This window comes from Lithobates pipiens, unplaced genomic scaffold (assembly GCF_037356315.1).
Source record: "Lithobates pipiens isolate NorthernLeopardFrog02 unplaced genomic scaffold, aLitPip1_a1.2 Scaffold_27, whole genome shotgun sequence".
Classification (NCBI taxonomy): domain Eukaryota; kingdom Metazoa; phylum Chordata; class Amphibia; order Anura; family Ranidae; genus Lithobates; species Lithobates pipiens.
In genome coordinates, this window is record NW_027507788.1 from 129803702 (window position 1) to 129936550 (window position 132849).

General features: G+C 44.6%; 2 protein-coding genes and 1 pseudogene across 3 annotated transcripts; 1 reads left to right on the top strand and 2 right to left on the bottom strand.

The window, feature by feature from the left end:
* Window positions 1-9543: 9543 nt before the first annotated feature.
* On the bottom strand, window positions 9544-13713 carry LOC143932983 (DNA-directed RNA polymerase III subunit RPC5 pseudogene; annotated as a pseudogene).
* A 1423-nt stretch (window positions 13714-15136) lies between these two features.
* GRWD1 (glutamate rich WD repeat containing 1) lies at window positions 15137-49006 on the top strand. Its single transcript, XM_077457434.1, has 7 exons — window positions 15137-15392; window positions 18517-18634; window positions 26294-26453; window positions 28090-28303; window positions 38147-38289; window positions 44050-44247; window positions 46944-49006. Exons 1-7 carry the CDS (start codon window positions 15161-15163, stop codon window positions 47259-47261), a joined length of 1383 nt encoding a protein of 460 aa, XP_077313560.1. The 5' UTR covers window positions 15137-15160; the 3' UTR covers window positions 47262-49006.
* Window positions 49007-55273: 6267 nt separating this feature from the next.
* On the bottom strand, window positions 55274-83689 carry LOC143934118 (tRNA-splicing endonuclease subunit Sen34-like). Of its 2 annotated transcripts, none has more exons than XM_077457437.1 (6): window positions 83608-83689; window positions 79535-79846; window positions 72030-72295; window positions 64095-64296; window positions 63457-63738; window positions 55274-55877 (listed from the first exon to the last, which is right to left on the bottom strand). In XM_077457437.1, the coding sequence occupies exons 2-6, from the start codon at window positions 79584-79586 to the stop codon at window positions 55690-55692; spliced, it is 990 nt and encodes a 329-aa protein (XP_077313563.1). In that variant the 5' UTR covers window positions 79587-79846; window positions 83608-83689; the 3' UTR covers window positions 55274-55689. The 2 variants fall into 2 exon arrangements, with proteins under 2 accessions (XP_077313563.1, XP_077313561.1); XM_077457435.1 differs by having other exon boundaries at window positions 64095-64299.
* Window positions 83690-132849: the final 49160 nt, after the last annotated feature.

The following is a 132849-nucleotide window of genomic DNA, read 5'->3' on the forward strand; positions in this document are numbered from 1 at the left end:
CCCTCTCCTCCTCGGCTGACTCCTCCTTTTCCGCTGCTAGTGTCTCTTCCTCTGCGCTGCCCAAGCTCCCCAGAACCTAATCGACATGCCAGGTGAGACGTTGCCATGCTGTGCTGCGTCTGTTGTGCCTGGAAGCCAAGAGCCACACTGGCCCCACACTCCTTTCAGCTTTGCGTTCACAGGTAGATCAATGGCTAACACCGCTCAAGTTGACAGTTGGTAAAGTGGTGTGTGACAACGGTGCCCATCTGCTTAGCGCATTGAAACAGGCCAAAATTACACACGTGCCATGCATGGCACACGTCTTAAACTTGGTCGTGCAGCGATTCATTGTCAAATACCCTGGGGCCCAGGACATCTTGTGGCAGGCAAGGAAAATCTAGGTCCATTTCAGAAGATCTTACATGGCCATGGCTCGCCTTGCTAACATTCAGCGGCGACACAATCTGCGGGTCAGACGTCTTATTTGCGGTTGCCCCACGCGATGGAACTCAACCTTCTATATGCTTGATAGGCTGCTCCAGCAGAAACGTGCAGTTAACGTCTACCTGTACGAACTCTGCGGAAGAACAGGTTTTGGGGAGCTGGGGTTTTTTTCACCTTGCCAGTGGCTGCTCATGAGCGACGCATGCAAACTTCTGCGGCCATTTGATGAGATCACCAAACTGGTCAGTCGCAGCCATGGCGCCATCAGTGACATGATACCTTTTGCCTTCTTTATGAAGCATGTATTGTGTCGTGTCATTGAGCAAGCCGTGGAGGAGCAGGAGCGGGAAGTTGAGGAAGTCGCAATGCTGGATGAATTCCCAGGGGGGCTACTCTATCTGAGACAGGTCAACAACAGGAGTCTGAGGAGGAGTCAGAGGAGGATGATGCCAGGGCGGATGAGGAGGAGCAAGAAGAGTATGCTTTAAACCTTTCTGGGATCCCTGTTTTTCCGAGTGGATGGGGAGAGGAGAACAAGGAGGACGACATTATCCTGGATGATGAGCAGGAGCCAGGCCACCACACCGCTTCCAGTTTAGTGCAAATGGGGGCCTTCATGCTCCAGTGTTTTAACAGGGACCCCCTTATAAAAAGCATAAGGGTCAAGGACCAGTACTGGGTGGCAACGTACTTAGACGCCCGATACAAACACAAAATGGCAGAAATGTTACCACCATCACAGAGGGCTGTCAGAATGGAGCACTTCCAGGCCATGCTTCGAGAAATGCTGCATTCTGCTTTTGCGTGCGCTGGCAGAGGAGGAATTCCCACTCCCGGAGAAAGAGTTGCGGGTACCAATCCAACAGCGCCAGCAAAAAGAGGGCGGTTTGAAGATGTGTTGGCGACTTCTGATATGAGGTCATTCTTTCAGCCGACCCATCGACAGGTCTCATGCGGATCCAGCATCAGGGAACGCCTAGACCGCCAGGTGTCCGACTCCGATGTGGACGCTCTGAGGAGTGATGAACCCCTGGACTACTGGGTGGGCAGGCTTGACCTCTGGCCAGAGCTTGCCCAATTTGCAATGGAACTGTTGGCTTGCCCCTCGTCCAGTGTCCTGTCCGAAAGGACGCTCAGTGCAGGAGGGGGGATCGTGACCGATAAGCACACTCGCCTAGCTCACGACAGTGTTGACTACCTCACATTTCTAAAAATGAATGAGGCATGGATCTCGGAGGAATTCAACACATGTGACCAGTAGACCATGTATATCTCTATAAACGATATATTTAATCGAGCACACAGACCTTTTCCTACATTTGGCTCACTTCCTTGTACAAAAAAAGCACACCGTACTATATGCCCGTACCCTCTTGTTTGAAGAGGTTGACCGGTGTCATATTTTTGGGGCCCAGCAGCGAGTTGCTGGTATCAGTGCTGGTGTCAGTGCTCTCTATCTCGGTGCTGGTTTCAGTGCTCTATATCACGATGCTGGTGTCAGTGCACTCTATCACAGTGCTGGTGTCAGTGCTCTATATCACGGTGCTGGTGTCAGTGCACTCTATCATGGTGCTGGTGTCAGTGCTCTATATCACGGTGCTGGTGTCAGTGCACTCTATCACGGTGCTGGTGTCAGTGCACTCTATCACGGTGTTGGTGTCAGTGCTCTATAACACGGTGCTGGTGTCAGTGCTCTATATTACGGTGCTGGTGTCAGTGCACTCTATCACGGTGCTGGTGTCAGTGCTCTATATCACGGTGCTGGTGTCAGTGCTCTATATCACGGTGCTGGTGTCAGTGCACTCTATCACGGTGCTGGTGTCAGTGCACTCTATCACGGTGTTGGTGTCAGTGCTCTATAACACGGTGCTGGTGTCAGTGCTCTATATCATGGTGCTGGTGTCAGTGCACTCTATCACGGTGCTGGTGTCAGTGCTCTATATCACGGTGCTGGTGTCAGTGCTCTATATCACGGTGCTGGTGTCAGTGCACTCTATCACGGTGCTGGTGTCAGTGCACTGTATCACGGTGCTGGTGTCAGTGCTCTATATCACGGTGCTGGTGTCAGTGCACTCTATCACGGTGCTGGTGTCGGTGCTCTATATCACGGTGCTGGTGTCAGTGCTCTATATCACGGTGCTGGTGACAGTGCACTCTATCACGGTGCTGGTGTCAGTGCACTCTATAACGGTGCTGGTGTCAGTGCTCTATATCATGGTGCTGGTGTCAGTGCACTCTATCCCGGTGCTGGGGTCAGTGCTCTATATCACGGTGCTGGTGTCAGTGCACTCTATCACAAGCCTTTATAGATCACTCTTGCTGGTTCCTAGTGCAGGGTTCCATCCACATCATAGACATCAGGTGTTCAGAGTCTAGACCCGCCCATGGTTTCCTCCGATCGTTTAGTACAAATGTCTGACTCGCGAGTCAGACATTTAGGAACCAGCAAGAGTAATCTATAAAGGCTTGTGAAACCAGCTGAGTCTGGTAAGAGCAATACCAAAGGGGGATCCCCTCACTTTCACATATCCCCCAGTGTGGCTTGTGTGTATACCATTGCACGTGTGGAGGTGTATTCCCGGTAGAAGGGCCATATATTATACATCTAAAGAACTGTAGCAGAGAGTTTCTTTCCCTGTTTGGATTAACCATTAAGGGAGAATTGATGAACATTGGAGTGGAACCACAAGTTGGATGCATGTGCCGCTCTTATGAATTGAATGCACACTAATGACTTATACATGACTATTATATATATACATGTTTGATTTAAAATAGAGGATTGCACCTTATTATTATTTATTGCAAACGTAGTAATACGCGCTGTTTTTTTTCTATTGGTGGATTGATTTATCGTTTGATGTATTCATTCATTTTATAGATTTTCTTTTTATAAAATTTGTGTGGGTTTTAAGCTTAAATCCCTTTTAAAACACCTGCTAAATAGAAACATACTAAAAAATTCCACAGCCCCCAGATAACAAGCACGCAATTCAGTGTAAGCGCCTGGAGTTGTTCAGTTAACGGGGCGGGGGTTATCTGCAACAAAAGTGGTGATTTATTTTTAATTGTTTATTTGTTCTATGCTTTATTTGCAGATTGCAATTAGACATTAAAAGAGAAGTTTGGGATTAAAAAAAAAAAAACTATCATAACGCACCTAGTTGGATGCAGCATTGGATCGGATCGTTGGGAGCAGGGCAGGACTTAGGGTGGTGGTGGCCCCTGGGCTTGAGTCACTTTCGGGCCCTACCTTCTATACATTACCATGCCGGCGTATAACACGCACCCCAAGTTTAGGAGGGAATTTTAAGGGAAAAAACTTTTAGGAGGGAAGTTTAAGGAAAAAACTTTCAATTAAATGCCCTTCAATGCAGCCTTGTCAGCGTCCAACTGCAGCCTTGCCCATCCATCTGCAGCCTTGTCAGTGTCATTTGCAGCCTTGTCATGGAGCCTTGTCATTTGCAGCCTTGCCCAGTGTCATTTGCAGCCTTGTTATTGCAGTCTTGAAGTTTAAAAATGAGCAAATCAATGGCTGGAAGATGTCCCATCCTCCCCATCAATGCCTTCTCTAATCCACTCCAGTCTCACTGACTTGCACGGCTAAATTTTAGTTACTGTTGTAGGTAAGTTCTATAGTTGGAAGAAAGCCTTGTTTGATAAAAGTTGAAAGGGATTTAACAGTTGTCAAGGTCATTAAAGATATAAAAAAAGCTAACATTTTTAACTACCAACGGTTATGTAACAATCAGGATGATAGATGGTTACATGTAGGGATAAGGACAAAGTTGAATATTTATAGACATGTTATTTATGGCAAAGGTGACATTTGTTACTGTAATTATTGTTACTAGTCTTCTGATAAATGTAATAAATACCTAATTATTGTTTCATAAATTCTAATGGGCTCTGAGCTTCATCGTTATTTATTAATCAATAAATCCATAGGAATTTTCTATACCTCTCAGAATAACTAAAAAATGGAAGTTAAATATTCTTGCTGCATCCTTGTGCAGAGCTGGAAAAAATAAAGCTGATGACATGGTTCTGGCAATCAGATGGAGGTCCTAGTAGTCAGTAATCTGCATTTAAGATGCCTTTGGAAGTTTTGAAAATACTTTATCACACAATGTATTGTACACTAGCTTTCTTATACTGTATCTAAACCCAAGAACTAAAATGACTTTCTAAGATATTATTTAAAAAAATATTTATTTTCTTATGGAGTCTATTTTTTTTTAAATGCTGGACAAATGTCACAAGTACTTGCCCAGCTATAACTATTTTTTCCAGCATTTTGTCCCATATGCCTATTTTCTATGATCATTAGCACCAGCTAGAGGCCATAATGCAGTATTTTTCTGATTGAGGCTTTTTGAAAAACACAGCTATACTAGCAAACCCTAGATGGAGCTGATGATCATAGGAAATAATCATATTAGACAAAATACAGGGAAATGTAATGTTTGTGACATTTGTCTAACATTTTTTTTTTTTTTAAATAGACTCCTATATTGCACTGATTTTTATAAGGTGCATTCTTTTAAAATGCATTCCATGTGCTTTTCTAGTGTATTGCTGTGAATGGGAGTTAAATGTGTGGGGTGTCAAACCCACGTTCCCTTAACTTGTTGAATGTGCAAAAAAAAAAAAAAAAATATGTGCAGAATAAAATAATATTATCACAATGTTTTGTTGGTTGTTAGCAGTAATGTGTGTTCCCACACCCTGCATCTATACCATCAAAATCCAAATGAGACACTGCTGTGCATACCTACTACCACTACAAACATAATTGTGCTGATTAGCACAGTGTGTACTCCAAATGTGATAAACACCATATACATAATAAAAATCAAAAACATATAATACAATACTACTACAATGTTCATCAATCCATTGAAATATAAATAAAGTTCTTTGTGTCTAAATAAAGTATTCCTTCTTATCTTCTACCTCTCCTGATCCAATAAGGTTATATACACTGTAAATCCCACCACTATTTACTTATGCGCTCACCTTATGTAGTTGACCTGCCCACTGTCAGGTCCAATAACACCTTTTCCACTTAGGGGTTGCTGTATCTTTCACTTGGTTATAATCTCACTTCAATTTTCTCCTCCAATTTCCACTTTAGATACTGTGCAACACATCCAGTTTAAATAAGTGTATGACCCCTTAGGCTCAATTCACACTGGCTGCAGATCGCACAGGAATGCTGTGTGTCCCCATTCTCCGGTTTAGGGACAAATCCGGGCAGAATCTTTGCCTGAATTCAGCCCTGAAATGGAGCTAAAGATGCACAGCGTTTCTGTGCAGTGCCCTCCGCAGCCACCCAGGAAATATGTGAACTGACTCAATAGAGAGCCGGCCACATTCTCCTGCTTTGCGAATTGGATGCGGAATGCTGCATCCAATTCGCATAGCTGTGAACCCAGCCTTAAAAGATTGTGATTCCTTCCTGCAGAGGACTCATAAAGCAAAAGCGATCCCTATAGTGCAGAAAGCTTCTTAAACCAATTCATTTAAATAGAATGCCCTTACGTCACCCATGGAGCCAGGTGTCTGACAGTCAAAACAGGGAGCCCTGCTGTTTTTATATGTTGATGTAAGTGCACTATGTAAGGCAACCAATAAAAAAATAAAAATAAGTAGAAATACTCCATATATACAGTCCTATACCCAGAGGAGGGAAAAAACCCTTATGAAGCATGGTCCAATTTGTTCCAGCGACAGGAAAAATAAATGAATTCCTGATCCTCCAGAAGGCAATCAGCTATTCTCTGGATTAACAATCTCTAATGCTATTACCTATTAATGTTAATATCCAGTTATTTATTGCATTTAGGTGGGGTTTGTGCAACAGGCAACTCCAGAACGTAATCTTTGAGATCGTCTTGCCACTTCCTATTCAAAGATCAGGGGAACCAAAGTAAAAAACAAATAACTTCTTTATCCACTTGCACATAACGCTGTAGCCAAAAATTAAGTGTCATTTATGTCCCTAGAACACCTGACAGGGCTCCTTGCAAGTTGGGCCTCTGTATGTGGCTATGCTCTGGAGGAGTAGCAGGATGTGTTTTGGGGTATAGTTGCAAGTATGCATATGCCATTTGAGAGAAATAACCTGTTAATATGACGATTTTGTATAAAGAAAAAAAAAGAAAAAATCTTAATTTTTAAAAGAATTGTGGGAGAAAATTACAACTTCAAAAAACTCACCATGCCTCTTACTAAATACTTTACCTTGGAGTGTCCATTTTCCAGAAAGGGGTAATTTGGGGAAATGTAGCAGTATAAATTTTGGTCAAAGTTTATGAAGAAAAATTACTAATTTGCAATAGTGCAAAAAATAAAAAATCCAGTGGTGATTAAAGCGGGAGTAAACCCGCTGACATTTTTTTTTTTACAGACCTGTAAGGCAAAAGGCATAATGAGCTAGTATGCACCACATACTAGCTCATTATGAAATACTTACCTTAGAACTAGGCCCTGACATCTTACCCAATCCACGCTGAGGGAGCTGACATGTTCCCTCGGTGTATCTTCCGGGTATCGTGGCTATGGTGCTGTGAGTGGCCGGAGCCGCAATATCGTCACTCCCGTGCATGCTCGCGGGAGATTTCTTTCCAGCAGGGTCCAGCATTTGCCGGGCTTTCAGCCGAGAATCCCCTGTGCGCATGCGCCGCTGCAGTCAGTGGATCATTGCGAGGGGAATATCTCCTAAACCATAAACCGCTTTAAATACCACCAAAAGAAAGCTCTATTTGTGTGAAAAAAGGGGCAAAAAATTCATATGGCTACAATGTTGCATGGCTGAGTAATTGTCATTCGAAGTGTGAGAGTGCTGAAAGCTGAAAATTGGCCTCGTTAGGAAGGGGGTGCATATAAGTGCCCAGTAGGAAAGCTAGACCTCTCTGGTTTTTGGGATTCTGATGGCTGTGTTGGTTGGTTTTGGCCCCAAAACATATCAAACTTCTGCAAAAAGGAATGTTGTTCTCTCTTGTCAATAACATGGATGAGTTCATGGTTTACAAGGATGCCAATCTATTCTTGCAGACGTATCTCTCGAGAGGAGAGATAAATCCAATATTGGGGAACTTTATCTAGAAATGGATGATCAAAAAGCACTTGAGATTCTAAATTCCCTACTTGAGGAAAGTGAAGGTCCCTCTGAAATTAGCAATCCTAGTATCAGAGTTGCTAATTTAAGAATACGCTCTAAAAAGGTGCCATCCCTATCTAAGAATAGGTGGCTGAATCTTTTCCTGGAAATGGTTCAATCAGATCTGGACGGTATAGACTGGAGGAAAAAGTGTCCTGACAATTTAACATATGAGGTAAAAGGCAGGCCCTTAGAGAGCTCAGGGAAGCAAAACATATTATCATTAAAAAAAGTGATAAAGGAGGCAATGTAGTCTTCATCTTTATGAAATGAGGCTAAACGCCTATTGAATGACCCCTCAACATATAAGAAACTAGATCACAATCCATTCCCTGAAGTAGTTCGGCAGCTAAATCAAAAACTAAAAGATGCAAAAGAGGTGAGCCTCCTTAGCAACCGTGAATATGAGCATCTCCTTGTGAGGGAGTTTAATGTGCTTACTTTTTATTTTATACCAAAGGTACATAAAAGCCTACAGAATCCTCCAGGCAGGCTGATTGTTTCGGCCGTGCTGAGCCCCCTGGAAAAAATGGGTGGTTATTTGGTCTCCCTCCTAAAGGACATGGTAAAAGAGCTAAAACCATATGTCCTAAATACTCATCACGTGTTATCAAAAATTGATAAGGTGGGGGGGAACGAGGTGTGGTTGATAGGTATTGACGTGGATTCCTTCTACACCTTGATCCCCCATACTTGTGTAATACAGGCAGTGGAGACTTTCCTTGATTTTCATTACCTGCATCTTGGCCCACAAAATGAGTTTTTGGTGGAAGTCTTTACCTCGTTGATGTACGAGGCACATGTACATACATTGCTAAGGTACATTGACGATGTACTGGTAGTGTGGAGAGGTGATATAGAAACTCTACATACATTTGTTGACCAACTTAACAAAAATAAGCATAACATCCATTTGACTTATACCTTTGAACGCGCACAGATCTCCTTCCTTGATCTGTGGATAGCTATCGAACAAGGACAACTGTGGTCTCACACATTCCGCAAAGAGACTGTGGCTAACACTCTGTTGGGAGCAGATAGACATCATCCCCCTGGTTGAAGAATGGGATCCCAGCGGTTCAATTCTTAAGTATAGAATGAAACTGTACTAAAACCAGTGAGTTCAGGAAGGAGGAAAATTACATGTATGATTGATTCTGCGAGCGTGGATACTCCCATGGCCAAATTCGAACTGCTAAAAAGAAGGTGGCAGGTCAAAGTAGAGAGAGCCTTCTCTCTATAGAGACAAGTAATGAAATCAGAGGACAGGTAAACACAAGCACAGTACATGTTTGCATTTCACAGTATTGCAAGTTCCCCCTTTTGGCTCACATCTCACTCACGACCCAGTGACCTGTCTCTCTCTCTCTCTCGATCAATGCACATTTGGGGTGATGGCATCAGCCTGCTTCACTCCCAGCGTGTGGAAGTCCCTTGCCGTCTCCCCATTGGTCGGGTGGGACGGCTCAGGACATCCCCCCTTTCGGCAATTGGACCCCTTCGGCATCCATACCATTTGCGCTCCTTTTTGAGGTGCAGGCGGCTCCATTTGTGCATTGGCGGCGTTCCTCCTCATTATGGAGCCACCACTAGGCTTAAACACAGAGTTAAACCTCCAGGTTTTTCTGGACAGCTAAGTATATTCCACTTACCAGCCACATACCCGAATTAGAAATGACCTCCAATTCCTCTTATGTGTGTTCTAGTCCCTATCTCTAGCTAGATAGCTGATAGCTAGTAGTCCCTACTAATAACAAATCAAGACCATTTTGTCTGCTCCTATCATGTCTCCCCCTCGCTATATATATATTTATCTCTCTTTCCTTTTTATTTCTCCTTTTCTTCCTTTCCTTTTAGCCCTCACTCCTTTCCCACCAGCCCCTGCAGGCCATGCAGCTAACTGTAACTTGTTTCTTTGGGAATGGTTGTATGATGGTGCTGGAGCAGTACAGCTACATCCTACTAGGTTCAACTGTGAGGATTCTAGAACTATCAGGACTGCACTGTTCCTTAAGATACCACATACTTCCATAACTCACACAACAGCCCTTCAACACTTTGACCAGCTGTGGCTTTGTGAGATCCTCTCCAAAATCCTGGCTCAGCCTTGTCTGGATCATATTCCAGCGCTGACAACGTGCTTTGGAGAGGAGCATATCTTGCCTATCCTTATCATAGTCTTCTTCACTGGTCCACAGGACAAACACCTTCTGTTCATCAGGGAAAGCAGTGCCCTGAAGAGGAAAAGGCACCATAGTCGGTTTACAGCCAGAGATTAAACTGTTTCCTGAGACATTTTGTCTGAGATTTCACTAAAGTATGTACAGGAGGATGACTGGCTAAATGAAGATTAAATAAACGCTTAAAGCATTTGTTAACCCCCCCCAAAAAAAGGATCCTGCTCATTTAAAGCATGTTATATGACACAGTGCACAGTGATCCTGTCAGTTTCTCCCCACCCCTCTGTAAACTGACCACCGTGTATCATGGCTGCTGAGATCAGACACTGTTGTCAGTTTATGTGCCTTAGTCATCAGCAGCCTGCTATCTGCTCTCCTCTCTGCTCCTGTGTCCTCCTCCCCCCTCCCCTCTCTGTCTGTGTGTGAGCTGCCCCTCCCCCCTCCTGCTGCTCTCATAATACTAACCTGAATACACCATCAGCACTTCCTCCTATTGCAGTGTCCCTCTCTGTGAATGATTTATAAATATACATGCTGTAAATACCTAATTTAAGAGCCGAGATTGTGATCACATGACCAGCCAGCTCTCTCCTCCTCTCCCCCTCCCCTCCAGACAGACATCAGCAGAGGAATCTCCGCCCCGCCTGCTGCATCTCTCAGAGGAGGAAAAGAGAAAGCTGGACGGTCATGTGATTGCAATCTCGGCAGTAAACTTAGGTATTTGCAGCATTTATAAGAAAAATGTAAACCGCGCTAGGAAAAATAGTGTAAAACTAACAGACTAACAAAATAGGCAGCAGCAATAAATGCGATGTAGCACTCAACAGCAATAGAAAAATATATAAAGCTGCGCCAACCCTCTAATATGTGTAATGTGAGATAATAAAAATAAAAACTATAATTAATTAACAGATAAATAATTAATACAATTATGCAAAACACCTCAAATTGTGTATAGATAGCAAAAAAAGCCAAAAAATGGCAAAAGAAAAAAGTCCAATCTAGGAAAAGTTCATAGGTGAATCCAAATAACGAACGTTAGTGTTCCTAAATAACAGCACCACAGTGGTTCAACACTTTCCAAAGCGCATGAAGTGCCCGTCACCATATGTTGAATGCGCTTACCAAAAAATATATGAAATGAAGCATATATATATATAGTCGGTGGATCACATCCAAGTTAACCTTCCTTCACTGGGTCAGCACTCCATCTCTTAGCGGTATTTCCAGGATAGTAATCTGTTCCGTGGTCTCAAAATAAAAACTCAGAGGCCCACAGAAAAGAAAGGGACTGACATAGCGTAATAACGTAGGAACAGTTTAATAAAATAAAAGTAATGCACTTACAAGTTCGTAGATAAAACACAGCATATAGGAGCAATGTAAAAAGCCGGCCGGCAAACAGGAGCCCGTCCTCCTCTCCTACAACGTGGTGGCGTCACTGCGTGCCTTCCCAGACGGGCTAAATGAAGATTAAATAAATGCTTAAAGCATTTGTTAACCCCCCCAAAAAAAAGGATCCTGCTCATTTAAAGCATGTTATATGACACAGTGCACAGTGATCCTGTCAGTTTCTCCCCATCCCTCTGTAAACTGACCACCGTGTATCATGGCTGCTGAGATCAGACACTGTTGTCAGTTTATGTGCCTTAGTCATCAGCAGCCTGCTATCTGCTCTCCTCTCTGCTCCTGTGTCCTCCTCCCCCCTCCCCTCTCTGTCTGTGTGTGAGCTGCCCCTCCCCCCTCCTGCTGCTCTCATAATACTAACCTGAATACACCATCAGCACTTCCTCCTATTGCAGTGTCCCTCTCTGTGGATGATTTATAAATATACATGCTGTAAATACCTAATTTAAGAGCCGAGATTGTGATCACATGACCAGCCAGCTCTCTCCTCCTCTCCCCCTCCCCTCCAGACAGACATCAGCAGAGGAATCTCTGCCCCGCCTGCTGCATCTCTCAGAGGAGGAAAGGAGAAAGCTGGACGGTCATGTGATTGCAATCTCGGCAGTAAACTTAGGTATTTGCAGCATTTATTTTTATAAATCACACACAGAGGGGGATACTACAATAGGAGGCAGTGCTGATGGTGTATACAGTTTAGAGTGGCTTAACAACCACTTTAAGTTCACTCATAGTCAATACATACTGCTACTTAAACATTGAAGCCACAAACGCATTAAGTTCTTTTGCTATTGAGCCTTTATCTCCTTTAGAGCAGTGGTCCCCAACCATTTTGGCACTGGGGACCGGCTGTGTGGATGAAAATTGTGCCAAGGACCGGGGGGGGGGGGGGGTCACGATTTTTCACGGGCAGTGGCTGGTGTTAGTGATTCAATCATCACGGCACCATGCTTGATATGGTGTCGGGGTGATCGAAGCACATTATTTCTATTATTACACTGCAGTAATAAATGAAATAGTTCATCTCGCCATAGTGTAGAATCAGTGGGAGCCCTGAGTGTGTCACTTACCACTGTCGCCTGCTGCTAGATGTGCCTAGTCACTTGCCACGCTGCCTGTCACCAGAAGCGGAATGTCACTTGCCACATCACCTGCCACACTGCCTGCCACAAGATGTGGATTGCCACCTGCCACGTTGCCTGTCACCAGATGCGGAGTCGGTGGAGCGCCCCTTGTGGTATGTCAGGCAGACAGCTGAGGGGGTGAACTACAAGTCCCAGCACACCTCAACTGTACTCCCAAACACAGCTCACCTATCACTGATGACGTCACATCTCTGTGGAATCGCCCCTCAGGGTGTCTCTCTCCTCATGCTGCAACTGGTCTCATCAGGCAGAGGGAGGGTCCGGGACTCCTTCGGCTCTCAGTCTCTGGCTCCACCCTTCTGCCATCCCTGATTAGCTGTCTGGGGGGCAGGCAATCTGCGCCGCTAAACAAGGAATCCTGTTTTCACACACCGAGGAGCCAGGGGAGAGCGGCGATGCGGGGCAGGCAGTATGAGATGATGTCATCTCTCTGCTCCCCGCTGCACCTCCGACAGACTGGCTTTGAGGGCGGAAGAGCGGTTATGCAGACTGAGCGGAGAGAGATGATATCATCTCTACTTGCCCGCCCGCTCGCTTTGTCCATCCACCCAGCGCTCTCATGCCGGTAGCCCAGCATGTGTCTTGCGGCCGCCCGCACCCGCGGCCCACCTGCAGAAGGGCCACGGCCCGGTAGTGGGCCGGGGACCGGGGGTTGATGACCCCTGCTTTAGAGACATGACTATTTACCGACTTGCATGAATTTTTATCCAAATGGATACTAATAACCAAACCATTGTTCAGATTGTCATATGTTAAGGTGTCCATGCTTTCCTCATCACTTAATGGTTCCTCTTTCATCGGACAAAACTGATATGTGGGAAATCTGCTAGGTTTACTGTCTTGACCTCTGCAAGTCCTTCTCTAACCTGCCTTGGTTTTCCTTGGCCTTCACTCTTGCAATGTTCACCACTTGGTCCACAGAGATATAGAGAGTATATGGAGCTGAAGATCCATTCCTCTTTTTTAGGCATCATACCTTCCTTTGACAAGTTGAACACCTCCCGCAGCTTGGCTTGTATTCCCTTCAACAGCATTTCTGCTTCTGAACCACATCTGGGTGCTTCTTTATAAGAGGCAACATGACCTCCCAGCCCTTTTTGATTCTTGGGATAGCCATTTGATCCAGGAATTCCTGCACATCTTCTATGTAGAGCATTTTCACAGCAGCCACACCTCTTTCCTTACCCCCCATCTCCCCCGGTCCTGAGTGAACTCCCACATAAGATAATCTCTTCCCCGACATACAACCTCTGCTGGAACCACACTGTGCAGGCTTGATGATTCCTTTGGATACAACACTTTTAACAATCCAATTCTCTTGGACCAACAATGCCATCTGCTGTATACATTGAAGAACTGTAATGGATTCTAATTGGAAGAAATTGTGCCCCATCGTTGGTGTAATTGGGAGAAATTGTGTCCCATTGTTGGTGTAATTGAGAGGAATTGTGCCCCATCATTGGTGTAATTAGGAGAAACTGTTCCCCATTGTTGGTGTAATTGGGAGAAATTGCACCCCATTGTTGGTGTAATTGGAAGAAATTGTGCCCCATTGTTGGTGTCAGTGGGAGAAATTGTGCCCCGTCGTTGGTGTAATTGGGAGGAATTGTGCCCCATCATTGGTGTAATTGGAAGAAATTGTGCCCCATTGTTGGTGTAATTTGGGGAAATTGTGCCCCATCGTTGGTGCAATTGGAAGAAATTGGGTCCCATTGTTGGTGTAATTGGGAGGAATTGTGCCTCATTGTTGGTGTAATTAGGAGAAATTGTTCCCCATCATTGATGTAATTGAGAGAAATTGCACCCCATCATTGGTGTAATTGGAAGAAATTGTGTCCCATTGTTGGTGTAATTGAGAGGAATTGTGCCCCATCGTTGGTGTAATTGGGAGAAACTGTGCCCCATTGTTGGTGTAATTGGAAGAAATTGTGCTCCATTGTTGGTGTCAGTGGGAGGAATTGTCCCCCATTGTTAGTGTCAGTGACCCCTTTGTTTCTTGTTTTGTACAGTGTTGGGTTTCTGCAATCTGAGGAGGGCTGCACCGCTTTATTCTTCCAGTCTGGGTTGCTGAGTGGTTGTGATACTTGTAGTCCATATTGCAGGCACCTTCATGATTTCTGAGCGCTGGATTGTGAAGTCCTCAACACACAGCCCTGGCCAATATTTCTGGTGCCTTGTTTTTGTCCTTCCTATATTTTACCTGCTCCTCTCCTCAGGTTTTGACCTCTCATTCTCAGCTCCCCCCAAACCAAAAACAACCCACAGAACAGAGAAAACTACCAATCACTTTACTCTGTGTTATGCTGCGCTTAGCCCAACTTTTACAGTAATTACTGAATTGACTGCGTGTTGATAAAGATTATTGACATGAAAAAAAAAACTCCGGTGTTCTGCCTAATAGAGTCCGGCCATCGATATGTGTCCGTTCCGTACTGCGCATGCGCAGTACGGAGCAGACGAAGCTTCGGAAAATCTCCGAAGCTGAACGGCGCCTGCGCCGTGAGTGGAGGAGGTAGCCCCACTATCCAAGCGGACATAGGGTTTAGAATTTTAGAGGGCCCCTCGCGGGCGAGCTTCGCTCGCCACGCTTCGGGCTCGGCCTCGCTGCGCTCGGCTCTTTTTTATTCTAACTCTATGTCCACTTGGATAGTGGGGATAGAACCTGGACTCACGGCGCAGGCGCCGTTCGTCCTCGGCAATTTTCGGAATCTGTGCTCCTGTGTACTGCGCATGCGCAGTACGCAGAGGACAGCATCTGATGGAGGACCCTAATTGACAAGACACCGGCGGACGCTGCCCTTAGTTGAAGCTGCAGGAAGTGACGCTTTCCCTTTCCCATCATGTCGGGCACAGGGGAACCCACATGGAGAGATCCCGCACGGGAGGAAGATGAAGATATGGAGGGGACTGAGAGTGAGGAAGAGGAGGATGAGATCATGGAGGAGAATGAGGAAAAAGAGAAAGACACGGGTCCGGAGAGAGTGTATTTACCCGGGGTGAAGCCCCTGGAGGAGGGAGAGGAGCTGGTGATGGACCATGATGCCTACATTCTCTATCATCAGGCACAGACAGGTCAGACCATTCATACAATGTCACCGGGGGCTGCCAGGATTAATGACATAATAGTGACCTATATATTCTGATCTCTACAGATGAGCTCCAGGCATGCTTTGTATACATAGTTCTATTTGTGTACCTTGGATTAATGTATCTTTACCCATGCCATACCTCTGGAAACTGCTAGTAGTCGCAGCTATTACAGCAATTGTCACTGTGTCCTGTGGCAAGCAGCTGCACAGCAATCACGGGGGGGGGGGGGGGGGTCGCTCAGTCTGCACAGCAATCACGGGGGGGGGGGGTCGCTCAGTCTGCACAGCAATCACGGGGGGGTCGCTCAGTCTGCACAGCAATCACGGGGGGGGGGGGGGTCGCTCAGTCTGCACAGCAATCACGGGGGGGGGGGTCGCTCAGTCTGCACAGCAATCACGGGGGGGGGGTCGCTCAGTCGTCACAGTAATCACGGGGGGGGGGTCGCTCAGTCGTCACAGTAATCACGGGGGGGGGGTCGCTCAGTCGTCACAGTAATCACGGGGGGGGGGGGTCGCTCAGTCGTCACAGTAATCACGGGGGGGGGTCGCTCAGTCGTCACAGTAATCACGGGGGGGGGGTCGCTCAGTCGTCACAGTAATCACGGGGGGGGGTCGCTCAGTCGTCACAGTAATCACGGGGGGGGGGTCGCTCAGTCGTCACAGTAATCACGGGGGGGGGTCGCTCAGTCGTCACAGTAATCACGGGGGGGTCGCTCAGTCGTCACAGTAATCACGGGGGGGGTCGCTCAGTCGTCACAGTAATCACGGGGGGGGTCGCTCAGTCGTCACAGTAATCACGGGGGGGGGGGTCGCTCAGTCGTCACAGTAATCACGGGGGGGGGGGTCGCTCAGTCGTCACAGTAATCACGGGGGGGGGGGTCGCTCAGTCGTCACAGTAATCACGGGGGGGGGGTCGCTCAGTCGTCACAGTAATCACGGGGGGGGGTCGCTCAGTCGTCACAGTAATCACGGGGGGGGTCGCTCAGTCGTCACAGTAATCACGGGGGGGGGGGTCGCTCAGTCGTCACAGTAATCACGGGGGGGGGTCGCTCAGTCGTCACATTAATCACGGGGGGGGGGTCGCTCAGTCGTCACATTAATCACGGGGGGGGGGTCGCTCAGTCGTCACATTAATCACGGGGGGGGTCGCTCAGTCGTCACATTAATCACGGGGGGTGGGGGTCGCTCAGTCGTCACATTAATCACGGGGGGGTTGCTCAGTCGTCACATTAATCACGGGGGGGGGGGTCGCTCAGTCGTCACAGTAATCACGGGGGGGGGGTCGCTCAGTCGTCACAGTAATCACGGGGGGGGGGGTCGCTCAGTCGTCACATTAATCACGGGGGGGGGGTCGCTCAGTCGTCACATTAATCACGGGGGGGGGTCGCTCAGTCGTCACATTAATCACGGGGGGGGGGTCGCTCAGTCGTCACATTAATCACGGGGTTGTTGCTCAGTCGTCACATTAATCACGGGGGGGGGGGTCGCTCAGTCGTCACAGTAATCACGGGGGGGGGTCGCTCAGTCCTCACAGTAATCACGGGGGGGGGGGGGGGGGTCGCTCAGTCCTCACAGTAATCACGGGGGGGGGGGGGGGTCGCTCAGTCCTCACAGTAATCACAGGGGAGGGGGTCGCTCAGTCCTCACAGTAATCACAGGGGGGGGGGGGTCGCTCAGTCGTCACAGTAATTACGGGGGGGGGTCGTCACAGTAATCACGGGGGGGGGGGTCGCTCAGTCGTCACGGTAATCACGGGGGGGGGGGGTCGCTCAGTCGTCACGGTAATCACGGGGGGGGGGGGTAGCTCAGTCGTCACGGTAATCACGGGGGGGGGTCGCTCAGTCGTCACAGTAATCACGGGGGGGGGTCGCTCAGTCATCACAGTAATCACGGGGGGGGGGGTCGCTCAGTCGTCACAGTAATCACGGGGGGGGGGGTCGCTCAGTCGTCACAGTAATCACGGGGGGGGGGGTCGCTCAGTCGTCACAGTAATCACGGGGGGGGGGTCGCTCAGTCGTCACATTAATCACGGGGGGGGGTCGCTCAGTCGTCACATTAATCACGGGGGGGGTCGCTCAGTCGTCACATTAATCACGGGGGGGGGGGGTCGCTCAGTCGTCACATTAATCACGGGGGGGGGGGGTCGCTCAGTCGTCACATTAATCACGGGGGGGTTGCTCAGTCGTCACATTAATCACGGGGGGGGTCGTCACAGTAATCACGGGGGGGGGGGTCGCTCAGTCCTCACAGTAATCACGGGGGGGGGGGGGTCGCTCAGTCCTCACAGTAATCACGGGGGGGGGGGGTCGCTCAGTCCTCACAGTAATCACAGGGGGGGGGGGTCGCTCAGTCCTCACAGTAATCACAGGGGGGGGGGTCGCTCAGTCGTCACAGTAATTACGGGGGGGGGGGTCGTCACAGTAATCACGGGGGGGGGGTCGCTCAGTCATCACAGTAATCACGGGGGGGGTCGCTCAGTCGTCACAGTAATCACGGGGGGGGGGGTCGCTCAGTCGTCACAGTAATCACGGGGGGGGGGGTCGTCACAGTAATCACGGGGGGGGGGTCGTCACAGTAATCACGGGGGGGGGGGGTCGCTCAGTCGTCACAGTAATTACGGGGGGGGGGGGTCGCTCAGTCGTCACAGTAATCACGGGGGGGGGGGTCGCTCAGTCGTCACAGTAATCACGGGGGGGGGGGTCGCTCAGTCGTCACAGTAATCACGGGGGGGGGTCGCTCAGTCGTCACAGTAATCACGGGGGGGGGGGTCGCTCAGTCGTCACAGTAATCACGGGGGCGGGGGGTCGCTCAGTCGTCACAGTAATCACGGGGGGGGGGGGTCGCTCAGTCGTCACAGCAATCACGGGGGGGGGGGGGTCTCTCAGTCGTCACAGCAATCACGGGGGGGGGGGTCTCTCAGTCGTCACAGCAATCACGGGGGGGGGGGGGGGGGGGGCGCGTTTACACCCGACTATCTCTGATTTCGTCCACCTACATGGACAACAGATCAGATAAGAAGACCAGATCAGACTGGAGGTAGGAGGGTGTAAACAGACACAAGTCCGTGGCTCTCCATGTCTCTTCTAATATATTTTTCCTGTTTTCAGGTGCGCCATGTTTAAGTTTTGATGTCATTCTGGATACTTTAGGGGACAGTCGTTCAGACTACCCTCTGACTCTGTTTCTCTGTGCTGGAACGCAATCTGACACCGCTCAAGGCAACAGGTAATGCAATGATTTATTGCCTTTTTTATTCTTGTTTTAAACTTAGAGTCATCTATTTCAACTTGTATGCAGCTGTTTAACTGCTTGCCCGCCCGCACACTGTCAAATGACGGCGGGGCAGTGCAAGTCTTGTTCTGGGAGGCCGTCATATGACGGCTGCCCAGAACGGCCGCTCGCGCATGCCTTGTTGCTGGGACACAGCGTGGCCCCGATCTGTGTAAAGAGCCGCTTCCGCGACTCTTTAACCATGTGATCGGCTGTGTCCAATCACAGACGGTCACATGTAAACACTGAGATACCGGTAATCAGCTCTCCTCGCCTCACACTGACAGACTGTGAGGAGAGGAGAGCCGATCAGGGGCATCTCCTTACAGGGGGACATCTAGGGATATAATTGGGGCATTGATCACCAGTGCCCTGATTACAATAAAGAAATAAAGTGTAAAATATGGTGCCCACCAGTGGCAGGAATCTGTGCCCACAAGTGCCACAAATCAGTGCCCATTAGCCATGCCAGTCAGTGTTGCCTATCAGTGCAGCCCATCACTGCTGTCCATCACTGCTGCCCATCAGTGTCACATATCCGTTCCCACCAGTGCCGCCTATCAATGATCATCAGTGCGGCCTATCAATGATCATCAGTGCCGCCTATCAATGATCATCAGTGCCGCCTATCAATGATCATCAGTGCCGCCTATCAATGATCATCAGTACCACCTATCATTCCCCATAAGTGCGGCATATTGGTGTCACCTCATCAATGCACACCAGTTCAACCTATCAGCACACATCCGTGAAGGTGAAATTACTTAGTTACGAAATTTACTGACAGGAAAAAAGTTGCAAACCTTTTTTTTTTTTTTCAACATTTTTGGTCTTATTTTTTACAAAAAAGAAAAAAACAGCAGTGATTAAATACCACCAAAAGAAAGCTCTATTTGTGTGAAGAAAATGCAAAAAAAATTTGGGTACAGTGTAGCATGACCGAGCAATTGTTATTCAAAGTGCGACAGCGCTGAAAGCTGAAAAATGGCCTAGGCAGGAAGGGGGTGTTAGTGCCTGGTAGGCAAGTGGTTAAAGAGATAATAAATAAAACATTTTTTAATTAGGTGCTCTTGCTATTCTTTGCAGTTTTTGCAGTTTTTCTCCTCCATGCTTGCTTCTCTGACTGTGTCCAAGCCGGGCTGGCTGACTTCAGGTATGTGAGTGCCCCCTGTGCCTGGCATGACCTATGGAATCTCACATGAGTTTCCACATTGTGTGCGCTCCTGTTTTAAAATAGAATCTTGCATACAAGCACTCCCAGCGCTGCACACCCAGGCAGTGGAAGGGAGACACAACCAAAGCTCGGCAGCTGCTGTCAGTCACCACTGTAGAGGAGAGGATTGGCTTTGGTTGTTTCTTGCACTTGCTATATGCTGGGAATGGCTACACAAATGATTGTAGTTCCTAACAGGAGCGCACATGAAGTGGAGATTCGGTTCATACTAATGCAATGTGGGAAACGCAGCGAAATCCTGCGTGTTCCCAACACCGCATTGAAATCGCATGACTACCATGTGATCATCTGCGGGTGTTAACGACACCCCGAAACGGCTCTCAAAATTCAGTGTGATTGCAAGAATCGGATCGTGTGGGTTTTTACATGTGCTGAAAAAAAGGGTCCTGTACCATTTGCCAGTCCGATTTGAGCCATACAAAATAAATGGCTCAAATCGCACCGCACAGACATTGCATGTGATGTGCACAGAAATACGTTATCTCACACCCTACAAGTATGAACCCAGGCTAAAGAAACTCCACAGGAGGCACAGGGGCCAACTGCATAAATGATGCCATCCCGTGTGACCCGGTCACAGAAGAGTCAGCACAGAGGAGAAGAATAACAAAGAGATTAAAGATGCAAAAGAATAGCAAGTGCATGTAGGGTCTGCTATAAGCATAAAAGAAAAAAGAGCTTTAACAACTTCAGGTCCGGACAATTGCTTAAGGATGCAACGCTGTACTCAAATCAAATTTTCATCATGTAGAACTATCTTTGGTGGTATTTGTTCACCACTGAATTTATTTATTTTTGCTATATAAATGAAAAAATACCGAATGTTGAATAAACACATTGTTCTTAGGTTCTTTTGTAACATTTTGCAATCCTTTTTTTCCTCTCTCATTAATTTAGGCCCCAATGTATCCTGCTACATTTCTCTGGTAAAAAAATAACCAAAATCGGTGTATATTTACTTTGTGTAAAAGTTAGTCTACAAACTATGTAGCAGTGACCAGGGATAAGGCAACCTTTTGAGCACAGTGTGCCGAAAAATGTTTTCAAAGAAATTGAGCGTGCCGATTTTATAACAAACAAATTTCAACTTCACTCTCAATCACGAAAAGGATTTTTTATAAAGTAAATGCTGTAAACTACTTTTCCGTTTTAATATTCTTTATTCAAAAAAAGTTTTAACAACATTCACAAAAAAGATAAAACAATTCTTACAGCTTTTTACAGGCCTTCTAACAACAAAGATTTCAACATAACCTTGTTTCAATTGTCTCTATAGTTACCTAACCCTTTTAATGTGGCCTATATGAACCACCTTCCCCCCTCATTTCTTAACCTAGCATATATTTTATGAGGTAGCCCATCTTTACCATCCACGGTCTCCACATTTGTTCAAATTCCTTATAGTTCTCTCTTTGCCTGTTACTTTATCCCTCCACACTGTTTCCGTGACTGTATTGATTCATTCACTTACTGTAGGGGGTTTACTTGCCACTTCTGTGCTATCAACTTTCTAGCCTGAAATAAGCATCTGGTCACTACTTTTATGTTACTTGACATACCTCTCATTCCCTCTCCCAGTCCTAAAATACATAATCTGGGATCCATTTCCAATTTTACCTCATAGATTACATTAATAGTGTCAAGTACCCCTACCCAGTAGCAAAATAGTTTTGGACACCTCCATACCATGTGTATCAGAATCCCTGTGTCCTGGCACCTGGGGCAGTTGGCATCCGCTCTCCGTCCAAACTGCAATAGTCTCTTAGGGGTAAAATATGCTCTGTGTAGTAGCATTAAACTATTTTTAGTAGTGAGAAATTAACGTCCTGCACTCTCTCACGCCTCAGATCAGCCCCAATTCAGGCACCTCACGCCTCAGATCAGCCCCAATTCAGGCACCTCACACCTCAGATCACTGCCCCACCATTGTAGCCCCCCTGCACATCTGCCCCTGCACATCTACCCCACCACTGAACCATCTTATCTGTCCCACCACTGTAACCCCCTGCTCATGAGTTCCACCGATGTACCTCCTTTCTCCTCTGTACCCCCTGCTCCTCTGTGCCACCGCTGTAACCCCCTGCTCATCTGTCCCACCAATGTACATCCTTTTTACTCTGCCCCAATACTGAACCCTCCCTCCCCCCCCCCCCATATCTGCCACATGACTGTACCCCCCTGCTTTTCTGTCCCACTGCTGAACTCCCTTCTCATCCCTCCCACCACTGTACCCCTTGCTCTTCTGTCCCACCACTGTAACCCCCCTACTCATCTGCCCCACCACTGTACCTCCATGCACATCTGCTCCACCGCCGTATCCCCATGCTCTTCTGTCTCGCTACTGAATCGCCTTCTCATGTGTCCTAACACTGACACTAATGCATTCCAATTTCACTGAACACTGAGATTGGAATGCATTAGTGTCTCGCTGACACTTCCCTGTGCTGCTCTGCTGATGGGGAGGGAGCCGAGTCTTCATGTGCTGGGGGTTGCCTACCCTTGATATATACACTATATTGTCAAAAGTATTGGGACACCTGTCTTTACACGCACATGAACTTAAATGGCATCCCAGTCTTCATAGACTGACCTTTCTTCCAGGAGCACATTTGTGAGGTCAGGCACTAATGTGGAAGAGAAGGCCTGGCTCACAGTCTCCACTCTAATTCATCCAAAAGGTGTTTTATCGGTTTGGGGTCAGGACTCTGTGCAAGCCAGTCACGTTCCTCTGCTCCAAACTCACTCATCCATGTCTTTATGGACCTTACTTTGTGCAGTGGTCCAAATCATTTGGTGGAGGGGGGATTATGGTGTGGGGTTGGGCTTGGCCCCTTCGTTTCAGAGTAGGGAACTCTTAAGGTGTCAGCATACCAAGATATTTTGGACAATTTCATGCTCCCCACTTTGTGGGAACAGTTTGGGGATTGCCCCTTCCTGTTCCAACATGATTGCGCACAAAGCAAAGTCCATAAAGACATGGATGAGCAAGTTTGGGGTGGAGGAACTTGACTGGTCTGTACGGAGTCCTGACCTCAACCCGACAGAACACCTTTGGGATGAATTAGAGCGGAGACTGCGTCTCATCTAACATCAGTACCTGACCTCACAAATGTGTTTCTGGAAGAATGGTCAAACATTTCCATAGACACACTCCTAAACCTTGTGGACAGCCTTCCCAGAAGAGTTGAAGCTGTTATAGCTGCAAAGGTTGGGCCAACTCAATATTGAACCCTACGGACTAAAACTGGGATGCCAATAATGTTCATGGGTGTGTAAAGGCAGGTGTCCCAATACTTTTGGTAATATAGTGTAGTCCCGATGTATTGACTGCCCATCTAAAAGGCTATCTAGGGGCATAAATTATGCTTCTGATAATGATCAGGGACACTGTAACTGGTGTGGCGGTGATTAGGGATAATATGACTGGTGTGGCGGTGATCTGGGATACTGGGACTAGTGTGGTGGTGATTATGCACAATATTCATATTCATCCGGTAAGCCTGCACTCCGCAAGGTGGTGGGAGCGTCACAGGGTGGAACATCTTTTTGGTCACAACAACACAGGATCTCGGTTGACACCGTAGCACATTGGGACTGATATCTTGCACGTCTCATTATGGACTTTATCACCTTTACTAGTTATACTTCTATGTGTATATGCTGATTGGTTTTTGTTTTGTTTCTCTCTTCACTGGGACAAGCATTTATACAGTTTTTAATTGATTTTATGCACACATTTACAGGTTGTCACTTTATTTTATCAATTTTTTTGATATACCGTATATACTCGAGTATAAGCCGAGATTTTCAGCCTCTTTTTTGAGGCTGAAAGTGCCCCCCTCGGCTTATACTCGAGTCATCGCTGTCTGCCTGCTCGATCAGCGTGTCGAGCAGACAGACAGCGGCCATTCTATTCTAATTCAAAAGCCGCGCCTCCGGCTCCGCCTTCGCCTGTGATAGGCGGAACACTGAATTTCCCAGCAGCCTGTGTTCCGCCTATCACGGACATCCGCTCATCCTCGTACTACGGACGAGGATGAAAGGATGGCCGTGATAGGCGGAACACAGACTGCTGGGAAATTGTGTTCCGCCTATCACAGACAGGGAGGCGCGGCATTTGAACAGGAAAATGGGCGCCGACGAAGAGCGGTGATCCTGGGACGGGACCGGACGGAGGCTCGGCTCGGCTCGGGACGGGACGGGACCGGACGGAGGCTGGGGACACAGGTAGGCTGGACACACAAGGCCACACACACACACACACACACACACACACACACACACACACACACACACACACACACACGGATGGACACACACACAGGGATGGATGGATGGATGGACACACACACAGGGATGGACAGGCATATCTCACCCTCGGCTTATACACGAGTCAATAGGTTTCCCAGTTTTTTGGGGGTAAATTGGGGGCCTCGGCTTATACTCGGGTCGGCCTATACTCGAGTATATACGGTATATACCAGTATTATCCCCATCTCTTTTGGGGTCACACTACACTTATTTGCTACACATGTGTGCACATACGTTTGTATTTTGTTATATCACTTTAAGAGTTATATACATATAAGTTGGGCGCTTACACTTTATTTTTGACACGATTATGCACAATATGACTGGTGTGTCAGAGATTAGGGACACAAAATCTTTATTTTTTGCACTGATTGCTTATTATGTGAAGATCACTACAAAAAGCAATTGGTAAAACTGTTCAAAGGTTTCATTCATGAAACCTTTGTTTACTGCTTTGATTGGTCACAGTTATCACATGGCACAGAGTTGCTGTAATTGACCCTGGTACCGTGTTTGCTGTGACCAATTACAGAGATCACACAGTAATAAACGAGCTTTCAGTGGTAAATGGCAATCGCTGTAACCATGATTGGTCCACGCAATCACATACCAGGGCCGCTCACAGCAGCCCAGTACAAAGATCAGAGATCAGCCTTCACAGATCACTGTGCTGAACACGCACCAGTGGCCAATGCAGGGGGAGTGCCGGTATGTCCACCCACATTGACGCTGCTCCTGTCTGGCTGTATATATACAGTGACTGGACGGGAGGAGGTTAATATCACTTTAATGCATCTTGGACACGATTATAAATCTATGTTTGGAAAACAAGACCTGGAGAGTACCTAGACAAGATGAATGCCTTGCAATGTTTTTTGCTCCATCCACTAAACTAAAACTGGGCATACCCTCGCTTTATGGATTTGTGTTGGAGGTTTTAACATACACTATATTACTAAAAGTATTGGGATGCCTCGTTCCATGAGTGTGTCCTATTGGGTCGAGGCAGGCCAGTCAGGTTCCTCCACCCCAAACTCGCTCATCCATGTCTTTATGGACCTTACTTTGTTCACTGGTCCAAATCGGAGCTATGATAAGCTAAGGGGGGAGCTATGGACATTGCTTTGTGCACTGGTGCGCAGTCATGTTGGAACAGTAAGGGGCCATACCCAAACTGTTCCCTCAAATTTGGGAGCATAAACTTGTCCAAAATGTCTTGGTATGCTGACGCCTTAAGAGTTCCCTTATCTGGAACAAGGGGGCCAAGCCAACCCCTGAAAAACAACCCCCCAACCCCCTCCAACAAATGATTTGAACCAGTTCACAAAGCAAGGTGCATAAAGACATGGATGAGCAAGTTTGGGATGGAGGAACTTGACTGTCCTGCACAGAGTCCTGACCTCAACCTGATAGAACACCTTTGGGATGAATCAGAACGGAGACTGTGAGCCAGGCCTTCTCGTCCAACATCAGTGCCTGACCTCAAAAATGCGCTTCTGGAAGAATGGTCAAACATTCCCATAGACACACTCCTAAACCTTGTGGACAGTCTTCCCAGAAGAGTTGAAGCTGTTATAGCTGCAAAGGGTGGGCCAACTCAATATTGAACCCTACGGACTAAGACTGGAGTGCCATTACAGTTCATGTGCGTATAAAGGCAGACGTCCCAATATTTTTGGTAATATAGTGTATTATAGCAAGTTAAATGACTTGTGTCCTGCTGCTTTGTTGCAGTGAGATTTTTCTCCGATTTCTGGTATCTCTTGGGGAGTTTGAAGGGATAGCATTCAACAGAATTCCAGATTCTGCAGTAGCTGCTTCAAATATTGAAAATGGTGTCCCACGGCTCTAATTCTTCATTGCAGATTAGGGACACCATACAGAGGGAGTAAATCCTGATGGGTTTACTTCTTCTTTGTCTGCCTGCAAAGGTAAAGCATAATGGACTACTATGCATCATGATGGAAAAACCAACATTTTACAGTTGGCACCAGAAACAAACACTTTTTTTTTTTTTTATTTTAGCTTTTTACACCTGGAGTTTTTCCAATATTCTGTATTAATTTTAGGTTATTGGTAATGAAGATGCACAACCTGCACCGGACCAGCAAAGAGAAGACGGAGGGCTCCGATTCTGAGAGCAGTGAGAGTGAAGATGAGGATGAGGAGAAGAAGCCACAGCTGGAGCTTGCTATGGTCCCACATTATGGAGGCATTAACCGTGTGCGGGTAAATGGCAAAAGTCTCTTCCATTCTGGTTTTAGAAGGTGGTTTGCAGGACAAAATGGGGAAAAACTATAGAAAGGAATGATTTTTCTTTTCATCTTCAAGTTGTCCTTTAAAAATGATGGAAATTGATTGCATTGGGCAGCACAGTCTCTTGTCCTTTCTTGTTTAAAGTTTTATCAATAATGCAATACATCGTTGTAACAATTCTCCCCATCTGAGAGCCGGCATAGCCCTTCAGTTTGACAAATACATTGTTCTACTGTTCCATTTTTGTATCAAAGTAACAATGAATATAAGGCATACATGGGTGAGACCCGGCCCCCTGAAGGCTTAATATAAACCAGTCTCTTGTCCTTTCTTTCACTTTATATACAAGGTCAGTGATGTGAAAATTATTCAACCAAGCTCAGCTTGGTTTTACACAATCGCAATGTGCTTGTGACTTATTTTCAATGGGACTTTTGTACAAATCAAAGCATTTTCTGGTGTAATCGGTAAGGGATAGAACCTCTGTCGTTTTTTTTTTTTTATTGATGTCTTTGACCTCATTCTGGAATCTTCTCTACTTTCTATCCAGGTCACCGACCGCTCAACAAATATGATTGCACATGTATGCAATGAATGTGATTAAATGAATGATATGAAAATAAACATTCTTTCACATGGAATAACGTGATACTCCAAGTGTCTTTTTATTTATTTATTTATTTTTCTGTTAAGAAAAACAGAAGCCCAAGTGACTGGTTTGCCTTAAGACCCCTTTCCCACTGGGCCATTTTTCAGGCGCTATTGCGCTAAAAATGGTGCTTGCAAACCGACCTGAACCAGCTGCTGCTGTCTCTCCAATGAGAAAGTCTCGAGGGCTTTCACACTGGAGCGGTGCGCTAGCAGGACGGTAAAGTCCTGCTAGCAGCATCTTTGGAGCAGTGAAGGGGAGGTGTATACACCGCTCCTGCCCATTGAAATCAACCGGGCAGCGTGGCTATACCGCTGGCAAAGCGCCTCTGCAGAGGCGATTTGCGGTGGTTTTTAACCCTTTCTCAACCTCTAGCGAGGGGTAAAACTGCCCGCTAGCGGCCTAATATCACCGCAAATCCGTCAGTAAAGCACCGCTAAAAATAGTGTCACTTTACCGCCGACGACCTCCCGCCCCAGTGTGAAAGGGGCCTAAATGTCCAAGTCCAGGCAATAAAAGTTGTGCCCCCTCACACAGCTGATCCAGAATGTAATGATCATTTTGTCCAGGAAATTAGCTAACTAACCTAAAGCTACCATAAATATTTATTTAACGTTTTGCATAAAATAGCCCATTCAACTAAGGGTCCTCAGTAGATGAAAATGCACTACGTTGCTTAGCTGTAAGCTATATTGGTCCCCTCTGAAGCCTGTAAAAAAAACTCCCATCCCGTCCTGTTTCCAGGATGATGCCACAGCTGTTGGATGCTCATCCTTCAGCATTACAAGAGCGAGCTCTGCTCCTATTCATAGCTGCACATGTGAAGTCTTACACCCTCTCTCCAAGCTCCACCTCTGAGAGATAAAGTTGATGAATATCTTAAGAATATAGTAATTTAGCTGTTAATGTTGCTTTTGGGCACACTTGATTCAGTAACTGGACAATGTGCTCCTTTCCCAGGTAACGACGCTGATGGACACCCCTGTAGCTGCTGTTTGGTCAGAGAAGGGTCAGGTGGAAATCTATGATCTGCAGAAGCAGTTGGCAGCCGTGTCGGACCCCCAGAACTTGGCTACATTTCTGAAAGAAGAACAAGCCAAAATCAAACCTGTCTACTCGTTCTCTGGTCACATGACTGAAGGCTTTGCTATGGATTGGTCACTAAAGACAGCAGGTAGGGACAAAAGGAAGGTGATTTCGCTAAAGTGCATTACATCCAACTTAAACATATACAGTGCCTTGAAAAAGTATTCATACCCCATGGAATTTTCCACATTTTGTCATGTTGCAACCAAAAACGTAAATTAATTTTATGGGATGGACCAACACAAAGTGGCACTTAATTGTGAAGTGGAATGAAAATGATAGATGGTTTTTAACATTTTTTACAAATATCTGAAAAGTGTGGCGTGTGTTTGTATTCAGCCCCCATTACTCTGTTACCCCTAACTAAAATCTAGTGGAACCAATTGCTTTCAGAAGTCACCTAATTAGTAAATATAGTCCACCTGTGTGTAATTTAATCTCAGTATAAATACAGCTGTTCTTTGAAGCCCTCAGAGGTTTGTTGCAAAGTTAGGTTATAAAAAAATATCCCAAGCTTTGAACATCTCACAGAGCACTGTTCAATCCAACATCTGAAAATGGAAAGCTTATGGTACTGCAAACCTACCAAGACATGCCTGTCCACCTAAACTGACAGGCCGGGTCAGGAGAGCATTGATCAAAGAAGCAGCCAAGAGGCCCATGGAGGAGCTGAAAAGATTGATGGCTCAGGCGGGAGAATGTGTCCACAGGACAACTACTAGTCGTGCACTCCACAAATCTGAAACCGTGGCAAGAAGAAAGCCATTGTTGAAAGCAAGCCGTAAGAAGTCCCATATGCGAGAAGCCATGTGGGGGACACGGCAAACATTTGGAAGGAGGTGCTCTGGTCAGTTGAGTCCAAAATTGACCTTTTTGACCTTAAAGCAAAATGCTGTGTAGCGGAAAACTAACACTGCACATCACCCTGTACACACCATCCCCACCGTGAAACATGGTGGTGACAGCATCATGTTCTGGGGATGCTTTTCAGCAGGGACAGGGAAGCTGGTCAGAGTTGATGGGAAGATGGATGGAGCCAAATACAGGGCAATCTTAGAAGAAAACCTGTTTGAGTCTGCAAAAGACTTGAGACTGGGGTGGAGGTTCTGCTTCCAGCAGGATGACCCTAAGAATACAGACGCTCTCCATCCGATTTGGCCGAGTTTGAGCTATTTTGCAAATAATAATGAGCAGAAATGTCACTCTCTAGATGTGCAAATCTAATAGAGACATCCCCAAAAACACTTGCAGCTGTAATTGCAGTAAAAGGTGGTTCAACAAAGTATTGACTCGGGGGGCTGAATACAAAGGCACGCCACACTTTTCACATATTTGTAAAAAATCTTAATCATTTATCATTTTCCTTCCACTTCACAATTATGTGTCACTTTGTGTTGGTCTATCACAAAAAATCCCAATAAAATACATTAACTTTTTTGGTAGTAACATGACAAAATGGAAATTTCAAGGGGGTGTGAATACTTTTTCAAATCGCTGTACAAGACTGTTTGCTGTTTATCGTGTTTTTTTTTTTTCCATTTAAGCCTCTTGCATATAGTGCCCATTGTTGTTGGTCAGAACTGCATTTATCTTAGAGCAGTGTATAGGAAGGCCTTGAAATTAATCATAAACAAGCAGAATAGTATTTATCATATTGTTGGTTACTTTTTAAATGCAACCAGAACTAAAAAAGTGTGTTCACACTTGAATATGCTTGCTCATTCACAAATAATAATTTAAAGACCACGACTGGAGGGCAGCCAATTGCTGCCAGTATGAAGTGAAGGCACCTAAAGGTAACCTCACAGGCCTGTAGCAGCCTCCCAGACCTTGTCATCTTAAACCACTTTGACAGGCCAAGCTGGTCAAAATGAACTTTGTCCCTCCCTAACATGTGGGGACGCTGGATGTGCGGTATAAACTGCATGTAGCTGAGGCTACATACAGCATACCTATGTTCCGGGTTCAAGCCGAGACTTCCTGTATCCTACCCGGAGCATATTAGCAGAGATTGTGAAATCAGCCCACCTCTCTGACTCGGACAATCAGAGGAAACGTTAAAAAAACAAAGCATTACCCCAGTAAAAAATAGATTTTAATAAAAGACCTAAAACCAATAAAATGCATACTCGCAGAGGTAAACGGAATGTAAATAGGAAGATGCCATGAGGTACAAAGTACAAATACTTCAACAACCTTGCGTTGCAAGCATGCTGACACGTTTCAGGGACGCACCCCCTTCCTCGGAGCTGTGCTGCTTTTAATTTAATAGAATACATTGATTTCTCTGAATGGCTGAGTGCCGCTCACTCTGTCCCAGTTATGAGATAGGGTGTCAACTAGAATCTGGAAAACCGTGCTGTATGTAGCCTCAGCTACATACAGTTTATACTAAAGGTGCACCGAAAATGCAGGATGTGCTTGGCCGAAAACTGAAACTGACTGTTTTGAAAAAATATATTTATATTTTTATATGTAGTTGAGTTTTTAAAATTCATGTCAATTTAACCACTTAAGGACCAGGCCTCTTTTTCAGACTTGGTGTTTACATGTTTAAAACAGTTTTTTTTGCTAGAAAATTATTTAGAACCCCCAAACATTTTATATTGTTTTTTTTCCTAACACCCTAGAGAATAAAATGGTGGTCATTGAAATACTTTTTTTCACACCGTATTTGCGCAGCGGTCTTAAAAGCGCACTTTTTTTGGAAAAAATTCACTTTTTTGAATAAAAAAATAAGACAACAGTAAAATTAGCCCAATTTTTTATTTATATTGTAAAAGATAATGGTACGCCGAGTAAATTGATACCCAACATGTCACGCTTCAAAATTGCGCCCGCTCGTGGAATGGCGTCAAACTTTTAGCCTCAAAAATCTCCATAAGCGAAATTTTAAAAATTCTACAGGTTGCATTTTTTGCGTTACTGAGGAGGTCTAGGGCTAGAATTATTGCTCTCGCTCTACCGATCGCGGCGATACCTCACATGTGTGGTTTGACCACCATTTTCATATGCGGGCGCTACTCACGTATGCGCTCGCTATTGTGCGCAAGCTCGTCGTGACGGGGTGTTTTTAAAAAAAAAAAATTTTTTCTTATTTATTTTAACCACTTGCCGACCGCCGCACGCCGATGTACGTCGGCAGAATGGCACGGGCAGGCATAAGGGCTTACATGTACGTCCTTGCCTGCGGCGGTCGGTTTTTGTTCGGGAGCGATCCCGGACGAGGGGACGGCCATTCATTCATGGCCACTCCCTCGCGATCGCTCCCGGCGAATGAAAATGTCCGGTGACATCACTTCCTCTCCTGTAATGCAAACACAGGAGAGGAAGTGATGTATTCTCTCCTCCGTGTCGGTAGTTTTCGTTCCGGCACCGAGGAGAGAGGTTCGGTGAGTTGCACCAACACACCCCACATACAGTAGAACATGCCAGGCACACTCACACCCCCCCTTTACCCCCCGATCACCCCCCAATTACCCCTGCCCCCCCAGTCACAGTGACACCAATTGCTTTTTTTTTCTTTTTTTTTTTTTTGCATTGGTGTCATTTGTGACTGTAGTAACTGTTAGGGCAGTTAGGGTTAGCCCCCTTTAGTTCTAATGTGCCCCCCTAACCCCCCCAATAAAGGTTTAACCCCGTGATCACCCCCCGTCGCCAGTGTCACTAAGGCTGGGTTCACATTGCAGCGGTTTATGAGAACGAATGTGATTCGCACTGCAGTGCAAATCACATCCGATCTCTGTGCGATTCGAGTTCAGCCATACAGATAGTATGGCTGAATTCGTGTCGCACCCGCCGCAAATTCGCACGGGACCCTTTTTTTGGCCCGCAGCAGAATCGGATCGCATGGGTGTTCACACCATGCGATCCGAGTTTGCAGATCGCACTGCGATATGCGAACTGATCTGGGGGTGTCATTAACATTTCACTGACACTCCCAGCAGTTCGCATAGGGCAGTGTGAACTGCCGCCGGGAGGCATGCGATGCGGGAACCCGCCGCGGATTCATGGCGTTCCCGCATCGCTCCAGTGTGAACCCAGCCTAATAATCGATAGTTTTTCTGATCGCTGTATTAGTGTCACAGGTGACGCTAGTTAGGCAGGTAGGTATTTAGGTTCGCCGCAGCTTTTTATAGCGCCAGGGACCCCCATATACTACCGCATAAAGCCCCCTGATTGCCCCCTAGTTAACCCTTTCACCAGTGATCACCATATAACTGTTACAGGTGACGCTGGTTGGTTAGTTATTTTTTTATAGTTTCAGGGCACCCGCCATTTATTACCTAATAAAGGTTTAACCCCCTGATCACCCGGCGGGTGTCATTTGTGACTGTAATAACTGTTAGGGCAGTTAGGGTTAGCCCCCTTTAGTTCTAAGGTACCCCCCTAACCCCCCCAATAAAGGTTTAACCCCGTGATCACCCCCCGTCGCCAGTGTCACTAAGGCTGGGTTCACATTGCAGCGGTTTATGAGAATGGATGTGATTCGCACCGCACTGCAGTGCAAATCACATCCGATCTCTGTGCGATTCGAATTCGTGTCGCACCCGCCGCAAACTCGCACGGGACCCTTTTTTTGGTCCGCAGCAGAATCGGATCGCATGGGTGTTCACACCATGCGATCCGAGTTTGCAGATCGCACTGCGATATGCGAACTGATCTGGGGGTGTCATTAACATTTCACTGACACTCCCAGCTGTTCGCATAGGGCAGTGTGAACTGCCGCCGGGAGGCATGTAATGCGGGAACCCGCCGCGCATTCGTGGCGTTCCCACATCGCTCCAGTGTGAACCCAGCCTAATAAGCGATCGTTTTTCTGATCACTGTATTAGTGTCACAGGTGACGCTAGTTAGGTAGGTATTTAGGTTCGCCGCAGCTTTTTATAGCGCCAGGGACCCCCATATACTACCGCATAAAGCCCCCTGATTGCCCCCTAGTTAACCCTTTCACCAGTGATCACCATATAACTGTTACAGGTGACGCTGGTTGGTTAGTTATTTTTTTATAGTTTCAGGGCACCCGCCATTTATTACCTAGTCTCACTAGTGTACCCCTAAATTTAGGGGTGTCTACTTTCCAAAATGGGGTCATTTGGGGGGGGTTTGTGCCATCTTGGCATTTTATGGCCTTCAAAACTGTAACGCCCTTAGAAAGCCTGAAGGCGGTGCTTGGTTTTCGGGCCCCCGTACGCGGCTAGGCTCCCAAAAAGTCCCACATATGTGGTATCCCTGTACTCAGGAGAAGCATCAGAATTTATTTTGGGGTGTCGTTTCACATATGCCCATGGCATGCGTGAGCAATATATCATTTAGTGACAACTTTGTGAAAAAAAAAAAAAAAAAGTTTGTAATTTTCCCGCAACTTGTGGCAAAATATAAAATATTCCATGGACTCAACATGCCTCTCAGCAAATAGCTTGGGGTGTCTACTTTCTAAAATGGGGTCATTTGTGGGGGTTTTGTGCCATCTTGGCATTTTATGGCCTTCAAAACTGTAATAGGTAGTGAGGAGTGAAGTCAAATATTTACGCCTGAAGGCGGTTCTTGGCTTTCGGGGCCCCGTACGCGGCTAGGCTCCCAAAAAGTCCCACATATGTGGTATCCCCGTACTCAGGAGAAGCAGCAGAATTTATTTTGGGGTGTCATTTCACATATGCGCATGGCATGTGTGAGCAATATATCATTTAGTGACAACTTTGTGTAAAAAAAAAAAAAAAAAAAATTTTTTTTGTCATTATTCAATCGCTTGAGGCAAAAAAATAAAATATTCAATGGGCTCAACATGCCACTTATCAATTTCCTTAGGGTGTCTACTTTCCAAAATGGGGTCATTTGGGGGGGTTTTGTACTGCCCTGCCATTTTAGCACCTCAAGAAATGAGATAGGCAGTCGTAAACTAAAAGCTGCGTAAATTCCAGAAAACGTACCTTAGTTTGTAGATGTGACAACTTTTGCACAAACCAATAAATATACAATTATTGACTTTTTTTTTACCAAAGACATGTGGCTGAATACATTTTGGCCTAAATGTATGACTAAAATTGAGTTTATTGGATTTTTCTAATAACAAAAAGTAGAAAATATCATTTTTTTTCAAAATTTGCGGTCTTTTTACGTTTATATCGCAAAAAATAAAAATCGCAGAGGCAATCAAATACCATCAAAAGAAAGCTCTATTTGTGGGAAGAAAAGGACGCAAATTTTGTTTGGGTACAACATTGCATGACCGCGCAATTACCAGTTAAAGCAGCGCAGTGCCAAATTGTAAAAAGACCTCTGGTCATTTACCAGCAAAATGGTCCGGTCTGAAGGTGGTTAATTGATTTTATTTATTTTTACACTGTTTAAAAAAAAAAAAAAAAAAATGGATCACTTTTATTCCTATTACAAGGAATGTAAACATCCCTTGTAATAGAAAAAAGCATGACAGGTCCTCTTAAATATGAGATCTGGGGTCAAAAAGTCCTCCGATCTCATATTTGGGCTAAAATGCAACAAAAAAAAGAAAAAAAGAAAATCTGACATTTAAAAAAATATATACCTTTTAAGAGGTATGGGCGGAAGTGACGTTTTGACGTCACTTCCGCCCTCCTATGGTATAGAGATGAGTGGGGGCCATCTTAGCCTCACTTGTCTCTATGCCCAGCAGATGAAAGGGCCCGATCGCCTCCGCCGCTACCAACGGCTCCGGTAAGCGGCGGGAGGGCGGCGGAAGGGGGGGTGGCACCTCTCCCGCCGCCGATAGCTGTGATCTCGTGGGGAATCCGCCGCGGAGACCACCGTTATCGTACAGCCGACCGCCGCCTGAAGAGATGGATATCTCGGTTGTGGCAGCAGCTGCTGCCGTTACCGAGATATCCCTCTTCAAAAATAGGACGTACATCGTCGTGCGGCGGTCAGCAAGTGGTTAAATGAATATGAATTTATTGTCGACCATTATTGGCACATTTAGCGCAAGAAAAATATATCCCTTTAAATTCTGTGTATGTCTGCACACTGGTCCGTTGTGGCGTTAAAAATCCAGCTTGGTGCATTTTTGATCAGTTTAAAAAATACACAAAAAACGCACCTCAAATGCATTGAAAACGCATTCCAGAATGTATCATTGACACGCACCTGTGTTACGTTTGAGTCACATGAACTATGAAAAACGCACCATAAGCACAGAATCATGGTAAAATCAGCCCAAAACTGCTGCGAATTTGTGGTGTCATTTTTTAGCACCTTATTCTCTTATTGGCCAAATGCAGATAACACCATTTTCGGTCTAAATCTTTTGGCGGCCGAAATTTCGGTGTATCTCTAGTTTATACAACACATCCAGTGGGCTCGCATGTAAGTGAGGAGCATAGTTTGTTTGGACCAAGCTGGCCCAAACAAACTATGTAAAGTGTATCAAAAGCTGCAGCACATGATGGTAATGCCGAAAACTTTCCAAACCCCTCCTGCCTCCTGTGCATTGAGGCTCGGTTCACACTGCAACGATGTGGGAACTCTGCGAATCCCACATCGCATTTCTCCCGATGGCAGTTCACACTGCACTATGCAAACTGCTGGGAGTGTCCATACAAAGTTAATGACACCCCCAGATGAGTTTGCATATTGCAGTGCAAACTGTAAATTTTTGGATGAATGGCTGATAATGCATCGCCTGTGATTTGTACAGCAGTGCGGTGCGAATCACATGCGATGTCTGACATCGCAGCAGTGGAAACCGGCCCTCAGTCAACTGGTAAGGTTGCCCATCAGGCTTGGCCACAAGCCTCAACATGACCTGCAAGAGTCTGAGCTTTGTCTACAAATACAGCTGGCATTCAGCCATGAAAGGAATGTTTGGGAGGCTGCTGCAGATTAAGGGGACACTTGAGGCCACTGCACTTTACACCAAGTAGAATGGAACATACTCCAGACTGTTGCAATCTGTATGCTATGCTCTATGCTGCATCATTTGGACAAAACATTGTACAGCATGCTATACAATGTTTTGTATGTTACAGAAGGACCATTGCTATCTCTACATTTTGCTTAAAGTCAGTCTTGACTCCTATATTTTTGTGTGCTGTGTATATAACTCTGGACTACTGTGATCTGCATTATGTTCATTACAAACTACAATACTGTCAAATTCTATAATTCACCAGAACTCAGTACTTTGTGTTTGTTCATTCATACCACATTCACCCCAAAACATGAATAGTGATATTTGTTCACATTCAGTGAACAGGCACACGTTTGCTAGTGAGAGTATAAAACTGTGTTTAGCAGGGGCGGACTGACCATATGGGTACTCTGGCACTGCCCGAGGGCCCCATGCCACTAAGGGGCCCCATCAGGGTTGCCAGCCTCAATAAAACCAGGGACAGTATGTAAAAATCCTGTATATTTTAAAAAATCACAAGATTATAGCTGCCCTGCCTCTCCAGTACCTTTGTGTATACTGTGTGTGTGTATACTGTGTGACCCCAAAATCTATTGCCCAGGGGCTCCATAATATCCTATTTCCTGGGCCCCCCATAATCTCCTGTTGCCCGGGGGCCCCTTGAGTTGTCAGTCCACCCCTGGTGTGTAGGGACCCTCCAGTGCTGCAGACAGGAAGCAAAAGGATCTTGTGTAAATGAGGAGTGAACATTGCAGAGAAGAGTAGACGGTGAGGCTGGGAGTATGCCCACTGAGGATGTAAAGCTAAGCAGGTGCAAAAACTCTCCGTTGCTTGTCAGGAAACAGAGGGAGACGTTCTGTTACTGGACTATACAGGGTATGTGCGGTTTCAATGTGGATGCTGTACTATGATTGCCAAAATGCATATTTGCTATTAGGCTAGAATGCTGCATTGCAGATTGTGTATTGGCAAAAGGTTTATTTTACCTGATTTCTTATCTGGTAAAAAAAAAGCCTTTACAAACACATGAACTTTAATGGCATCCCTATCTTAGTCCGTAGGGTTCAATACTGAGTTGGCTCACTATTTGCAGCTATAACAGCTTCAGCTCTTCTGGGAAGGCTGTCCACAAGGTTTAGTGTGTTTGTGGGAATGTTTGATCATTCTTCCAGAAGCGCATTTGTTAAGGTTCGGCACTGATGTGGCTCGCCGTCTACGCTCAAATTCATCCCAAAGGTGTTCTATCAGGTTGAGTTGAAGACTCTGCAGGTCAGTAAAGTTCCTCCACCCCAAACTTGCTCATCATTTGGTGGAGGGGGGATTATGGTGTGGGGTTTGTCTTTCAGGGGTTGGGGCGTGGCCCCTTAGCTCCAGTGAAGGGAACTCTTAAGGCATCAGCATACCAAGACATTTTGGACAATTTTCAATTTCACCAACTGTGGGAATAGTTTGGGAATGGCCCCTTCCTGTTCCAACATGACTGCGCACCAGTGCACAAAGCAAGGTCCATAAGTCCTGACCTCAACCTGATAGAACACCTTTGGGATGAATTCGGAGACTGCGGGCTAGGCCTTCTTATCCTTGTCGGTGACTGACCTCACGAATGCGCTTCTGGAAGAATGGTCAAACATTCCCATAGACACACTCCTAAACTTTGTGGACAGCCTTCCCAGAAGAGTTGAAGCTGTAATAGGTACAAAGGGTGAGCAACTCCATATTGGATCCAAGGACTTCGACTGGGATGCCAATAAAGTTCATGTGTGTGTAAAGGCAGGCACCGCAATACTTTTGTTAATATAGTGTACCTCCAAGTAGCAGGAAGGGTCAGCTTTGTGTTGGCATTCTCCAGAGCCCACAATGACAGAAAGTTGACCTGGCATCTGGAAGTGTCTCCTAGTTATATTCAGAGCCTGTTTACTAGGTATGAGAGCATTACAGCTATATATTGGCTACATTTGTTTAATTTGTTTTCTCTATGCTTTTAGGAGGCTACAGTATATTCCATCAACTGTACAATTTAGCTTTCTGCTCTTCCCTTTTTTCCATCAGGGAGGTTGATTACTGGTGATTGTAACAAAAACATCCATTTATGGAACCCTAAAGAAGGCGGAACTTGGCTTGTTGACCAAAGACCATTCATTGGCCATACTAAATCGGTGGAAGATCTTCAGTGGTCTCCTAATGAAGACACGGTAAATGAAAAACTCTATAGTCATTCAGGTTTTGCCCGACTTCTGAATCTCTTAAGGCACCCAGGGCTGATCACTTACAGGTAATTGCCATATAGGCGATAACGTGAGTGGCCGCAATTGGCTGCGGGAACCTGCTTTCAATGAGGCTGTCTGGGGCATTGCAGGGACTCTTTCAGGCCAAAGCGCAGGTGTGAACGTGGCTTTACAGCAGAACTGCACCCACAAAACCTTTTTGTCTCTTGGGCCAAAGTTTTGAACCTTTTTGCTTAGGTTGTTATCACTCTCCGGACCATGGTGGGGAAATCCAACCTGATCCTAAACACAACCTTGGCAAATTAAGCTTTACTTTAAAGTTTTGTCACAGTTGGGTTGATTTTACTAAAACTGGAGAGTACAAAATCTGGCGCAGCTGTGCATAGTAGCCAATCATCCTCTGACTTCAGCTTGTTCAATTGGGCTTTGACAAAAAAAAAAAAGCTGGAGAATGGTAAAAATGGCAAATGGAAAGTGTAAATCTCCCTAATGAGGACGCGGTTGTGTGCTCTAATACCTCTCTACTCTATCTGAAGCGAAAGAAAAAGTTTTGCCTTTAGTTATGTTTCAAGTGCTAAGGGTCCATTTTAGGGAATAATACAGTAACGCCCCTTTCACACTGGGGCGGCGTCGGCGGTAAAGCGCCGCTATTTTTAGCGGCGCTTTACCTTCGTTTCTGTGGCAGCTAGCCGGGCTGTTTTAACCCCTGCTAGCGGCCGAAAAAGGGTTAAAACCGCCCGCAAAGCGCCGCGCTGCCCCATTGATTTCAATGGGTAGGAGCGGTGAATACACCGCTCCTTTCACTGCTCCAAAGATGCTGCTAGCGCACCGCTGCAGTGTGAAAGCCCTCTGGCTTTCACACTGGAGTGAAAGGGCCTGGTTTTTTCAGGTGCTATTTTTAGCTCTGTAGCGCCTGAAAACCGCCCCAGTGTGAAAGGGGCCTAAGGGAATGTTATGTGTTAGAAAAGCACAGTGGCAGATTTTTAATTTTAGTGCTGGGAACCCTGTGAACTACCAGTGCAGGAATCTGGTGTTGACAGGGAAAGTATTGAGGAAGGCCAGTAGTTTGTGCGTGTGTGTTTTTTTTTTTTTGTTTTTTTTTAAGTTTGGCTATCCATAAAAATACTGCCCACTCTATTAGGTACACTTGTTCAATTGCTTGGTAACACAAATTGCTGATCAGCCAATCACATGGCAGAAACTCTGTGCATTTTCGACAACTAGACGTGGTGAAGATGACTTGTTGAAGTTCAAACCTTGCATCAGAATGGGGAAGAAAGAGGATTTAAGTGACTTTGAATGTGGCGTGGTTGATGTTGCCAAACGGGCTGGTCTGAGTATTTCAAACACTGCTAATCTACTGGGATTTTCACGCACAACCATCTCTAGTATTTACAGAAAATGGTACGAAAAAGAGCGAATATCCAGTGGACGGCAGTTGTGTGGAGGAAAATCATCTCTGAAGGCACATTGAACCTTGAAGCAGAAGACCACACCAGGTGCCACTCCTGTCAGCTAAGAACAGGAAACTGAGGCTAGAATTGGCACAGGCTCACCAAAATTGGAAAAACATTGCCTGGTCTGATGATTTTCAGCTGCAACATTCAGATGGTAGAGTCAGAATTTGGCGTAAACATAAAAGCATAGATCCATCCTGCCTTGTATCAATGGTTCAGGCTGGTGGTGTAATGGTGTGGGGGATTTTTTCTTGACGCACTTTGGGCCCCTTAGTACCAATTTAGCATTGTTTAACCACTTGCTTACTGGGCACTTAAACCCCCCTCAGTCCCAGACCAATTTTCAGCTTTCAGCGCTGATGCACTTTGAATGGCAATTGCGCGGGCATACAACACTGTACCCAAATGAAATTTTTATCATTTTTTTCCCACAAATAGAGCTTTCTTTTGGTGGTATTTAATTACAGCTCGGAGTTTTATTTTTGCTAAACAAACAAAAAAAGATGCAAAAAAAAAAAAATCATGTTTTAATAGTTTGTTATAAAATTTTGCAAACGGGTCATTTTTCTCCTTCATTGAAGTGTGCTGATTAGGCGGCACTGGTGGGCACTGATGGGCTGCACTGGTGGGCACTGATGGGCTGCACTGGTGGGCACTGATGGGCTGCACTGGTGGGCACTGATGGGCTGCACTGGTGGGCACTGATGGGCTGCACTGGTGGGCACTGATGGGCTGCACTGGTGGGCACTGATGGGCATAGTTAAGGCGGCACTAATAGGCACAGATAAGGTGGCACTGATGGGCAAAGATGGGCACAGATAAGATGGCACGGATGGGTGGCACGGATGGGCACCACTGATAGATAGGACTGATGGGCACTGATAGGTGGCTCTGATAGGTGGCTCTGATAGGTGGCACTGCTGGGCACTGATGGGCGGCACTGCTGGGCACTGATGGGCGGCACTGGGGTGCAGCACCTTTGAGGCAGATTGTGGGCACTGTGGGCGGCACTATGGGCACTGATGGGGGGCACTTACTTTTATTAAGTGGGGCACTGCAGGGGGCAGGTGGGCACTGTCAGGGGGCAGATGGTCGCTAGCAGGGCTGGCCGTGATCGGGACTGATGTCCCGATCACGGCCGCCGGTCATCGGCTTTTTTTTTTTCTCCTCGCGCTGTCAGCGCGAGGAGGAATAATAGCCGATTACCGGCTTCGTTATATCACATGATCAGCTGTCATTGGCTGACAGCTGATCACGTGATAAGGGGTCGGGATCGACCCCATGCACGGATCGGTGATCAGGCGAGTCTCATGGACTCGCCGATCACAGAGCGTGCCGCGCGCGCCCCTCAGGGGGCGCGCAGGGCGCTCGTACACGGGACGACGTCAATAGACGTAGTCCCGGAAAAGGAGATCCGCGCTGTAGCCATCAATTGACTATAGCTCGGATCTCAAGTACGTCAAGGCCTACCTGAGTATTGTTGCTGACCATGTCCATCCCTTTATGACTACAGTGTACCCATCTTCTGAAGGCTCCTTCCAGTAGGATAATGCACCATGTCACAAAGCTCCAAATAATCTCAGCACTGGTTTCTTGAACATGACGGTGAGGTCACTGTACTCCAATGCAGCAAAAAGTTACCACTATTATGTTTTTCTAAGTTTCACATTTCGCACCATATTGGCGCGCAACTACCTCAATTTTCAACTGTATTCCAATGGCCTGCACAGTCACCAGATCTCAATCCAATAGAGCACCTTTGGGATGTGGTGGAATGGGAGATTTGCATTATATCATGTCAATATGGACCAAAATCTCTGAGGAATGTTTCCAACACCTTGTAAAATCCTATGCCACAAATAACTAAGGCGGTTCTGAAGGCAAAAGGGGGTCTAACCTGGTCAAAGCAAGGTGTAACTAATAAAGTGACCAGTGAGTGTATATTAAAAATACATCATCTGGTGTCACCAAAAGCTCAGTCAGGGAACTTGGTAGGAAGTATGAGTGTTGCCAACTTGTTTTTTTTTTTTTTTGTGGATGCAGGCTCCAGGTCTGCAAGCATCTTTGTTTTTCTACTAGTCGCTGATCTACAAGAAGTAGGTAGTCAGCAAAGTATAGAAATGCCTGAAATGTCCAGACTTGTTTTTTGAAAGAAAGAGAAGTATTAAACCATAGGAACTTGTTCCTTCAAATCCGACATTTCCCAACTGCTAGGACCCAGCAAAGATTAGACTTGATGATAAATTCTTCCCAGCAGCATACTTTCCCTGTTGTCTTTTGCTGTAGAATTGTAAGCTTTGGTGTAGCTGCTCCTGGCACAGGATAAGGGAAGTATTGCAAAGGGGTTGGTTTACTGTTTGGATAGCTAGGTGGTGCAGTCAAGTTTTATGGGTACTTTAACTCTTAGAGATTAGGGGGTCTCATTTTGAGTTAACCTAACTTGATTAATAAGCATTAATGCTTAAGTGATAAGGTGAAGATTGTTGGGAAAGGGTTAAGCATTATGAACTCGTTTTACAAATTAGGTTAAAGCAGAGTTCTACCTCTAACTTGTTTGCTTCCACCTCCTACATTTTGCAAAAGCATGTCTGAAATTGTGTTCTGGTCTGATCAAACCAAGGTTGAACTTTTTGACCATAATTCCAAAAAATGTTTGGAGCAAAAACACTGCACAACACCATACCCACTGTGAAGCATGGTGGTGGCAGCATCATGCTTTTGGGACTTTTTTTTTCTTCATCTGGAACAGAGGCCTTAGTCAAGGTAGAGGGCATTATGAACAGTTCCAAATACCAGTCAATATTGGCACAAAACCTTCAGTCTTCTGCTATACATGCAAATCAACAAAGGAATGGCTTCACCCGAGGGGGATTCAAGTTTTGGAATGGGCCCAGCCCGATCCCAGGCCTGAATTACATTGAAAATCTGTGGGGTGATCTGAAGAGGGCTGTGCACAGGAGATTCCCTCGCAATCTGATGGATTTGGAGTGTTTTTGCAAAGAAGAGTGGGAAAATATTGGCAAGTAAAGATGTGCCATGCTGATCGACTCCTACCCAAAAAGACGGAGTGCTGTAATAAAATCAAAAAGTATTAGCTTAACCACTTCAGCCCCAGAAGATTTGGCTGCTCAATGACCAGGCCATTTTTTTGTGATATGGCACTGTGTCGCTTTAACTGACAATTGCGCGATCGTGCAACGCTGTACCCAAAAAATTTACAAATCCCCCCCCCCCACAAATATAGCTTTCTTTTGGTGGTATTTGATGACCTATCCAATAGAAAAATGTAAAAAATCTAATCTCCAATATGTATCCTTCTACATCACTTTGGTTAACAAAAATCACGATAAGCGTATATTGATTGCTTTGCACAAAAGTTATAGCGGCTACAAAATAGTTTTTTTTTTTTTTCTCTAGTAATGGCAGTGATCAGCATTTTTTTTATTGGGGACTGCAATATTGCAGCAGACACATGGGACTTTTTTGACAAATTTTTGGGACCAGTGACAATTATACAGCGATCAGTGCTAATGAAAATGCACCGATGACTGTATAAATGTTACTGGCAGTAAAGGGGTTAACATTGGGGGGGGGGGGCGATCAAGGGGTAACTCTGTTCCCTCACTGTGTTCTAACTGTGGGAAGAGAGGACTGACTAGGAAAGATGACAGATCGGTGTTCATAATCGGTATGAACACACGATCAGTCTCTTCTCCTGAGAGGACCGGGATGTGTGTGTTTACACACACACATCCCGGATCTTGCTCTGTCATGAGCGATTGCGGTGGTCATCACACCCGCCGGGCACTTGCATTGGCTCGGGCGGCATGCCCCCTAGTGGCCAAAAGTGGCGTAAGTTACCGTCATTTTGCCCAGGGGAGCCAACCTGCCGCAGTAAAACTGCGGCAGCTGGTCCAGAAGCGGTTAAGGGTGTGCACACTTATGCAACCATGTTTATTTTTACTTCCCTCCACCTAAAAGATTTCAGTTTGTTGTTCAATTGAGTTGTACAGTTTTTTTTTTTTTATAGGTCACATTAAAGGTGGAAAAAGTTGATAAATTATTTATCTTTGTATATTTTTTTTACATAAAAAAAATAAAAAAAAAACCTGACATTTTAACAGGGGTTTTAAAGGGGTTTTATATCCACTGTATATCACATACCTAAATACCTGAAATATACATATAGTCCTGTGGGAAGGTTTTGGTGAAAGTAAGGGTCTGTAACAGTCTTTTATGTTTATGCTGCAATTTTTTTTTTTTTTGCCAGGTATTTGCTTCCTGTTCAGTTGACGCATCGATTCGTATTTGGGACACTCGAGCAGCTCCCAATAAGGCATGTATGCTGACAGCTATCCAGGCTCATGATAGTGATGTGAATGTCATCAGCTGGAGCAACAATGAGCCTTTTATTCTCAGTGGAGGAGATGATGGTGTCTTGAAAATCTGGGACTTGCGGCAGTTTCAGGTGGGTATTATTGCTGTTTTATATAATTTCATCATTCCCCATTTAATAGTAAATGAAGCAAGGACTTTGCATTTGCAGTTTGATTTTTGGAAATAACTTCCTTAGGCTCTTTGATGTGGTCTACATTATTACAGTTCTCAGAAATCCAGATGACAAAATCTTCCCTTTGCTACATACTTTTCACAAGGATTTGAGCCCGGGGGGGGGGGGGGGGGGGGAATAGAGCTATTGTTGGAACCCAACTTCAACCACTTTTTTTTATTTTTTTTTACACCTTTTTTGGATACAGGTGTGAACAACTAGAACTCCTTTCGGTTTTTATTTCCATTTTATTTCACAGAGTGCAACAAAACCATTTTTTTTTTATTTTTTCAGTAAAATGAGGAAGGATTGGAACCTCCCATTATTTTATTATATATATATATCTTCTGTCCCAGTGACAATGCTTGTTTGTCTGGAGTTTGGCTTTAAAGTGTACCTCTTTGCATAATTGTGTTTATACAGCCACCTATAGTCTCCATTAGAAGCCTGGATGACAGGCTGACAATGTAGAACAGAAGTGTTGCAGGAATCTATCCTACCACAATGTTGGACTTTAGCGGCATCCACATGAGACAAACACTCAAAAAAAAAAAAAAGGCGACGCATTTACGATTTTAGGACACTACATCTAGGTCTGGAACAAAAATATATCCCAAACGGACCAAAATAGTACCACCTGTGTATAGTATAACATATACAAGGTAGGTCAGGGTGTTACAGGTACAATACAACGTGTTTCGCATAATATATAGCTTCTTCAAGACCATGACAAGTGTAGTATCATGTTCTAATAAGCAAACATTGCTAATTGTATGCAAATGATACATACTATACAAAAAATACAGGTTAATTATGTACTGCACACACACACGGTGGGATGTCGACATGCAAAACCGGGCTTGTAGGCAGACATAGGGGTATAGGATCCCCAAAATAGTCCTTGTATATGATAGGATGGTATACAGTTCCCTTACAAAAACAAAGACATTAGTAAGAGATCTTATTGGTGTGGGCTAATGGTTGCATAAGTAGATTGAGTATGACATGCAACAATACTTACAGTGCAGCGATAATGTTAGATCCTCATGTAGGATGTCATAAACTGGATCATATGTCGGGGTACATAGGATTAATCATAAGTGACCAGTTTGAATGGATTGATTTATTCCCCTAATGAGCCTATAATCCCATTATGAATAGATCAATTCTAAGCGCCAATGAGTTAGCCGTGATAAAAATGACACATATGTAATTCCACCAGCTGCAGTATCAACTTGCTAAACAGCAAATACAAAATTAAAAAATAGTCACCACGCTAGGTCTACGCAAATAAATGAGTCTTTAAAGAGGAAGTAAACCCTGATGGGTTTACTTCCTCTTTTTTTCCCTGCAAGGGTAAAGCATAATGGACTACTATGCATCGCATAGTAGCTCATTATGTGTCACTTACCTGACACAGGAGCCAGCGAAGTCGCCGCTGTCCCCTGTAGTCCGCCGCATCCATCTTGCTGGTGGCGTCTCGCAGCTCCGACGAATGACAGCGGCGAAGCCGCGATGACGTCACTCCCGCGCATGCGCACGGGAGTCACGCCTCGCAGCTCCGCTGCTGCCATTCGGCGAAGCCGCGATGACGTCACTCCCGCGCATGCGCACGGGAGTAGACAAATTAGGCAAATCCATTCTTGGACTTGCCGCATTTAGTGCACCTGCGCGCCGCTGTCTACGGCGCATGCGCCGTAGACAGCGGTGCCCATTTTCGGGCAAATATCTCCTAAACCATATAGGTTTAGGAGATATTGCTTGGACCTACAGGTAAGCCTTAATCTAGGCTTACCTGTAGGTCAAAGTTGTTTGAAAGGGTTTACTTCCTCTTTAACAGTCCCAATAATGTGATATTGAAAGTGCTCGTGCTCAATAAGTGATCCGTGTAGCAAGGTGCTCAGACTGGGTGCCCAACATGGACGTACACTCGCCCTATGAGTTAACCAACTAGCTCTAGTATGGTCGTTCAAGCGTGTGGGGAGACCCCTGGAGAGATCCGTTGCTGGCGTATCTTGCAGTAGGTGACCCCAGTGGATAGAAATAACTGAAAAGAATCCTCATTGCCGTTGAAAATTTATTGGTAAAAACATTTTCAAGTTACACTCACATGCGTTGGCACCCGGTGTATAGAGCAGGTGATTTATTTTGGGAAATCGGCCCACAAAATGGTATACTGCTGGCCACGGTTTGGCTCCATTCCTGAAGAACTACTCCATTCCTACCCCATAAGAGTAGTAATTGCAAAATAGTTTTTAACTTTCTTTTTTGTAGGTGGGATTTTCTTTAGAGCCAAGCAATCCCATTGTGTAGCTGTAGCCTTTACTCATTTCCAGAAAACATTTTGCTTCTCTGGGTATCGTAGAAACAGATGAGTGACAACAGAAAAAGGACAAGGTGGTCCATTGAGCCGGCTCTCCCACCCCCTCCTTTTTTTTTTTTTTTTTTTTTTTAAACATTTTTATTTTTTTCTGCTTTAAGTCTATTACAAATAGCATTAAAGCTTCTTATCTGGTTTGAATGTAGTTGTTTTATATAAAATGTATGTACAAAAGCTTTCTCATTTAAGACTTTTGATGTCGCAGTGTTAATTTTTTTTTTTTTTTCCTTTACAGAAAGGAACCAGTGTGGCAAAGTTTAAACAACACACATCTCCTATCACATCGGTGGAGTGGCACCCAACGGACGGCAGTGTATTTGCTGCAGCTGGCGCTGACGACCAGATCACTCAGTGGGATCTTGCTGTTGAACGAGACCAGGATCAAGAAGGCGAAAGTGATGATCCTGCGTTGGCCTCTATTCCACCACAACTGTTGTTTGTTCACCAGGGAGAAAAAGACATTAAAGAGTTACACTGGCACCCACAGTGCCCAGGCTTAATCATCAGCACAGCTCTGTCTGGTTTCAATGTATTTCGCACTATCAGTGTGTGAGGACATTACTCATTCTAGATGTATGGACATACTATGCCATGGACTTTTGCCCAACATTTAAATCAGAAAATTGGCTCATCTTGTTGTTTTTCTAAGGAATATTACAGGACTGCTGTATTTTACGTATGGGTGATTTACTAAAAAAAAAAAAAAAAAAAAAATGACTTCTCATTTTTAAGTAGCAGTGCTTCCTTTTGGCCATGCAGGAAAACATCTCAGTTACATGAGAGCCGTCTAAACCTTGAAAAGACTAGTGAGCATAGGTAGTGGCACTGCAGGATCTCTGCTCACGTGGCTGAAACATTTTTATGGAAGGGTTGATAACCAATAATTTTCAATATATTTTCACTTTGACCAGTGTGCTGGGTACTTTTAAATTAACCTTTTCTCCAGCAAATCAGTTGTGCCGTAGAAAAAAAAAAATGAATCTAGGCCTGCCACTGGTGTACTGATATCCTGAGCATTTGGGAGACTTGCCTGTCCTCCAAAAATGATTTCCAGTTACCACCGCCAGTGGCTTCTACATGTATAGGTGGAGCATGCACATACGTAGTGACAGGCTATAGTATTGACGGCTACCTAAAAGATGGCCTGAACAGTTCTATATTGGTGTTTTCCTATGTTTACCATGCTCACTTATTCCTTCTAGATGTCCAGAACCTTCATGATGGGTGTCAGCTGGGAGATCAGTGAACATATGACGAAAGAAGATTGGATGGCTGCACGCCCATATGATGCAAATAAAATCTTTTATTGGCATCATATGGGTGTGCAGCCATCCAATCTTCATTCTTCATATGTACTCTGCAGCAGTGACAGGACATGCACCCCATGCATAGCTGGATTGCAGACACCATTATTGCCAGTCCCCTGAAGCAGCAGGATTGTTTTTACTTCGATTAGTGAAACATGTTTGTCAGCCTCCTTGTGGTAACAGTAACTATAAAATAGTTGTAACGGCTCAAGGTTTTCACCCCCCAGTACTTACCTGAGCCCCATCATGAACCAGTGATGTATATGACAGCCTCGGCTCTCCAGGGACTCACTCCTTATTGGCTGCCACTGCTGTCAATCACAGCTAGTGAGCCAATATGAGAGAGAGGTGATGGAGTCAAGCCGTGGCTTTGTGTGAATTGACATGCAGAATAGCAGCTCGGGACTGAGCGTGCTCCCACAGAAAGGTGCTAGCTGTTGGGGTACTCAGCAGGAGGGAGGGGCCTGGAGCACATGCTGGGGGCCCGAGAAGAGGAGGATTGGGGCTACTCTGCAAAACCACTTCACAGAGCAGGTAAGTATAACATGTTTGTTGTTTAAAAAAAAAAAAAGGTTTTAATTTGTTTTTAAAAATTTAAGTTTTTAATAAAATAAACTATACCCCCAAAAATTTCCAAAGACTCCCCATACATGCACCAAAAAAAACATTATCATGTTCATGTTGGGTGCAAAAAGTCTGGTAAAAAAAAATAGCTAATATACAATTTTGGCTACCATAGCTTTTTGTCCTTCCTCAGGTAGGTGGAATTTTGAGCCTTGACATACTTCTGATGCAGCCTCATCTTTTATATTTTACCAAAAAGTTGGGTGTTAAATTGTGTGCACTAAGATTTAATTTGTGTGCGTTCTTTGCTGAAAATATAGATTTGTTAAACAATAGCACAAATATGTGACATAAAAATTGCAACTGCCACCACTTTACTCTTCAGGGTCTCTGCTTTCAAAAATTAAATTGTGTTTTGAGATTTTAAGTACATCTATTTATTTTGTGTGTGAATTTCTGCATGCAAAATTGAAAAAAATGGCTCTGACACAGTCTGGCCCCCTTAAAGACCGTAAAATGGTCCTTTGCTTAAAAACTTTGCAGACCCCTGCTTTAAATCTTAGTCTCTACTGGGAGATTCTCTGATAGGAAGTGATGACATATCTCTCCAATGAGCACAAGGACAAAAACATTTTAACAGAGTGAAAGGTTCAGAACTTGTGATGAATCTTTTTTTTTTTTTTTTATTCTTAAATATCAATAACCAACTCTATCATTAGGGAGCACAATCTCTAACCCCCTCTGAGAATAACAGGCAGAAGAGATCTACAATAAGAGGTTGAATTTATTTAAAGAAGAAAAAAAAATTTTGACACTTGACGATTTTCAGACAGGACTGTAATATATTATGTATGACTGACTCCCTTGTCATAAGCAGGTTTCTTGATAAAAGCTACTTATGCCTGATGTCACTTATGCTGGCCATACAAAAACAATGTCTTCCTTCAAAAAAACAAACATTTAATTTCAAGGACATTCGTTCGACTTTTCTAATCGTTAGTGGGGTCAAAACGATGTTCGTTTTTGACCACAGTGACTGGAAAATTTGAAGGAGCAGAATAGAAAACTTCTTTGTCAAAGGAATTTTCAGACAGTGTATGTGATTTTTTTTTTTTTTGTTCAGAAATTACATTTAATTTTAACAACTTGCTTCCCTGTGTATTGTCAAATTACATCCGCAGATGGGATCTATACCTATATATCTATAGATGGGAGCCGATGCGCGTGCACGGCGGCTGCGATGTCCGCCAGGTACCAGCGATCGCTCCTGAGAGCAGGAATGTGGATGTGTAAACTCATCCACGTTCTGTCAGGGGAGAGGAGACAGATCGTGTGTTCCTAGTATATAGGAACGCCGATTGGTCTCTCTCTCTCCCCCCCCCCCCCCCCCCCACCCTATTTAGAACACACAGTGAGGGAACACATTTCACCCCTTGATCGCCTAGTGTTAAGCCCTTCCCTGCCAGTGACTGATCGTTGTATAAATGTCAACGGTTTAAAAAAGTATCCAATCTGTCCACCGCAATCCCGGTAAAAATCGCAGATCGCTGCCATTACTAATAAAAATTTATAATAATAAAAATGCCATAAATCAATAAACTATTTTGTAGGAGCTATAACTTTTGTGCAAATCAATTAATATAAGCTTATTGCATTTTTTTTTTTTTTTTTTTTACCAAAATCATGTAGAAGAATACATATCAGCCTATTATAGCAAAAAGTAAAAAATTGTGTTTTTTTGTTTCAAAATTGTCACTTTTTTTATTTTTTGCGCTGTAAAAAAAAAAGTCAATTTTGTGTCACAACCGTGCAATTGTCAGTTAAAGTGACGCAGTGGCGTATCGCAAAATACGTCCCGGTCAGGAAGGGGGTAAATTTCTTCCGGTACTGAAGTGGTTAAAACTGAATGTTAAAAGCAAGTGAAATTTTCAAACTACATTCTTTCATTCAGCGAATGTACAAAGATTTTTCGTACGAATTTTCTCATCCAAAAATCGATAGGTGTATGGCCAGCAAAAGGCTCAGTTCACATTTATGCCGTTTGCTTTTGATTTCTTTTTGCTGTGCGTTTTGCGTATGCAAATTTTGCTTTGATTTGCGCTTTAAATTTTATGCTTTTTTTGGCCAATTTGTTGGGCATATTAAAAACACAAATCGCAGCAAAAAAAAGGCCTGGCATGCTTTTCTGCAGCTTCTCCAATGACGTTTATCAGCACTGCGTCGCTTTAACTGACAATTGCGTGGTTGTGCGATGTTGTACCCAACCAAAATTTATGTTTTTCCCCCCCCCCACAAATAAAGCTTTCTTTTGGTGGTATTTAATCACCTCTGCAGTTTTTATAATTTGCGCTATAAACAATATAAAATGCGACAATTTTGGAAAAAAAACTATATATTTTTTTACTTTTTTCTATAATGAATATCCCCCAAAATGATATCAAATTTTTTTTTCTTCTCAGTTTAGGCCGATATGTATTCTACATATTTTGTAGACAATACATAAGAAAGAAAAAAAAATCACAATAAGCATATATTGGTTTGTGCAAAAGTTATAGCGTCTACAAAAAAGGGAATAGTTTTATAACATTTTTATTATGATATATTTTTTTTTTTTTTTTTTTTTTTTTTACTAGTAATGGCAGCATTCTGCGATTCTTATCGGGGCTGCGACATGACGCACACATCGGACACTTGACGCATTTTTGGGACCATTGGCATTTATACAGCGATCAGTGCTAAAAAATAAATGCACTGATTACTGCAAAAATGTCACTGGCGGGGAAGGGGTTAATTGTGTTCCCTATATGTGTTCTAACTGAAGGGGGGAGGGGACTGTGTAGGGGAGATGACAGATCGCTGTTCATACTTTGTATGAACAGACGATTAGTCTCTTCTCCCCTCAGAGAACCGGGAACTGTGTCACCAGCGATCGCGGGAGCCACAGGGCAAAGCAATATAACATAACGTTGTTTCGCCCAGCCATTCCATTCTGCCGCTGTAAAACTGAGACTGCTGCTTGGCAAATGGTTAAGGGCCAAGCCTCTTTTTTACATTTGTTGTTAACAAAGGTAAAATCTGTTTTTTTTTGTTTGTTTTTTATAGAAAATTACTTGGAACCCCCAAACATTATGTATAAAAAAATGTTTTATAACACCCTAGAGAATAAAATGGGGGTCTTTGCAATACTTTGTCACACCATATTTGCGCAGCCGTCTTGCACACTTTTTTTTCAATTAAAAAAATAAGACAACAGTAAAGTTAGCCAAATTGTTACGCCGAATCAATTGATACCCAACATGTCACATTTCAAAATGATGCCCGCTCGTGGAATGGCGACAAACTTTTACCTATAGGTTACTAGTTTTGAGTTACAGAGGAGATCTAAGGCTAGAATTATTGCTCTCGCTCTAATGATCGCGGCGATGCCACACGTGTGGTTTGAACACCGTTGGTTGGAGCCAAGCGGGGACCATCTTCCCCTCAGCCGGCAGCCAGGCATCCATGGAAAAGGACGTGATCGCTTCCGCTGCTACTGGTGGCTCCGGTAAGTGGCGCAGATGACCAGAGCATGGCAGGAGGGGGGTGGGAACTTCCTCTGCTAAAATTGATCTTGCAGTGAATCTGCTGTGGAGACCACTTTTATCTTAAAGGTTAGCTAAAAAAAAAAAAATTTAATCGGCAGCTGCACATACTGCAGCTGCTGGCTTTTAATAATAGGACACTTACCTGTCCTGTAGTCTAGCGATGTTGGCACTGCAGCTGATGTTTCCATCAGCTGTTCAGTGCTGCCACCACCATTGCTGGGCACCCTACTGCACATGCGTGAGGCCCACTCGTCTCTCCTGCTGGCCCAGAAATAGGGCAAGGAGGAGGGAGCCCCAGCTGGCATGTCAAGAGCTGAGGCTCCTGGAGGTGGGAAAGGATACCGGTCAAAGATACCAGGAGGTTCTGCCCCCCAAAAGGTGCCAATTGGGTACCGGAGGGGGGGGGGGAAATCGGATGAGCGGAAGTTCCACTTTTGCGTGGAACACGACTTTAAAGAGAAACACGGCGTTTCTGAAAATACCAGGGTTATGGCAGCTAGCTGCTGCCATAACCCCAGTATTTAGCATCAAAGTCACAACGTACAGGTACGTCGTTTTGTGTGGTTAATGGGATTTTTTTTTTTTTACAAACATGTTATACTTACCTGCTCCGAGTAATGGTTTTGCACAGAGCAGCCCGGATTCTCCTTTTCTGGGGTCCCCCACTGATGCTTCTGGCTCCTGCCTTCAGAGTGGCTTAATAGGAAGGTAAAAAAAAAAAACTTCTGCCTTTAGAACCACTCACTTCCTGCTCAGGACTACATGTCCCATGAGGCATTGCTCCTCACACATTCACAAGTTCTCCATCACTTACAAACATGTATGGATGGTGTACTGAGCTGAATGTGTGCTGCACTGTATTTCCTGATATGTAAACAAATAATGCATTCTGTAAGCAGGCCAACTAATTGGATGACCGATTATGAAAGTTTTCATAATTAATCGATTTGTTGTTTCAGTTCTACTTTAACCTTTGCATTATTCTGCTGCCTAAACACTGAACTGTAGGCCAGCCCAGGATAACCCCTCCTACTACCAGCATGCCTCCGGTTTTTTGGTAGTGTCCTAAAAGGATGGATCTCAGTACTTTTTTTTTTTCTTTAAATAGACTCTTCTCTCCTTGCTACTGACTTTTATCTCCTATTGCAGCTATTTTGTGTGGTGGTCCTCAGCCTGACTTTTGGAATACTGTATCTGAAAGTGACCTTTAGGTGTTGGTATCCAGGTGGGGCACTTTCCAGGATTCACATCAGGTACAAGTTAGCTGCTGAGCATTGTCCAGAGCCACTGGCATTACCTTAGTGCTTGCCCTGAGAATATCAATCTGTGATACAAGCTTAAATTTTGTCTGAGCAGCCTAGAGATGGTAGAATGAGAATCCGGGGAACCCTTTCATTGTCCATCCTGGATCTTGAAAAAGCAGTGGCCGATAGACTCACACAGCCTAAACTGCATTCGAATGGAGGAAAATTTCCATTTGGTGACCTGCATTTCTATGACAATATACTAGTTGAGGCATAAAGCAGAAATTAAGCCAGCAACCTAAGAAGCAGGATGGCAAATTGGCCCTTAGGAAAGAAGGTCCTGATGATCTGGCAGTGCACACAGATGAAGATCTGCTAGTTGGTGTGATGACACAGGAAGGCCAGATGTAAAAACCAAGGAAAGGGGACAGGGAAACCCATCTATCAGCCATAAGATTATGACCACTTCCCATAATCCACTGAGGCATGGACTCTGCTAGACCTCTGAAGGTTTGCTATAGTGTCTGGCACCAAGCCATCAGTAGCAGATCATCCAACTTAGAGAAGTTGTGAAGTGGTGCCTCTATGGATCGGACTTGTTCTTCTAGTACATCAGCACTGACCCTCTGACTGGTCTGGCTATGCAGCCCCATCCGCAACAAGCTGTGATGCACTGCTTTCTGACATCTTACTGTCAGAACCAGCATTACATTTTTCAGCAATTTGATCTACAGCACCTCTTCTATTGGATCAGACTACAGGGGCCAGCATTTGCTCCCCATGTGCATCAATGTGCCTTAGGCGCTCATGATCCTGGTGCTGGTTTCCCCTCCTTGCACCACTTTTGGCCAGTATCATCCCAGGAGTTTTAGAGAGGCTGTGACCCAGTTGTCTAGTCAAAGTCTCGCAAATCCTTAAGCTTGCATTTTTCCTTCTTTCAAAACATTCATTTCTGTCCAATTTCAGATGTCACTGGAACAAGATAATCCATGTTATTGACTTTACCTGCAAGTGGTCTTAATGGTATGGCTGATCAGTATATATTACATACAGGGGGAGATTTATTAAAATAGACGCACACAGAATGTGGTGCAATTGTGCAAATTAACCAATCAGCTTCTCACTTTAGCTTGATTACCAGATGACTTTATGACCGGCTTAAGACCCCTTTTCACACTGGCGCCACGGCAGCGCCGCTCGTTTTGGCAGCGTTATAGCGCCACATAAGGCTGCTTTCACACTGGGGCATCTTCTATTTTTAGCAGTGCTTTACCGTTGTTTTTGCAGAGGTTTTCGTCTGCTAGCGGGGCACTTTTAACCCCCGCTAGTGGCCGAAAAAGAGGTTATCATGATCCGCAAAGCGTCGCTTTACCAGAGTTGCCCATTCATTTCAATAGGCAGGATTGGTGTATACACCGCTCCAAAGATGCTGCTTGCAGGAGTTTTTTTAACGTCCTGCCAGCGCATAGGCTCAGTGTAAAAGCACTCAGGCTTTTACACAGACTACAGAGCAGCCATTTTTCAGGCACTATTTTTAGCCCAAAAACACCTCAGCGTGAAAGGGGTCTAAGCTGCGCTTTTTGGCCTCTAGTGGGGTGCTTTTAACCCCTAAGAAGGGGTTAAAAACTCCTATGGATGTGGCGCTTCAGAAGCACTGCCCATTCATTCCAATGGACAGGGTGTTTTGGGAGAGCTAAATACGGAGCTCCCAAACTGCCCTAAAGATGCTGCTTGCAGGACTTTTCGGGATGTCCCGCAAGCGCACCGCCCCAGTGTGAAAAGTCACACTAGACTGAATGGGAGGGAGCCTGAAAACCACCCAGTGTGAAAGTGGGTCCTTAAATCGCAGTCCAGTGTTCACACCACTGCAAATTATTTTTTATTTTATTTTTTATCTAGATTTATAGAAATCAAATTGCACTAAATTTACATGGCAAGCAAAATTTGCACCGAATTCAAAACTCATAAGTGTGATCCGGCACGGACAATAAAACCTAGCAGCAGGTTACTATGCACACCTACACCACTTTAGTAAATCTCCCTCATATCTTCTGCTAACATGCCACCCTCACTGAAAGTAAATCTGCTGATACATTTTCCTTTATAAGCTCAATTGGAGTTGCACAGAGGTGTACTAAGCGCTCATTACTTACTGAAATCTGCATGAACAAACTTCATTTCAGTTCTTCTAGATACTCATATTCTCCATGACATTTGGTACCATCACTGTGGGGAACCGTGCCACAAAGTAGAACAAACAAGAGACTGTGTGCTGAAATATTTTACTGCAATCCTGACCATTGTAAAGAAGTGTAAGTCACTTGTCCCTCTTTATTAGCGGAGCACAGCAGTACAGTCTTCTTGACATTTGTCCCCAGTCTTCCTGCAGTGATAATGTCTCTTAGTGGGATTTCTTCATCTTGTGGAAAGCAGATGGCGATATAATGTGCATGGAAGCGCATCGGGTCTCCTGCATGAAAACAAATACATTTTCATAATCGAGTCTTAACTGAACACATATAATACAATTTGTTAGAGGGTGACTGTTGCTGAAACTAGTGAAGTGCAGTGTAGTGTAGTGACAATCAATGGGACCGCTCCTATTCAGCTTCATTTCCATCGGAATGTAAAGTGGCAGAACAGCCATGTGCCAGGTTAGAGTTGCCCTGCATGCTTACAATAGCCAAGTGTCGCACTAATCCAAAAGAGATATTATATATTTTTTTTGCATACATTAGGTGATCAAATTCTGGCTTTTTTTTTTTTTTTAACCACTTCAGCTCCGGGAATGTTTTACCCCCTTATGACCAGGCCATTTTTTGCTATTTGGCACTGCGCTACTTTAACTTGGTGATTGCTCGGTCATGCAACACTGTACACAAATTAAATTTATATCTTTTTTTTTTTCACACAAATGGATTCTTTCTTTTGTTGGTATTTGATCACCACTGGGACTCACCACTTTCTGCTATAAAACAGTCAATAAAGAAAAAATAAAATTTCTTCATAAGTTTAGGCCAAAATGTATTCTGTTACATGTCTTTGGTAAAAAAACAAATCCTAAGAAGTGTATATTGATTGGTTTGTGTGAAAGTTATAGTGTCTACAAACCATATATCCAGTATATACACTGGAATTTTTCTTTTTTATACTAAAAATGGCAGCGATCAGTGACGTATAGTGGGACTATGATAGTGCGGCAGACAATCCAACACTTTGCGGTTACTGACATCCCCAGTCACACTAATACAGTAATCATTGCTAATACTATACACTGTCACTGTACTAATGACACTGGCTGGGAAGGTGTTGACATCTAGGGGTAAAGGGTTAACCATGTGCCTAACAATGTCAAAATGTATGTAATATGTGCTGCTTTTACCAAGCGATGCGTTCGATTTTCTCTCTGCTTTGCAGGGGGGAACAAAAAAAAAAAAAAAAAAACAAGCACACCGATGCTCTCTGTTCAGAGCCCTGTGTTTATTAGTAAACAGGGCTCTGAAGATTCATTCACTAAGCCGATCAGCAAGTCCTTGTCATAAATCAATGGCCAGGACCTGCTGATCGGCTTGTGATGTAGCGAATGACAGCACAGAAGGGGCAGCGGTGGGAATGCGTGCATGCCCCCTACCCGGAAATGCCGGATCGCCTACATGTATGTGATACTGCGCAGCAGGGCCGCTCTGTTGCAGTAATTCTGCGGTAGGTGGTCTGCAAGTGGTTAATCTCTTGCGAGTCCCTGAGGTGAGATATCTGCACCAATATTCCCTATCCAAACTATCAAGTGTATGACAAAGCCAAATGAATGGCACTGTATTCCTCAAATGGATACCTCATAATGTAGATGCAATTAGGAATCATACTACAAGAGAACGATAACTTAAAGAGGAACTCCAGTCATTTTATTTAAAAAAAAAAAAAAAAAAAGTAGCTACAAATACTGTAGCTGCTGACTTTTAAGAAACAGATATTCACCAGCCCAGGGATCCAGGGAAACAATTTTTTTTTTTTGTCCGTCTTCAGATCCTGGGTGCTGGCAGCTTGGCTATGGGAACCGACTAACTTCAAGCCGTTTACAGCCGGCTCCCCACTGCGCATGGCCAAGTAGGGCTGTCAGATTGATCTCGAGTCTCCTGAGACATGCGACATGTCCCAGGAGGATGCGGGTGGGCAGGGATTTTTGCCTAGGTGACAACTGCAGAAGTGGGAGAATTCTGCAGGAATACCTAGAACACAAAACTGGCTTTACTAAATTCCAAATCATTTGGCAAGTTAAAAAAATAAAAATAAATCACGTGTGTATTTTGCCTTTAGCTGTGAGCTCAGAGCTCCGCTTTACTAAAGAAATACACAATTGTTCTCATTTTATTTTTAGATATAAAATGTTAAAAAGAATCGCCTTCAACAAAAATAAAGTCATCAAAGTGCTAATGCATTCTTTAAAAATGGACTGAAGTGTTATTTTTCTATATAAAGTATGTAAATTAAATGGAGGCAGATATAGAGTATGTGCTCATTACATACGTAGGCTCCAATTCCTGCATGGCAATGCTACAAAGCCTTTGTTTCATCTCTCTAATACAATGCAAGTCTATGAGTCAGCCAGCTAACCTCAGATAATACGTTCGCTGTGTGACTTACTGGATTCAGCGTCATTCATCCTCCCTACTGTTCCCAACTACAGAGCTCCCTATATTGGTTGAGCTACAAAGCTATTTTCAATACAATAATAAAATATGCATGTGTGAGCATGTAAAAGTGTGACGAATACAAGAATTATTTACTAAAACATTCCCTTTAAAAGACAGAATAAGATAAAGAAGGTAATACGGGCACACAGGTACTTGGCACCAGCTGAAAGTCATGTCAGATTTAGGCTGGGTTCATATACACTATATTGTCAAAAGTATTGGGACACCTACCTTTAATGGCATCCCAGTCTTATTCCGTAGGGTTCAATATTGAGTTGGTCCACCCTTTGCAGCTATAACAGCTTCAACTCTTCTGGGAAAGCTGTCCACAAAGTTTAGGAGTGTGTCTATAGAAATGTTTGATCATTCTTCCAGAAGTGCATTTGTGAGATCAGGCACTGATGTTGGACGAGAAGTCCTGGCTCGCAGTCTGCGCTTTAATTCATTCCAAAGATGCTCTATCGGGTTGAGGTCAGGACTCTGTGCAGGTAAGTCAAGTTCCTCCACCCCAAACTTGCTCATCCACGTCTTTATGGACCTTGCTTTGTGCACTGGTCCAAATCCATTTGGTGGAGGAAGGATTATGGTGTGGGGTTGCTTTTCAGGGGTTGGGCTTGGCCCCTTAGTTCCAGTGAAGGGAACCTTAAGGCGTCAGCATAGCAAGACATTTTGGACAATTTTATGCTCCCAACTTTGTGGGAACAGTTTGGGGATGGCCCCTTCCTGTTCCAACATGAGTGTGCACCAGTGCACAAACAAGGTCCATGAAGACATGGATGAGCGAGTTTGGGGTGGAGGAACTTGACTGGCCTGCACAGAGTCCCGTCCTCAACCTGATAGAACACCTTTGGGATGAATTAGAGCGGAGACTGTGAGCCAGGCCTTCTCATCCAACATCAGTGCCTGACCTCACAAATGCGCTTCTGGAAGAATGATCAAACATTCCCATAAACACACTCCTAAACCTTGTGGGCAGCCTTCCCAGAAGAGTTGAAGCTGTTTTAGCTGTAAAGGGTGGGCCAACTCAATATTGAACCCTACGGACTAAGACTGGTATGCCATTAATGTTCATGTGCGTGTAAAGGCAGGTGTCCCAATACTTCTGGTAATATAGTGTTTGTAAGGATCAGGAGATGCCTTATGTAGTACTGATGTAATTTTAAGAGATTTCAAATGCCTTCTAATACATATTAAGAATTTGATGTAAGCTAAAATTTTAGTCAAGCTCTACATCCTGAATTATGCAATGCACAATTTTCATCTTCTGTAGCCTTTAAAGGGAACATGTCAGGAAATAAAATAAGAGTGGGAGAAGGTCATCACTGAAGTTGTCACTATATATCTCCCAGCCCACACACTTGTCCTGGGGTAATCACGTCACCTGCAACAGCCCCTATTTTACCTGTATTTCTCTAGGATTAGGGTCAGAAGGTAGCAGCTTGGTGGATCACTCCCTAACTCCCTGTAAGTCTAAAGGAGTCTGGGCTGTTTACTTAAGTGATTTTTTTTACTTTATAGGGGTTGTAAAGTTTTTTTTAAATAACAAACATGTTATACTTTCCTCCTCTGTGCAATGGATTTCCTCTTCTGGGGTCCCCCAGCGGCGTTCCTGGCTCCTCCCCACATCGAGTGCGCCCGCTTAGATGCACCCCACATTCCAAGGGGGCATCTGAGCAGGCGCACTCCCAAGTCCTGCTGCTGCATTCATGACACAGACAGCAGGACTCTGCCCCGCCCCCTGCGTCACTGGATTTGATTGACATCAGCGGGAACCAATGGCTGCACTGCCATCAATCTATCCAATGAGGACCTGAGACAGTGGCTGGAGCTGCTATGCTCGTCCCAGTCAAAAGAACAATCGGGCTCAGGTAAGTAGAAGGTGGGCTCTGGGGGGCTGCTGCACTACGGAACGTTTTTCACCTTACTTACCTTTACAACTCACTGGAGCCCTGGGCTGTTGAGGGAGGTGAGAGCGGTGGCTGGCTCAGGCTCTCAGCGGCTTGGTCCAGGCATCAGGGTGGATCCCGACCATATGGTTGCAATCTTTTCCCAGCATGGACCGGCTCTGTGAAGTCAGCCGACAGAGGGCTTCAGCCCCCCAGTCTGGTAAAAACGGATCACAGAGTGCAGAACAAACTTTGGCTGTACTTTTCCTTTAAAGCGATTGTAAAGTCTAGTTAAAAAAATAAAATAAACATGTTATACTTACCTGCCCTGTGCAGTTGGTTTTTGCAGAGTTGCTGGATCCTCCTCTTCTCAGGTCCCTCTTCTGTGCTCCGGGCCCCTCTCTTCTGTTGAGTTCCCCCACAGCAAACAGCTTGCTGTGGGGGCACTGAGCCAAGTTGCAGCTACCTGTGTCCATTCAGACACCGGCCCGCTCCATCTCTCCTGATTGGCTGACTGACTTTGATTGACAGCAGTGGGAGCCAATAGCACCACGCCGCTGTCTTAGCCAATGAAGAGGGGAGTCCCGGGCAGCTGAGACACTCCTGCACAAAGATGGGCTCATGTTAGTATTAGAGGGGCTGAGGGGGGCTGCTGCACACAGGTTTTTTTTTATTTATTTTTTTTATCTTAAAGCATTTGTTAATCCAAAAAAATAATCCTGCTCCTTTAAAGTATTTTATACAGTACTTGCGCTGTGTAATTTGGCCCCTATTGAGCTCTGACACTGTGGTCAGTTTATGTGCCTCTGTCATCCGAAGCTGTCCTGTCCCCCTATGTCCTCCTCACTCCTCCCCTCCCCGCCTGTCTGCCCCTGTGTCAGTGCCTGACCCCTCCGCTCCTGCTGCTCTCATAACTGTTTAAAATGTATATAATCCTGCTTGTTCCCTAATAGCAGGAGCTCCTGTCTCTGCGTTTCATTAAAAAAAATGCCTTCTTTACTGTATTTCAGAGTGGCTCCCCTCGGTTTATGTGACTGACCATTCTCTCTCTCTCTCTCTCTCTCTCTCTCTCTCTCTCTCTCTCTCTCCTCACGTCCCAGCTGACGTCCCGGGCAGAGGAGACAGCCGGCCGGTGACGTGATTGTGTGGAACGGCTCTGAAATCCGGTAAATAAGGCAATTTATTTTATAAAACAGAGACAGGAGCGCCTGTCATTAGGGAACCAGCAGGATTATGTACATTCCTATGAGTGGTTTAACAAACACTTTAATGCATAGAATGCATCAAGATAAAAAAAAACTCTTGCCTTCACAACTCCTTTAAGCCGGCCATAGATGGCTCGAATCTCAGCCGATTAGGCAGGGTCTGGCTTAGATTCAAACTGTGTATAAACAGAGTGATTGAAAGATAAATGTTGGTACAATCAACTTGGGTTCAACCAGCCTGTCAGATTTTTCATGCGATTATTAGCAATAATCACCATGCGCTCTCCGCACCGTCCCCTCCTTCCCGCTGGGAGAACACAATAGCTACGCAGGATGGATTACCCTATTAACACTGATTGTTGATGGGGGAACCAAGCGATTTTCTTTTATGCCACCCCTGGTGGCAGGAAAGAAAAGCACTCAATCTGTGGCTGGTTTTATTGTAGTGAATGATCTGAAGCCATGCTGACTTTGGTTATCTAATCATGTGCAAACATTTAGCTCCACCTCATTGATTACGCCAACTTTAACCACTTGCCGACCAGACCATAGCCAAATGATGGGTACAGCGCGGTCGGCTTATTCTGGGAGGGCGTACAATGACGTACTTCCAGAATCATGCTTCCCACACGCCCCTTGGGGCGCACACCCAGGAATATCCTCCAGACCTGGCGCATCACGAATCAGGGTAAAGGGCCAAAGACCCGGCGCATCACGAATCAGGGTAAAAGGGCCAATGACACATGGTCGGAGCGATCACTTGTCGACAAACCGACGCATTTTCGGTTCAGCTCTCTCCTCGCACACTGTACACACCGATCAGTACAGCATGAGAGGAGGGAGACTGCAGCAGTACTCAACCGTGCCTCATTCGTGCCCTTTTGTGCCTCATCTGTGTCACATCAGTGCTCATCCATGCCACATCAATGCCTCATCCGTGTCATATTAGTGCTCATCCGTGGTCAATCATGCCTCATCCATGCTACTAAAGTGCCCCACAAAAGTGTAATAGGTAGTCAGGAAATTTGATTTGTAATTTTATGTCCCTAGAGCACCTGACAGTGCCCCCTGAATGTTGGGCCTTTGTATGTGGCCAGGCTGTATAAAAGTCTCACATATGTGGTAATGCCATACTCAAGAGGAGTAGTAGAATGTACTTTAGGGTGCAATGTGTGGTATGCATATGCTATGTGTTAGAAATGGACAACTTTGTGCAAATAAAAAATAAAAAAAATGCGTTTTCATTTTCTGTCCACATTTTCAAAAACTTGCAGAGAAAAATGACATGTGAAAAAGACTCGTAATGCCTCATAGATTATGTGTTGGGGTGTTTGCTTTCCAAAATGTGGTCATTTTCTGGGCGTTTTCATTGTCCTGGTGCTCCAGGGGCTTCAAAAATGTGATAGATTGTCAGGAAATTATGTGTGCAATTTATGCTCCTAGAACGCCTGGAAGTGCTACTTGCATGTTTGGGCCTCTGTATGTGGCCAGGCTGTGTAAAAGTCTCACACATGTGGTATGACTATATTCAGGAGGAGAAGCAGAATGTGTTTGTTTTGGTGTGTAATTACAAGTTTGCATATGTTGTGTGTGAAGAGAATTGTGGGGGAAAAAAATACAACTTCAAAAAACTCACCATGCCTCTTACTAAATACATTGGAATGTCTACTTTCCAAAAAGAGCTCATTTGGGGGTATTTGTACTTTCCTGGCTTGTTAGTGTCTCAAGAAATGAGATCAGTACATCAGGTGTGATCAATTTTTAATGATTGCCACCACAGCTTGTAGACTCTATAACTTTCACAAAGACCAAATAATATGCACTTATTTGGGTTAATTTTACCAAAGATATGTAGCACAGTATTATTTTTGGCCAAAATTTTAAATTAAAAATTGCAAGTTTTTATAACCGAAATGAAGATGCATTTTTTAAACAAAATTTTTGGTCTTTTTTTTTCATTTATAGCACAAAAAAAACAAAAAAAAAACAGTAGTGATTAAATACCACCAAAAAAGAAGCTCTATTTGTGTGAAAAAAAAAGGACAAAAAAATCATATGGGTACAGTGTTGCATGACTGAGTAATTGTCATTCAAAATTTGAGAGTGCTAAAAGCTGAAAATTGGCCTGGTCAGGAAGGGAATATAAGTGCCCAGTGGGCAAGTGGTTCAAGTGACTTTGCAAAGTGAAAATTCACTTTAGGTGTACATTCCCTACTCCTTTAGTAAATTAACTCCATTGTTTTCTTCCAGCTGTGTTCATACAATACCTGGATAAACAAGAAAGTCTCCACCAAACTTGCTGCCACTGGTGAGGTAGTATCCCTTCTGCCAGAGGTCCCTTAAAACCTTGAACCGTAATTCATGCTTCGTCTGCCCAGGGTACGGCCAGTCTAGTGAGGCTTTGCACAGATCAACCTCTTCTATACTTTGCACATTGGTTCTAGCTGTTGGAATCTGCACCATCATGGCTTCCTCAGGGAAAAGGAAAGTATTTTCTAGGTTCTGAAGCTCTTTAATAGGTCCAAGGGAGGAGGACTCCATTGGTTCTTCTGTATAAAACAAAGAAAAAAAAAGCGGTGTATGTTATCTACAAATCAATCTAATATATCTGCATGAGAGAATTATATTTGCTGATAAAATGACCAAAAAATGACCAAACACAATAAATTCTGTGTTGTTCCTAATCAAACAATTGACATCACGTATGACGAAACACATCTGCAGGGGGGGACAGGGAGATGTGCTACCATTAAAAAGATGTTTTAACTTAATGCAGAGAATATATTAAGGTAAGAAACCTTTACAACCACTTTAAAAGACCAAAAAAAGAGACAAGGAGAAGTTTATGATTTGGGATTACATACAATTTAATAAGCATTGATAGGGTGGCCCTTCCAGCACCCACCTTCTTGTTCCCCACGCCTCTTCTTTCTCTTGTTTCTACCCTTCATAATACTCTCCGACAAGCTTTCCAGGGTGCGCCTTTTCTCCTCCAAAGCCAGTCGCCGCTGCTCTTCATAGCTATTCTGCAGAAAGTTCTTGAAGGCCTCAGCCTCTGCCTTTGAAGACTCCTCCTCGTGTACAGCAGTGGAAAGACTTGTGCTGTCCTGCTGATAAACAATCATAGCCATCTGAGGTTAATTACAAATAAAACATTACATAGAGGTATCAACAATGATCACTGTATCTTTTTTTTTTTTTATTAAACAAGAAAAACACATCAAAATGGCAAATAAAATATATAAAAACACATAACTACACAGAACAAGACCAGTACAAGAAGAGTAAATGTAAATTATACTACAAAAGGATGGTGGTATTAATGAACCTTAAAGTGGATTTCATAATGTAGAGCAGTGATTCCCAACCAGGGTTCCTCCAAAGGTTGCTAGGGGTTCCTTCAGCATTGGGCCATTTCTGCCTCTCTGATAAGTTCACACTGACACCAATGATCTTTTTAGCTATCTGTAAGGAGGTAATTCTTCCCAATGACCACAAGTGTAAGAACCATTCTTCCCACTGACCATCACACTAATGTATCATGAGTTGTAGATTTCTAATTTTTAGCAGAGGTTCCCTGAGACCGGAGAACTATTTCAAGGGTTCCTCTGTGTTGAAAAGGGTGAGAAAGGCTGATGTAGAGTATAAGATTTCCTATCATTTGAGCCCAGTCTTGCCACAAAGAGTTAATCCAGCTCTGAGCAATCCTCTTTTATTGTTCAGTGAGATAAATCTTGACAAACAGAGAAAAACTTTGTCAAATCCTCCCCCTTGCTGTGAGTGACAGGTGATTTACATATCTCGTGCACTAGCCTGTGAGACATGCATTATTTTTAAATTCCCACCCCACCAGGGGCGGACTGACAACTGATGGGGCCCCCGGGCAACAGAAGATCATGGGGCCCCCTGCGTCCCAAGCCACACCTGGACAGGGGGACATTTTGGGGGAGCACAGCACACAGGGGGACACTGTGGGGGGGGAGCACACAGGCGGACACTGGGGGGAGCACACAGGGAGACCCTGGGAGGGGGAGAGGGCACAGGGGGACACTGGCGGAGGGGGAGAGCACACAGTGGTCCCTGTGGGGTTGGAGAGCACATGGGGGATACTGTGGGGGGAAAGCACATAGAGGGACACTGGGGGGAACCACACAGGGGGACACTGAAGGGAGCACACAGGGAGACCCTGGGAAGGGGAGAGGGCACAGGGGGGACACTGTGGGGTTGGAGAGCACATAGGGAGACACTGGGGGGAGCAAACGGGGTCACTGGGGGAGAGCACACAGAGAGACACTGTGGGGGGAGAGCATACAGGGAGACCCTGGGGAGGGGGAGAGGGCACAGGGGGACACTGGGGAGGGGGGAAATCACACAGGGGGACACTGTGGGGGTGGGAAGCACACAGGAAGACACTGTGGGGGTGGGAAGCACACAGGAAGACACTGTGGGGGTGGGAAGCACACAGGAAGACACTGTGGGGGTGGGAAGCACACAGGAAGACACTGTGGGGGTGGGAAGCACACAGGAAGACACTGTGGGGGTGGGAAGCACACAGGAAGACACTGTGGGGGTGGGAAGCACACAGGAAGACACTGTGGGGGTGGGAAGCACACAGGAAGACACTGTGGGGGTGGGAAGCACACAGGAAGACACTGTGGGGGTGGGAAGCACACAGGAAGACACTGTGGGGGTGGGAAGCACACAGGAAGACACTGTGGGGGTGGGAAGCACACAGGAAGACACTGTGGGGGTGGGAAGCACACAGGAAGACACTGTGGGGGTGGGAAGCACACAGGAAGACACTGTGGGGGTGGGAAGCACACAGGAAGACACTGTGGGGGTGGGAAGCACACAGGATGACACTGTGGGGGTGGGAAGCACACAGGATGACACTGTGGGGGTGGGAAGCACACAGGATGACACTGTGGGGGTGGGAAGCACACAGGATGACACTGTGGGGGTGGGAAGCACACAGGATGACACTGTGGGGGTGGGAAGCACACAGGATGACACTGTGGGGGTGGGAAGCACACAGGATGACACTGTGGGGGTGGGAAGCACACAGGATGACACTGTGGGGGTGGGAAGCACACAGGATGACACTGTGGGGGTGGGAAGCACACAGGATGACACTGTGGGGGTGGGAAGCACACAGGATGACACTGTGGGGGTGGGAAGCACACAGGATGACACTGTGGGGGTGGGAAGCACACAGGATGACACTGTGGGGGTGGGAAGCACACAGGAAGACACTGTGGGGGTGGGAAGCACACAGGAAGACACTGTGGGGGTGGGAAGCACACAGGAAGACACTGTGGGGGTGGGAAGCACACAGGAAGACACTGTGGGGGTGGGAAGCACACAGGAAGACACTGTGGGGGTGGGAAGCACACAGGAAGACACTGTGGGGGTGGGAAGCACACAGGAAGACACTGTGGGGGTGGGAAGCACACAGGAAGACACTGTGGGGGTGGGAAGCACACAGGAAGACACTGTGGGGGTGGGAAGCACACAGGAAGACACTGTGGGGGTGGGAAGCACACAGGAAGACACTGTGGGGGTGGGAAGCACACAGGAAGACACTGTGGGGGTGGGAAGCACACAGGAAGACACTGTGGGGGTGGGAAGCACACAGGAAGACACTGTGGGGGTGGGAAGCACACAGGAAGACACGGTGGGGGTGGGAAGCACACAGGAAGACACGGTGGGGGTGGGAAGCACACAGGAAGACACGGTGGGGGTGGGAAGCACACAGGAAGACACGGTGGGGGTGGGAAGCACACAGGAAGACACGGTGGGGGTGGGAAGCACACAGGATGACACGGTGGGGGTGGGAAGCACACAGGATGACACGGTGGGGGTGGGAAGCACACAGGATGACACTGTGGGGGTGGGAAGCACACAGGATGACACTGTGGGGGTGGGAAGCACACAGGATGACACGGTGGGGGTGGGAAGCACACAGGATGACACGGTGGGGGTGGGAAGCACACAGGATGACACTGTGGGGGTGGGAAGCACACAGGATGACACTGTGGGGGTGGGAAGCACACAGGATGACACTGTGGGGGTGGGAAGCACACAGGATGACACTGTGGGGGTGGGAAGCACACAGGATGACACTGTGGGGGTGGGAAGCACACAGGATGACACTGTGGGGGGTGGGGAACACACAGGGGGACACTGTGGGGGGTGGGGAACACACAGGGGGACACTGTGGGGGGTGGGGAACACACAGGGGGACACTGTGTGGGGTGGGAAGCACACAGGAAGACACTGTGGGGGGTTGGGAGCACACAGGAAGACACTGTGGGGGGTTGGGAGCACACAGGAAGACACTGTGGGGGGTTGGGAGCACACAGGAAGACACTGTGGGGGGTTGGGAGCACACAGGAAGACACTGTGGGGGGTTGGGAGCACACAGGAAGACACTGTGGGGGGTTGGGAGCACACAGGAAGACACTGTGGGGGGTTGGGAACACACAGGAAGACACTGTGGGGGGTTGGGAACACACAGGAAGACACTGTGGGGGGTTGGGAACACACAGGAAGACACTGTGGGGGGTGGGGAACACACAGGAAGACACTGTGGGGGGTGGGGAACACACAGGAAGACACTGTGGGGGGTGGGGAACACACAGGAAGACACTGTGGGGGGTGGGGAACACACAGGGGGACACTGTGGGGGGTGGGGAACACACCGGGGGACACTGTGGGGGGTGGGGAACACACCGGGGGACACTGTGGGGGGTGGGGAACACACCGGGGGACACTGTGGGGGGTGGGGAACACACAGGAAGACACTGTGGGGGGTGGGGAACACACAGGAAGACACTGTGGGGGGTGGGGAACACACAGGAAGACACTGTGGGGGGTGGGGAACACACAGGAAGACACTGTGGGGGGTGGGAACACACAGGAAGACACTGTGGGGGGTGGGAACACACAGGAAGACACTGTGGGGGGTGGGAACACACAAGGGGTTACTGTGGGGGGTGGGGAACACACAAGGGGACACTGTGGGGGGTGGGGAACACACAAGGGGACACTGTGGGGGGTGGGGAACAAACAAGGGGACACTGTGGGGGGTGGGGAACACACAAGGGGACACTGTGGGGGGTGGGGAACACACAAGGGGACACTGTGGGGGGTGGGGAACACAAGGGGACACTGTGGGGGGTGGGGAACACAAGGGGACACTGTGGGGGGTGGAGAACACACAGGGGGACACTGTGGGGGGTGGGGAGCACACAGGGGGACACTGTGGGGGGTGGGGAGCACACAGGGGGACACTGTGGGGGTGGGGAGCACACAGGGGGACACTGTATGGGGTGGGGAATCACACAGGGGGACGCTGTATGGGGTGGGGAGCACACAGGAGGGAAGCACACAGGGTGAACACTGTGGGGGTGGGGAGCACACAGTGTGACACTGGAGGGGGGCACATACAAGGAGGCACTGGGGGAGAGCACACAGGGGGACACTGTGGGGGGGGGTCACACAGGGGGACACTGTGGGGGGGGGTCACACAGGGGGACACTGTGGGGGGGGGGGTCACACAGGGGGACACTGTGGGGGGGGGGTCACACAGGGGGACACTGTGGGGGGGGGTCACACAGGGGGACACTGTGGGGGGGGGGGTCACACAGGGGGACACTGTGGGGGGGGGTCACACAGGGGGACACTGTGGGGGGGGGGTCACACAGGGGGACACTGTGGGGGGGGGTCACACAGGGGGACACTGTGGGGGGGGGTCACACAGGGGGACACTGTGGGGGGGGGGGTCACACAGGGGGACACTGTGGGGGGGGGGGTCACACAGGGGGACACTGTGGGGGGGGGTGCACACAGGGGGACACTGTGGGGGGGTGCACACAGGGGGACACTGTGGGGGAGCACACAGGAGGACACTGTGGGGGAGCACACAGGAGGACACTGTGGGGGAGCACACAGGAGGACACTGTGGGGGAGCACACAGGAGGACACTGTGGGGGAGCACACAGGAGGACACTGTGGGGGGAGCACACAGGAGGACACTGTGGGGGGAGCACACAGGAGGACACTGTGGGGGGAGCACACAGGGGGACACTGTGGGGGGAGCACACAGGGGGACACTGTGGGGGGAGCACACAGGGGGACACTGTGGGGGGACACACAAGGGGACACATAGGGGGACACTGGGGAAGGGACACACAGGAGGACACTGGGGAAGGGACACACAGGGGGACACTGGGGAGGGGACACACAGGGGGACACACACACAGGGGTACATGGGAGACACTGGGGGGGACACACTGGGGACACACACACAGGGGGACACGGGAGACACTGGGGGGACACACACTGGGGGACACACTGGGGGGGACACGGGAGGACAAACAGGGCGACATTGGGGGGGGGGACACATTTGGACACTGGGGAGGGGGACACACAGGGCAACACTGTGGGGGGAGAGCATACAGGGGGTTAGTGTGGAGAGGGGAGAGAGCACACTGAAGACTGGCCCGGGCTCCATACATCTGTACTGGTCACCCCCTCCCTCCGATGGCAGCCCTACAGTAAAAAAAGTTTCACTCACCCCGGTCATGCCTGTAATCAATACCGCTAACAGCGCACTGCTCCCCGCCGGCCCCTCCTCCCTTCTCATCCGTCCTAGGTGATGTAGTGTACAGTGCAAGCCCCGGCGACGGACGGGAGGGAAGGAGGGGCTGGCGGGGAGCAGCGCACTGTTAGCAGTATTATTACAGCCGCTTCAAGGGGCTTCTCTTTGGGACAGCCACGGGCCCCTAATGACTCCGGGCCCTCGGACGGCGACCGAATGACCGATGGGTCAGTCCGCCCCTGCACCCCACTCTTTTTTTCTGCTGATTTGCAAGGATTGGCTGTTCCACACCTCAGCATGATTTGGCATGCTGAAATTATGTGGAGACTTTTCTGGGTTTTGACTGGATGTCATTGATCATAGCAGAAGTTCAGTGTAAGAAATACACAGGAGAAAATGCAGGTTGAGAAGGGGAGTATAAAGGTGGGCGGGGAGTCTACTGACATCACGACTTCACCCACTGAGCCCTGGAAAACAGACCCACCCACAAAATCTGCAGTTTTTCGGATCTCACAGCAGACAGAGGGGAGACATTTGACAGATAAGTATATGTGCAGGAGGTATGTATGTCCTTCTAGATAACCAATATTGCAGTAGTTTAGAAAGGATGAGAGTGGGTTTACATCCACTTTAAAGAATATCTAAAACCACGGCTTTATTGTTAGTTTGGGGTGGTGGGTTAAAGTGATCTTAACCACTTGCCTACTGGCCACTTTCACCCCCTTCCTGCCCAGGCCATGCTGTCGACCTTTAAATTACAATTGCACGGTCATGCAACACTGTACCCATATGGCATTTTTATAATATTTTTCACATAAAAAGGAGCTTCTTTTGGTGGTATTTAATCACCACTGGGTTTTTTATTTTTTGCTAATTAAACGAATAAAGACTGATGTGCACTGATGAGGTTGCACTGATGAGGAGGCACTGATGAGGCTGTACTGATAGGTGACGCTGATTGGCAGCACAGGTGGGCACTGATAGGCAGCACTGGTGAGCACTGTTGGGGCTGCACTGATATTCAGGATACTGATAATCAGTGCCCTGATTATTAGTGTACATTTCCTTTTTAGAGAAGCTGGTTATCATCTCTCTTGTACTCTCCTCATGCTGTCAGCATGAGGAAAGGATTGCCAATAACTGGCTTCTGTTTACATCTGTGATCAGCTGTAGCTGGACACAACTGATCACATGGTAAAGAGCCGACAATTGGCTCTTTACCTCAATCTGTGACCAGCAGTGTCCTCTGAGCAACGCTATTACAGAGTGTTCTGCCCATGGCCCAGCAGTGGGCGCGATCATGGGACGCTGTATCAGAAGTAGCCGGCTGCGCTGTAGCTGTCATTTGGCTATAGTGCAGTCGACAAGTGGTTAAATACTTGACTTAAAAAAAAAATACATGCTATATTACCTGCTATGTATTGGGTAGTTTTGCAGAGCAGCCTGGATAGTCCTTTTTTCGGGACCCCACCGACACTTCTGGCCCCTCCCACCTGCCCCCAGAGCAAGCAGCTTGCTGTGGGGCACCTGAGCAGGCTCGCTCTCAAGCCGCTGCTCTGCATGTCCATTCAAACACAGAGCCGCGGCTCGGCCCCGTCCCCTCTCTTTCTCCACATTGGCTCACTGTCTGTGATTGACAGCAGTGGGAGCCAATGGCTCCCGCTGCTGCCTCAGCCAATGAGTAGTGAGAGTCCCCTGAGAGCCAAGGCACTCGTGCATATCAATGCATTGCGATGGGGCTCAGGTAATTATTGGGGGGGGGGGGGGCCGCTGCACACAGAAGGTTTTTTATCCTACTGCATAGACTGCATTAAGGTAAAAGCCTTCTGCCTTTCGAAGCACTTTAGGGATTAGAACTGCCAGGTTATTATTTCTCCCTGTGGCTCTGCTAGGGAGGATGACTCAACTGGTCCTGGGGACCTGTGACACAGGGACAAAAAGGGAGGAGGAATTCATAAAAATTCTATTAAAATAGAAAAAAGATCTTCCAATGGGGACAGCTGTTCCAGTGACAACTGCTAAGATGGGATTTCCCTCCCTTTGGAGAGATTTCCTTGCACTTGCTGTTGTGTCTATGGGACAGGGAGTGAGGGTAACTTTCCTCAATGGGACAACAGGGTTTTATACACTTTGCATCACAACAGAAAACGTACTACTGAAATAGAAGACAAAAGCACTCAAGACGCATCACACTAAAAAGTAAGTAATGCTTCTGCTTATTAATGTTACAATACAAACCGGAGGTAAATCACTGGGATCTGCATGTTCCTTTTCTTTGAAGCATCCACGTACAAGTGTTGCTGCCCCGATTTCTACTAGTAGTCTGGTCTCCTCGGGTAGAAGTCCTAGTGGAAGGCCCAGCCGTATATTCTGCTGAGGTTTTCTCACCAAAGCTCCTACAAGCTTCCCTACAAGGCCATGTGTCTCCCGTATCTTTCGAGCATCTTCTATATTCCACACAAAGGGATTTCCTTCCAGAAGGTAAATCAGAATCTTAGAGCTCTCTTAAAAGAAAGTAAAAAAAAAACAACATTAGTAGAAAAGTACAAATATATTTATATGCTGAGATGCATACTAGCACATTATGTCATTAGCTTGCAGGGGGATTTTTTATTTATTTTTTAATAACTTTACTACCACTTTAAAACGTTTTTGAATACAACTTGTACACATACACCAAACCTTTCTTTATATCAGCTTTATGTGATCCCCTGTACAACAGCATTCAGCTTGAGCTTCCCTCTGCAGCCTATCAGCCAATCACAAGCTGCAATTCACAGTTCTGTTAAGCCTGGTGCACACATAGCTGAAAGTCAGCTGGTTCAGCAGGAGATCCCCCTCTGTCAGAATTGAATAGCTCAGGGAGAGATCCAAGCATCACATATTGTTTTATGTTGATGCAGGGATCGGTGTACTTTTTTTTTTTTTTTTTTTTTTTTTTTTATGCAACTCACTGGTTGAATGAAAAAACAATACTGATCATGCATTCCCAGCTTTAGTTTTAACACTGAGAGCTTGCTGAGAGAAGAGAACTAGATGGTTCAAATCTTGGCCAGTTCAGCAGGGACTGGCAAGATTTGAACCATGTCTGGGCAGGCTAAATCTACCCAAGTTGATCGATCAACTTGGGTACAACCAGCCTGTTGGATTTTACATGCAATTATTGCTAGAGGCTATTATAGAAACTAGCACTATCATTATGTTCTCCTGGTCGGGATGGCTTCCCCCACCCACTGTCGGAATCGCACAGATCGGTGTATAAATGTGAATGGTCCCAAAATAGCGCCAAGTGTGTCCTCCATAATGTCAAAGTCACGATCATTAGAAAAAAAAAAAAAAAAAAACCCCGATCGCCTCCATAAAAATAATAATAAAAATGCCATAAAACTATCCCCTATTTGTAGGCACTATAACTTTTGCGCAAACCAATCAATATAAGCTTATTGTGATTTTTTAAATCGTTTTTTTCGAAACTGTTGCTCTTTTTTTGTTTATAGCGCAAAAAATAAAAAACGCAGAGGTTATCAAATACCACCAAAATAAAAGCTCTATTTGTGGGGAAAAAAATACGTCCATTTTGTTTGGGAGCCACGTTGCGCGACCGGGCAATTGTCAGTTAAAGCGATGCAGTGCCAAATCACAAAAAGTGCTCTGGTCTTTGGCCAGCCAAATGCTCTGGTACTGAAGTGGTTAAAGTAAACCTGTCACAAGCATAGACTATTCAAACTGAGCCCAAATTAATAAATATTGAAACAGAAGTTACCATCAGAAAAAAAAAAGTATGTGTGAACTATTAGGGCCGGTTCACACTGCAGGCGCGGCGAGGCGTCTCCGACTTGCCTCGCCGCGACCTGCGGCGAGCTCAGCGGCGACTTGCAGAGGACTTCTGTATAGAAGTCAATGCAAGTCGCCCCCGAAGTCGCCCAGAAGTAGTACAGGAACCTTTTTTCTGAGTCGGAGCGACTCGAGTCGCTCCTCTCAGAACGGTTCCATTGTACAGAACGGGGGCGACTTGCGGGAGCGAGGCGAGGCGAGTCGTGTCGCCTCGCATCGCCCGCTGTGTGAACCGGCCCTTAGATTCACAAAGAACCCACAAAACTCTACCGCCCAAAGCAATAATTGTCAGGTAAACCAAAAAGCCCTCTTTCAAAAAGACTATGGAATACAGCACTGATTGTAAACCAGCCTCCACTCCACATATAATTCAAAAAGAAAGGCTTAATTGCTTATTGTAGCATACTAGGTGCACTGACATAAATCATTCCTTTAGGCCCCTTTCACACTGGGGCGGTTTTCAGGCGCTACAGTGCTAAAAATAGCGCCTGAAAAAACCGCCCCCTTTCACTCCAGTGTGAAATTCGGAGGGCTTTCACACTGGAGCGGTGTGCTAGCAGGACGGTGAAAAAAGCCCTGCTAGCCGCATCTTTGGAGCGGTGAAAGGAGCGGTGTATTCACCGCTCCTACCCATTGAAATCAATGGGGCAGAGCGGCTATACCGCCGGCAAAGCGCCCCTGCAGCGGCACTTTGTGGGCGGTTTTAACCCTTTTTCGGGCGCCAGCGGGGGTCAAAACCGCCCCGCTAGCGGCCGCAGACCGCTACTAAAACGACGGTAAAGTGGCGCTAAAAATAACAGCGCTTTACTGCCGACGCCCGCACCACCCCAGTGTGAAAAGGGCCTTATACCGATGCAGCAAGTTATAAACCAGCACTTCCAAATTTACAACACGTACAGTATGACCAAAATAAGTGTCAGCTTGTGGAACCCATCAGTTAAAACAGTGTTAAACTTTGAACCAAACGTTTACTATATTGCTGCTTACAATATCTTAGATGTAATGGATGAATTTGTCTTCTTTTACAAAGTGATTCTACAAGCTGAAGGTTAACATCCAGCGCTGTGCCCTAGAGGAGCATCTCTCTCGGTTCCCTCCCTCCTCATAGGCCCAGAAAGGGTCATTGACCCAATGCTGTCAATCCCAGCCAGTGAGAAGTGAGTGGGGGGGGGACGGGGCCAGAGCCACGCTCTGTGTGTATATGGACACACAGAGACATGTCAGGAGAGGGCCCATGGGCACTTAGTGTTAGGAAGGAGCCAGCAGCTGTGGCAGGGGACCCAAAAAGAGGAGCATTTGGTCTGCTCTGTACAAAACCATTGCACAGAGCAGGCAAGTATGACACTGGGAAAAAAAAAAAGGGGTTTTACAATTTTTTCCTTTATTTTCAGTTGGTCTATTATTTTTCATCTTCCTTTGGCAGACCAAGCTGTCCAACAAAAGTGTCAGTTTCAGGGTTGGGATTTTTATTCACAGAAACATAGAAAAGTGATGGCAGAAAAAAGACTGAGTGGTCCATCAAGTTTGCCACCCCCCTTTTTTGTTTTTAATATACATTTCATTTTTTTTTTGTTTCCCTAATTTTTTTGTCTAGTATAAATCTATGTTTGTCCCAAGCATGTTTGAAGCCATTTACTGTTGACATAGAAACATAGATTTATGTAAAACCTTTATCCCAAAACGGTTTGCTTTAACGGTTTTAAATTAGATGGAGTTCAGCAGTGATTGAAAAGTAAAGACTTTTTTTTTTTTTTTTTTTTTTTTAATAAAACACAACAAACATGTCATACTTACCTGCTTTGTGCAGTGGTTTTGCATGGAGTGGCGCCGATCCTCCTCTTCTTGGGTTCCCTGATGGCCCTCTGAGCCCCTCCCCCTTGCTGAGTGCCCCCATAGTAAGACGCCTGCTTAGGGCTGGGGAAAAAATCATTTTAAATCTTGAATCGAGTTGAGAGGTCAAATCGGTTTATTATTTTAGAAAATCAATTTTTTTTCGATTTTTTTTTATTTTTTTTCACCAGGACCAGCGCTGAGACCATGCCAGTCCTGAGGTGCTGCGGGCAGGAGTTTTTAGGCGAGGCCGCGGCTTCGGCCTTGTCTGCAAGGCAGGACACCTCGCACTAGGCCGAAGCCCCGGCCTCACCTAAAAACTCCTGCCCGCAGCTCCTCAGGACCGGCGCGGTGTCCATCAAAAAAAAAAAACACCTCGATTCAAAATCGTGAATCAATCCTTTTATCTCAGGTACTTTGCTGGATCGAGATCGGGCTTAAGCAAGGATTAGGCGGACTGAAGGAAAAGCTGTACACTGAAGGTTTTTTACCTTCATAGAATGCATGAAGGTAAAAAAAAAAACTTCAGCCTTTACAACCATTTTGATTTGTTAGTCAAGTTTATTTAACCACTTCAATACAGGGCACTTTCGCCCCCTTCCTTCCCAGCCCAATTTTCCGCTTTCATCGCTCTAGCGCTTTCAGTGACAATTGCGCGGTCATGCTACACTGTACCCAAATGAAATTGTTATCATTTTGTTCGCACAAATAGAGATTTATTTTGGTGGTATTTATTCACGACTCCGTTTTTTATTTTTTTGCGATATAAGCGCAAAAAAAGCGGAAATTTGGAAAAAAAAACTATATTTTCTTTTTTCCATTTTAAAAGAAATCCAATAAAATCTAATTTTGTCATAAATTTATGGCAAAATGTATTCTGCTACATGCTTTTGGTAAAAAAAATTCCGTTAAGTGTATAATAATTGGTTTGTGTGATCACGGACATAGGTACGCAAATGATCATGTACATATGTGTGTAGGTGATCACGTACATATGTGTGCAGATAATCATTGGGACATGTAATTTTAGTGGGACATATGTGGGGGACATGTTTTTATTATTAGGGACATGTGTATTTATTATTTGGGGACATGTATGTTTTGGGGACATGTATGTTTTGGGGACATGTGTGGGGACATTGTGTTTATACTGTGTGGTGTGTTTACACTGTGTGGTGATGTGTTTACACTAGTGTAAAAAACAGCTCATACTCACTGATCATCAGCCGGCTGCAGCGATCTGCTCTCCTCTCCTCAGCGATGACTTCTGTGTGAGGAGAGGAGGAGCCGATTGCCTAGCAACCGGCTGTTTGTTTACATCACATGATGGCCGTGATTGGACACGGCCGTCATGTGATCAGGAGGGCCAATCACAGAGCCCTCCTGCCGATCTGAGATGCGCCGTGTCTGGGTGACACGGGCGCAACGGGATCGCGCCGCTGCGCGGGCACGCGCGCGATCCCGCTCCTTCTGATGGACGTTCCTGAACGTCCTATCAGAAGTAGACGGCTCCCACCCGGCCGTATATGTGCATTGGCCGGGTGGGAAGTGGTTAAATATGCTAGCCTAACATTACACAGTGCTCAGACTGAAAATGCTGCTGTCCAATGGTCTCTGTTTTTCCTCCATCTAGAGTTGGAGACATCCTAAGAACCCATACACACTATTAGATTTTCTGCAGATTTTTGTCTTCAGATTTACCAAAATCATATAATATGAGGGCAAACCTTAAGAGTTTCAATGTGTATCCAATCAGGCGGGCCCTTGCACTACATGGTTTTGGTAAATCTGAAGACAAAAATCTGCAGAAAATCGGATGTGTATGGGGCTTTAGGGCTTGTTTACACCTGTGTCACTCTGCAAATAGTGATCTACATTGGATCGCCTTTTTACAGAACAGTACAGGCACAACAGATAGGCATTTAGGCATTCAGGAGTTGATACTGCCTCCTCCTGAATGCCTGTTTTTTTTTTTTTTACAACTAAACAAACTGTTTGAATGGGATTATTGCCCCACAAGCATGCTGCACTTAAATGTCTTGTGTTTGGCAGCGGCACTGCCCACAAAATGTAACAGGTAAGATCATTTTTGCCATGTGTACACCTTGTCCAGCAGTCTTTGCACCTTAAGGAGACAGGGCAGTAAAAATGCAGGTCAACTGCCTATTTTTACTGCCCCCAACCACAAACAGAAACCCAGCCTTAGACAGGAAGTGTGTTATTGGTTGGATCACCAGTAAAAAAAGCCTAAGGCCCCCTTCGCACAGGCTTTCTGATCAGGCCCACTTGTCAGTTTTTCCAGGAGCTTCACGCAGGTACATGAGCAGCAGGGTTGCCAACCGCCAGTAAATATCAGGGGCCAATCATTTCATGCTGTGTTGACTTTTTAAGTGTAAATCAAGCAAATTACTTTGTTATAGGTATTGTCAGTGTTTCCATGTTTATACTGTTTAAATATTCACTGTTTTAGTTTTAAATAGGAGTTCTGTAAATTCTCAGGTTGCCAGTAAAAAATGTGCTCTGCCAGTAAATATTTCATATTTTGTCAGTAAAAAATGCTGCGGGAGGTTGGCAACCCTGATGGGCAGGTAGATGTACTATAGAGAGATTTGTGTCCATCCAGGTCCAGAAAAAAAAAAAAAAGCGCTGCATTTTTCCAGAACTAATGGAGATTGTCTGGAGGTAGCCCATAGATATAACATGGGTTCACCACAGTCTACTGTCAAAATGTGAACGCAAACTGAATGGGTATGGATGTCATGAAACATCTTTCTCATTCTGCTCCAATTCAGCAGGAGATCTGTTCACTGATCTTCCAGTGAACGAAGCAAGGCATACTACTGTGAAAAGACCCTCAAAAAAGAAAACATATGCAGCCACCACATTTAAGTTGGTGACACGTTCTTTCAAGGCTTATTCACAGTATTCTCAGTACTTTATTAAATTGTCATAGGTGACATTTCAATACAGTTCTAGTTACTGCACTGAAAAATACTGCATGCAGCATGCTTTTTTTTTTCTCCCCCTTTGGTGCACACCACTGCAACACTGTGGTGTGAAGTGACCACCTAGAAAACCGTTTCAATGTGTTGGGGCTGCTCAGAAATGGCTGCCAGCATAGTGCCAACACATGGGTTGTGAAAGAGCCTTTATGGCCGGTTCACATCACAGTGCAAGATTTATAGCATCTGCGATTGAATGCATAAAAGTTTGTCATTGTAACCGATTGCTTCAGAGTTCCAATGTGTTTATGTGCCATTTGAGCGTCTTTTTGTTGAACTGTAATATCTTGCTGTGTGTGTGCCTATTTCATATGACATCACTTGCTCTCATGGCTGCTGATTGAGGTTAGTGTAGGAAAACAACATGGCACCTGACAGCAGCAGGAAGAGGAAAAACTATGTTTGTTTTGTTAAACTTTATTTGTACTACACAAATGTCAGCCCGCACATTTCTCTTAGCCCTTGTACACACGGTCGGAGATTCCGACAACCAAATCCATCTGAGTAATTCTGACGGATTAATTCCGGAAGAGGTCCGGAAGTGATGTTGCATACACACGGTCGGACTAAGTTGTCGGAAAATCCGATTGTACATAATGTGATGACGTTATTTCGTTACGACAGGACTACGTTCAGGCTAGTAGCCAATAGCTTTGGTCTAGGAATTTGATCTGAGCATGCGTGGCACTTTGTCCGTCGGAGTAGGCTACACATGATCGGAGTATGTCTGATAGGAGCATTTTGTCGGAAAATTTTACCAGCAAGTTGGAAAAGTTGGTCTGTCGGATATTCAGATGGAAACAGTCCAATGCAGACCACACACAGTCGGAATATCCGGCAAAATGGTCCGATAGGATACATTCCGACGGAATCTCCGACCGTGTGTACAAGGGCTTAGAGCTGCTTTCCTAACTAGTGGGCAGCACATCCCTATAAGCTGTAGTATTGCCCTATCCATGTAACATTCTGATTTCATGTTTAGCTGAGACAATCAAAATGCTCCAAACCCTCAACACTCTCAGCACTGAGCACCCTTGTCAGTAATGGAGTATAAAATATTGTCTGCCAATGCTTTACCTGGCTCGGCCTTGCAGACCTCACCGTCTGCTTCCTGATCGCATGCCTCCATGTGTTGGGTAGGAAAAAAAAACCCTGCCGGTAACTCCACCCCCTGACTCTCTGGATCAGCCGTGTTGATACCTTCTGGGTAGGCTCAGCTGTGCCGATTGCGCCGCCCCCTCCAATATGTTGGTTAGGGTTTGCTGTGCCGATAGCTCCAATCTTCTGCCTCTATGTTGAATAGGATCAGCTCTGCTGATCGCTCCGCCTCCTCCACGTGCTGGTTAGGATCTGCTTTCTATCTCACCAATAATCCGATGACAGATGTCTCTGGAAAGAAACATATATACATAAATATTACCTGAAAATGTTCTTCCTTGGTCTATAGTTAAGTTAAAGTGGTGTTGCCACCAAAAAATAAGAAATTGTTTAAAATTCTTAAAATAATTGGAAAAAAAAAACATTTTTTACTCACCTCTAAATGCCTGTTGCTAGGGGGTCCCTCGTAGTCTGCCTTCTTCATTGCCCGGGCTGGTGACATCACCTCCCCTCACACCGCACAGTCATCTGGGACCTGTCACGTGTCCCAGATGACTGTGCGGCGTATCAGCAAGTGCCAGATTAGGGGCCACTAGATAGCAAGTATTTGTTCATTTTTGAGTGGGTGAAACTGCATGGTGCACAGTGCAGCTCCATGCAACTGCATTTTTAACCAGTTCCCGACCGACTCACGCAGATATACTGCGGTAGAATGGCTCTCCTGGGTGAAACCCCCCGTACAGGTACATCCTTCCCCTTTTTGGCCAGAGGGTCCCACCAGGGGGGTCCGATGCACATGGCCGGCAGTTGCGATCGTGTGCACGAGCGACAGCATGGAGATTTGTGTGTGTCGTTTGTTCCTAGTAAGCAGGAACAGCAATATGTCTCCTCTCTTACTTACTCCTATCCCCATACAGTTAGAACACACTGAGGGAACACACATGTAACCCCTTGATTGCCCCTTAGTGTTAACTCCTTTCCAGCCAGTGACATTTACACAGTAATCAGTGCATTTTTATAGCACTGATCACTGTAATTGTCAATGGTCCCAAAAATTTGTCAAAAGTGTCTGATCTGTCTGTCACAATACCGCTAAAAATCGCAGATCACCGCCATTACTAGTAATAAAAATGCCATAAATCTTTCCCATAGTTTGTAGATGCTATGACTTATTGCAATTTTTTATTTATTTTTTTTGCCAAAAATATGTAGAATACATATTGGCCTAAACTGATGAAGAAATTTGTTTTAAAAAAAATATTATAGCACAAAAAATAAAAACCGCAGAGGTGATCAAACACCGCTAAAATAAATGTCTATTTGTGGGGGGAAAAAAAGGATGCAAATTTTGTTTGGGTACAGCATTGTATGATTGCGCAATTGACAGTTAAAGCAACATAGTGCAAAATTGTGCTCTGGTCAGTAAGGGGGGTAAAATCTTCCAGGGCTGAAGTGGTTAAAAAAGGGTCACGGACTTTTCCCCTGAGGGAGACGAATGTACAGCAGCCCATTCTAATAAAATGTGAGCCACACAGATGTGAACCTCGACTAAAATGAAATTTCTAGTAAAACTGGAATATATGTCGTGTTGAAAGAAATCTGCAAAAGGAAAAAGCACAGGTGATGTGAACCGATTCTGTTTTCTACATTAAAGTGATTGTAAAGACTCGTTTTATTTTCTATGAAAATAATAACCATGTTACACTTCCTCTGTGCAGTGGACTTGCACAGAGCAGCCCGGATCCTCTTCTCGGTGCCTCTTCTATGCTCCTGGCCCCTCCCTCCCGTTAAGTGCCCCCACAGCAAGCGGCTTGCTATGTGGGCACCCAAGATGAGCTGCAGCTCTGTGTGTCCATTCAGACATGGAGCTGTGGTTCAGCCCTGCCCCTCTCTCTTCTGATTGGCTAACTGACTTTGACAGCAGCGGGAGCCAATGGTGCTGTGTCTCAACCAAATCAGGAAGGAGAGACCCAGATGGCCGAGACACTGGTATACATAGCTGGACAGAGATGGGGCTCAGGTAAATATTAGGGGGGATGCTGCACACAAAAGGCTTTTTATCTTAATGCATAGACTGCATTTAGATAAAAAGCCTTCTGACTTTACGATCCCTTTAAAGAGGAAGTAAACCCTGATGAGTTTACTTCCTCTTTCATTCCCTGCAAAGGCAAAGCATAATGGACTACTATGCATGCGCACGGGAGCCGACACGCGCGGCAGCTCCGTCGTTGAGAATGCCGCGCTCAGTGCGCCACTGTCTACGGCGCATGCGCCGTAGACAGCGGTGCCTGTTTTCGGGCAAATATCTCCTAAACCATATAGGTTTAGGAGATATTTCTTGGACCTACAGGTAAGCCTTAATCTAGGCTTACCTGTAGGTCAAAATGGTTTGTAAGGGTTTACAACCACTTTAAGGCTCAGTTCACATATACACAAAACATTTCATATGATTACATTTGATTTGCATTGAAGCAGTTCACAAATATGCGGTGCATCCACAATGTACATTTATAAAGAGTGCAAATTCCAGGCTCATTGAGTTCTATTGGAACGCTTCTGAATCACACACGTTCAGTATTTCAGCATTAATTGCTCTCCTACTACAGAAGTTGACACCCTTTGTGTACTATGTATTGGCCAGCACTGAAAACTGTGACAAAATATGGTCCTGAGCCTTGCAAACTTGCAGTCAAACCACATCAAAAATGCATGTGACCCACTGTACAAATGCCTTTTTTTTTTTATTTGCAGTGAAAACAGACAAACAATTTGCATGGCACATGTGTGAACCCAGCCTTGAAGTGGTTCTAAAGCCTCAAGGTTTCTTACCTTAAAAAGGTAAAAAAAAAAAAAACTTCTGTGCTCCAGGAGCCCTCCAACCCCCTCCCCTTCTTATTACCTGGGCCCGATCCGATCCAGCGATGTGCATGAGAGCAGTGCCTCTTGCCACTGTCTCCCTCCTCACTGGGCAGACTGATAGCAGCGGCAGCCATTGGCTCTGGCTGCTGTCAATCAAATGCTGTCACAAGGGAGCAGGGGGTGGGCCAAGTCACCCGGTCTGTGAGCAAGTACAGACAGGTGCCCCATGGAAGGTGGCTTTCCCCAGGGGCACACCCTGAAGATAAAGGGCCTACAGCATTGGCGGGGGACCCCAGTAAAGGTGGATCAGGGCTGCTCTGTGCAAAACTACTGCACAGAGCAGGTAAGTATAACATGTTTGTTATTTTTAGTTTATTTTAGTTAAAAAAAAAAAAGGCACATATATGTACTGCAACAGGGCAGCTCTATTGAGCAAAACAACGTACAAATAAGTCATTTCATGAAATATATACTGTGGGCATGCCCGCTGCGTAGACCGGGAGCCAATCAGTGAGTCTGGCAGCCCCCATGTCCGCTGGCCACCTGTGATCGCTCCACAGAGGCAGATCCCCATTCTGACAGGGAAGTACACAGAGATCTTCTGTCCCTTGTAAGCAGGAACGTGCATCTCAATGTTCTTCCTGTCAGTCCATCCCCCACACAGTTAGAAAACACTCCCAGGGAACACACTTAACCCTTTGATCACCCCTGATGTTAACCCCTTCCCTGCCACTGTCATTTATACAGTAATAGTGCATTTCTTTTAGCACTGGTCATTGTTGTCTCTGGTCCCCAAAAAGTGTCAGTTAGTGTTAGATTTGTCTGCCGCAGTCCCGCAAGACAATAAATAAATACATAAAAAAATTTAAATAAATAAAAAAAGAAAAATCGCTGATCGCCACCATTATCAGTAAAAACAATAAAAAATAAAAGTCCATAAATTTAACCCATAGTTTTTAGACGCTAAAACTTTTGCACAAACCAATCAATATACGCTCATTGGGATTTTTTCTACCAAAAATATGTAGAACAATATATATTTGCCTAAACTGATGAAGAAGAAGATGAATCTCCCTTAGAGGGACACAGATAATACAATCCCTCTCCACTCTATCCTAAACTAAACAAAAATAAAGTTTTGCCTTTAGTTACATTTTAATTTGTATCATCATTTTTTAGTAAAGCTTGCTTACCCCTGTAATCTGGAGCTTTTATTTTCTCAGTCATTTTAAAACATGCATTCAAAGCATCTCTTCCTACTTCCTGTTTCCATACTGCAATGTCATCTGGGAGTGTAGTTCACTGAGCTAACAGGAAACTACAAATCCCATGAATCATTGCATTCTTCATGTGCCTGGATAGGAGGGTCTGGCCAGGCACATGAAGCGTCTCACTGGGCTCAGCTCAGTTTTCCCCTTCCCCGTGATCTCCACATGGATGTGAGTGACTGGGGAGGGAGAGCGTGAAGAGACACAGCCGGGTGTCTCACTGTTTTCACATTATTATTATTATACAGGATTTGTATAGTGCCAACAACATGAGAGCAGACAGTACAGTTACAATATTATATATAAAGAAAGTTTAGTGCTAATATGTCGAATATAATAGACAACAAATACTAAAACTGCTTGTGCAGTGCAGTAATCCCACATGTAGGTGATGTCAAACCACTCCACAGCAAGATAATATAATTAAAGCAGAGGTCCACCCTAAAAAAAAGAAGACATAATCACGCTCCTTAAAATACATTTAAAAACATTTGAAAAAAAAATGGTTGTTGCTAGGCAGATCGTCCTAATCTGCCACTTCCTACTCTGCGGTTCTTTTCCTCCCTCACGTTGTCTCCTGGGAGATGGGGCGTGATGTCTTCTGGGACATGTGTGTGTCCCAGTAGACAGGCGTCCATTCACAAAGCGCCGAGCGACTTGTGAATCGGCCAGTGAAGCCGTGTTTCTCTTCGTTAGGATGGTGGCGCCAGCCTACTGACACCACCACCCCCCCCCCCTTCCCCAGAAGCACTGTGGAAAAATATTTTAAAAAGGTGATTTAAAAGAGATTTTGCCACGGTGGGGGGGGGGGGTTGCGGGTGCGAAGCGCCACCTCCCTGAAAGGAGTTTACCACCTCCTGAAATTCGTTTTTGCAGGTTAGGATGTCTGACGTAGATATTTTTGCTATCATGATTTCGCTGCACTGGGGATTTAAAGCGGAGGTCCAACCATTTTTTTTTTTGACAGCGGTGCCGGCACCCAATCTGGTGGACGGATTGGCCTCGGGGGGGGGGGAGGGGGCTGCATCGCTGGACATGTAAGTGTCCTTATTAAAAGTCAGCAACTACAAACACTGTAGCTGCTGACTTTTAATAAGGACGCTTACCTGTCCAGCGAGCCGGTGATGTCACCCCCCCCGAGGCCGATCCGTCCACCAGATTGGGCGCCGGCGCCACTGTCGAAAAAAAAAAAATGGTTGGACCTCCGCTTTAAATCCCCAGTGCAGTGAAATCATGATAGCAAAAATATCTACGTCAGACTTCTATATTTATACACACATGCATTTTTTTTTGTCCTATGCTGTAAGAAGACTCAACACAAGAAGAACGTTTCTTCTGTAGCGTTTTAGAATTCTCCCATTAAAATCAATGCAATTTGGTCCACCACAAAATGGCCGCCAGCCGGAGCCCTATTTACAAGGACAGATTGTTTAGTGTTGATGGGGATGCTAGGAGCGGAAGTTGTTTGCAAAGACATCTGCGGGGACAGAGTCTGTCTTCATAGCTGTTCCCCGCCGCACTGATCATTCCCAGGAGATCGGAAAGGCGCTTGCGGGTGTGCGGGAGCCACTGCAGAAATGCAGGAGACTTGAGATGTCTGCTATGTTATATACTGTGACAAATAAAAAATAAGTGCAGCGCTAAGTGATAAAACAATAGTGAAAAGAAAAATTTACATAAATAATAATATATCAAGAAATATGCTGGATTAATAGCACAAACTCTGCTTAAATATAATAGATTTGCACACTGGAATTAAGCATATATAATAAACATCAAAAAAATAATTATTTAAAGTGACTAAAAATATCTGGTGAAAAAATGCAAAAACTAAGGCAGAGTCCCAAAAAGTGAAAGTATAGTGAAAATCAGTCCATAGACACAAGTCCTTAGGTGAATTGCCAACGAAGATCAGTGAGTATGAAATCCCTTTGCAAAGTGGAAAAACACCCAGGAAGTGAGCAAATATTCTCCTTACCGACTCCAAAGACCAATAGAATGGTCTCAGCAAGCCCAGGGAATTTGGTCTCCCAAAAACCTATGCCGCAATACAGCTGATCCTGGATCGGTACCAAACAAAGTTGCAATATAGCGCAATATAAATTCATCGGTGTCCCATAACACTCCCCCTGCTCACTGTCCTCCGCAGAGCCTCGGCCAATCCCCAGACGACATCCGCTTGTGACAAAACACTGCGTAGGGAGGTGCTCTGACGTCATCACGTTTGCCTCGTTGGAGGTGGAGCTCTGCGGAGGACAGAGACATTGTTTTGATGTTTATTATATATGCTTAATTCCAGTGTGCAAATCTATTATATTGAAGCAGTCTTTCCTATTAATCCAGCATATTTCTTGATATACAGGTATTATTATTTATGTAAATTTTTCTTTTCACTATTGTTTTATCACTTAGCGCTGCACTTATTTTTTATTTGTCACTGATTTAGGGGTTTTCTTGTATTCTAAAACTCGGAGTGCTATCTGCTCTACGGATTGATTTATATTTATTGTTTGGACATTCATTTCCCTTCTCTTTCCCTTTTGGTTCAGGGTTCCCCTTATTATTCATACCAGACCCAAAGGGCCTGGTAATGGACTGTGGGGGAATCCCATGCCGTTTTTTTCAATGACTTTTATGTGTATTGCTGGGACCAACAATTCATTATAGCCGCAAATTCTTTTAAATTACTTTTTTTCCTTTAGAAAACTGAAAATTTCTCTCAAAATACTTACTGTAATTTTCCTTTACTGATGGACTCCATGGCAGCCAACGTGTGGGTTTAGTCCCACCTCCATTACCCTATGGGACGATACTCCCATAAATCTTTGCTCCCTGCCAGAGGCCGTGTAAAGTAACTATCCTACTCCAGCCATTTGGGAGGGAACTCCTGCTGCCATGGAGTCCATCAGGAAAGGAAAATTACGGTAAGTATTTTGATAGAAATTTTCAATTTTCCTGACAGACTTCATGGCAGCCAACGTGTGGGAAATAACTCGCCGTACACACCCGGGTGGGAAAAATGCTGAATAAATAAAGATTTATTTGACACTGTCAACCGACAAAACTTTAACACCAAAATCAACTGAAGATAGAGCCGCTGGCTCAACACAATAATGAGTCATGAAGGTATGGATCGACGACCAAGATGCCGCCCTGCAGATTACTTCAGGAGCCACATGACGCGAGGCCGCCCACGAGGTTAAAAGACTTATGGTTGAATGTGCCGTTACTGCCTGAGGAGGAGCCAAGCCCTTCTCTCTATATGCCAACTGAATTGCTTGTACTATCCATGTAGCAATTGATCTAACTGATGCTCGGAGGCCCTTGTTCTTCCCATAGAACAGAACGAACAGATAATCCAACTGACGAAATGGAGCTGTAACTTCCAGATAATGCTGGAAAAAAGGTTAGGAAAGGTTCCTTGGCTCCTAGAACCTGAATTTCATATACCCTCTTCGCCGGGGTGACGGCCACCAAAAAGGTAGTTTTAATAGTAAGCTTTCTGATGGAAAGAGACTTATCAAGATGAGAAAAAAAGTCCAAAACTAGAGGCAGGTCCCATTTAGGGAATCTGGGTTTCCTTTGGGGTTTCAGTCTCACTGCTCCTTTAAAGAATTTCTGAAAAAGGGTGTGTTTGGCCCACGACACCCCCGTGAAGGCGGAGATAGCTGACACCTGAACACGAAGGGAACTAACCAACAGGGGTAAATCCAGGCCTGATTGCAGGAAACTCAAAATGTCTTGAACTGCAGGCGAGCCACATGAATTAGTTCTGGAAGACATATGGGATGCCCAAATCCGCTCATACACTTTATTAGTGCTTCGCCTTCTAGCATTTAGGAGAGTGGGAATAGCTTCCTTGGGACATCTTAGTGCTTCCAACCTTCCCCTCTCAAAAACCAAGCCCTCAACTGTAGGTGAGCTGGACACGGGTGGAGAATCCTGCCTTGGGAGGGCAGATCTTGTCTGGACGGAAGAGGGACTGGTTCTTGGAAGCTGAGAAGAGATAGGTGAGGAAACCAAGGCCTGTTGGGCCAGTGAGGAATTATGGCTATTATCTCCACCTTTTCCCATCTGAGTCTCCTCAGGAATTGAAAGATGATCGGAATTGGAGGGAAGGCATATACCCTGTTGAACCACCAATGCTCTGTTAGTGCATCTATCCCGCAGGCTTGCGGATCACTGAACCTTGAATAGTACCTCGTTAGCTTCCTGTTGTATTGGGAGGCAAAGAGATCCACTCCTGGAGAAATACCCAAGGTTAAGATCCACTTGAATACATCCTTGTGAAGAGCCCACTTGTTGTTGTCCAAGTGGACTCATGAGAGAAAATCCGCTTGGACATTGAGAATTCCAGGTACATAGGTTGCCGTTAAGTTGGCCAGATTGTTCTGCACCCAACGCATGATTGGTTCCACCTCTAGCAGCAGAGATCGACTTCTGGTGCCCCCCTGCTTCCTTATGTAGGCTACCGCTGTCGTGTTGTCCAACCTGAGAACTACAGATGTTCCCGCTATCAGATGAGGAAAAGCCAACAGTGCTAGAAACGTAACTGCACGTAACTCTAGGACATTTGACACTATTCCCTGAGAGGGGAAGTCCCAAATGCCCTGAGTAGGGATGAGCCGAACACCCCCCGGTTCGGTTCGCACCAGAACTTGCGAACGACCCCCGCGTTCGGCACGAACGTTAGAACCCCATTGAAGTCTATGGGACTCGAACGTTCGAATTGGAAAGTGCTAATTTTAACGGCTAATATGCAAGATAGTGTGCTAAAAAGGGTTTGGCGATCTGCCTCCTGCCTCAGGGGACATGGGTCACTGCAAAAAAAAGTTTTAAAAACTACCGTTTTGGCGGGAGCACTGATTTTAATGACGATTAAAGTGAAAAAAAAAGTGAAATATTCCTTTAAATATGGTGCCTGGGGGGTGTCTATAGTATGCCTGTGAAGTGCCACGTGTTTCCCGTGTTTAGAACAGTCCCTGCACAAAATGACATTAAACGGAAATAACACCATTTAAAACTGCTTGCGGTTTTAATGTTATATCTGGTTCCTGCAATATGGTTGAAAATCATTCAGAAAAATGGCATGGGTAGCCCTCCCTGCCCATTACCAGCCTATTTGGGTCTTGTACGCATATTAAGGGGAACCCCGTACCCATATTAAAAAAAGGAAATGCGTGTGGCCCCCAGGCCCTATATACTCAGAACAGCAGTATACAGGCGGTGCAAACAAGACAGGGACTGTGTAGGTTTGTTGTGTTAAGTTGAATCTGTTTGTCATTTTCAACCGGTACATTTTTAAAGTGTAGCTCCAGTCAAAAAAAATATCTTTAAGCTTTTTGGAAAACATAGGGAAGGGTTATCACCCCTGTATAATTTGTTTTGTCGTCCATCTTTTTTCATCTAACTTGCTGTTGTCTCCTTCCGTTTGCAAGTAGGAGATGTTTGTAAATTGGATGTTTGAAAGTAGGGGCCTGCCCTATATGCTCTGCAGAAATGGCGGAACAAGGTGTTGGTTTTGCAACAACATTGTAAGCCTTCAAAGTGACTCTTGGTGGCCGCTGGAGCGCCCTGCTGTGAACGATTATATCAAGAATTGTAATTACATGCCATTGTTGAACAGTGGTAGAAAAATTGACCTTTGGTGGTTGTGGTGCTGGTGCCACAACACTATAAGTCCTCACAGTTACTCTGGGTGGGCACAGGAAGGGGCCCTCCTGTGAAATATTATATCAAGAATTGTAATTACATGTCCCTGTTAAACAGGGGCAGAAAAATTGGGCCTTAGGCACTGGTGCCATCACACTGCAACCTCTGCCATACACTCTAGTTTTATTGCAGGAATTAGCCCTGCTGCAAAGCATTGCATCAAAAATTGTACTTAAACGCCCCTGTTAAACAGGGGCAGAAAAATTGGGCCTTAGGCACTGGTGCCATCACACTGCAACCTCTGCCATACACTCTAGTTTTATTGCAGGAATTAGCCCTGCTGCAAAGCATTGCATCAAAAATTGTACTTAAACGCCCCTGTTAAACAGGGGCAGAAAAATTGGGCCTTAGGCACTGGTGCCATCACACTGCAACCTCTGCCATACACTCTAGTTTTATTGCAGGAATTAGCCCTGCTGCAAAGCATTGCATCAAAAATTTTACTTAAACGCCCCTGTTAAACAGGGGCAGAAAAATTGGGCCTTAGGCACTGGTGCCATCACACTGCAACCTCTGCCATACACTCTAGTTTTATTGCAGGAATTAGCCCTGCTGCAAAGCATTGCATCAAAAATTGTACTTAAACGCCCCTGTTAAACAGGGGCAGAAAAATTGGGCCTTAGGCACTGGTGCCATCACACTGCAACCTCTGCCATACACTCTAGTTTTTTTGCAGGAATTAGCCCTGCTGCAAAGCATTGCATCAAAAATTGTACTTAAACGCCCCTGTTAAACAGGGGCAGAAAAATTGGGCTGCTGGCATCACCCAGAACCAAAAATGTTCTTCCAACATATCAGCGGAGGAGGAAGAGGATAGACAATCAACATAACAGGACAGTCACTCAGCATCAGCATAGGCAGTCTTGAAGGGATGTGGTATTTCAAAAAAAATTATTCGGTTACATCAGCTTCAGGTGCTTGGTAGCTGTGGGTGATCCAAGACTGATTCATCTTGATGAAGGTCAGTCGATCAACTGATTCGGTGGACAGGCGCACCCTGTGATCGGTAACGAAGCCACCAGCAGCACTGAAGGTGCGTTCCGAAAGAACGCTGGATGCAGGACAGGCCAGTAGCTCAATTGCATACTGTGCAAGCTCTGGCCAGTGATCCATCCTCAAGACCCAGTAAGCCAGAGGATTTTCAGTGGGAAAGGTGTCCAAGTCTGACCTTGCCCCTAGGTATTCCTGCACCATGTAAATTAGACGCTGGCGATGGGTGCTGGAACCAATCATACCTTGGGGCTGCGGACTAAAAAATTGTCTGAACGCATCAGTCAGACGGCCACCTTCTCCACCGCTCCTTCTGACTGATGCCTCAGCAACACGTTGTCCAGGACCAGGAGTTTGTGACCTCCCAGTCTCTGGGAACGCGTTGCACAGAGCTTTCTGCAAGGCCTCCCGGAGATGTCTCATCCTCTGCTCCCTCTGCGATGGCAAGATAAGGTCGGCAACCTTACCCTTGTACCGTGGATCAAGGAGAGTGGCCAGCCAGTAATGGTCCCTCTCCTTGATCCGAAGAATACGAGGATCCTTCCGCAGGCTTTGCAGGATCAGGGAGGCCATGCAGCGTAGGTTAGCTGAGGCATTCGGTCCGGAGTCCTCTGGGTCACTAAGGACAACATGATCCGCAGCTACCTCCTCCCAGCCACGTACAAGTCCACGTGTTTCTTGGGACTGTAAATCATCCCTATAAGACTGCTGCTGCTGATGCTGAGTGCCAGCCTCCACCTCCATGCTGACACAATCATCCTCCTCCTCCTCTTCCTCCTCCTCACCCTCTTCCTGTGTGATGGGTGGCACAGCAGGAACACTGTCTGGATAAAGGGGGCCTTGAGAGGCAAGGAAGTCCTCCTCTTCCTGCCTCTGTTCTGCCTCAAGTGCCCTGTCCATTATTCCACGCAGCGTATGCTCCAAGAGGTGGACAAGAGGTATAGTGTCACTGATGCATGCACTGTCACTGCTCACCATCCTTGTGGCCTCCTCAAACGGTGACAGGACAGTGCATGCATCCCTGATCATGCCCCACTGGCGTGGTGAGAAAAAACCAAGCTCTCCTGACCCTGTCCTGGTGCCGTAGTCGCACAGGTACTCATTGATGGCCCTCTGCTGTGTGTGCAGCCGCTGCAGCATGGCCAATGTTGAGTTCCATCTGGTGGGCATGTCACATATAAGGCGGTTCTTGGGCAGGTTCAACTCCTTTTGGAGCTCAGCCAGCCGAGCACAGGCATTAAATGATCGGCGGAAATGCACACAGACTCTCCTGGCCTGTTTCAGGACATCCTGTAAGCCGGGGTACCTGCCCAAGAACCGCTGCACCACCAGGTTAAGGACGTGAGCTACACAGGGCACATGGGTCAGTTGTCCCTGTCGGAGGGCGGAGAGGAGGTTGGTGCCATTGTCGCAAACCACCATTCCTGGCTTAAGCTGGCGTGGCGTCAACCACCTCTCGGCCTGCCCCTGCAGAGCTGACAAAACATCTGCCCCAGTGTGGCTCCTGTCCCCCAAACAAACCAGCGCAAGCACGGCATGGCATCGTTTTGCCTGCGTACTTGCGTAGCCCCTGCAACGCCTACGGAGCACCGCTGGTTCTGAGGACAGAGCACTGGAAGAGGCCGTGGAGGAAGAAGAAGAGGAGGGGGTGGAGGAGAGAGGTGTGTCACAACCAATAGTAGCATTTTGGAGGCGTGGTGGCGGAACAACCTCCAATACTACTGCACCTTGTCCTGCATCCTTCCCAGCAGCCAGAAGAGTGACCCAATGGGCCGTGAAAGACAGGTAACGTCCCTGTCCATGCCTGCTGGACCATGAGTCAGCGGTAATATGCACCTTACCGCTGACCGCCCTGTCCAGCGAGGCAAGGACATTGCCTTCCACATGCCGGTAGAGAGCCGGAATTGCCTTCCGTGAGAAAAAGTGGCGTTTGGGGACCTGCCACTGAGGAACCGCACATTGTACAAACTCACGGAAGGGGGCCGAATCTACCAACTGAAAAGGCAGCAGTTGAAGTGCTAGCAATTTAGCCAAGCTAGCATTCAACCGCTGGGCATGTGGATGGCTGGGAGTAAATTTCTTCCGCCGGTCCAGCAGCTGGGGCAGGGACATTTGTCTGCTATAATCGGACGTGGATGTACCACTAGCAGAGTTCCCGGAAGCACTTGGCTGTGACACACCTAATTCTACACCTTCATTCCTCTCAGAGCAGGTTTCAGAGAGGACTGAAGGTCTAGTGGGGTTGGAGATGCCAGCTGATGAGGAGCAAGGAGAGGTCCGCTTTGTTCTTTGGTGTGGGTCTTTGAGGTATGCTTGCCAACGAGCTGCATGGCAGGTCAACATATGTCTGGTCAAGCATGTGGTGCCCAAGCGGCTGATGTTTTGGCCACGTGAGATACGCTTGAGACATATGTTGCAAATAGCAGCGGTGCGATCTGATGCACTCGTCTCAAAAAAGGCCCACACCAAAGAACTTTTAGAATAACGCGCAGAGGAAGCGCTCTGCGCAGGCGGAGCTCTGCGGTGTGATTCAGTCGGTGTGCTGCCCCTAAGCTGGCCCCCGGAGGGCATCCTGCCTCGTTGGACATGTGCCTCCTCCTCCTCCTCCTCCTCCTCCCTCCTTCCAGGCACCCACGTGGAGTCAGTGCCCTCTTCATCCCCTCCCTCTTCATCGCTGTAGCAAACCTGGCAGTATGCTGCAGCTTGTGGAACATTACTGCCAGATTGCTGTCCTTCTTGAGCATCCCCTCTCTCTGTGCTCACGCTACTGCCTTCCTCTAGCTGAGTGTCATCATCAGAGCCCACCAAACACTGGGCATCCTCCTGGAGCATGTACCCAACACTGTGCTCAAAGAGTTCAGGAGACTCCTCAGGAGGACGTGGTGGGTCTAGGGAAGGAGTCACTGATGATGACATTGAGAGGAGGGACGACGATGTGTTGGCAGCTGCTTTTCTACTACCCTGAGACTGGGTGAGAGAGGATGAGGCGGATGAAGAGGGCTTGGTCATCCACTCTACCAAGTCGTTGGCATGTTGCGGTTCAACATGTCCAGCTGCAGAAAAGAAGGACAAGCATGTCCCATGGCCACGTGCTGATGACAATGCACCGCGTCCCCGACCAGCACTGTTGTCTCTAGACACAGAGCCTGCTTGCCCTCTTTTATCGGCTCGCGCCTGTCTGCCTCTCCTTGCTGGCCTTCCAGACATGGTAATGGCCTGAAGGGAGTTGGGTAAAACAGTAGTTGGGTAGTTTATATTGTGCTGGAGGCACACAACACCCACTAACTCCTGCAGATGCCTTTTTTTATAGAACAGCAGAGTTAAAGGGGTATATACAGATGTATACTGTGCTGTGCTGGAAGCACACACAACTTCCAATAACTCCAGCAGATGTCAATCGGGCCCAAATAGAGAACAGCTATGTAGGTGGATAATAGCGGTATGTACTGGGTACAGAGCAGGCACACAGCACGCACTATCTCCTGAGTGACACTGCTGACTGCAAGCTCTATTGTTAAAGATGGACCACTAGCTATATAGGTGAGGTGAATATCACGGTGTATACTGCGGTCAGGGCACGCAGACAATAACAAGAAAACAGCAGAGTTAAAGGGGTATATACAGATGTATACTATGCTGTGCTGGAAGCACACACAACTTCCAATAACTCCAGCAGATGTCAATCGGGCCCAAATAGAGAACAGCTATGTAGGTGGATAATAGCGGTATGTACTGGGTACAGAGCAGGCACACAGCACGCACTATCTCCTGAGTGACACTGCTGACTGCAAGCTCTATTGTTAAAGATGGACCACTAGCTATATAGGTGAGGTGAATATCACGGTGTATACTGCGGTCAGGGCACGCAGACAATAACAAGAAAACAGCAGAGTTAAAGGGGTATATACAGATGTATACTGTGCTGTGCTGGAAGCACACACAACTTCCAATAACTCCAGCAGATGCCAATCGGGCCCAAATAGAGAACAGCTATGTAGGTGGATAATAGCGGTATGTACTGGGTACAGAGCAGGCACACAGCACGCACTATCTCCTGAGTGACACTGCTGACTGCAAGCTCTATTGTTAAAGATGGACCACTAGCTATATAGGTGAGGTGAATATCACGGTGTATACTGCGGTCAGGGCACGCAGACAATAACAAGAAAACAGCAGAGTTAAAGGGGTATATACAGATGTATACTGTGCTGTGCTGGAAGCACACACAACTTCCAATAACTCCAGCAGATGTCAATCGGGCCCAAATAGAGAACAGCTATGTAGGTGGATAATAGCGGTATGTACTGGGTACAGAGCAGGCACACAGCACGCACTATCTCCTGAGTGACACTGCTGACTGCAAGCTCTATTGTTAAAGATGGACCACTAGCTATATAGGTGAGGTGAATATCACGGTGTATACTGCGGTCAGGGCACGCAGACAATAACAAGAAAACAGCAGAGTTAAAGGGGTATATACAGATGTATACTGTGCTGTGCTGGAAGCACACACAACTTCCAATAACTCCAGCAGATGCCAATCGGGCCCAAATAGAGAACAGCTATGTAGGTGGATAATAGCGGTATGTACTGGGTACATACGTTCGAACATGCGTTCGACTCGAACACGAAGCTCATCCCTAGCCCTGAGACATCAGACAATGAGCCCCCCAACCTCTGTTGCTGGCATCTGACGTTACCGTGATCCACGTGATTGGAAGAATGGAATGGTATTTTAGCACGTTCTCCCAACTAAGCCAACATAAGAGGGAACCCCTCATGACCTGAGTGATACGGATAGGCTGGATTTTGTCTCCTGACCACTGATGAAGAAAACCCATCTGAAAGGGGCGCATCCTCCATTGTGCCCACTTCACCATCGGTATTGTGGACACCATGGTGCCTATGATCCTTAGACAATGAAGTGCGCTGAGATGAGAAGACGAGAGAGCCAGGCGAACCCTGTCTCGAACTATTGCGACCTTCTCCTCAGGCAGAGAGATGGTACCTCTCACTGTGTCGAAAAGTGCTCCGAGCTGGATTAGCAGATCGCGATGACGTAAGGACGCTCAGCGCGGAGGGAGGGGTTTGAGGAAGCTCGCCGGAGAGGGTGTGCGGAAGAGGAGAGCGGAGACGGTCGGAGGGTGAGAGGCTCCGGCTGATTCCATGTACCGCCACACGGGACCGCTCCGGGACCTGCCTACCCGCCGGTCAAAGCACAGCAAGTATTGCCGTTGACGGCTCTCCGTCCCTCGCTCCCCCCCCGCCCCCCTCCCCCCCCGCACAGATCCCCTGGAGGAGTGCAGGAGAAGCATGGAAATCTGACTGCAGACTCAGAAGGGGGTCAGCAAAGAAGGAAGAAAAAGGAGAGCAGTGCCAGGAAATGAGAGGATTAACGTCTGCAACAGATAAGTCTGGTGGCTGCAGCCTTGTGCCTTTCATTCTGTGCATATAGGAATCTTATGTTTTAGACTGACTGTCAAATAGCAGTAACAAGCAGGAAATAGCATCTCTGATATGAATTACTTGGAAATCTAACTGCATTGCTGAACATCACTGTGGATATTTCTCCCCTTGTGTTTTTTTTTTTTCTCTTCTCTGCCTGTACTAACTATATACAACTGATTGATGGCTAATTAATATAGTAGCAACAGACAGAGAATAGCATGAAGAATATAACTGCTTGGTAAATCTCCTGTTGTCTACAAATAGAGGATTAGGAAATGCAGAGTAACAACGTTTGGAACAGATAAACTGGGCAATAGCTTTGTATTTTCTCATTCGCCAGTACAAGAACTTTATTTAACTGATTGACGGTCAACATAGTAGTAAGAGGCAGAGGCAGGGAACAGCACGAATTATATAATTGCATGTAAAATTCCCTATTTGCCCTCAAGCAGATGATCAATGCGGATGGTCGCACGCGGCTACTTGGCTGGACAGCATCAAGAAAGATTGAGGAACAATACCTGGAACAGATAAGTTGGGCAGTAACCCGGTATATTACATCTGTCTATATATGAACTATATTTAATTAACTGTTAATAGAGCAGTAATTGGCAGGGTACTCCACAAAGGATAAAATAGCTGTAAAACCATCGTGTTGATCATAAGCAGATTACTACCTTGGATGTTCATATAAGGTTGCCAGGCGGGACAATTTCAGGAAACGCAGAGGAAGATACGCCTAGACCTGATAAGTTTGGTCACCGCTCGGTACTAACTCGGTTTTGCTTTCTGCTCTCGTTGTGTTTTTTTTTGTTGTTGTTTTTGACTGGTACTATAGAAGTAACAGGCAGGTAACGGCATGATTGATATAACCACCCAGGTAATCTTTTAGTCGTTTGCTGGAGACTATCACATCGGGAGTTTACAAAAGGCCACCAGGTTGAACTGTATCAAACAACGCAGAGGAACAACGTCTGGAATAGATAAGTCTGACTGCTGCATGGGATTTTCTCCCTGAACTCTTTTGTCTTTATTTTTTTATTTTTTCCTACTCAACGGAGAAACAAACTATACCATACTCTGACCATTAACAGTGTAGTAACATAGAAGTAGCAGCCAGGAAATAGTACGAACGATTTATCAATTTGGAAAATCTTGGCTGTTCGTAAGCAGATTACTACAGTGGATGTTTACAGGTGATTAAGGTTTAATGCAGTAATTTATACCCCCAGATAGAAATGACTGTGGTCGTGAAGGGACAACTTGGTACCCCACGAATCTGAAAAGTAAGTTTGAGAGCTGAAGAAAAAAAGAAGGAGAAATTAGGAGGGAATAACTAATTTAAATCCCAGATGCAAATGATGATACAGAAAAAAACTGGTTTTCATCCCATAAAATAAGCAGGGAAGACTATATATAAAGACGCCCTTGAAAATACAAATAGGGAAATATCTTTCTCTGAGAGGTGGCAAGGTGGTTAAAAACATAGCATTTTCCAAATACTAGTGCCGGTCAAAATAAGAAAATCAGAACCAGATAGAAAAGGATGGCTGTTTGAGGCGCACTGTAGTTTCCTACTCAGAAAAGGGAAAACAGAATATCTGGTGAAAACTCCCTGCTGAGGAGCGGGGAAGCATGGAAACCAACAAACTGGGGAAACGAGCATGCGTGATAAAGAAAAACAGTATGAGTAGATCCTCAAAACAAACCGACAAGGGAGGCGGATCCAAGACCCCAAAACATACTTCTACTGAAAGCACTATAAAACAATACATGACTCAAGGAGCCAGTCCGAGGGGTGGTGAGAAGGAAAAATGACCCTCTTACACAGAGAAGAATAGGGGGATGGATAAAAAAGCTAGGGAAGCTTCGGATCAATCTTCGAGATGACATGACCACTGAGAGCGAACTGGAATTAAGTAAATCTGAAGATCGAAGAGTGGATGACCAGGTGATAACAAATGGGATGATGAGGGAGATGCTCCTAAAATTAGAGAACGCCATAAAATCAGATATAAGTTTGCTAAGAAGTGACCTGGGACATCTACTAACAAGAGTAGAGGCAGTAGAAGAAAGAATTAACATACAAGCCCAAGATTTAATTAAAGCGCAGGAACTAGCTAAAATTGTATATCGAAATCAGAGAAGAATTCTCTATCGACTTGAAGACCAAGAAAATAGAAGACAAAATTTGAGAGTATGAGCTGTTCCAGAAAATAAGAAAGAGGAGCTAAGGGACATTATGGAAGACATATTCCGTCCTATACTGGGTAGAGGGGAGGAGGAATTTCCCAGGATTGAAAGGGTGCACCGGGTGGGGAAGAAAAAGTTCGAGGAGACTGGAAGATCACGCGATATTATAGTCAGATTCGAACATTATGAAGATAAAGCGGAGATCTGGAGAAAACTAAGGGGAATTGCCCCATTAAAATATGCTGGAACTGAGATACAAGTCTTCCCAGACCTAGCACCTGAAACTCTGGCTCGAAAACATCTCTTAAGACCCTTATTCGAACAGATGAGAGCTCAGAATATAAGATACAGTTGGGGGTTCCCGGCATGTTTGTTAGCATTTAAAGATGGAAGATCTGCTAGGCTGAGTTTCCCAGAAGAGTTAGGGGACTTCTGCGATAAACTAGGAATTCAAACTCCAATCCTTCCAGGCTGGACAGATGGGTACGGGGAAATATTATAAGAGCTTGGAAGCCTGGGTATGGGGGGGGGGGGTGGGGATTGGTAGGGGGGGGGGGCGTGGGGAGGGGATTGTAAGATTTTTGGCTGGATGAGAGGTGGGCCCATTACCTCACCTCCTTTTTGAAGGATAATTCTAAGGAGGGGAGGTATGGAGGCAGAACGAAGAACTCCACCTCAGAACATCAAAGACTTGGAAATGGCCAGAGATCTCAGGTCCATTAACAAGTCGAGGGCCGAACTGTGGCCAACAAGGGGAGGGGGGGCAGCGGTTGGGGGCTCGTGGCGATGGGGGGGTGGGGAGGGATTGAGGGTGAGGGGGGGTAATGTCAGTAGTGAAATCCTCTGGGAAAAAAATAGAAAACAAGTCTAAATAGAAAATATGGATAATGAAATAATGGAGATTAACTTCTTGTCCTATAACGTCAAGGGCCTCAATACAGCAAAAAAAGGTACAAAATTTGAGATGAATTAAAACAATGTAGGGCAGATGTGATTTTTTTTTACAAGAGACTCACATCTCACACACATCAAAGATCAGGCTTTATTCTAAAGACTACCCGAGTTGGTACTATGGCGATACGATTACAAATAGGGGGAGAGGGGTAGCAATAGGATTTGGAAAAAACACTCGCTTTGTCCTAGAGGGAAGACAAACGGACCCAGAGGGTAGATATTTGTTTCTAAAGGGGAAATTAGGAAATATAAGGTATACATTGGTTAACGTTTATTCCCCGAATAAAAATCCTATAAAATTTTTAAAGGGAATATTGGCCAAAATACAGGAATTTAAAAGCGGATATGTGATAATGATGGGAGACCTGAATTTCTGCCTGGACCCTGGACTAGATAGTACGTCCCATGCACAGGGAAGGAGTAATGCACAACTAAAAAAGATAAATCAAAATCTGAGCAGTAGCCAATTAGTTGATGTATGGAGGGTACAGCATCCAAAACAACTGGATTATACGTTTTACTCCCCTGTGCACGGGACCTATTCTAGGATAGATTATATTTTTGTGGAACATAGAGTACTAGAGATGGTGCAGGAAACGAGCATAGAAATAACAACACAGTCAGATCACGCTCCTGTAAAAATGAAAATGCAGATCCCTGGTTATAGTAAGCAAGCCTACAGGTGGCGTCTAAATGAAGATTTAATTTTAGATAAAGAGGGAGGTGAAGTAGTAAGGGGAGAATTAGAAAAGTACTTTTCAACAAATGAGACGGAGGGGATATCTGGGCAAGTCCTGTGGGACGCCCACAAAGCGTACATCCACGGGATTTTGATGGCTTGGGGCTCGCGGAAAAAAAAAGAACGTGCCGCGAGGAGTAACAAATTAAGGGAGGAAATTTTGAGTATAGAACAACAGCATAAACAAGGTACAGTGGTGTGAAAAAGTGTTTGCCCCCTTCCTCATTTCCTGTTCCTTTGCATGTTTGTCACACTTAAGTGTTTCGGAACATCAAACCAATTTAAACAATAGTCAAGGACAACACAAGTAAACACAAAATGCAATTTGTAAATGAAGGTGTTTATTATTAAAGGTGAAAAAAAATCCAAACCATCATGGCCCTGTGTGAAAAAGTGATTGCCCCCCTTGTTAAAACATACTATAACTGTGGTTGTCCACACCTGAGTTCAATTTCTCTAGCCACACCCAGGCCTGATTATTGCCACACCTGTTCACAATCAAGGCATCCCTTAAATAGGAGCTGCTTGACACAGTAAGGTCCACCAGAAGATCCTTAAAAGCTACACATCATGCCGAGACCCAAAGAAATTCAGGAACAATTGAGAAAGAAAGTAATTGAGATCTATCAGTCTGGAAAGGGTTATAAAGCCATTTCCAAAGCTTTGGGAATCCAGCGAACCACAGTGAGAGCCGTTATCCACAAATGGCGAAGACATGGAACAGTGGTGAACCTTCCCAGGAGTGGCCGGCCGCCCAAAATTACCCCAAGAGCGCAGCGACGACTCATCCAAGAGGTCACAAAAGACCCCACAACAACGTCCAAGGAACTGCAGGCCTCACTTGCCTCAGTTAAGGTCAGCGTTCATGCCTCCACCATCAGGAAAAGACTGGGCAAAAATGCCCTGCATGGCAGAGTTCCAAGGAGAAAACCACTGCTGAGCAAAAAGAACATCAAAGCTCGTCTCAATTTCTCCACAACACATCTTGATGATCCCCAAGACTTTTGGGACAACATTCTGTGGACCGATGAGACAAAAGTGGAACTCTTTGGAAGGTGTGTGTCCAAGTATATCTGGCGTAGAAGGAACACTGCATTTCATAAAAAGAACATTATACCAACAGTAAAATATGGTGGTGGTAGTGTGATGGTCTGGGGCTGTTTTGCTGCTTCAGGACCTGGAAGACTTGCCGTGATAAAAGGAACTATGAATTCTGCTGTCTACCAAGAGATCCTGAAGGAGAATGTCCGACCATCTGTTCGTGTACTCAAGCTGAAACGAACTTGGGTTCTGCAGCAGGACAATGATCCTAAACACACCAGCAAGTCCACCACCGAATGGCTGAAGAAAAACAAAATGAAAACTTTGGAGTGGCCTAGCCAAAGTCCTGACCTGAATCCTATTGAGATGTTGTGGTATGACCTTAAAAAGGCCGTTCATGCTCGAAAACCCTCTAATGTAACTGAATTAGGACAATTCTGCAAAGATGAGTGGGCCAAAATTCCTCCAGGACGCTGTAAAAGCCTCATTGCACGTTATCGCAAACGCTTGGTTGCAGTTGTTGCTGCTAAGGGTGGCCCAACCAGTTATTAGGTTTAGGGGGCAATCACTTTTTCACACAGGGCCATGATGGTTTGGATTTTTTTTCACCTTTAATAATAAACACCTTCATTTACAAATTGCATTTTGTGTTTACTTGTGTTGTCCTTGACTATTGTTTAAATTGGTTTGATGTTCCGAAACACTTAAGTGTGACAAACATGCAAAGGAACAGGAAATGAGGAAGGGGGCAAACACTTTTTCACACCACTGTATTGTGGATAAAAAAATATATCAGAAATTATTATCTAAAAGAGAGGAACTACGGGGATTAACGGAACAAGAAACAAAGAAAATTTTTAATCAACTAGCGAAAGTAAGATATCTAGATTGGAATAAACCCACTAAATACCTAGCTAAAGTGCTCCAAAAGAAAAAAGCCACCAACTACATAGAGAAAATTCAAACGGAACATGGGGTTATGGTGCATACTACAAAAGAAATAGCAGATTCATTCAAAACATACTACGGGAGATTATACGCAGTTAAAGATAAGGAGAAGAAGATAGAAGGGAAAACAAAAGAAATAGATGAATACCTAAAAAATGCTAAACTCCCTAAGATTGATGAGACAAATAAAGACAACTTAGAAAGCCCCATAACAGAAGCAGAAATAAATAAGGCATTAATGGAGTCAGCCCTGGGGAAAAGCCCTGGACCTGACGGATTGACAATTGGATACTATAAAAGGTTCAAAGATATTCTGATACCAAGACTATGTAAATATATGAACGGAATCAGGACAGAATATGAAATGAGTAAAGAGGCATTGACAGCCTCAATTACTGTCATCCGGAAGGAAGGAAAAGATGAGAACAGGTGTTCCAGTTATAGACCAATATCACTGTTGAACGCAGATACTAAACTATTTGCCAAGGTTTTGGCAAGTAGGATGAAGACAGTAATGAATTCACTGGTACACCCCGACCAGGTAGGGTTCGTCCCTGGAAGGGAGCGCAAAGATAATGGGGTTAGAACCCTATTGGTACTATCTCAGAGGGAGGAGACGGAACCCCCGGCCTTACTACTGTCGACAGATGCTCAAAAGGCCTTTGACAGGGTCGATTGGGGATTTATGTTTCAGACACTTGAAAATATGGGTGTCGGGCCAAGGATGGCCAAATGGATTAAAACACTGTATCACCACCCGACAGCAACTATAAATATAAATGGGGTTCCCTCCCCTCCCTTTGAGATGGAAAACGGGACTAGACAGGGATGCCCACTTTCACCCCTTCTCTTGGTGCTCTCGTTAGAACCCATACTCTCGACGGTCAGAAACAATCCCGAGATAACAGGAATCATGGCGGGGCAGGAGGAGCATAAACTTGCAGCATACGCGGACGACGTATTGTTTTATATAAGTAAACCTACAAGCTCAATGCCCAAGATAATTGAGGCCCTTGACGACTATGGGAAACTGTCAAATTTTAAAATTAATCAAACAAAATCTGAAATTCTCAATATAAATGTTGGCAAACAAGAAGTACAACTAATCCAAGAATATTGTAAATTTAAGTGGGTGAAAAAATTGAGATACTTAGGAATAAAACTGGCTCGCACCTTAGGTAAGATCTACCAGCTAAATTACATCCCATTATTAAACGAAATTAAAACCGAACTAAGGAGGGTAGTCAATAGACCTCTATCCTGGTTGGGTCGGATAAACGTGTTTAAAATGTTTATCCTCCCCAAAATTGTATACAAATTTCAGATGATGCCGATCGCAATACCCCCCAGTTATTTTCTTAAGATAAAATCCCTAATGTGTAAATATATATGGATTAACAAAAAATCAAGGATCTCCCACACTGTTTTAAAACGAGAGAAAAGGCGAGGGGGATTGGCAGTCCCAGATTTGCAATACTATTATAAGGTGGTAGTGTTGTCTAGAATTGCCGAATGGGTGAGGGAAAAAAAGGATGAGAAAAGGTGGGTAAATTTAGAATGTATATATAGTAAGGCACAACTTATCAAGATAGTATGGAATCCTCCAAAATTTAGGGTATTAGACCCGGACACGAATGAGTTGACATGGATTGCACTTAAAATATGGGGAGTATAAAATGACGGGGAGTATAAAAGACTAAATGGACACTATAACTCACCTTTGATAGTTTTGAAAGATAATGAGTATTCCCCCCCCCCCCCCGGTAAAAGGGAAATTGGTGGGAATTGGATAAAAAAGGAAAAATTACAAATAAAAGATATTATTAAAAAAGGGAAACTTATATCACTCGAAGATTTAGAACACAAGGGACTGATGCGGATAGATAGATGGCGTTATCTCCAGCTGGCTCACTTCATAGAGGGGTTGCCTCAGCCAGTCAGATCCAAGGATGAGCTGACTGGGGTGGAGCAACTCTGTATTTCGGATAAGGTTAAAGGTACAATTTCAAGGATGTATGGGCTGTGGATATCGGCCAGTCAGCTGGAGGGGCCGCCATATATAAAAAAGTGGGAAAAAGAATTAGGAGCACAAAAAGATAAAGAAACAATAAATAAAATACTGAAACTAACACATAGTTCGGCAATAGATAATAAAACCGCCGAGATGAATTACAAACTTTTATCTCGATGGTATAATACCCCGGATAAGATTGCTAAATAAAATATTAGGAATAATGACACATTTATGGTGGGAATGTCCAAAAATGAAGATATACTGGGGAAGGATCTTGCAAATGATAAAAGAAAAAACTAAAATAACGGTGAAAGTGGATCCCTGGATAGTACTTTTTCACGGTACAGAGGGAGGGGTTAAACAATATCAAGATATAATTATCCCCCATCTTCTGAACGCGGCGAAAAAACTGATTCCCAAGAAATGGCAGGACGTAGATTGTCCAACGATATGGGAGTGGGTGGATGCGGTGGAGGAAATATTCAACATGGAAAGTTTAAGGATTGGAGATGAAGGTGAAAGAGCAGTATTTATTAAAAAATGGAGAGGTTGGAAAGACTTCAAAAGAGAATGGAGTTATATCGCACAATTAAGACCATAAAGACCTTTTCATAGAAGAAATACGGAAGAGGATAACTACTGACATGAAGGAGGGAGGGTGGGAGGGATGGGGGAGGGGGAAAATAACTATAAGGGGTGGGAATTAAGTACTTCTAATAAAATAAATTTGGATAAAAACCTTTTATTATAAAAAAAAAAAAAAGAGAAATAAATAAAAGACATAGCTACAATGATGTGAAGATTAATGATAAGAGACAGTGATGAAAGTAAAAGTTGATTTAAGTCTCCTCTGGTGATTCGCTGATGTGGCTATTAAAAAAAAAGAAAAAAAGAAAAGTGCTCCGAGGAACACGAGAGACTGCGAAGGCTCTAACTGGCTCTTCTCCAGATTCAGGAGCCACCCGAATTCCTTGAGGGTTGAAATGGTCTGATCCTTGTGTTCCAAGAGACGATCTCTGTCCTGAGCCAGAATTAGTAGGTCGTCCAGGTAGTGATGAATACCATGATTGCCAGCAGGACCTTCGAGATGGTGCGTGGAGAAGTTGACAGACCGAAGGGAAGGCATGTAAATTGTAAGTAAGTGAAGTTGGCGTATGGAAAACCGAAGAAATTGTTGGAAGTCTGTTGCCACAGGAACGTGAAAATAGGCGTCTTTGAGATCTATTGAGACAAGCCAGTCCCCTGTCTGCACTGACTGTTGGATCATGGACAGAGTCTCCATCTTGAACCTCTCCTTTTTTATGAAGCGATTTAGATGCGTCAAATCTATTATGGGTCTCCATGGGGAATACATTCCCATACCACATTCTTCAACTGGAACGGGAATAGCAGCGCCTTGATCCAACAAAGATCTTACGTAGGCTGATAGTATTTGCCTTTTTCCTTCTGACACCGGAATGGACGTGGGGACACACTTGAGCTTAGGGACACTGCTGAATGTCCAAGTGTGTCCAGAAGAGACCGTCCTGACGGTCCAAAAATCCTGGATCGAGGCTGCCCAGACATGCCAAAAATGGAGCAGATGAGCTCCCACCTGGCCCGTCTGGGCGGGCCCGATCTCAAAAGGACTTGGTGGTTCCTTCTCACCCGTCGAACTGCTTTTTGCGGTCTTTTTGAGAGCCGATTGTCTGGACCTCCAAGATCTGGAAAATTCCCATCCAGGCCTATAACTGTGCGCCTCCCTGGCACGGTCTTGATTCTGCTTCCTTGGAAACAGTCTTCTTTGGCTTTGCAGGCGCCTGTCTTGGGGAAGAAACCCAGACTTACCCCCAGTGGCCTGAGTTATTGCACTCATGTATTGCCGAAAAGAGACAAACCGTCAAAGGGAATTCGGCACCAAACCTGTTTTGAAGTAGGATCAGCTAGCCAAGGACGGAGCCACAGGGCACGCTTGGCAGTCACGGATGAAAGCATAACTCGAGCCAACAGCCGAATAATGTCAATCGAGGCCTCCCCCAAGAAAGCCGAGGCCAGCCTCAATTCCTGGATGGGTGAACTATTGGCTAGATCTTCCGAGACATTTCTGAGTGTCTCGTCGACATTGTCAGACCAGACCTCCATTGCTCTAGACAAGGCAGCCAAGGCCAAGGCTGGCTTACAGGCCATGCCTGCCGTAAGATAGACCCACTTCAGGTCAGAATCTATCCTCCTATCCAGAGCGTCCTTGAAGGAAACTGTATCCTCTAAAGGAAGGGTCACGTGTCTGACCAACCTCATTACTGCCGCATCCACCAGAGGGGATAATTCCAATTGCTTCACTTCTTCCTCTTTGAAAGGGTAAAGCCTCTGAATTTTGGAAAGGAGAGAGTTCTTCTTCTCTACTTTACCCCACTCATCCATGATCACTTCCCCTAATTCTGAATGAAAAGGAAAGCTGATATGTTCCTTCTTTAATTGTTTGAAAAATTTTCTCTGTTTTGCCGGAGCCACTACTGGCTCTACCCAATTCAACGTTTCCTTGATGGCTTTGACCAAAGGAGGGAGCAGAGAAAAGTCAAATCCGGAACCAGACTCATCTTCCTCAGATTCACTATCTGAGAGGACAGCGGATGGATGGCTAGGCAAAGAGGAATCCCAAGTGTCCTGAGCATCCCTCCCTGGAGATCTTGGAGACTCTATGGGAGACATATGGGGGGCCTCCAACTTCTTTAGACTGTCCTTAACCATCTTCTTAACCAGAGATTTCATTTGCTGGTCAGAGTCACTCCTTTCGCCAGTTGCTTTAACATAGCAGGCACCACAAAGGGACTTGTCTACAGGGACATGAGCCCTACACCCCCAACATAATCCTTCTGCTGCATGACTGGAGCAAGCTGTGGAAGGCCGGGATGGTTCCTGGCTATGGTGACTAGTTCTCGCAGGAGAACCGTGGTGTCTGGATCTGGAAGAGGAATGCCGGCGATGGGATTTTGATGCATCACTCCCTCTGCGAGAACTCCGGTGTTGGGTAGACCTAGAGGGGCTGAAAAGAAAAAGAACCATCTGTGTCAGGGGAACAACATATACTGATGTTCCACTATCCCCCCCCCCCCCCCCCAGTAGGCATTCCAAGGGAATCCCCCCTACCAAATACCTGCTATGAGAGGGCTGGCCACTAGCCGGCGGTGACGGATCCAGGATTCTGGAAGGGTCCATCAGGGCTGAAATAAGAACAGCCCCAATTAAAACACAGTGAACAGCAAGGAACAGGTAGCATAACTGTCCCCTACAGAGCTCATACCTTTTGCTGAAAGAACCAGGATCTCAGTAATGTCACTGCAAGCTTTACAAGCATCCCAAAAGCTTGTAAGCTGTTTTCCTTTTTTAAAATTGCCGCCTTAGAGACGTCATCATCGCAACGATCACAACGCTAGTGCAAATGTGCGAAAACCAAGCCTCGTTCTCGCACCGGCCCGCGCATGCGCAGAACGACCATGCGGCGAACGAGGAAGTAGTTTGGCAGCTGGAACGCAGGGAAACCAGCCACCAAGCTAGCCAGACACACCACACAAACGGTGTGTGGGAACACAGGAGCACAGGGGAAAAGGACAAAAACACAGACACAACAAAAAACGGCTGCCATGTACAGACATTAGGACTCACCACTCCCGCGATCGATAACCAGCCGAAGGTAAGCCACAAATATACTTGGGGGGTGACAGTCACCTGCTAGTAGCTAGGACAATGACCAGAGCATGGTTTAACCTGTCAGTGACCAGGAATACACCTCTTCAGCACCTCTTCCATATGCCCCTTCCATACTCTGCTAGTAGCTAGAGCTTATTGGAAACGTGCAACTCCAAGTCGCTCGGCTGGTCCGCATCACAGGAGAAAAACGAAACTCTTCAGGGTAGAAAGACACATGCTAGGTCCTTCGGAGGAGGACAAAAAAAAGAACACGGCCTCTGGCAGGGAGAAAAGATTTATGGGAGCATCTAAACCCACAGGTTGGCTGCCCTGGAGTCTGTCAGGAAATGTAATTTTGTGCAGGGACTGTTGTAAACACGGGAAACATGTGCCACTTTACAGGCATACTATAGACACTCCCCGGTACAAAATTTAAAGGAATATTTCACTTTTATTGTTTCACTTTAAACATTATTAAAAAAAATCACTGATCCTGAAAAAATTGCAGTTTTTTAAAACCTTTTTTTTTGCATTGATACATGTCCCCTGGGGCAGGACCCAGGTCCCCAAACACTTTTTATGACAATACCATGCATATAAGCCTTTTGATTTCTCCCATAGAACTCCCCAAATTGTCCGCTATTCGCCAAACACCCAATGTTCGAGTCGTACTTACATTTGACTCGAACATCAGGCTCATCCCTACTCTCTTTGTATCTCTCTCTTTCCCGGTATCTCTCTTTGTATCTCTCTATATCTCTCACTGTATCTCTTTCTCTCTCTCTCTCTCTCTCTCTCTGTATCTCTCTTTGTATCTCTCTCTCTATATCTCTTACTGTATCTATCTCTCTCTGTATCTCTCGCTCTCTTTGTATCTATCTCTATTTATCATTCTGTATCTCTTGCTCTCACTGTATCTCTCTCTGTATCTGTGTATCTCCCTCCCTCCCTCTCTCTCTCTCTCTCTCTCTCTCTCTGTGTGTGTGTGTGTGTGTGTGTGTGTGTGTGTGTGTATATATATATATATATATATATATATATATATATATATATATATATATATATAAAATCTTTGTATCTCTCTCTCTCTCTGTATCTCTTGCTCTCTCTGTATCTCTTGCTCTCACTGTATCTACCTCTCTCTCTCTCTTTGTATCTCTCTCTCTCTCTCTCTCTCTCTCTCTCTCTCTCTCTCTCTCTCTCTCTCTCTCTCTCTCTCTCTCTCTCTCTCTCTATATATATATATATATATATATATATATATATATATATATATATATATATACTGTATATATATATCTGTATATCTTGATCTGTCTTTCTCTCTGTATTTCTCTTTGTATCTCCCATTTTTTTCTCTCACTCTCACTGTATCTCTCCATCTCTCTGTAACTCTCTCTGTCACTGTAGCTCTCTTATAGATATGTGCACAGGGTGTGCTGGGTGTGCATGGGCACACCCTAATCACCCCATGTGGGTCATTCCCCCTGCTTCCTGTCTCCCCCCGGAAGGGATGCCAGCTTCCCTCCTCTCAGGAGCAGGGAAGGGGCAAGTAAATATTTCATTAACCATCCCCTTCCCTTTCTGAATAAATACAGTGATCTGCCCTGTCTTAATTTTTAACTGGAGCATAGTAAACTTTAACTGCAGGCTGCAGAGAAATGGACTTGGGAAGCTCTATCCTCATTTCCCATTTCTCTAAAAAGTGAGACATCAGGGCTCTGTTTAGAACAGGGGTCTCAAACTGGCAGCCCTCTAGCTGTTGTGAAACTACAAGTCCCATCATGCCTCTGCCTGTGGGAGTGATGCTTGTAACTGTCAGCCTTGCAATGCCTCATGGGACTTGTATTTTCGCAACAGCTGGAGGGCCGCCAGTTTGAGACCCCTGGTTCAGAGGCTGTGATTAAAGGGAGATCAGAAAGATGAATAAAGAAATAGTCCATGTGAGAGGAGGAACAATGAGGGGCTGAGTAGAAGGTATAGTCTCATGTATTGATATACATGAGGCACCAGATGACCACCAAGCATTCCAAGCCTAAGGAACTCTTGAAACATTTGAGGGTTGCATAGGACAAATGGAACAAGCCCTGAGAGACATCCAAAAGTGGATTCAGGGCTACACTGAAAAATCCCCCAACAATCCATAAGTTTTCTAGGAGTGTTTAAGTAGCGTTCCAGGAAGCCAAGTTTGTGAGGGATATGGGTGCAGAAAGAGAACCTGTCACCAGGCCATCAGAGTACCCGAGTACCTGTTACCAGGCCATCAGAGTACCCGGGTACCTGTCACTAGGCCATCACAGTACCCAAGTACCTGTCACCAGGCCATCAGAGTACTCAAGTACTTGTCACCAGGCCATCAGAGTACTCAAGTACCTGTCACCAGCCCATCAGAGTACTCGAGTACCTATTTGCAGCCCATGCCTCATAGAATATGCGTTGGGGTGTTTGCTTTCCAAAATGGGGTTATTTTGGGGTAATTTTGGGGTAATTTCACTGTCCTGGTGCTCCAGGACCTTCAAAAGTGTAATGGGTAGGAATGAAATGAGATGTGTCATTTAAGCTCCTAGAACGCCTGAAGGTACTACTTCAATGTTCAGCCTCTGTATGTGGCCAGGCTGTGTAAAAGTCCTACACATGTGGTATCGCCATACTCGGGAGGAGTAGCAGAATGTATTCCGGGGTGTAATTTTTGCTATATACATGCTATGTGTTAGAAATATCTTATAAATTGACAACTTTGCATAAAAAAAAAAATGCGTTTTCATTTTTTTCCACATTTTCCAAAAACGTCTGGAAAAAAATGAACCGTTCAAAAGACTCATTATGCCTCACAGATTATATGTTGGGGTGTTTGCTTTCCAAAATAGGGTCATTTTATGGGCAATTCCATTGTCCAGGTACTCCAGGGCCTTCAAAAGTGTAATAGGTGGTTGTGAGATGTGTCATTTTTGCTCGTAGAACGTCTGAAAGTGCCACTTCAATGTTGTGGCCATGCTGTGTAAAAGTCTCACACATGTGGTATCGCCATACTCGGGAAGAGTAGCAGAATGTATTTTGGGGTGTTCATAATGCAAAGAATTGTGGGAAAAAATTACAACTTAAAAAAAACTCACCATGCTACTTACTTAATACCTTGGAATGTCTACTTTCTAAAAAGGGGTCATTTGAGGGGTATTTGTACTTTCCTGTCTTGTTAGTGTCTCAAGAAATTAGATACACCTGATGTAATAAAGGCCTGATCAGATGTGATCAATTTTCAGTGATTGGCACCATAGTTTTAGATTCTATAACTTTCAAAAAGACCAAATAATATACACTAATGTGGGTTATTTTTACCAAAGATATGTAGCAGTATAAATGTTGGACAAAATGTATGAAGAAAAATTACTAATTAGCAAACTTTTATGGCAGAAACAAAGAAAAAGGCATTTTTTTCACAAAATTTTAGTTTTTTTATTTATAGCACAAAAAAAAAAAAACCCACTAGTGTTTAAATACCACTAAAAGAAAGCTCTATTTGTGTGGGAAAAAGGACGCAAGTTTCATATGGGTACAGTGTTGCATGACTGAGTAATTGTCATTCAAACTGTGAGAGTGCTGAAAGCTGAAAATTGGTCTGGTCAGGAAGGGGGGGTAAGTGCACTGTATTGAAGTGGTTAATAAAGAAACATATGTTGATATGTCAGATATTTCCATCATGTTCTTACAAACTGAAGATATATTACCAAATGGTTAATCATGTGATAAAGCCAAGTTAACCCGTGTTGAGGGCATCAATGTTAGAAACAATGAAAAAATATGAATGGGACTTTAAATGAGGCATGTGCTACAACAAAAAAGCAGTCAGTGTAAAAACACAATGTTTATTTCTTAGTCATGAATACATAACAAGTTAGAAAAATCCATTCATAGGTTTGTGTTTATGTTGACAACATGTAACAAACATTGTATATGGAACTGGCAACAACAACAAATTGATACATTGTATAATAAATAAACTGATAAAAGCATCAAGGGAATAAATATGTATTGATGGGAAGGAATCCAGGAGTGTAGGACTAAAGGAGTGTCAGGGCTGGGCTCAGCCCTTCCTTCTCTGAGCTAGCCGCTCAGCTGTAGGCTAATTGCCAGCTCCTATCTCTCCACAGTGACTCGCCTGTTGATTGTTGATGATATCCTGCTCCTCAGTCCTGCCTACTTAAGCTGTCCAGTCCAGATGATCTCTGCCTTCGCCTTGGTCACATCTCTAGAGACGCTCTCCTGTGTTCCTGTTAAAGACTTGCTTGGATGACATTCCTTCTGGCTCCAGATCCTGCTTGCTGTTCTACTACACTCATTTCTGGCTCCCTGACGGTTTAGCTTGTCTGACTATCCATTCCGGTTCCTGAACTCTGGCTATGTTTTGACTACATTTTCTCTGTTTAACTTTTTTTATTATTATTAAACGTATGATTTAACTGTACTTCTGTCTCAGTCTGATTCATGGTTTCTGACAAGGAGTGACCACTGTGTGTGCATCCACCACCCAGGGGACAAGATTAAATACACTTATCAGAAGATAGCATCAATCAGGCATGTGATATCAAAGCTCTGGATAGCGAGTGGTGCAATTCCTCCTCCTCAGCTGAGCCACCTCAGGCAAACTTAAAGCGGGGTTCCACTGACTAAATATTTTCTTTTAAATACAATGACATTGATTATATTATTTAGAATTAGTACTCATTTGCTCCATTTTTGAAGTCTTTAAGATATCTATTTTATCAATAGAAATGAAGTTATATTTAGTCTTTTCGGGGGTTCTCATCTTGCCTGTGGGCATGTGAAGCCCACAGGCATCCTCTTCTGGGATACAGTGTCACTGATGTCCCAGCATGCACTGCGCACTGTATCTCCGATCTCGCGCATGCGCAGTGACTTAAAATCGGAGCACACAGACTCCTGGGATCAATGAGAAAAGACAGTGAGAGTTGCGGAATTGACGAAATAGCCGCACAAACCCCGACCATGTCCGCAAGACACACATTCAGGAAGCAGAGAGATTACAAAGAAAAAAAAGATACATTTTAAACCAAAAAAAAATGTTCAGTTTTAGAATTAGAACATCTATGTGATCACTAAGAGCTATTATATATAAAACGTGTGGAGTTCCGCTTTAACATGGCATGTGGGAATATGGATCAGGATGGCAATTTCCCAGATAGTAAAAAACCTCCTTCCACCACAGATCCATTTGGTAGGTTTATGGTTAACAGTATCCATACAAAAAAAAAAAAAAGGCTCTACATAGTGAAAAACTGAGACATGAGATACCCCAGTTGAAGTCTTTGTAGACGAAACACATCGGGTTTGATGAGTCCTTTCCATGCCATTTTGCCTTTTTGGATTTTATGCTTTTGTGATCACAGAGGAGATTTTTTACTTGATGCAATACATCTTGGAATCTATGTAAAGCCTTTTTATTCTAAAGAAACCCATAACCATACAATTCTTCACTATGTGGAGGCTTTCTGTTGTTTTTCATGGATACTGTTAACCATAAACCTACCAAATGGTTCTGTGGCGGAAGGAGGTTTTTTTTTACCATCTGGGACATTGCTATCCTGATCCACATGCCGGGTCGAGGTTGCCTGAGGTGGCTCAGCTGAGGAGGAGAAATTGCACCACTCGCTATCCAGAGCTTTGATATCACATGCCTGATTGATACTACCTTCATGTAAGCATATTTAATCTTCTCCCCTGGGTGGTGGATGCACACATGGTGGTGACTCCTTTAGTCCTAAACTCCTGGATTCCTTCCCATCAATATATTCCTTCCCATCAATATATACTAATGGATTCATGTTTTAATCACCAATTGGACTATACTACCAATGTTGCTTTACAATTTGCACAGTGCAGTTTATTTACTATCAGTCAGATGATGGTGTTAGAGTTTTTTGTATATGCTAATCACAATTTGTTTTGTATATCACACTATGTTGATATGTCATTACTCAACATTTGATTCTTAGTGCTGCACTGTTTTCACTTTATTCATTCACACAATTTTTGTTAAGACTGTAGTGCTGGCTGCTGTTATTTATTTATGTGTATAGCACAGTATTTTTATATGAATTCCTTAGAATAAATATGTAGCAGCAATCCTAGATGACATGGGCCACCTCAGGAACAGAGTATAAAAAAGTAAAATCTATAATCCCTACGCGTTTCGTGGATTTATTCCACTCTTCAGTGAAAATGCATTAAATATCAGTGAAAAAAAACACAAATATAAAAAATAATAATAGAAAATGGAAAATATTATTGTATAAAATAATATGGCAAGGGTACCTACCAAAAAAGAGAGGCAATAGTAACCAAAGGGAGGAGATTGCTCCCATCCTTGGGTACTTACATATGAGCTGAATATGAAGTGGTGAAATTGCAAAAAGTGTGCCGCTCAAGGCGTCTGTCAACCCAAGGAGTGGAAAAGGAGCATAAATCGAACCTCCACAGAAAAAGAATGTCCAGAGGTGATGTGTGTTGGCTCCAATACTATGATTTGGTGAAATATATACAGCTACACTTTACAAAATCGTAATTGAGAGTGAATGGGACCCACAACCAAGAACAAGCTAGAAATACCGTGACAGAATAGTTAGAAGGAGGAAGAACCACAGCGTAATAATGAATGAATAAATAAATAAATAAATAAAAACAGGCACAAATATATTTAATAATAGACAACCCCCATGGGTAGGTGAAGGTGTGTGCTCAAGGAACTAAAATAGAGTCAGGGATATAAGTTCTCCAGAGATTACCTTGAACACGAGGCCATGATCTAGATCAGTGTTTCTCAACCAGGGTTCCGTGGACACCACTGACACCATTGATTGTTTTAGCTATCTGTGAGGAGGTAATTCTTCCCAATGACCACAAGTGTAAGGACCATTCCTCTCACTGACCATCACACTAATGTATCATGAGTTGTAGAGTTCTAATTTTTAGCAGGGGTTCCTCGAGACCAGAGACCTATTTCAAGGGTTCCTCTGTGTTGGAAAGGTTGAGAAAGGCTGATCTAGATAGTATGTGTAGTGTGCACAATGTGTGATGCCAGAAGGAATGGCTAGAAACAAATGAGAGTCTTATATGCTCCAGGCCCAGCCCAGGGTCCCGTCCAGTGTCACTCAGGCTTGACTAGCAAGGGGGGAGGAGGAGGCGTCCCCACCCAGACGGCTGCAGCCGTAGAGAGGGGCTGCAATCACCATCTCCTCATAGCAAGCCAGAGTGGAAAACAACATGCCAGCATCAAGACACCTGGCCAGGTTCATGTGCATGGCGTGTGGGCTTGGTGCCAATGCAAATCAAGGCACACCAGCAAAGTCCCCCACACCAACAAAGGTGGGTGGGAGGGGAAGGAGGGCAAGCCATGGACATCACAGCTCCCAGACAACAGACAACAAAAGCAGCCCAGCTGATGCAAATCACCTAGAACTACATCAACTAACCACACAGCAAATAAATCTATTGGGCATGTGATGAAATCTACATGTGGATGGAATAAGCCCCATTTATAAACTTTATATGAGAAAACAAATCAAATTAAGGTCCCTCATGAGCTAAAAGGAAATGATGATAGTGATCACAGACGGACATACTGGCCAGGTAACATACCTCCTTCCCTAACAATCATATAAAAGGGGGGGGGGGCTAACCCCTTGCCGACCAGCTCACGATAATATACGTCGGCACAATGGCATGGCTGGGCAAATAGGCATACAGGTACATCCCCTTTAAATCACGGCATTGTGCCACCGCCACATACTCCGTGACCATGACCGCAGGTCTCGTGGACTCTATGTCCACCAGGGGCCCGTGATCATTACACGGAGCGGCAGAACGGGGGGATGTAAGCAAGGCTTTTCCCTGTTCTGCCTAGCAACATGACAGAGATCTACTGCTCCCTGTCATCGGGAGCAGAGATCTCTGTCATGTTCCAGTGAGAAAATCCCCCCACAGTTAAAATCACTCCCTAGGACACACCTAACCCCTTGATTGCCCCCTAGTGTTAACTCCTTCCCTGCCAGTGTTATTAACACAGTAATCAGTGAATTTTTATAGCACTGATTGCTGTGTAAATGACAATGGTCCCAAAAGAGTGGCAAAAGTGTCCGATGTGTCTGCCATAATGTCGCAGTCATGATAAAAATCATAGATCACCACCATTATTAATAATTTTTTTTTTAAAATGCCATAAATCTATCCCCTATATTGTAAACGCTATAACTTTTGCGCAAACCAATCAATATACACTTATTGTTATTTTTTTAACCAAAAATATGTAGAAGAATACATATCGGCCTAAACTGAGAAAGAAATTTGTTTTTTTTATATATTTTTGGGGATACTTATTATAGCAAAAAGTAAAAGATATTGCTTTTTTTTTTTCAAAATTGTCGCTCTTTTTTTGTTTATAGCGCAAAAAATAAAAACCGCAGAGGTGATCAAATACCACCAAAAGAAATCTCTATTTGTGGGGAAAAAAAAAGATGTTAATGTTGTGTGGGTGCAACATTGCACGACCGCGCAGTTGTCAGTTAAAGCGATACAGTGCCATATCGCAAAAAGTGCTCTGGTCAGGAAGGGGGTAAATCCTTCCGAGGCTGAAGTGGTTAAATGAAATGTATGTGAATTTGTCTCCATCCGTGATTCAGTAGAAACAAAGAAAAAAAGAAAAAATATGGATGGGACTTAAAAACGGAATGGGGCATAAATGTTAGCTAGGATAATAGAATGTCCACAGATAATACTTTTTATGAATATAAACCTGCTCATATAATGATTTTGTCAGTCATAAATGATGCTCTGAATAGACCTAGAGATGAGTAACTGTTCCCTCTGAACTTGAGTCAGGAAAAAAACTGTGGTAAGAGGTTGGATATCTGAAATGAATACGTTTAGGCGTTTTCTCCAAGATGTGGAATCATTTTTTGATGGTATTTAAGCCCCTCGGATTCAGAGAAGAGGAGAACAAGTACCATACCAAGCCAGGGTCTTGTGGCCTGGTGTGGTAGCCTTTTGAGCTTGCATTTAGCTCTACACCTTAGATTATTGCAATAGCCTGATTCCAATGTGGTTGACCAACATCTATCTAAACAATCTCCTTGGATGACAGCCACCTGCCAGTTACAGATGAGGAGTCTGGGGCACTACGTTTTTTTTTTTGGACAAGATTTGAATTATCTTGGGGCAGTGTTAATTTTGACATCAAATTTAGACTAAAATGCCATTTTAGTTTTAGTTGTACTTTAGTCATCCGAATTGTTTTAATTTTGTCGTATTTTAGGCAACTAAAATCTCCAGCACATGTAAGTCTACTAAAATCAAATGGGTTTAGTTAAATTGTAATGCATTATTTAAGCATTTCTTTAGAATTTCCAAAAAACATACTATTATATATGGTATTAAATTGGAGCTCCACCCAAAAATGGAACTTCCAGTTTAAGCACTCGTAACCCCCTGACATGCCACATTTGGCATGTCATTTTTTGGGGGGGGGGGGGGGTGGGTACCTGGTTTTAAGAGGTACCCAGCTCCCACTTCCTCTCCTGGCGCCATGGCACAGAGTGTAAGTTCCCCTATCCCCCCTCCCTCCCTGCAATCTTCTGGGACATGTCACAGGTCCCAGAAGATTTCCCGACCATTCAAGACAGCGCCCACAGTTACAATGCCGGCACCGTTGAGAGGAGGGGGAGAGAAGAAAGGCTTCAGTCGGCCGCATCGCTGGACCATGGGACAGGTGAATGTCTGTTTATTAAAAGTCAGCAGCTACACTTTTGTAGCTGCTGACTTTTAAATGGGTGGAACTCAGCTTGAAGGTTTTTGTACATGCACTACAGATACCGATTTAGCCGGTGTGATATATAATGTCTTTATAATAAAAAATACATTTTGTTACAAGAATATTGCTTTTTGACAAACAGAAGTGCAACTTTAAAATAAAATAAAAAACTTTCAAAAAGTCAGTGCTTTACTTGCTAAAAATCAGAACTGAATCTGTGCAATCAAAACTGGATAGTGCATGGGGGGCTATGTTAACCAACATAAATAACAAAATAGTGGTAATGCAGTCACAAGCTTCAATGTGGAACAGGCATAGCATTAGCGCAATGTGAAGCCATCAGTAATGGTAATAGATCCGACTGGAGCCTCTGGGATCATGGAGAAGCAGTGAATACTGGTGATAAGATCCAGAGAAACTGTCAAAGGGCCACCGCAGGAACCTCGGAAGAACTGTCAGACAGAGCTGTCGAAAGCTTGGCTGCTAGTATCCAATCAGGAACTATTTCAGAGGCAAAACCTTCATCAGCCTCTTCCTTCATTAGGTGATAAAGGAGGCATGGTATTTGTTATCTTAGAATGATTCATTTTCAGAATTAGTTCTGTATGTTTGGATTTGTTTTGTATATTATTTTTAAATCGATTCATAATTTGAATTTCGGAAGACTGCTATATTCATTTTATTCTATTCTAGTCTATTTTTTCTATTCTGTTATTCTTTTTTTTATATTCTATTCTGTTTTATTTTATTATATTCCTTTATTTTCTATTCTATTATGTATTATTCTATTCTTCTATTATTTTAGATTCTATTCTGTTCTTTTTGACTCTATTCTATTCTTTTATTCTTTTATTATATATTCTATCCAGATTGATTTTATTCTATTCTGTTTTATTTTATTTTATTCTATTCTATTTGTTTATATTCTATTATAGTCTATTTCTATTCTATTGTATAAAGCAGCCTAAGTAGGAATCGTCATCTTTTTTTCACTTGTATACCTTACTGTTTTTATTGCAATATGGTTCCATTTCAAATTCATTTTCAAATTCAAATTCATTTAAGCATTCAAATTCTAATTCAGGTAATTCGATTCCTTATAATTTATTTCAGACTTGTTGAAATTTGTTGCTATTGTGATTCAGAAATTTGGATACATCCGAATCTACGAATAACGAACATTTTGTCTGAATTTCAATTTGTAACAAAATGAATCTCACATGTCTAGCTGTGAGATCCTTGTCCGGGGTCGTATTCAGGATGGCTGTAGACTGTCACCTACAAATCAGAATCTGGGCTTGCTTTGGGATTCCCCAGAGCCGATATTGTCCCTCTGATTATGGTTTTCTGACCTGCTGGTATGCAGTGTAGAGCCGTTTTTCAGTGCCCTGAGCTTGGCTTTTTGGAATCCAACACAAGCTAGCTACACACTTCCGCTCACTTCTATGGCAGACCCCCCCCCCCCCCCCCCCACACACACACACACTGTATATAGATATTTATTTATCATTTTGGGATAGTTTGGAGTTGTATTGGTACACCAAATAATTGGAAAACTATTTAGTGATTGCTATTCCCTAGTGTGCCACATACCTGTATATAACTGGAAAACAAGGACACCCCTAGAGGTGGGACTTTGAAGGCACTCAATGGTAGTACAGCAGTAGAGTAATTATAAAATAAATGTATTGATAGAAAAATGAATAAAATAGATTTTTCAATTTAATCTTTTTTCTATCAATAAATTGATTTTATAATTACTACACTATCAGATTTTCTGCTGATTTTTTTTTCTTTCATATTTACCAAAACCATGTAGTGCAAAGGCCTGCCTGATTGCATACAAATTGAAACTCCTAAGGTTTGACCTCATATTATATGGTTTTGGTAAATCTGAAGGAAAAAATGAGCAGAAAATCCTATAGTGTGTATGAGGCTTAACTCTACTGTACTACCATTGAGTGCCTTCAAAGTCCTACCTCTAGGGGTTTCCTTGTTTTCCATACACCTAATAATGGGTACATTTTTATATACAGAATGTTACAGTTGCTAATACCAAGTAAGCTCCAACCATATAGAACTCTGAGTTTTTACAAGTAAAAGTTGTACAATTGCACTTTGTATAACGTAGCACACCCATACATGTGTTGAAACTATAACTATGGTATAGCTGTTCTGTATAAAAAGATCTAAAACATAAATCAACGGGGAAGAACATTTATATCCATAGAGCTAGAAAATGAATCTGGATTGTAATGGATTTTAACAGCAAGTGTCATGTTTCCTATAAAGACATCATTCGAAGTATAATTGTACATATATGGTACATCTGTGTAAAAGATAGTTGGGACAAATTGTCTGCAAAGCAGATTAGATTGAGTAAGTGGGACAGAATTGCTCAGAAACAAAGACATGCCAGCTAGGGGTTCATACTTCCCAAACAGACTTCTTTTGTAGATAGATGAGTTTGAAGCTGCGTGATCGTGAAATATCAATTTTAGTTGAAATTGGCATGAGTTTTTATGAACAGGTTTATTTACACTAAATGGTTTTTAGCCTTAGACTGGGTTCACACTATTGCGAATACAGACATTGCATGTGATTCGCACTGCATTGCTGATGCGAGGTCTGTACAATGCAAATTCAGCCATACAGTTGTATGGCTGGACTCGCCTTGGATTTGCACAAAAAAGGTGCAGAAACCTTTTTTTTCCAGCACTGGAATTGGATCGCATGGGTGTTCAGATCCATGCAATCTGATTCCTGTTTGAATTCTCAGTTCGCACTGCGGTCTGCCAACCGATCTGGGGGTGTCATTAACTTTGTATTGACACCTGCAGTGGTTCGCAGAACTGCCTGTGAAGGAGATGCGATGCGGGAATCGCAACTGGAATCGCATTGGTTTCCGCATCACATTAATGTGAACCAGGGTTTAGAGTGATTGTTTCATACTATACACATACTTCCACCTTTGAATGCAATGTGATCCTATAATGCCTTATTACTCTGTACTAAAACATGGAAGGGATTGTAACATACAATATTGTTATAAGGTGATTTTAAAAGTTTGTAAACTAGAAATGTAACTGTTTCTTGATAAATGCTTCATATTTATTTCCCAATGATTTAACATGGCAAATAAATGATCTGTGCTGTTTCCATGGTGACAGAGGATTCAGCTCATGTTGCTATGGTGAGAGACAATTTAGCACCCGTCACCATAGCAAAGTAGGTGTTGGCATCATTCCCATGGCAATGACCAGGGGGCTTTGCTTTCTTGTCAGGGCAGCAAAGAGAATGGCCTATGCTGCCATAGTGATAGAGGGATTGACCTTAAAAAATATCATTGTCTTCAAGGACCAAATGAATAGATCAGGGTGAGCTTTGAACTCAGCAGAGCACTACTAGTAAATACCAAGAACAACACAAAAACACAATTAAAAGACCATTTTAAGAGTAAAACCCTGATTCAAAGTATAGATAAAAAAAAAAAACTGTATTGAAATACATCTAAAACATATTTATTTATAAACGGAAAATAAAAAAATAAATAAAGAAAAAACAATGAAAACAATATCAAGTCTATAATTTGTTATATACCGTATTTGCCGGCGTATAAGACGACTGGGCGTATAAGACGACCCCCTATTTTTCAAGTGAAAACATAGGTTTTGGGCAATACTCGCGGTATAAGACTACCCCCCTTCTGAGGCAACACCATTTAAAAAAAAACATTAGAACGATTAAAAAATACAAAGCAAGAATACCAACTACTCATCCGCCATGCTGTGTTATGTCATAAAGTAAATCAAACAATAATAACACAAACCAAGATCTATTGAATACCACAACTCTGGAAAGTAGAATTTTTCACTAACCAAACCTATACCACTTTTGGGTTACATTCTATGGGAATTGTCCACCAAAATGCATTTAATAACCCCCCTGTCATATGTCCCAGATTTACCTGTCCCTCTTGGGTGCCTGGGACCTCAAAGGCAAATAGCAGGATATATAGTAGTAGATCAGTGAATGGATTTACCCAGGGAAGTATGGTGAGCGGTGTATTATTTTAATGAATACAATGCCTGCTTGGATTGGCAGAGGCTGTAGCATCATCAGCCCTTGCCTCTCTCTCTCAAAGCCAATCCGAGCAGGCTACTCTATGTAGCCTGCTCGGATTGGCAGAGGTTGTTACTCCAATCCAAGCAGGCTCTGTATTCATTAATAGAATACATCGCTCGCCGGGATTGGCTCAACGGCGTATACTGTTTGTAGCTGAAGCCACATACAGTATTAGCAGACATTTGGGGGCTGACATCCATCGCGCAGCATTGTATACCTGTATACCTGGTGTATAGGACGACCCCCGATTTTTGGGCATTTTTTTTAAGTGTAAAAGGTAGTCTTATACGCCAGCAAATACAGTAACTGTTATAATTTTTTATTTTATTTATTTTACATTTATAATAAGGAATCATTGGTGGATATACAGTTTGAACAATTTTCTCTGTAAATATGGAGTGTTTGATGTGTATTTTGATGCATGTTTGAAGCATATTAAGGTATTTAAAGTGGTTGTAAACCCTAAACATGTTTTACCTTAATGCATTCCTTGCATTAAAGTGATTGTAAAGTCTCCTTAAAGTCTCCTTTAAAACAAAATATAAAATAACAAACATGTTATACTTACCTTCTCTGTGCAGTTGGTTTTGCACAGAGCAGCCCCGATCCTCCTCTTTTCAGGTCCCTCTTTGCTGCTCCTGGCCCCTCCCTCCTATCTAGTGCCCCTCAGCAAGCAGCTTTCTATGGGGGCACAGGAGCCAAGTCACAGCTCCCTGTGTCCATTCAGACACGGAGCCCCTACCCTGCCCCGCCTCCTCTCTTCCCCCGATTGGCTGACTGACTTTGATTTACAGTCGCAGGAGCCAATGGCACTGCTGCTGTGTCTCAGTCAATCAGGAGGAGTATAAACAGAAAAGTCAGTGCTACTACCCATACACCACATAGATAGCAGGGCTCCCAGGTGCTCGATCCACAGTCGCTGGCTATAATATAATGTAATGTAGAAAAAATTGTCCGCAGTCTGGTTAATGCTCTTAAAATTTCTTCATTTTATTGTATAGCCACAGTGAACAAATGCAGATTAAATCAGTTGACACATTTCAGCCTATAAGGCCTTAGTCCTAACTAAAGTGCTGCATTGTGAACCCAGCCTAAAATAGAGATGAACGGCAAAACCTTTTTGTATAGATATAAAAATACTGTACATTGTAAACACCTTTTTTCCCATTTTTTTTAAGTGATCACATTGCATTGCCTCTGTTCTCAGCTGCATAAGAGCTGGAGGGAGGAGAAGCCGCAGCACACTGAGCTTTCCAGTGAATGGCTGTCCAGAGGAGGCATGTCAGGACAAATCTGATCATTGGATGAGAGCACACTAAGTTCCAGGCATCGCTAGAGAACTGTTCTCCTTCTTAGTGTGGTCAGTTTTTTTTATAGGAAAGCAGAGGGAGTGAGAGGAACACCAGGGATTTCACATAAATTAAGCACATTAAGCAGTAGCTCATGTGTTAAAACGCGTTAACAGCTCCAGAAACTCTGTTTTTTGCTGTCTTCCCTTTACTATATGGAATAAAGGATTTAACATCTTTAAATTGGGGTGTGCCGCCAATTCCTCTTTTCATGATTGTCTTACGGTGGCGAGCTGTGGTGTGCACCTACCATGGGGATGATCCTGCAGTGAATTCCTCACCTGGAGTGGTATTGACTTTGTATATATATAGCTAGAGAACTGACCATGATGTGTTCTCCTGCTCAGTGTGGTCAGTTATAATAGTAAAGTAGATGGATTGGCAGGAACACCAGGGATTTCACATAAATGAAGCAATACAAAGAGAACAGGATACTTTCTCATACAAGTACATGGTACAGCAGGTACATATCAGGAATATGAAGTGTTGGAGTAACAAATGCTTTAAAGCAGAGCTAAACTCTCCTAGTCTCTATAACTAGAGAAGTTGTCATCTTAGCCTCTGTTTGATCTGCAGTTGCCATGGTGCTGCACATGTAATCAGCTATGACAAGCTGACAAGGTTGAAAGCTAATGTAGCGCCACCCTTGAAGGAGCTGCTTGGTAAATTTGGGTTCTCTGATCTCCACCTCAACCCCAAGAATTACCTCAGCCCTTTGGCACACCTGGTTAAATTAAATTACTGAAAACACATTTAAAGACACATATGGAAAATACTGTTATCCTGGCTGTGGATTATCACCAAAAACAGACACACACCAGGTAGTGGTAAACAAATATTTACCTCAGCACATCCTGAAACTCCCCTTTTTCCCAGTGTGCTTTGTGTCTCTGAGTTTTCTCAGCATCTCTCTGTCTCCATCTTGTGGCCAAAAGGAGAAATTGCATTACAACATGCCTGCTACACTAAGCACACTAGTAATTTTAATGCCGCATACACATGACCGGACTTTGACGGACTAGGTCCAACAATCTTCCCGACGGACTTTCAGCGGAGTTCCGACTGACTTTTTGAACAAACGGACTTGGCCACACACAAGCACACCAAAGTCCGATGGATTTGAACGTGAGGATGTATGACTAGAATAAGGAAGTTCATAGCCAGTAGTCAATAGCTGCCCTAGCGTCGGCTTTCGTCCGTCGGACTAGAATACAGATGAATGGAGTTTTCGATCGGACTCAAGTCCGTTGGAAAGATTTGAAACATGTTTTAAATCTAAAGTCCGTCTGATTTTTAGACAGCAAAGGTCTGATGAAGCCCACACACGATCAAATTGTCTGGCGGATTCGTTCCGTCAGACCTAGTCCGTTGAAAAGTCCGGTCCTGTGTACGCGGCATTACAGTTGTCGTGGACAGCATGCTTTGAATGTATCTGTTTTTTGGAGACAGTTCAATTGGAAGGTTCTGTTTCGGGTGGACATCATATGAGGTCCTCCCAGGATCGTACCTCGCATGCTCCCTATGGGCCATAATTCAGCGGGATCTGTCACCCGCAGTGTTCACCAGACACAACAGATGCCAGATCGGTGTACTGGGCTTCTGCCAATACCACTGAAGACAGCAGATCACATGACAATTGTACACAATGGATAGCTTCCATTCATACCATTCATTGTGTACTATTATTATTATTATACAGGATTTATATAGCACCAGCACTTTGCCCAGTGCTTTGCAACATGCGGCCAGAAGTACAGTTGCAATACAATTCAATACAAGAGAAATCAGAGAGCCCTGGTCATTAGAGTTTACAATCTAGGAATTGTGTTGGTCTCTGTGAATGATCACATGGTACAGACAGGGCCCAGTCGAAGTCACGCGACAGTGACGTAACGCGTAGGAAAGTAGACGGACACCGGAAGTGACGTTCTCACACAAGCGCGCTGCTCGTATTTATGTATTGTGCAATCCGATCTTAGACCCAATCTTCACCCTTCACGATGGGTTCTGTTAATCCTTCAGGAGCAGGGGACCCTAGAGGAAACCCACAATCCTGGACCTGCAACAGCACCCTGCCAGTAAAAACTTTATGGCTTCACTACCAAAGTACTGGATCCCAGGGTCCAGCTTTCTAAAAAGAGAAGCATTCACAGGCAAAACCTTGTTTCTTCAGATACGAGGCCCAGGTACCATTCAATTTGGCCCAAAATAGGACAATTTGAATGGATCCGGTCAGCATGGCTAGCCCCAGCAAGGATTGCTCCAGTGGAGCTCAGCACAGCACAGCACATCTTTTCCGTGACCAATACCTTAGATACTGACGAAAAAACTGTAGTGGGAGGGGTTATATAGGAAGTGCACTTCTTGTCTTAGGCCATGCCAGTGTCCAACACCTGAAGGTGGCCCTATAACACACATAGTAACTACTATGGCGCTGTGTCCCCTGATGTATGAAAAGAAAATGGCTTTTTTTGCCATAGCAATAAAAGTATTTGTGTGGTTGATATTCCAAGTAGATGATCTGCGGTGGTGCTGTTGCATTTTTAACACTGTGTTCTTTGGACAGGTAAGTATCAAATGTCCTTTTGTTTTCAGTTTTTTTTTTTTCAGAGGCATCAGGGAACCTGTTACATGTGTCGCAATGTTCAATAAATCCAGCTAAAGTTATCTACAGACCATGACTATTCTTAAAAACATTCAATCTGACCCGTCACCCTGCCATCTCCTGAGCCTGCTTATTAGTGAGTGAGGGGGCCCATCACAGCAAAGTGCCAGCAAGAAGATTTGGAGGGCAGGAGGGCAGGAGGGCGTGAGGTCACATCACGATTGGATGTGTCTGGTTCACTTTAATTATCCATTATAATATTCTAGTAATGAAAATGATTTCTCATTTAAGAGAAGGTTCCCCTTGATTCAAGCAACCCATAGTAACTACTTCAGCTAAACTAAACCTATTCACCGGGTCACTGCTTTAGCGCTAGCATGATGAGACAAGAAACGGTTGCTTCTTTCAGCGCCTGTTTTGTTCGTTAAGGTTTTGGTTGCTCATTAAAATAAATAGAGACACACATTAAAAAAGCACCCACTTTAATTTCCGTTTCATAAGCAACATAGCAAATAATTATCAGAGATTTCATAATGATTTGTAATTTCCATAATAAGATAAGTAAATCAGTAATTGGCTTATCAAACTAGAATATGTTACAGCAAAAGAAACGAATTAACAAAGGAATTAAAAAAGACCATCATTTTATTATTGGATCTTTTCTATAGCCTGCTAAATAAATCTGCTTATCAGTTCCTGAAGATCTTTATGGCGAAGTGTAATTTGCAAGTGGAAAACGCTGTCAAGGAAGAGGATGATGAAAAGTAGAATTGTTTCTGGTTATAGTTATGAAGGCTTCAATGTATTTTGGAAATGCCATTTTTTAAGCACTTAAAAAAAAATGTAATATGCTGTATTCATTTAAGTATACCTGTTAGTTTGAAATGGATGTATGTTTCAAGAAGTACTTACAGTGAACTTACAAATAACTATGTTGGTATGTGCAGTGAATGCCCCTGTGACAAACTAAGTGGACAAGATTTACAATATTATCCACCATGTTGGGCTTATTATCTTTCAGCAAAGGGGGAAGGACCCTCTCGATGATAACGCTATACACTCCCTATAAATTGCCTATAATTATCTTTTGAGTTCCAAACTTAACTACATTGTCATATATTTACAGATATCATCATATTTTTTACCCAGGATTTATATATAAAAAAAGTTGGGACATTATGGGTTTTCTGCTCCACAGAAGGTTTTCTTCTTCTTCTTTTTTTTTTTTTTTGCATACCGGTATACTGTATTAAAAAAAGATTTTTCTTATTTATTTTACTTTTAGTTTTTTTATTTTAAAACTGTTTAAAAAAAAAAAAAAAAAATTGGGTTACTTTTATTCCTATTACAAGGAATGTAAACATTCCCTTTAATAGAAAAAAAACATGACAGGACCTCTTAAATATGAGATCTGGGGTCAAAAAGACCGCAAATCTTATATTTACACTAAAATGCATTAAAAAAAAAAAAATAATTGAGAAAATAAATAAATACATTTCTCTTTTAAGAGCTATGGGCGGAAGAGACGTTTGACATTGCTTCCACCATACCATGTCATAGATTGGAGCAGGGGCCATCTTCCCCTCAGTCGGCAGCCAGGCATCCACAGGAGAGGACGTGTTTGTCTCCGCTATCGGTGGGTCTGGTAAGCGTCGGAGGCGTCTGGAGCTCGGCGGGAGGGGGGGGTGGAAACCTCTCCCGCTCTCCGCCACGGAGACCACTTCTATCTTTAAGAAGTTAGCTGCTGCCATAACCCTGGCATTTAGCGTCAAAGTACTTAACTTACAATTAACTTACAATATATATATGTGTGTGTGTATATATATATATATATATATATATATATATTTATATATATATATATATATACAGTGCCTTGCGAAAGTATTCGACCCCCTTGAACTTTTCAACCTTTTGCCACATTTTAGGCTTCAAACATAAAGATATAAAAAAAATTTTTTTTGTGAAGAATCACCAACAAGTGGGACACAATTGTGAAGTGGAACGAAATCTATTGGATTTTTGAAACTTTTTTAACTAATAAAAAAATTAAAAGTGGGGCGTGCAAAATTATTCGGCCCCCTTGCGTTAATACTTTGTAGAGCCACCTTTTGCTGCGATTACAGCTGCAAGTCGCTTGGGGTATGTCTCTATCAGTTTTGCACATCGAGAGACTGAAATTCCCATTCTTCCTTGCAAAACAGCTCAAGCTCAGTGAGGTTGGATGGAGAGCGTTTGTGAACAGCAGTTTTCAGCTCTTTCCACAGATTCTCGATTGGATTCAGGTCTGGACTTTGACTTGGCCATTCTATCACCTGGATACGTTTATTTTGGAACCAATCCTTTGTAGATTTTGCTGTATGTTTGGGTTCATTGTCTTGTTGGAAGATAAATCTCCGTCCCAGTTTCAGGTCTTTTGCAGACTCCAACAGGTTTTCATCCAGAATGGTCCTGTATTTGGCTGCATCCATCTTCCCCTCAATTTTAACCATCTTCCCTGTCCCTGCTGAAGAAAAGCAGGCCCAAACCATGATGCTGCCACCACCATGTTTGACAGTGGGGATGGTGTGTTGAGGGTGATGAGCTGTGTTGCTTTTACGCCAAACATATCGTTTTGCATTGTGGGCAAAAAGTTTGTTTTTGGTTTCATCTGACCAGAGCACCTTCTTCCACATGTTTGGTGTGTCTCCCAGGTGGCTTGTGGCAAACTTTAGACGAGACTTTTTATGGATATCTTCGAGAAATGGCTTTCTTCTTGCCACTCTTCCATAAAGGCCAGATTTGTGCAGTGTACGACTGATTGTTGTCCTTTGGACAGACTCTCCCACCTCAGCTGTAGTTCTCTGCAGTTCATCCAGAGTGATCATGGGCCTCTTGGCTGCATCTCTGATCAGTCTTCTCCTTGTCTGAGCTGAAAGTTTAGAGGGACGGCCAGGTCTTGGTAGATTTGCAGTGGTCTGATACTCCTTCCATTTCAAAATTATCGCTTGCACAGTGCTCCTTGGGATGCTTAAAGCTTGGGAAATCTTTTTGTATCCAAATCCGGCTTTAAACTTCTCCACAACAGTATTACGGACCTGCCTGGTGTGTTCCTTGGTCTTCATGATGCTCTCTGCACTTTCAACAGAACCCTGAGACTATCACAGTGCGGGTGCATTTATACAGAGACTTGATTACACACAGGTGGATTCTATTTATCACCATCAGTCATTTAGGACAACATTGGATCATTCAGAGATCCTCGCTGAACTTCTGGAGTGAGTTTGCTGCACTGAAAGTAAAGGGGCCGAATAATTTTGCATGCACCGCTTTTCAGTTTTTTATTTGCTAAAAAAGTTTAAAATATCCAATAGATTTCGTTCCACTTCACAATTGTGTCCCACTTGTTGGTGATTCTTCACAAAAAAATAAAATTTTATATCTTTATGTTTGAAGCCTGAAATGTGGCAAAAGGTTGAAAAGTTCAAGGGGGCCGAATACTTTCGCAAGGCACTATATATATATATATATATATATATATATATATATATATATATATATATATATATGTATATATATATATTATATATTATATATATATATATATATAAACACACACACTATTTTGCCAAAACTATTGGGACACCTGTCTTTATGCGTACATGAACTTTAAGGGCATCCCAGTCTTAGTCCGTAGGGTTCAATATTTAGTTGGCCCACCCTTTGCAGCTATAACAGCTTCAGCTCTTCTGGAAAGCTGTCCACAAGGTTTAGAAGTGTGTCTATGGGAATGTTTGGCCATTTTTCCGGAAGAGCATTTATGAGGTCAGGCACTAACGTTGGATGAGAAGGCCTGGTTTTGCAGTCTTCGCTGTAATTTTTCCCAAAAGGTGAATCTAGGTGACTATAAAGTAAAAACACAAAACTGAAACACCATTGTATAGACTTGAATGGATTATTTCCTTAACCACTTCAGCCCCGAGCCTCTTTTTTACACTTGTTAACAAGTTAAAATCAATTTTTTTGCTAGAAAATTACTTAGAAACCCCAAACATTATATATTTTTTTCTAACACCCTAGAGAATAAAATGGCGGTCATTGCAACACTTTCTGTCACACCGCTTTACAAGCGCACTTTTTAACAGTAAAGTTAGCCCCATTTTTTTTGTAATGATGAAAGATAATGTTACGCCGAGTAAATTGATAGCCAACATATCACGCTTCAAAATTGCGCCCACTCGTGGAATGGCGACAAACTTTTACCCTTACAAATCTCCATAGGCGATGTTTAAAAATGTCTACAGGTTACCAGTTTTGAGTTACAGAGGAGGTCTAGGGCTAGAATTATTGCTCTCACTCTAAGGATAGTGGCAGTACCTCACACAACAGTTTGAACACCGTTTTCATATGCGGGTGCTACTCACATATGCATTCGGTTCTGCACGCAAGCTCGTCGGGACGGGGTGCTTTAAAAAAAAATGTTTTCTTATTTATTTTACTTTTAGTTTTTTATTTTAAAACAGTTTTTAAAAAAAATATTTTGGGTCACCTTTATTCCCATTACAAGGAATGTAATCAATTTTAATAGAAAAAAAGCATGACAGGACCTTTTAAATATGAGATCTGGGGTCAAAAAGACCTCAAATCCCATATTTACACTAAAATACGATAAAAAAAAAAATAGAAAAAAAAAATACATTTCACCTTTAAGAGCTTTGAGCGGAAGTGGCGTTTGATGTCGCTTCCGCCCTCCCATTAACCTCAGTCGACGGCCAGGCATCCATGGGAGAGGACATGATCGTCTCCGCCACTACAGGTGGGTCTGGTAAGCGGCGGAGACAACCGAAGCTCGGCGGGAGGGGGTGGGCACCTCTCCCACCACCGATAAAAGTGGTCTCGTGGTGAATCTGCAGCGGAGACCACTTTTATCCTAAAGAGAAACTAGCTGTTGCCATTACCCCAGTATTTAGGGTCAAAGTACCGACATACGAGTACGGCAATTTGCATAAAGTGATTAACTTACAATATATATATATATATATATATATATATATATATATATATATATATATATACATATACACACAAGAAGGCCTGGCTCGCAATCTTCTCTATAATTTTCTCCCAAAGGTGTTTTATCGGGTTAAGGTCGGGACTGTGCAGGCCAGTTAAGTTCCGCCACCCTAAATTCGCTCATCCTTGTCTTTATGGACCTTGCTTTGTGCACTAATGCACAGTCATGTTGGAACAGGAAGAGGCCATCCCCAAACTGTTCCCACAAAGTTGGGAGCAGGAAATTGTCGCCTTAAGAGTTCACTTCACTGGAAAGAGGGGGGACAAGCCCAACCCCTGAAAAACAACCCCACACCATAATCCACCCTCCACCAAATTATTTGGACCAGTGCACAAAACAAGATATATATATATATATATATATATATATATATATACAATATCTCACAAAAGTGAGTACACCCCTCATATTTTTGTAAATATTTTATTATATCTTTTCATGTGACAACACTGAAGAAATTACACTTTGCTGCTATGTAAAGTAGAGAGTGTACAGCTTGTATAACAGTGTAAATTTGCTGTCCCCTCAAAATAACTCAACACACAGCCATTAATGTCTAAACCGCTGGCAACAAAAGTGAGTACACCCCTAAGTGAAAATGTCCAAATTAGGCTCAAAGTATCAATATTTTGTGTGGCCACCATTATTTTCATGCACTGTCTTAACCCTCTTGGGCATGGAGTTCACCAGAGTTTCAAAGGTTGACACTGGAGTCCTCTTCCACTCCTCCATGACGACATCACCGAGCTGGTGGATGTTAGAGACATTGCGCTCCTCCACCTTCCATTTGAGGATACCCCACAGATGCTCAATAGGGTTTAGGTCTGGAGACATGCTTGGCCAGTTCATCACCTTTACCCTCAGCTTCTTTAGCAAGGCAGTGGTTGTCTTGGAGGTGTGTTTGGGGTCGTTTTCATGTTGGAATACTGCCCTGCGGCCCAGTCTCTGAAGGGAAGGGATCATGCTCTGCTTCAGTATGTCACAGTACATGTTGGCATTCATGGTTCCCTCAATGAACTGTAGCTCCCTCAGTGCCGGCAGCATTCATGCAGCCCCAGACCATGACACTCCCACCACCATGCTTAACTGTAAGCAAGACATGCTTGTCTTTGTAATCCTCACCTGGATGTTGCCACACGCTTGATTCATCTGAACCAAATAAGTTTTATTTTGCTCTCATCAGACCACAGGACATGGTTCCAGTAATCCATGTCGTTAGACTCCTTGTCTTCAGCAAACTGTTTGTGGGCTTTCTTGTGCATCATCTTTAGAAGAGGCTTCCTTCTGGGATGACAGCCATGCAAACCAATTTGATGCAGTGTGCGCCATATGGTCTGAGCACTGACAAGCTGACCCCCACCACCCCTTCAACCTTTGCAGCAATGCTGGCAGCACTCATACGTCTATTTCCCAAAGACAACCTCTGGATATGGCGCTGGGCACATGCACTTAACTTCTTTGGTCAGCCATGGCAAGGCCTGTTCTGAGTGGAACCTGTCCTGTTAAAGCACTGTATGGTCGTGGCCACCGTGCTGCAGCTCAGTTTCAGGGTCTTGGCAATCTTCATATAGCCTAGGTCATCTTTATGTAGAGCAACAATTCTTTTTTCATATCCTCAGAGAGTTCTTTGTCATGAAGTGCCATGTTGAACGTCCAGTGACCGGTATGAGAGAGTAAGAGCTATAACACCAAATTTAACACACCTGTTTCCCACTCACACCTGAGACCTTGTAACACTAATGAGTCACGTGACACCGGGGAGGGAAAATGGCTAATTGGGCCCAATTTGACCATTTTCACTTAGAGGTGTACTCACTTTTGTTGACAGCAGTTTAGACGTTAATGGCTGTTATACAATCCATACAATCACTACTTTATATTATAGCAAAGTGTAATATCTTCAGAGCTGTCACAGCTGAAAAGATGTAAAAAAATATTTACAAAAATGTGAGAGGTGTACTCACGTTTGTGAGATACTGTATATATTCATTTCAGCATCATGATGCCTATATGCCTTTGCCTGTGTCAATCCCCCTTTCATTTTCGATTGCACTTACTAGTTTGTCCTGGAGGGACAGCATTGTCAAAATAATTTCCTGAGGGAGAAATGGTGGATGAATTTTTTTATTGGGATTTGTTATATCATGGTAATTTCTTTATGTATAAAATGTTTTTATTTTTGTTTAATAAATGATCTTAAATTGGGGACTTGGTTATTGAACTACTTTTTGTGTGTTTTTGTTGAATTGATTTGGTTCCTATAGTAAGTTAAGGTAATAATCCATCCAAGTCTATACAGTGGTGTTTCAGTTATGTCTTTTTACTTTATCTTCACCTAAATTCTGAATTAGTTAGTGGGACTGGTAGGCCTTCATGGTGGGTATGGGTATATTGCAATTTACCAACCCATCAATGTGCTGGCTGCTTTAGATTTTGTTTTTCAGTTTAAGTACATTTTCAGCAAGTATAGAAAGTACAGAAACCAGTTGACCTTGCCAGAAGTGTTCTGG

Coding starts and splice junctions, on each gene's coding strand:
- GRWD1 (XM_077457434.1), top strand. CDS start 15,161: ATGTCGGGCACAGGGGAACCCACATGGAGAGATCCCGCACGGGAGGAA. Junction 18,635..26,293: donor GACACCGCTCAAGGCAACAG/GTAATGCAATGA, acceptor TATTAATTTTAG/GTTATTGGTAATGAAGATGC. Junction 26,454..28,089: donor GAGGCATTAACCGTGTGCGG/GTAAATGGCAAA, acceptor CTCCTTTCCCAG/GTAACGACGCTGATGGACAC.
- LOC143934118 (XM_077457435.1), bottom strand. CDS start 79,586: ATGGAGGCATGCGATCAGGAAGCAGACGGTGAGGTCTGCAAGGCCGAG. Junction 72,296..79,534: donor GGTCTGCAAGGCCGAGCCAG/GTAAAGCATTGG, acceptor CTTTCTTTTAAG/AGAGCTCTAAGATTCTGATT. Junction 64,300..72,029: donor ATCCCAGTGATTTACCTCCG/GTTTGTATTGTA, acceptor ATTGTTTATCAG/CAGGACAGCACAAGTCTTTC.